Genomic DNA, 143,039 nt, shown 5'->3' with positions numbered 1-143,039 from the left:
GGATGTTGTGGAAGTTGCTGGATTTAACTTTTCTTGGTTTGGTAGCTGAGCTCCTTAGCATGCACCTGCAGTGTACAACTCCCTTGGCATCGTTATTTAGCAAAAATCCAGATTAGCCTTTTCCCGAGGCTGAAGCTAACGGCTAATCCCAGAGAAGACGAGATCAAATCGGGCTTCTACTGTCTTGAAACAACTGCAAAACAGAAAAAAACGCCACAGTAGTTCAGAGAAAGAGACTTTGTGAACTTTTAAACCGTTCTCACACTCACATTGAGAGGTTATTCACACAGAAATCAAAGATTATTTACACAAGAAATGGAGGTTAGACTAGAGGCTGTGCGCCAACAATGATCATCCTGTGCGAAACTCGTACTGAAAATAGACCGTGTAAAACATTTACTATCGGATTAACTGTGTAAAATACAGTAAAGCAGAAATGTAGCGAAAACGTTATCATTTTAAAGCCGAACAACCTAAATGGCACAACACAATAGTAGAACAATTCATATATCTACGTTGTCATTTTTTTATTAAATAATTTTATAGCGCAAAGGGGTTTTGAATCAAAAACATTGCTTATTTTGCCAGTACATATTTTTGTGTTTAATTAAGAGTAATTGCTATTAGTTAATTAATAATGATCATTTTAGACCCTGCAATTAACTCAACAAAAAAATATTAATCAAGCCCCACTGCTACTTTATATGCCATCAAACTTCTGACTTTTTGGTGATTTTGTGGTGGAATTATTTTTGTAAAAACCCATGACAGGATTTGGATTAAGTTTCTGAGTATCTACAAAATACTTTCATAATATATTAATCGAAATTATAGAGCGATATAACAACTTTGTGTTCATTACTTTCTAGTAAACAAAGTGCAAAAACGTATAATTTGAGAGCAAATCAAAGCAAAATCTTTTTAAGGTGGAGTTGAGAGGACAATAAAAAAATAAACTAAAATTTAAAGAGGGAATCTGAAACTGAAGTATCAATCCGACAATGACATCGACTTGGTATTGATCATTTGGACTGATCTGTCTCACCTAAACACCTTAATCTTCCCCGATATAGGAAGAGAATTAGATGGGAAGTGTGATGTTTGCTGGGGAACTGTGTGCATCCTTACACACAAGTGAAGGAAACACATCTTTAGTAAAAAAAACGAGGGCATGTCATTGTCCTGCTTTGTCGTTTACTTTAGGCTTAAATTTTGCCTTGTTCATGGGGCAGCCCCCTTTCAGCCACAGGATGGGGATTGTTCTGGGAGCCTGCAGTCACCTTCTTTCTTATCGCCGCCACTGCCCTTCCACAGACCCCCCATGATCTTTGTTTTTACTCCTGGCCTCAAACAGCTTAGATTGCTGCCTGATGTTCCTTCCTCTTGCCCTATTGTTTCAGTGTCTCCTCTTAAGTATGACTTCTCTTCTTGATGTTTGTGCGTTGGAGCAAATATGGGGCGGTTTGGGTGTTGGGGTATATAGAGTGCATGTGAAGTTTTATGGTTAACCACATGTGTTTTTCAATCTCTGAGCTTCCATGTTTTTTTCCCAGGGTGAAGGGTTTGTGAATAATACGTGTAGAGAGAGAGAGAGAGAAAAAGCCCGAATGGGGGGGGGACATGTGGTTCTTGTTTGGGGCTCAGCATGCAGCGATGGTGGGTCTGGTTTCTCTTTGCTCTGACTTGCATTCGCAACCTAAACACCCCGACGATTATTAAACTATATGGATGCCCTCAATGCTCCCTCGATGTGAAACGGATAAACACACATTAGCTGCGCGCTCTTCTGCAGGAACTAAACTGTCGGAAATACAGGGGTTTTTTTTCTTTCACGTCTTTATTTTATCTCTTGTCTATATGTATATCCAAGATCAGGTTTCATGTTGGTTGCAGCTGTGTGCGAGCATATTAACATGATTCCTCTGGGCTCTACGAATTGACAATATGTGCAGTGAATCATATAAACAACAATTTCAGCACAATTGAGAATAAAATGTAAAAAATGTGTTGCAGGTTTTAGATAATGATGGTTTACAAAATGGAGAAGTTACAAGATAATCCAGATTTATACAATATGCTGGCAGTTTTGGCTATGATGGGAGGAGGGGTTTTTGTATAAAAAGCAAAAAAAGATACTTAAAAGTTTCTACAGAGGGTTGGTGATCTATTATCCAGTCTGGGTCAATAGAGAGCAAAACTCCAGCAGGTGTTGGTCATGTTGATTCCTCAGAGTTTTGTGCAAAGTTCCTGTTTTCTATCCTTTGGAGCTTCCATTCTTTAGGATGGATGGAAAATATGACTTGAAAATGGTTGGAAAATGTTTTGGGGTTTTTTTAGTAATATTTTGCAGACACTTGACAACAATAAAGGTTGAAATCACTTTGGAGTTGTTTTCATAGTCGGACACTTCAGTGCACATGATGTACTGGAATGCGCCACAGAAGTGCAGTTGTTGGGAAATCCCTTCTGGTCAGCCGGGTTTGTCATGACGGTTACCAGAGTATTTCTTCATCTCTTAAACTGTGCAGCGTTTTGAACCAGCAGATGCTGCATGCAGCTGGATTTGGACTTCAGCTGATTTTATTTATTTATTTATTTATTTTTTCTCCAGCATCATTGACGTTTACATTTAAGGCGATGTTGGTGTTGAGTAATTCTAGTCGAGTGCAGAGGGAGCTACATGTACCTTGTTGATGCTGATATGTTTTGGCTTGGTCCGCCTTTATATTTCTCTGCTGTAGCTGCATGGAAAACCTTAATGTACCCAAATTGCAAAGTTTAATGGAGTCTCCTCTGTTTTGATCCCCTGATTTAAAGCTGCCACACAAATGAATGCGTCACACATAAAAGAGTGCTGCTTTTGTTTGGTACGTTTGAACACTGAACTGTTACTGTTGTACTGGATATTTTTCACTCAAATATTTGTACTGTAACACCACTCTCCACCGGTCATTGATGGTTACAAAACGTGAACTGTAAGGACATGCCTATCTGGATTCTTGTAAAAAAAAAAAAAATGAAAAGAAAAAAGTGTGAACGACTGAAGATTTCTCTGCCTGACATTTCCAGGAGTCGTAAAAACGTTGCAAAACAGAGATTTAGAGAGAATCTGATGCAACGTGTGAGAATCGCATTGAAAATAAGTCATCAGGAGTACACATAATAGTGAACAGATGCAGAAGAAAAGGACTTGAATTCATTTACAAAAAAAAAAAATCCTAAGAAAATCTTTTGGATAAAATGTTTTTCAAGCCAAACACGCCAGGAGGAGTGACCTAATGTCAGATTGATTAAGAGGGAAGAGAGAGGAGAAATCTGTGATCCAGATGAAAAAAAAAATCTCCAAATGTGGAAAATGAGCTGTAGTGCTTGTGTGTGTGTGTCTGTGGCTGGGTGTGGATCAGAGCCGGAGTAAACAAACCCGCAGCTTAGCACCGTGTTTGATCTGCTCAACTACGAAACACTGAGCGGAGTAAACAGAAAAATAAGGCTGGGTCAGCTACAGAGGACGGGGCCGTGAGGAGTGTGAGCGTTTAGTAACTACACCTCATAAAAAGTTGCCTGGTCCAAAACCCCCCAAAAAAGCTGTTTCTTAGCACCCCGATCTTGGCACGTCGTCACTCAACTTTGAGTTATGTTGAAGTGCTCCAAAATGAAACTCAGATCCTATTCTTTGATAGTGGATGCCCCCTGCTGAAAAAGCTGCAATGTTTTTGCTTTGCCTTGGAACATTTACCTGTAACTTTTTATATTTCGGCAGCAAATCGGAAAAAGGCGTTTCTAATCAAGTTAGTCTGCAGCTGGTTGGTTAAGCAGAGTCTGAACAAAAGTTAAAAAACAAAAAAAGTTAGAAATTACGGAGCCCCCTAGGGGACATGGGGAATTTTTTCTTTATAGAACATTTCGCAAAACTTTATGCTCCTCGAAAAACTTTATGCTCCATCGCATTTTATACTTTTATGCTATTTGATTATAAACTTTTAGCAAATTTTGCATGTCAAGATTAAAACTTTGATTAGCTCCTCGCAAAAACTTTTATTTGGCTAAACTGTATCATGATCAGTTGTGCGCATAATTGAATACTGTAAGACTTTTCACGGTGGTCACCGCATTTCTGATTTAATATAAGGTTATGTAAGGTTTTTCCATGAATGTTAATATCATAGCCAGAAATATTTGAAGTTTTATATCTTTCTTTAGGATATAAACCACCACAAACCTATGATATAAACAGAAACCTTCCGTAGTAGGAAAGAAATATAAATACTGTACATCCAAACTATATTTCTGAGTTATTATCATAATAAGTCATCTGACAGTTTTGATTGTGTCGCTGTTGTGTTGGTTAGCTAAATGGTTTAAAGAGCTGCTTTTATGTTCAGTTCCATCTCAACCTTTAACAGACATAAACATGCAGTAAATGAATCGATTTTCAATCAGTTTTTGCACTAAAGACTTAATAATAATAAACACGTTATTTTCATTCATATGGCTCTGTAAGAGCCATATGAATGAAATAAGTTATTGATATGATAGGAAGCACGCGACTTGACACTTAGGTGGTGGTGTGCCGATGTGGGAGTGACGTCATCAAGTATGAATGGGAAGGTTGGCCTGCTGGTTTGTGTGTATGGGGAAACGGTGAGCGGTTGGTCAGTCCTTCCAAAGTTTGGAGCATAATAATCAAAATGGAATAAATCGATAAATGTGAACAAAGAAGTGGTTTGGAGCTAATTGATACACAGAGAGATGAGATTCCCTGAGTGTAACTTCAATACGGCTCTTTACCATAATTAGTTTGTCGTGTTTTTAATAAAAAAACGTGTTTATTATTATGAAGTCTTAGGTGCAAAAAACTGATTGAAAATCGATTTATTTACTGCATGTTTATGTCTGTTAAGGTTGAGATGGAACTGAACATAAAAGCAGCTCTTTAAACCATTTAGCTAACCAACACAACAGCTAATAATCAAAACTGTCAGATGACTTATTACGCCGAGATAATAACTCAGAAATATAGTTTGGATGTACAGTATTTATATTTCTTTCCTACTTACGGAAGGTTTCTGTTTATATCATAGGTTTGTGGTGGATTTATATCCTAAAGAAAGATATAAAACTTCAAATATTTCACAACGTGATATTAACATTCATGGAAAAACCTTACATAACCTTATATTAAATCAGAAAGTACGGCGGCCACCGTAAGAAAGTCTTACAGTATTCAATTATGCCGCACAACTGATCAGTACAGTTTTGCGAGGGAACGCAAAAGTTTTTGCCGAACGCAAAAGTTTTTAGCTGGTAACGCAAAAGTTTTTTAACTAGGTAACGTAAAAGTATTGTAGGAACGCAAAAGTTTTAGGAACGCAAAAGTTTTTCAACTTTGGTAACGCAAAAGAAAAATTCCTCATGTCCTAAGTCTTAGAAGAAATAAAACAAGACGACTAAATGTCTGGCATCACAATCCCTGGGAAAAGTTTCTGTTCATAGAACATTTGGAGAAAAATACTTTCAATGGATAGAAAAAATGCCATCCATCCATTTTTATATTTGAACCTTGTTTGGATTATAAATTTTGAGCAAATTTTGCATGTCAAGATTAAAATTTGATTAGAAAATAACGTGAACTAATAATTTGCGATTTGGCTAAATTTATCATGTTGTTTTTTTTCTTTGAAATCATGTTACGATTTATTTTAAGTCAACTTTTTTCAACACGAGTTCAAAGAAAACGGCGTCAGGAATGGTACCAAAGGGGAAACGCTGCATAGTCAACAGATATAGGAACAGAGGGTGAGTGAGTGCAGAGGACATGAACACAGCAAAACACACTTTCACAAATATTTATTTGTAGAAAACCTCCATAAAGATGCAGACTTGCAAATGGATGAAGTAGAAAAAAAAAATCTCCGTGTTGACAGAAATTTTGGTGCTTGTACCTGTAGCTGCATGTAAGATTAGAGTTTTATTCTCCTCGTATTTTAGCCAGCGAGAAGCTGAACGAGCAAATCAAGGTTCACCTCAATCATTTTGTTCAACAATTCAAACATCAGAATAAGTTGCAGATCAAAGCTAGAGGAACACCACACTCCATTTATCAGCCTCCTGACAGCCAGCATCAGAGACACGGCGTTACTTTGGTGAACCTTGACTACCTTTGATTGCTCGTTACTCATCTGAGGAAAAAAAAAAAAAAAGAAGAATCTTAACAGTGCGCCTCTGCCTGTTTTTTTCCAACCTTGATGAAGTTAAAATTAGTCTTTTAAAAGGCAGAATTCAAAGCTGGCAGCATGAAAAGGAGGGCAGAATGAAATGTCGGCACTGCGGTGTTAAAAGGGAGATGGGAGATGAGAGATCCTAGTGTCTGACTTTGGTGTGACTTCAAAAGGCTGTGTTTAAAGCGGCAGGCCTTAATGCTGGCCTGATAGCAGAACTGTCACGTCTGTGTGACCTCCCACAGCTGGCCAGCCGGGGACACAGGACTCACGCCGTGCCTCTGTGTGTGTGTGTGTGCGTGCGGGTGTGTGTTTGGTGGTTTCTTGATGTCTGCATATGAGCTTGTTTGCTTTTTGAATGTTTGTGTGCAGGCACTCTTGTGGCTCTCCTCTCTGTGTGTCTTGATGTGATTGTCTGCGTGCCCTTTAATGTTTGTGTTTTTGATGTCTGTGAATGTGAATTTATGCGTGTTTGTGTGTGCAGAGGTTGAAGATCTAAGCCTGGCTCTGCCCTCTCTCCCTATGCACAGGGGTCTCTTTTTTTCTCCCCCCCCCTTCTTGTTAAGATTCAAACATTGATGGGCTTTGAACTGCAGCTGTGGACTCTGCAGTTATTTCGCACCTTTAGCTCGAATAGTTAAAGTTCCCATTATGCTGCCCATTACCACTGCTGCCATTGCAAACCATAGCTGCTCATTTTGATGTTTTTAACTAAGAAACTAAATAAAAAAACTAAATAACTATTGAATTTAATCCAAACTGTTTTTCAACTTTGGCCTTTGGCAAATAAAAACCTCTTCCTTATTAGTCTTAGAGGAAATATATAATAAGCAAAGGTTTAAGTTGTATAGCAGTGACACATTTCTATTGCCGAAATGAAGTCCATGCAGGATGACAATACGCCATCAGGCCAAAGAAAGACAGTGACTCAAATCTTCCACAGTAAAACAGACTCCTTAAAATGGCAAGATGGAGAAAAGTATTAAATATTAAAGGTGGATAAGTGGTGCTGAGGTCTTGAACGTACAGATGCACATTCCTGTAAATGGAGAGGAGGGGCCAAGAGGTGGTGAGCAGTGCTGATATCTGGTTGGCCACCATATTGGCGTTACCCAACTACTGGTAGTCTTACTCCTTAGAGACAACAACAAGCTCCAAACTATTACCAATTAGTATTTACTTTAACATTTGTGATCAAAATAAAACAAACGCGGTTACAAGAGTCAACGCTAGGTTGATACGCAATCCTGATTTACACCAGTGCAGTTTATGCAAGTAAACTTTATTGATATAATATAGCACCTCTCAGTGCTGTGTAAAGTGCTTAAAAACACAATGATGGAAAATAAACACCGAGTTAAAAGCTTTTCTCCACAAAAAAATTTCTTTTGGCTGCTTTTTATATTCATCTTGGTTTAGACCAACCAAAGCTGTCTGATCTAAAAGTGGTCTGAGCTTGGATTTATAATTAAGTATTAATAAAATCCACACAAACTCTGACCTCTGACAGCTGGCGGCCTCTGGACATTCCTTAATCTCATCTGTTATTCGCAGGTTGGACAAGTTTAACATGATTTCCAGCCTCTTTTTAAGGCCACCACATACACACAAACATCTGACACACGCTTGCTTTGTTTTGCACCTGCGTGAAGCACGGAGATTTTTCCAATCTCCCTGATTTGTGTTCTAAAGGCTCCTGGACGTGCTCATCAGGCGGTGGAGTAAAAAATTTCCAGCGGCCCACTCCCGGCTCCCGACCGCGCGTCTGCTCGGCGGACAGCGGGAGAGCACAGGAAACATCAGGGGATGCCCCTGTCACACCCCGATCTCCGCTTTGATGGGTCACATCAAAACAAGTTCCTATCTGAGAATCGTCCTCAAAGGCAAAACTGGGGGAGGTATGGGAGCGCGCGTGTGTGACAGATACACACCGAGCAAAGAGAAGCGGAGCAGGCTCACAAAGATCCACATAAACAGCGTCCTTGTTCTACTGGACTCAGCTGTTGATAAGGTTCAAAGGTCCCAGATGTGGCAAGTGCTCATACAGCGGTCTGTGTTTGGGGCAGATGCAAACTGTCTGACCGAGATAATGAACTTCTAAAGGGATATTAAACCTTGCAAGACAGTCGGTATCCTGTCATTCTGTCTCTTGCTGTGAATCTGCGCCACAAACTTTAAAACTGTAGTTCTGGGTTAAATCGACGCAGTCAAGGTTCTCTGACGTGAACCACACTAAGCTAAACGGCATCATCAAGCTCCAAAACTGGATTCAGCCCTGAACCTGCTGCCTCTATCCTACTTTCTTTCTTTGCGTTCAGTTGTTTTCCTTCTCTGACTTTTCTTGTTATTGAGTTCAAACAAATGCGGCCAATGAAGTCAGTTTTTTTTATGTGACGAACATTTAATGTTTATCTGATGACATAGGCAGTATTGTTGCTAGTTTAAGATTTCCTGAAGTAATGTTCAAATTAGAAAGTGCATATCGTACGGTGACCGTATTTTGATTTTATGAAAAAGGGAATACTGGTTACTAAAACACTTCAGTGACTTTAGTCATTTTTAATATATCAGTGTTGGTTTGATGAGTGAAACTGGGCTGAAATGAACAACCAATGTTTATTTCAACCTTGTGTGTTAGACCATGATTTGCTATTAGTCAGAATTTCTCCTGTATCTTTGGAAACTCTTTAGCGCTTGTGCACAGACTCTATACTGTTCAGTCCGTAAGATGTTGTTTGGTTTTATGTGTCTGTATGTCTCTCTCCTCTCCAGCAGTGCCTCCCCTCCATTCTCCAGTCTCCATTGTGGCCCCAAATGAAAGCGATCCGACTTAATGTGTCGGCACAGGGAGCGGCCCGCTCATTAAAAATGCTAATGTCTCCCGTTGGGGCTTTGATGCAAGACCCAGGGACACAAAATAGCCGGCCGAGGTTACAGAAGGTCTGTGTAATCCTTTGTCTGGGTCCTGAGGCTGGGAGACACCCAGCTGAGGGCCCTGACAGTCACAATTAATCATGTCAGGGACGCCTCACTCAGGTCCAACTTGTCCTGTTTTAATTAGCCAACACTACAGACACACACACACACAAATCCACCGCACCCACAAAGCCACAACAAGCAAGTTAAAAACCACACAAATAACAAACCTCTTAGGTCTTGAAAGACTTGATAGGACCGTCAGATCACCAAGCTGCCTGATGTGTGTGTGTGTGTGTGATTAAATGCTTAGTGGAAGTGGTCACACACTCTGATGTGTGTTTGAGAGAAAAGACGTAGAATCCTGGGAGCTTCTGGCCACTATAAGGTTCTGAACCCGTTAATGGAAAGCTTTTAAAAGAAGAGCTGCTCTGTCTTTGTTGTCATGTGAAGCTTAGTAATACTGCAGGGAAATGTTTTGTTTTGGTGTTAAAATGTTCCTTTGAACGAATTACCTCATGAATATTTTCTATTTAAAGAAGATACCTAAGTAGCATTCAATGTTTTTAGGTAACTTGCTGATGTTTAATGACGTTTTGCAGTTGAGCGAGAAGCTCCTCTATAGATATTCATGGTAGATTTACCTAATTAGCAAAAAAGCAATGGTTCATGTACTTTTTTATATATCTATATATATAAAAAAATATATTTTCAAAGAATCTATGAACTAGACTGGAGTTATTTTGTCATGTTACAACCAACAAATAATCTGAAAAATCTAGCATCATAATGGCATCATTTCTGAAATTATCCATTAATATCACACTGGAGTAAAAGAGACTGAGGTTTACCCCCTCTGAAAACATTTGCAGTGGAATAAGTGGAAACATTTCCCTTTCAACAGCATAACCTCTGGTCTGTACAGTTTACTAACGGAGTGTGTTGTAAGAAAAATAAAGAGAAAGAAAGTGACGCAACTCGGTTGTAAACATCTCCAAGTTCCAGTATATCTTCTTCAAATGTGCGCCTTGAATCAAATTCAAAATGACCAAGTGTTTTCAAAAAGCTTTCGCCATGTTGTGTTTTTAATACTTCAACACGGTGTTTAGAAATCACAGCGGACTTCCCCTTTTATAGAAATGTGCTCCCTGCACAGAGTGTGACTTGAATATATTTGTAATTTTGAATTACAGTTTTGAGTGAAATTGTAATTCAGTTCATGTGGGCTGATGTCGAGCTTCCCTCTGGAGCTCCGTTCAAACTTCTGAATCGGCTGCACACACCAGAAGGCTTAACTCACAACACCTGAGCAATGTGTCACTTTTGACTGTTTTTTTGTTGTTGTTGTATATTTTTAGCTCCTCCAACCCCAAACTGTTGGCTGGAAGCTACTGTGCCTTGTCACTGTACAGTATAGTGAGGAGCTGTTCTCTCTCCTGGAGCCGGTGTTTGCTCTCAGTCTTGACAGCAGAACTGCGTGGCGGTAAGGTGACAGGCAGCTCAGACCAGCGTGCACCTCCAATACCAACACACTTCATGCTGTTTTTTTAGAAATGTATTTGCAAAGGATTGATTTAAAAGGGGATAATATATAACCATGCAGCACTTTTTTAAAATTATTATTCTTAAGCGATTTTATTGTCCTTCCACTTCACAACATTGTGTGGGTTGATCAGGCAGGGCCTACCTGTGGCATAGGCTAATGTTACGGGGTGCCAGCATTCCAGGGGCGCCATAATAAAGGACTTTTTACATAAATGTAAAAGAGTTGACGGGCTTTTGGTACTATATATGAGAGCAAGGGTCTGTCCCTGTCAATGGGATTAGTTACTAGAAGGCCGCACCGAGGTATTGAGTCTGGATGGAACGATCCGCCACATCTCTTCCTCCCTTCGTCTTCGGCTGCACCCTTCTGGAGCCACATGTCAAGGGGAGGCAGGAATGCAGGGGAATGGAAACAACAAGAGAGAATGTCCTTTTCCCTGGAGCTATGTGGAAGGGAAGGCTTGTATTACTAAACGAACAGACGCACACACACAACTCTTTGTAGAGAATCTACGTCTTGTCTCACCTTTGCCCATTCCTGCTCGCTGAAATGTGAGAACGCAGCAGCTCGAGGGCCTGTCTCTGACTGGATCTTGGAACGACTTCCATTTTTTTTTTTTCTTTAATCTACCAATCATTTGAGGAAACACTGCACTTTAAATTTTAAAGATGGCCATAAGAGGTCAAATGGATGTATGCAGAAGAAAAACTTGCAAACTTGATGAAGAGTAAAAGTCCCAGAATTGGGGGGAACAATTGTATCTATTTCTGAGATGCCAAAGAAAGCTTTTCCATGTCATTAAACATGATACCGAGCCGTGTGTGCACTGCTTCATGTCCGTTTATCCGAGCACCTGCGTGTGTGCCGGACCTGTTTGACCGGGTAGGATAACCGTTACCCACATCTTCTCAAATTAGTCTCCCTCTTTGCTTTCCACCACCTCCTGTTATGATCCAGCCCTTACTGAGTTTCAGCAACCCAGCTTTCAGCACATTTTGGTGTAGCTTACACAGAGATATTTGGTCCTCATTTTCTCTCTGGAATTGTAAACATATCCTCTTCATCTTTTTGTTGAAGTCTACAGTCTGTTTTTGGAATCCAGAAGCGCATGCTTCGCCAGCCTATAAGAAATGTTTGTTTTGATTTTTTTGTACATAATATTTCTTATATTTTTGCGCTGTATGTCAGTAGAAAAAAACCTGACTGACTGATCCTAAATACATCCCAAACATTTTTTTACAGGAGAACCGAACAAAGATTATTAAAATTAGCTTTTCCCAAAAGTGCAGGAAAGAGATCTCAAAATTACTTTTGACCCTCTAAAGCAGGGGTGTCAAACTCCAGTCCTCAACGGCCGGAGTCCTGCAACTTTTAGATGTGCCTCTGTTGCACCACACCTGAACAGAATAATTAGGTCATTAGCAAGGCTCTGGAGAACTGATCTACACAAGGAGGAGGTAATTAAGCCATTTCATTCCAGTGTTTTGTACCTGTGGCACATCTAAAAACTGCAGGACAGCGGCCCTTGAGGACTGGAGTTTGACACCCGTGCTCTAAAGCAATAGGGCTTTAGAGCCATAATAGGGCTGCAAAATCCAAATTGCTTTGGATTTGCAGTTGCTAAAGGTGGCACAGTGAGAGATTAAATATTCACTTGAAAACTTCCGTTTGTATTTACTCTGGTTATTTTTGTGTAGTGCTAAAAATTAGTTTGATGATCTGGGAAATTAAAGTTTGACAAATATAAATGAGTAAAAGTGAAGTAGGCCAAAATAGGTTCACCAGTTTTTGCCTTGGAATCAGGCATAAACAGAAACAACTTTGTGAGATTATTTGGACAAACTAATGTGTTAATATTTGTTTTGGCACATAAAGACTGAGGTGGAGGTAACTAAGATGAAAGAGATTGTGGCTCTGCTGGGAATTTGACTTTTTAATAATTAATTTCCTAAGGAGTTACTTAAAAAGGGTAAGTGTAGAAATTAATATCCAGATGTAGTGTGTTCCAGTTTACTGTCTTACCGTTCATATAGTGTAGACTTTTCTGAACTACAATCTATTGTAGCTATCTATATAATTAATTGAAATTACAAGCACAATCCCAACTGATTTTCCCAGCAGGAAAACATCCCAAACATTATTTCAAGACTTGCTCCAATGATTTCATTCATTTTTAAACCCTACCCTTTACATTCCAGTAAAATCCATTTCTCTATCTCTTCTCATTATCTCCATCTGCTTCCTGAATGCTCCCCCCAGTCCCTCAGTCAGCCGTACCTGTCGTCCTGACCCCTGCCCTCCAAATGCTGACTCAAGGTGTTCACTTACCCTCCTCGCTTTGCTCCCTGCCTCCCTGCCAGACGCCCCCGATACGCACAAACACACACCTGCAGGAAACAATGGAGGCTTTATTCAGGGTGGGCACGCCGCTGATACAGCCAGCTCTTTATCAGGGACTGGGATCTGGACATGGGCGTCTACCATGCCTGCTCCACATTGCTCTGGAGATTTACTTAAAAGTGCTCCAGTCAGGGCAGCGCACGCTGCTTCGCTTTTATCTTTTGGATTAGCAATGACCTCATCAGGCGAAGTGGGGTATTATCCAAAGGATATCATAGCTCTAGCTTTATTTGTGTGCTCAATAAGAAAGAAATCTGGCTTATGGTTCCGCTTATTTTCCTTTTATTTCTCATTTTTTAAGCAGATTTTGGCGCTGTTTAATTGATCTTTTAATTGACCCAGCAGCAGTGACATACATCACTGCTCAAATAACATGTTTTTGTGGGAATATTCCTCAGCTGCACAGATGGATGAAATGGGCCGAATAAAGGAGTGCACAAAAAAATAAAACACAGCAAATGCCTCTATCGAGTGAATCTCTTTGCTCTGATGCCAAACCTCCAGTTGTCATGATTTGCGGTGTTTGAGGTGAGGCAGCACGCAGTAGAACCCAGATGAGGTGATGAGGAGTTTAATGAGAAAAACCAAACAGAAAACAGTCCACAGACCTGGCAGCACTGCTGAGCGGAAGGCTGAAGCTCACTACAGGTAGCAACAGGCTATACGAGGACTCGACATACATTGACGTAGCAAGACGTACACTGACTGACACTGACGTAGGACCCCACCAAGACAGACACACACAGGTGACGCTAAATACACAAGAGGGTAATCAGGGAACGAGACACACCTGGGAACTAATCAAGGGGATAGACAGGACAACACAGAGACTCAGGGACACAGGAAACTAGAAATAAATACACAGAAAAACATGGAACCTAACAGTACCCCCCCCTCAAAGGGCGGCTCCAAGACGCCCAAAAACAGTCCAAAACTCAAACACAACACGGGTGGGCGGAGGGGCGCTGGAAGGAGGGCCAGAGTCCAAACAACGAAAAACTACCCACAGGGTGGGCGGAGGCAAAAAAGGCGGAGCCCACGGGGCAGGTCCGGGGGCCGTCCGCGGCGCTGAAGGCGGAGCCCACGGGGCAGGTCCGGGGGCCGTCCGCGGCGCTGAAGGCGGGAGCCACGGAGGCGGTCCGGCGGCCGTCCGCGGCGCAGGAGGCGGGAACAACGGAGGCGGTCCGGCGGCCGTCCGCGGCGCAGGAGGCGGGAACCACGGAGGCGGTCCGGCGGCCGTCCGTGGCGACGAGGAGCACAAGGAGTCTCTGGGGCCGCACGGGGGCGGCGACGAGGAGCACAAGGAGTCTCTGGGGCCGCACGGGGGCGGCGACGAGGAGCACAAGGAGTCTCTGGGGCCGCACGGGGGCGGCGACGAGGAGCACAAGGAGTCTCGGGAGGAGCACAAGGGGTCTCTGGACTGACACTAGGGGGCTCGGGACAGGCACTGGGAAGCTCGGGACAGGCACTGGGAAGCTCGGGACAGGCACTGGGAAGCTCGGGACAGGCACTGGGAAGCTCGGGACAGGCACTGGGAAGCTCGGGACAGGCACTGGGAAGCTCGGGACAGGCACTGGGAAGCTCGGGACAGGCACTGGGAAGCTCGGGACAGGCACTGGGAAGCTCGGGACAGGCACTGGGAAGCTCGGGACAGGCACTGGGAAGCTCGGGACAGGCACTGGGATGCTCGGGACAGGCACTGGGATGCTCGGGACAGGCACTGGGATGCTCGGGACAGGCACTGGGAAGCTCGGGACAGGCACTGGGATGCTCGGGACAGACACTGGGATGCTCGGGACAGACACTGGGATGCTCGGGACAGACACTGGGATGCTCGGGACAGACACTGGGACTTACTGGGGACAGGAGCGGAGGAAGTCCGGCGAAGCGCCTCGGAGCGGGCAGCGGAGGAAGTCCGGCGAAGCGCCTCGGAGCGGGCAGCGGAGGAAGTCCGGCGAAGCGCCTCGGAGCGGGCAGCGGAGGAAGTCCGGCGAAGCGCCTCGGAGCGGGCAACGGAGGAAGTCCAGCGAGGCGCCTCGGAGCGGGCAACGGAGGAAGTCCAGCGAGGCGCCTCGGAGCGGGCAACGGAGGAAGTCCAGCGAGGCGCCTCGGAGCGGGCAGCGGAGGAGAAGTCCGCGGCGCCTCGGAGCGGCAGCGGAGGAAGTCGCGGCGCCTCGGGCGGGCAGCGGAGGAAGTCCGCGCGCCTCGGGCGGGCAGCGGAGGAAGTCCGGCAGCGCCTCGGAGGCGGGCAGCGGAGGAAGTCGGCGGCGCCTCGGGCGGGCAGCGGAGGAAGTCGCGGCGCCTCGAGCGGGCAGCGGAGGAGTGCGGCGTGGATCCGCGGGCGGCGGCAGCGGAGGAGTGCTGGCGTATCCGGGGCCGGCAGCGGAGGAGTGCCGGCGCGGATCCTCGGGGCCGGCAGCGGAGGTGACGTTCCCGGAGGGCGACGAGGGGCCGGATCCACCGGCGGCTCACGTCGTTGTCTCCGGGTGGACTGCGGAGGTGTTTGATCCGAAGCGGCGAGGGCGAGTTCGCCAGCGGCTCACGCCGCTTTCTCCGGACTAACTGCGAAGGTGGTGGTTCCGGCAACAAGCGAGGGCCGAGTTCGCCAGCTGGCTTTCTCCGGGCGAACTGTGGAGGTTGTGCTCCCCGGCGGGAAAAACGGCCGGGAGCGAATCCGGGGGGAGCCAAGGCCAGTCTCGTCCCCCGGAAAACCTCCCGGTCCAACTGGGCCAAAAATGTAGCTACCTCACCTCGTTTGTGGTCGGGTCCTTCTGTCATGATTTGCGGTGTTTGAGGTGAGGCAGCACGCAGTAGAACCCAGATGAGGTGATGAGGAGTTTAATGAGAAAAACCAAACAGAAAACAGTCCACAGACCTGGCAGCACTGCTGAGCGGAAGGCTGAAGCTCACTACAGGTAGCAACAGGCTATACGAGGACTCGACATACATTGACGTAGCAAGACGTACACTGACTGACACTGACGTAGGACCCCACCAAGACAGACACACACAGGTGACGCTAAATACACAAGAGGGTAATCAGGGAACGAGACACACCTGGGAACTAATCAAGGGGATAGACAGGACAACACAGAGACTCAGGGACACAGGAAACTAGAAATAAATACACAGAAAAACATGGAACCTAACACCAGTCCTGTAATGTAGAAGAACAGTCAATGATGTGAAGGCGCAGGATGTTTAACTGAGTCCATTTACTGACCAAAAGCACAAAGGATCTAAATAAAAATAAAACAAAAGTTTCAGGTTTGAGAGAAATTGACGGAGAGCAGAGGGGAAACACTTGGGGTCATGTGGGTCGTTTTGTACATAAAGCCAGAGCAATGTGTGGAGCTTCCCTATCTTTGGGATATTAAGGAAAGATAAACAAGACAAAATGGCTGCAAACAGAAATTTGAGAATGCTAAAATTTCATATATATATCTATGTTTGAGTTTTGTAAACCTGGAACCTGGTGTAGTGGTTTGTTATGGATTTGACAGCCTATGACATCTGTTCTCCTCTAGAGACAGAATATGTTCCTCATCATGCGGCACATTCTGCAGCTTGGAGAGAAAATGCACAAATACAGCAAAAGTTCTGGTTATTATGTGGTGTATTACTACATGCAGTGTTTTGGGAATCAGTCAGGTTATTCAGTCATGAGGTGTTTGTGAAACCGTAAGAGAAATCTAATTTTCTGAAACAGATTCTTGAAAGAAGTTGCCCCTAGAAGTGCCGATAGTCTCCCAAAGAATCCACCTGCATGTGAATGGAAGGCGGAAACGCCAAAAAAAAAAATCGTCTTTCTGTTGCAAAACATGTGTTGGCGCAAACTAAACCCCTAATAGCTGCATCAAAAAGTGCAGAGAAAACATTTTTAAAATCAAAGTCCTTCTGAGACAGTAGGACTTCATCCACATTTTATTCCATAGAAGAATATCTGGAAGAATAACTAGATTAATCAATGGAGTCCTATCAAAACAAAGAGCAGGCATGCAAGTTTTAGCCTTGCCCTTCAAAAAAAACCAAAAAAAAACCTGTTCAGTATTAAAACACTGTCAGCTGGAAATCTAGTGTGTTAACTCTCTGCATTTCAAGCCTACTGAGTTGTATTTAAATAGGCTGGTGGCACAGATTTTTTATTATTACTTTATTATAGATGCATCAGATGAGGAAGAGACTGATCAGAAGAGACTTGGATGAGAACCTGGGGCAAAAAGTTCTGGTCGGGACATCTTATGTTTTCTTACCAAGACTCACAAATTGATCATTTTGTTTACATTATATCAAAAATGTGATCAACAAAGTTAGCGCTGAAATGACGAGAGCATTAATTACCGGTCACTTGAAGGATTTTCTTTTGATGCAGGATTTAGAAAGCAAAGAGCGGATATTGGCATCACACAATAGCCGTAAAAATCCAAAGTATGCCAAATAAACTTCATTGCCCCCCTGCTGGCCTGTCTTCCCCTCTGATCTCGCTCCTCTTTCATCCTCCTCTTGTAAGGCCGCCTCTCCATCTTCCCAGTTCTTGGCCCTTTTCATCTCTTGGCAACGAGGCAACGGCGGTCCGAGCGCAGAGGGAGACCCGCAGAGAGACGGAGACCGGCAGACAGAGAGAGATAGTGAGCCGCTCTTGAAACTTTTGAGACAGCTATGCAGAGAATGCAGGTGCCTGCTGAGAGGACAACAAAGTGCGGACTTCCAAAGCCGAGCCGTGTGGGCAGGCAGCACGTCGGTGTGAGGAAACCGAGCCCACGTTTCTGCTCTGCTCAGCTGCTTCTCATGTGAACAAGTTGTTCTAAGCCGAGTGAAAAGGTTTGGCTCACGTCTTTTTTTTTTTTTGAGGTTGCAAGATATTTGATAACTGGACTCAAACTGCACATAAACATCCTGTTCTTTACTGCCTGCTCTTTAAAAAATAGCTGAAAGAATAATACCTTAATTACGGGTTGTTACATATCGAGGGTTAAAATATGCTGCTGCTTAACAAATAATTTATCAAATAAATATGATGAAATTACCATGACTCATCAAATAAACCCCAATAACTGAAGGTCAGGTTATCTTAATAGACACAAAATTAGTTGTACCTCAAAACTGTGCAAAGTTCAGGTAAAGATTTGCTGGAATAATAGTGAGACTCAGTGCTTGGTTTGATCGATTTCAGCTAAACTCACTACTGATTGGATAAGGACTATTCAAAACCACTGGCTGTCAAATATCAGAGGTGGAGTTACTAATAAACGTCGCCTGGCCTTTGTTTAGCGCCACCAGGTGTTTCATAAACATCTGGTGGGATTATACCTTTTAATCGATGCCTATTAAACGTCTGTTGGCATGTATTTCTGACCGCTATAATAACAATATGCACCAGGTGGCACCTTTGACAGCATTTATGAGACAGTAGGTGATGTTGGAGAGCTCACAAATTAAGTCCAACTCAGCTTTGCATAGCTGCACCCTCCTGTCATGTGACATGAAAATGAAGCATGTTTTCAAGGACTACGGAGAGGAAAAGTCATCTTGACTGATTCAGGTTAAACTGACTGTAATGTGTTGCTGGTAACAGGTGGTAACAGAGCAGAAAAGAAGAAGTGCATTCTATTCTGCGTCAATATTAAGAACGATCAGATTATGGAAAATTAGCCTGGTAAAAACCAGACCTTTGTCTTATGCTGTTTTTCTTCGTACAGAAGGTCTGGGCTCTCGGCTGTTGAGAAACGATTGCTTCATGGAGGCAATCGTTTGCCTCCATGAAGGCCAACAATTGTTTAAACAAAATTTAAACAATTGTGTTTAAATTTTACACAATTGCTAATGTTTGCTTATGATGTATGTAATGCAGCACTTCAATGCTAAGAATCTTGTGCTGTAAACAACCATCCTCATCCTCCTCGGATCAATATTCAGAAGAGCTGATCTGAACCAGCCAGCTGTTGATGTTAATTCAATATTTTTCAAGTGTGGCAAACGCAGACTGAACAGCTTAGTTTATTTCCTCCACTTACAATGCTAAAACTACAGGCAGACTACAATTCTAAATCATTCACAACTTCTGTTAATTTACTGACCTGATTGAAACAATCCAAGTCAATGAGAGAAAGCCCAGACTGCTAGAATTGAGAATTTGTTTTCTTTTTTTTGCAGAATTACATAGGAAGGCAACGACCAGGGTAATTGGAAACATGTTGTTCACCTTATCGCTTCAGATAATGTAGACCTGAGATGTTCCCAATAAGGATCTAATGAATATAATTGCAAATCAAACATCTTAATTGTTCTCTTGTAGATAAACATGATTTAGTTTACTTTACAGAACTGTATTTCATAGCAGTTATCTGTGGGTTTGGACGTCCTATATAGACTATAAAATAAGTTATTTTAATACTGCCATAAGACATTCACAATGTGATTCACAGTATAATAAAATCACAATGCGACTATAATGGACAGATTGCTAGAAAATCTTAATGTGATGGAAATATGATCAAATTAACTTAAAAATAATATTCAGTCCATAATTACACATGAAGGAAAATAGAAGCTTGTTTCACCAGCAGTTTGATTTATGACTGTGAGTGTTTTGTGTGAAAATAAATAACAAACATTTATGATTTGTTCATTTAACATTTTCAACAGATTTGTTCTCATGGTTGATTTAAAGCAAGTCTGTTATTGTTCAAGTGCTCAACTGAAGAACAAAGAAAAGGTTTAGAGGAATGAAGAAATAATGACCAGTCATGACATGTGGTTTTGGTTTTAAGCTATTTAAAGTGGAAAACATTAATACAGCTTTTCCATGTAGCATGTGCTTTTACAGGACAACCCTCTATGTACTTTATGTTCATAAAATTCATGAAAATAGATAGTATTTACGGCAGAACCTATATTGATTCAATCTTTCATGGAAAACCTGGAATGTTTAGGGAGAGAAACATATTCCTCCACTCTTCATCATTTTTGAACTCTTCCTCTCAATCAGCAATTACCTCCTTAGGACTTTTCAGTTTCCCTTCACCCATTGCCTGTGCTTTAGTCAGCAAAGACAAGAAAAGACACAAAACAGGACCACAAAATGCTTAAAGAGAAGAGTTAAAACAGAGTGGAGCTGCAGACTGTGACTGATGTGGACTGAGTAAAAGAGCTGAAATCACAGAGAACAATCAGGCACATAAAAGAATATTGTTCAGCGGTGTTTATGTCTCTGTCTGGTTGTGTGAGTGTCAGATAAGTGCATGCATGTCGGCGGCAGCCCATCTGCCTGCTGGAGTCGTGGGGCCCTGCGGCCGTCGCAGCCAACGACTGATGTGATTTAGTGATACAGGTCAGAGGTCAAGAGCCTCTAGTCTCCATCTGTGTCTAAAGAAAAAGCCATCAGGAAGGGATTAGGCTGGAGTCAATGATCCTAGATGCACACAACGCACATGCAAATAAATGCACGAGTTCACTCGTTTTTACGAGCCTAAGGATGAACTAAAAGAACATCAGTACTTACATGTGGTGCTTTTAGTTACCGGGGATGGAAGCTGATTAAAGCTGCTTTTACAAGAAGTCTTCCTTTGAAGAGCCAGTATTTATTAGAAAACTATGGTTCCAATTGTTCCCAGACAATACTTCTGATACTCTTTCGGTTGTTACCTTCAGTGCTGAAATATATATATATTTTATCCAAATAAAGTACTTAGTAAAATGTAGCACTTGCTAAACTCCTGACTTCTTTATATACTGTATTTTGGCACATATCCATTGTGGCAGTGGTGTCCAAGCTTTATAACACATTAGTCAAAATAACCAGAACAATAAGAATTTTGAATTTAATAAACATATTCATACATTTTTGGTTCTATCTTTTGAATTTGAAAGTTTTCAGCAGCAACAACTTCCAACGTGGTGGTGAAATGACAAAAATCTAAAAATTTATATTAGATCTAACCTATAATAGGCTAACAAATGTTTGCTTTGCTTAAAGGGAAGCTTTAGATTGCTTTGATTTATTTGTTTTATTTTTTTTTTGGTTTTGTTGTTCCAGGAACAGAGCAGAATTTAAGTCATTTTGCTAAGAGAAAATGTTAAGAAAAAACACCTGCATAATCCTTCATTTCATTGGCTCTCTGGTGAAACTCAACTTCACTGTGTTTTTTCTTTTTTCAAAACTGTTTTAGACCCACACAACAATGAATGATCTGTCATGAAAGTTGCTGTTTGTAACTAAAACTGAAAAAAAAGTCTGCTTTTTTTAACCTGAAGAATCAGTAGCAAAGAGGACAAATTTGTATGTAAATTTTGCTCACTAAAGCTTAATAAAATACGTTTTTCTTAATTTTTATTAAAAAAGAAATTTCGCCAAGTTTTATGTTTAGCCCAAACTGGCTAAAAGTTTCTAGTCCCTAAAAACAATAAAATATTGTTATGTCTTTAAATACCTGTATTTATGTCTTTAAATACAGGTATTTAAAGACATAACACCTGTATTGTCAGCAGTTTTGAATAGTTGCCATGAGTTTTCCCCCTGAGGGGGTTAAATTTGTAAAAGGTATCAGTCTTTATCAACCTCTACAAACCATCTTTTGTCAACCTCAGGCTAAAGCTACAACCTTCTTACTTGCAGCTGCACAGTGCAGGTTCTTACATTATTGGTTATCCTGGATCAGCCCCTTCTTCTGCTGTTCCCCAACCAATCAAAACGCAGAAACTTCTGGGGTAAAGTAAAACACTGTATTTCCACAAAAAGCTTGAAAAATAGTCTCACTTTCCTCAGCAGTAAACCAACTCTCCATGTACTGCATGTTTGGAAAAGCACTAAAAAAACTATTCAGGGCAAAACTAGCATGTAAGCTACATTGCGCCCCTTTGCTAATACCACCTTGGGCAACCACCCATACCAGAACCGCCACTGCAGATGCAGGCCTGTGTCATATATTGGGATATTGAGCATATAAACATGTTTGTTGACAGTTTTGTCCTGACTAACTGGAAAAGTAAAAACTAAGAGTACAATAAGTCGTTTGTAGTAAGAACTTTTTCAATGACTGTTCTGACTCAAACCCATGAGCAGTGAGCCAAGAGTACTTTCTATAAGAAATAAAGCAAAAAGAATCCATAGGAAGCTATTGATGCTTGCATAAACATTGCCAAAATTGTCCATACTTTTTCCTTCAGACCTATCTTTTATTATTTTAGATGTTTTGGCAAAAATATGTGAGTAAAATACACAAGTTTCAAGATCACGAAAGAACTAATCAGTAAAAAATTATAATTATCGTGAATCTGAAGGGAGTAGTGAACACCTAGATATTCTTTATAAGGAGATGTTTATCAGACAATCCGGCAGCGATGGCTGAAGACAAGCGTGTTTGATGAAACATGGCAGGAGCCAAATCCCAGTCAGCCCTCTTACTGAACCTACTGATGGAGCAGGGTGTTGGGGAAAAGACTCCCCAAAGTGGCTCAGAAGAAATACACGCTTTTCCTTTGGTGAAGCAAGAAAAACTGCAGTGATGGGGAATAATGTTTATGTATTAGATTTCAAAAACTTCTTCCTGTGAAGGAATCCAGATGTGAAGCCATGTTCGTTTGCCTGAAGGATCTGACGCATTTCTTCTTCTTTTTGGTGTTGTGATGGAGTGGCAGAGCCAGCCTCATCTCAACCTGCAGAGGATGCATATAAGTTATAGAAATATATATATATATATATATATATATATATATATATATATATATATATATATATATATATATATATGCATTTATTTAAATTCCTCATGGGGGAAAAAGTGTGTTCTCTTAAAGTTTCAGAAGCCTTTAAGTTTGTGACGGGAATATTAAAAGTGACTCCCGCTGAAGCTCTGTATAGACAAACCAATTTCTGCACCAGTTAAGTGCCTTTCATGGAAATAGGCCGTCCTGCGAATGCAACACAACTTTAATCTTCAAACGTGGTCTTATCCGGCTCCAAAGAGCTTTTCTCACCGCTCTTATCTTCTTATGTGCTTTGTCGTTGACGTAGGTTTCTATATATTCTCACTTTCTTTGTCAGCATATATAAACAAAGCCTGAAGCCTGTGCAAAAAAAAAAGAAAAACTACATCCTTCTCCTTCCAGAAGTCTGATAAAGACCTTTTTTCTCTCGTCTTCACACTGCTCAGGAAGCAGGTTGTTGGCATGTTTCAGCAGAGTATCAGAAAATCTGGGAAGGAAAATTGACGCTGAGCACAGCAGCGGAACACTAAAGGATAATTTCAAATTAAAATACTGCTTTTACGTCAGGGGAAAGCTACATGGACCTCTTAATGAGCAGACTGCTGGAGCTTCAAGATGTGGGTCCACTGCCTTTGAAGGAGAAGAAAGTAGAGACAGGGAAGTTTGTAATCCTGACAGATGAATTCAAGACATGCTGAGCTGCTGACTGAGACCCGTAGCTTTCCTTCTGTGTAACTTGGCCTCTCAGGAATAGCCAGCATTGTAGTTTATGTTTACAAAACTGCTTAATGTTTAAATAGAAAGAAATTTATAACAAAGCAGGCCACATTTAGACATGAGAGAGAAATATAAAGACAAAAGTACATCACAAATGTGCTATTCTCACATTTGTTAGAGGATGAAAAAGACTTGGTTGAAATTCACCTTGCAGCAATAACAAAGATGAAAAACATACAGCCTGAACTTCAATGGAAGGGTTTGGATTAAAGTCATGAGTAACACTTCATTTGAAGGCATGTGCATAAGACTGTCATACACATGGCATAACACCTGTTATGAACATGAAGGAGTCTTCATGAACATTTATGATTGTTGTCATGAAGTGTCATTCTGTAAATAATGACACTTTTAATGCAAACATGACACTTTCAATGGACATTTAATGCAAGTTTTAATGGAACTGTACATTAATGGTGTCATTATTTGCCCAACAATGCAAAGTTGACCATTTTATGGACTTTTAATGTAACTTTTAGTGAAATTTTACATTAAAAGTATCATTATTTACCAAATGACACCTAATGACAACAGTCATAAACATTCATGAAGACTCCTTCGTGTTGGTAACAGGTGTTATGTCATGTTTATGTGAGTCTTATGCACACTGTTTCTTCAAATAAAATGTAACTAAGTTATGCAGTCTAACAAGTCCAAATCTGGACTTTGACATGGCCCAATCAAAGTCCAGATCTGAAAACAGAGACACATTAAATTCAAACTTCAACCATTTTGAAAACAATGATCAAAAATAACTATTTCTGTCCATTGTGCAATCATATGCTACTTTGTATTTACCTACCTATCACAAACAACCCCAATGAAACATTTTGAAATTTGTGCAAGATGTAGACAAGCTGGAGACGTATTAATATTTTTGCAAGGCTCTATACCCGCTACATTAAATATTGAAAAAGCAATGAGAGGGAAATAAAGAACAAGGAGGCACTGACTGTGAGGGGTTTGCTCCAAAAATAAAACAGGGATGAAAATAAAAGGAGGGAAGCAGTGAAGCAAAGAAAAGAGGCTGAAGCAGGAGAGGAAATGTTGAAAGAGAGCAAAGCAAATGATAAACAAACACGGGGAGGGAGAGGGAGACGAAAGTGTTGTTCCTCCATCTCAGCAAAGCAGCGGGAGTCTAGTGGAGCTTTGAACTTGGCCCCCATTAGAGGCCTGATGACGGTTTGAAGTGAACGGTTGAAACGAGTCGGAGCATTTTAGATGTTAATTTGTTTTTGTTGCATGGGGGCGTGTGGGTTGTGTGTGGGTTGTGTGTGGGTTGTGTGCGGGCGTGCACCGGCGTGGGTGTGTTTTCTCATCCTTCTCAGGGCTTCGTTCACAGTCACACCCAATTTAACTCAGCAGGATAAAAATGCTTTCTTTGGCTTTGTTGTTTTCCTTCCATTTTGCCCTTCATCTCGCTTCCTCTTACTTTTCTGCATCTCAGGAAGGAAGACAGCGATTTATGGTTGTTACGGCAAAAACTTGTGTTGGATTCAGATGTTTTATAAACCACAAAAAGGATTTCTGCTGAGATGTTATCATCGAGTGCCACAGTTCTGATCTGACATTTCTTTCATCTTTCCTTCCCGTTGTCTTATTTATCACTTCAATCTACGCTGAGACAGATACAGTTTTTCATGTTAAAAATTGTTTGTCAGCACAAAGTCACCATGTTTGTGCGTTACTTTTCTGGCCCATAATCATCACGTAATAATCCGTTTTTCTATTCAAGAATTTGATCACAGTTTTTCTTTTTTCCTCATGTTGGCATAATGATGCATTTTGTGGTGGACTGACTCCACCTTTTCATGAAACGTAGCAAAGAACTAGGAAACATTTACCAGTGGGGCCCACATGCAAGTAAGATCAAAATTATTCCGGCACATTTGGGTTTAAAGTAATTTTTTTTCATTCTGCCAACATAATTACTCTGACTGGAGGAAATGTAAATTCTCCACAAGACTCCTGACCTGAACCAGAGGAAAATATTAGAGTGATGGGATGGAGGCCGGCCAGCCCTAATGACCATGAGCTCATTGCAACAGATGAATCTGCAACATAATAAAGGGAACATGGCAACAGTAACTTTTAACTTTTTTATTGTTTGAGAGATGGTTGTCTCATTTTGTTACGAGATAGAATTTTTTTTGTTGGAATGAAAAACTTATAAAGACTTTATAAAATCCCTCTTCAAGTTTTTGCTTGCGTTATATCAATCTTCAGAAAACAAATGGCCCACCATCTCTAAATGTAACTCCAATCCTCTTTCCAAATCTAATTCCAACTCTTTTTCCAGCCCTCATTCCTGTTGTGACTTTACCGTTTAGATCTGTAAAACATGTTTCTGCATGAATTTCTAATCCTCTTTGGGATGATTTTTGAGTTGACTGAAAATTTTCACTCCTCTTCTACAGTTTTTCTATTTATTTGTTTTCCTTTATTCTGCTGCTTCTGCCCATTTCTCACATTTCTGCAGTTCTCCTGCAGTTGACTTCACATGCTTCTGCAAGTTTCATTAAATAGTATTCGCACTGTATTTTCGCACTGTATTTTCGCCAAACAATCACATTTTCACAGTTTGCTTAGATATGCATTTTAGAGATTCTTTAACAGATGTATCTGTATGCAATTGATGTATTTCACATGTCTTATCTGTTTCTTTGTTTCCCCGTAAAGCATGTTGAATTATCTCGGATGAAGAGTTTTACACAAAGAAGTCTGCTTTGCCTTTCCTAATGGTTAGCTAGTTGTTAGCTAGCCTAGCTGTAACTTTTTAAATCCTAGTCTGAGTTAGATTAAATAAAAAATTTTATCTAATTATGAGCTTATATCATAGAGTTTGTTTCATTTACATTTGTGATGTTTTCACTTGTTATTGCTGAAATTACAAAAAAACCCAAACATTTAATGAAATATGAGTTTGGTCAAGACAGACAGCAAATGAGACAAGGTCAGCTGACTCTGTTTTCCAGGCTTTTTGACCTCTGCCCCCTGGTCGTATCTCACATCAGCTCGGTGGCAGACGGCCAGTTCAAAGAGCCCGTCTGGCACCGCAACCTCTGGGTTGGACTCCCAGGTTTTTGTTTTGTTGTCCCCAAGCCTCCCCCCAGCAAGGGTGACAGATTCTGAGAGGGATGAAGCGCGAGTGTGAGCACGGGTTAAAGAGTCTGGATGGTGGTACGTTAACACCAAGCATCTGTGATGCAGAGACACATGAAAGAGGGAACGACTTTGGGGCTGTCCGTTCACGGCATGTCGTCGAACGCCCTCCCACGCACCCGTACACACACTGGCAGTGACGCAAGATTTATGTATTTATGCATTGCTAGGGAACATCGATGCTTGAGTTCGCAGATGGTGAATGATGAGTTAGGAGACAGCTAAAAGGTGTCAGGAGAGGCTGAGAGGACAGGATGAAGAACTGGGTCAGGGGTGTGAGACATCTGGTAAGCGATGATGCTGATTCATAGGCTAGAGCTTCAAGCTGGTCAGCACTTTAAATGGTTCAAGGTTCTTTTCACGTGATGTTAATGAGCTACTGAATTTTGTAACATATCATCCTACTTATTTGTCAGCACTTCCTAATTCTTCATACCATTTGTTCTTATTTATTTATTCAATGTGCAAAACATTTATTTATTTTTTGTTCTGGAGAATCACTAGTGCAACAATTCATGGCACCACTAAAACTCCCTGTTACATTAGATGTATCGGAACTGGTTTTTTTTTTGTTTTTTTTTTATATTACTATTTGTCGTTACATGACTTTTTGCTTGCTGGATTATAAATACATTGCAGCACAGAGTTCCCTACATGGGAAAGACAAGAGAACAAGCCTTTTAAGTAAGGAATGTGTTGAAATTCATACTCACCTTCACTTGTCCTTCAATTAAGGCAGTAATTTAAATGTTGAAAACAGGGGACAGCAACATTTATCCAATGTCTTTGGTTCATCTAAATAAAATATGTCCAGCCACAAAAAAAAAAAACCCACAACTTAGCTATTTCTTTCTAAATACCTTCCAAAGAAAAAACAGTTTTCATTACTAAATTAAAGGACAGCTAGTTTCTTGTAAAGAAAAACATCAAACTTTATAAAAAGTCAATGAATGCATTTCTTTTTTTTTTACATCCGTGTTTTTGCAAAATTTGTTTAAAAAAACACATTTTGCCACAGAATTGTGAACAATCTTTTATATTATATTATACTTTTAAACTTGTTATTAGCTTCAAATTTAAAAGCATCGTTTGGTTTTTAATTGTTTTCAGGCAAAGGTATTAGCATGTTGTTGTTGTTGCCCTTCAGCGTGGTGAAAACCCAACCAAAGTCGCCAATAGTCAAACTCACAGACTAAATTCCGATCACAAAAATGTACACGTGAATTATTTCGGCTCCCAGAACAATCTTTTTACTCCTTTCTTCCCTCACAAACAGATTAGGCTTCAAGAGTAGTGAGAGAGAGAGAGGGGAGCAGAGGAAAGGAGAGAAATAAAGAGGATGTCTGGGGACCTTCAATAGCCTCTCTGTGTCCATCTAATATGGAGCGCTAACATGCTGGGAGTTGGCCCTCTCCTTTCAGACAGACCCCAAACTCATAAAGACGTTCTCTAAGGCCCCCAACCTGAAACCCACCCACTGAACCCCTCACTAGTCCAGGCCTCTTCCATGGGAACTCGCAATCTGCAACGTAATCCTAGTTTGGCCCCTGGAGAAGCCTTTCCAAACAAACCATGTGAGTCCTAATACCCAGAGCTTCACAAGTGGCTCCTGGCTAGGCCTGAGCTCCACCACCAACAACAGCTTGGCCCTCCTTTTTCTCTTTCCCTCATTCTTTCGTTTTCTCTCTTTCCACGGATAGACAACAAAGGAAAAGGATCTCCTTCTAATTGCTTCGAAGATTGAAAAGCTGGGAGGGTCGGTGGGCGGCTGTGGAGGGAAATGAAACAGGGGCTCAGAAGGCAGCGGGGGACCGCCAGTCTGGCTTTGCCTGCGCTGGTTGTGAGGTAACTGGGATAAAGGAGCTGGAGTGGCCACCGCGTCCACTGCAGAGCCGAGCTGAGTGGATCAGAGCAGGGGCGAGTGACTCCCAGGGCCTGGCTTTACAACTCTGGCCAAACGGAGGACTATGAGAATGTTGAAGAGCAGCAGCAGCTCTGCTGGAGGCCTTCTCCACACATGGGAAAGGATGCCTGGTCTTTACAACTAGGATTCAGAATCCAAAAGGCTACAGCTTGCTGTTTGAGCCAAGTACAGTGAGACGCCACAAAGTTGTGTTTCAACAGCCAACCAAACATTTGGCTCCTTGTGAACAGTTAGTTTTGATCAGTGTGGTATATAGACGACCAAACGTGTGAACGCACAGCTGGGTGGTCCATGACCTTTGGATCTGTTGCCATGACATGCGGAGTTGCTAATAACATTCACTTTCACTCTCAGACAAATACTTTGACCTCTGCAGAGAGAGCTGCCATGAATTTAAGCCTCTTTTTCTGACTCCTGAAGCATCTAGTGGCAGATCCACTGAAGTGTAGCAGAGGTGTCTGTGACAGAAGCCAGAGATTTAAATAAAAAAAAAACAACTTTTGTAATCCTCAGAATTAGTAAAATGTTCTTTCATCTCTGCAGATTGAGGAATGTGAGAAAAAAGTGATTTATTTCTAAGAGGAATAGAGTTCAACACCTTGTATGTCCAGACAACCACTAACTGCAATGTACTTTATAAGGAAGGTGTTGCATACGAATACATTCCTCCCACTGTGAGAAAAGATCTTGTGAATCATCTTTAGTCGCAAAAACAGACGCCATGCAGTCTACTGGAAATGCTTCACACATTTTGTACATCTAGAAAATAAATTTTAGCACATTCTTCTTTGAAAAAGTAAGTAAATTATGACCGATGGAGAGATTCTGTGAACGCCAGATTTCAAATCTTGCATCAATTCTCAATTGAATTTGGGTCTAGACTTTGACTGGGCCATTAAAGCCCATGAACATGCTGTGATCTTGATCTAATCCTCCTCTTCTAGAAGGTTTGGCAGGTCTTTGACCTTTGCTTTAGTCTTGAGTCTTTTGCGGCCACTAACAGGTTTGCTCTATATTTATCACCATCAATTTTCCCGTAAAGCCTGAAATACATCCCATATCATGAGGCTGCCACCACCATGTTTCACAGTGAGAATACAATGTTGAATTACAGCGTTACTTTTCTGCCAAAGGTTGCAACTTGCATGATGGCCAAAACATTCAACTTCTGTCTTCTGTGACTTCTTTCTATTTCAACAATGACTTTCTTTCAATAAAAGATCTCCTGATGCCATTCTTTCATAATGACCGCACAATTTCATTCCATTTTGAGTTGATCTGTGACTTAAAAATCCAGAAAAGGCGATAGAAGTCTGTGGTTGTAACGTTGCAAAATGTGAGCAGGTTCAAGGGGCATCAAGTTCAAAGGTTGAATGTAAAACCGCACTCTCTTCTACATGTGTAGTGACACAAGATCCAAAGGCTTTTGGCCTTCCCAGCTCCCAGAAGTTCCCTCAGTCTCCCCTCCCTGACCTCCTTTCATCCCTTCATCCCTCCGCCTTTCTTCTTTTTTATACAAATCAGCCACTCAATGTCATGCACATGTTTTACTGCTATTTGAACTCTGGCAGCGAACTTCAAACAGCTTTCAAAGTGAGCTGAGTTTTTTGCCTCCCCCCTCCTCCTCTTGCTCCCTATCGCTGCCTCTTTTTGAGAGAACACAGCCGTGCTTCCAAGTACACCTGATCAGAAGGTCGAGAGATGGGGGATTATGATATGCAAATGAGACTTTGTTATCATCGCTGACATTCGTTATAAAGCCAAACGGGAGGAGCGCTGACATGAAAAGGTGACAACTCTCCCCCTCCTCTGCCTCTTTTAGCATAAACTCCCCTCTGTAACTCATTGGCCTACCTAAGCCCCTTTTTACACTTAGATCAAAAGGTTACACACAACAAAGGAAGGTTTGTATGGGGAAGAAAAAGCACGTTGCACACACTAATATCTACTTTTACACTGTCAAAACTACTGCCTGGTCAGCCAGCATAAGATGTGAAAAACTGTTGAAGCAAAAAGAGATGTCAGAAATTGTCCCGATGAGACCTGTCGACTTGTCACTTGTAGCAGAATCCAGTTTCCAATCACTCCAGAAGACTTTTAAGTCTCTTCTTTACTGCTGATTAGATGCATGCTCAGACATGTTTGCGTTTTAAAACAGCCCTCTTTTCAGTGGTCATATAGTTCTGCTCAAAGAGCTGAAGCAGAGTGGAGGTCTGAGCTGCTTTTCCAGCTGCTAGCTCCCCCACCTTGCTGTTGGAAGACGGAGCTTCATGAACTTCATTAAAGGATAGTTACCGGAGCAGCTGAGAGCCGATTGGCCCGGTGGCCTTTGAGTCCAACAGCAGGGGGTCCCGAGTGCTTTGATGTGTAACAAACTGTTAAATAATCCCTGAGAGCTTGAAGCAGCTCCTGGAGCCTCGCAAAAGGCCAAGCACCTGCTATGTAAGTAAAATCCTCTGCTGCAGTAGCAGCACTAATTATTATTTTTTTTTTTTAGTTTTCTTGGCTGTATTTGCATTTAAAAAGTTACAAGGTTAATAATACGGTCAGATAAAAACTCTGCTCTGTGCCCAAACAGTTTAAGAGTCAGTGGACTGATATGAGGATCTGAGCTTAACTTGATTTGGGCCTCACCTACACATAAACCCACCATAGCACCACTAACCTCCCAATTAATATACTTGATCTTGTTATTTATTTATTTGCTTGACATCTATGCTCAATGTTCCATCCTCTGAAAAAGGCTACTGCTTGATTATATATTTTGAAACATTTCATGCGACTTTAATGGTGTCATGTGAATTTAATATTTAAGAAGCACTAGAAATTATTGAATTGGCTTCAAAGTAAAACACTTAAGAAACATCTCGAACTCTAAAGACTGAGGCCTGCTGTCATCGGAGGATTATTTGGAGGCTGAATAACCGAAGTAAGTAAGCAAGTAGAAACCTTCAACCTACATCTGATTAAAATACTGTGGCATATGTCTGCAAACTTAAATCAAAATGAATCCATAAAGCTGATTCAGACTGATGAATTATTATTTTTTTTTTTTATTGGTTTGTCCAAAAAGCTACTCCATCATGATGAAGGTGTCCTTTCTTTTTACCACTGGTGTGCATACATTTTAAAATGTCTTTGCCTTTTTCTTTAGAGGCTGTGCTAATGACTTTCAGATGTAATATTAATCAATCAATCAAACTTTATTTGTATAGCACATTTCAGCATCAAGGCATTTCAAAGTGCTTTACATCAAATCAAACACAAAGATACAATGCAACATAGAATCAACAATAAAAACACAACATAGTCAGATTCCGTCAATAAATTTGCAATTGATTACGTTTCGAATACAACTCTAAACAAGTGGGTTTTTAGTTGAGATTTAAAGGAAGTCAGTGTTTCAGCTGTTTTACAGTTTTCTGGAAGTTTGTTCCAGATTTTTGGTGCATAGATGCTAAATGCATCTATGCACCAAAACACAAATACACAAATGCTGAATCCTTAAATAACACAAAAGTACAGATCCAGCTTGCTGTGATGCAGCAAATACAGCTACAATTATGTTAAATAAATTGTCATTTGAGTAAATGTTGACTTTAAAAAAGCATTAAAAAAAAAAATCGGTTCAGGATGTTAAAGAAATGGAACAAATCTCAAGCGTGACCACTAGGTGTCTCCCTACAGCAATCCCAGCACTCCTGCTCTCGTGTTGATGGGAAAAATACAGGCTGTTGATGCATTCACCTGACGTAGATTAAAACTGCGCTTACATCATCAATGAACTCGGTTATATCGGGTGTTTAAGTTATGTTTGCGAAAGGCGTGTGGGCTACAGAGAAATCTGAGCTGACGACCTATCTTTCAGGTCAAATTTAGGTGGACGTTTCTCGTTGACACCAGCAGATGACGCCATTTCCAAGCAAATCTAATCAGATTAAACGAACCCAAACTTGGACTCAGTTCCTGTCTGTCTGCCAGTAATTCTGTCAGTTGATCGGAGAGAAAAATGAAAGCTGGTGTTCCGGGTTGATTTCGTTCCACAGTTTATTTGTTTGTGGGGGTTTTTTTTCCCCAGAGCAAAGAAAATGTAATATTTTTGTGGGCTTTTTCGAATATGACTGTCTACATTTTTTGCTTTTTAAAGACAGCGCAGGGCACGTATTTTGTTAGCGGAGGGAAATCCGCGTCTTACTGGCACTCTGCAAAGCCGTGACGCAATCCACGCTCCGCTGCTGCAACACAATAAAATATGAATCGCCAGTGAGCCGACGGTCCGACCGCTCCGTAAGAATCGTTCAAGGAAGGTGAGGAGGGGGGTGTGGCGCCAACCAACCCACCCGTTTACCAAAACAATACACGCCCCATGGCCCTTGCATGTGGAGCGTTTAATAAAGGCGGAACTAGGAGCCAGGTGTGATCAGCCAGCCTTCAGCAGCTCAGCGCCCTCCGTCTCCTCTCCTCTCCTCTGCAGGCTGCAGGGAGAAGAAGGCGCTCCAAGCGGGGAATCTCATCGCATTACGCAGATTCGGAACCTCGATGCTGAGCAACGCAGCAAACTGAGGATGGGGATGCGATAAGTGGAAGGTAAGATTGATCACACGCAAAACAAACAAACAATAAATAAATAAATGGGGAGAGGACCTTTAAATAGATCCGAATTACAGGAGGAGAGAAATCAACAGGGATGTTGTCCTCCTTTTTGCACCAGCCTCGCTGTTTCTGGTTGCCACAGTGCTGTCCAACATCAAGAAACATGTTTTTGTGCCTGCACTGTGTAAGCCATGGGTTGTCTTTTTAGCTCTGTGGCGTGGGGCCGAATAATTCACGCCTGCCATAGAGAATGGGTTTATTCTTGGAAGTGTCACTGGTGAACTCAGTGAGCTCCTTATTACCCAGGCAGCCCACTGTGAGCTGCTCAGGTTGGTAAGGGCTGCTGATGCTGCTTCTCAGTCCTGTCTCCTCCTCTGGGTTCCCCTCTGAGCAGCAGGCCACAGAATCACAGCCACTGGACAGATCAGCGGTGGGTTCATTCTACAGGTCTGGAGGGAGAGGACTTCTTCCACAAGTCTGATCAATTACAACAAAGTGTTAACATATTTAATCTATCTATCTATCTGAAATTTCAAAAAAAAATTGTATTTGTTTTTTTTCCTCAAGGATTTGGCAGCCACTAACATATTTTGTCAGTATTGTTTTGTATTTACCTCCATCACGCTTCCCACAAACTCTCACCAGTTTCCCTGTCCTGCCAGAGACAAGTATCTCCACTGCATTATGCTGCCACCACTGTGCTTCACTGCCAGGATTGTGGTGGTGACATTTACTTGGTTTTTGTCAGAAAAAAAAAAAAAATAGATTTCCTTATTTAATAACATGAATACCACCACTTGAAATGGTTAATGTCTTTTGATCGTGGCATCTGCTCTCTGAGATCAAGATAGTTAAATCTTGATTTCCATTGGATAATGAACAACCAATTAGTAACAAGATGTGTTAAGGTTTTGAAGTACCCGTTGTTTAAATTGCTTTAGCCATAGAAATGTGCTCTGCCCTCTTACAGTGGATGCGTTGTCTGGAGAGATTAAACTCCAGCCTGTTTGGAATATGAAGCAAGACATTTCTGGTTATTCTGATCTTTTTATTATTTGATTATAAACCACTTAGCCTAAGCTATATTTTCACTCTTTCTCTTTGTATTTTTCTTTCAGTCAGGCCTTCTTGTAATCTTTTACAACAAGAGGATTGTTGTTGGTTCCACCTTCTGGTTAAAATTTGATCAGGAAGCATCAAGAGAAGATGCATCCTAGACGTACAGGGTTAGACATAACTTGTTGTTTCAGATCCAAACATCTTTTTAATCCCCTTCACAGCAAATGAGGATTGAGAGTAATTACAGTTATCTCAGACAGATGGATCACACTGCCACTAATATATTTTAATTATGTAATTTCCTGCCCTCGAGTAACAAATTTAGCAGATTATCTTTTTTTTTTCTCTCTCTCTGTGTATGTGCAGGCTCATTCCCACTCTGATCTGTGGCCAGGCTGTCGGTGCAGATTGTGTCTCTCAAGAGGAGAGTGAATGCCTTGAAAACATCAAGGTAAAAACAAGACACACTTGTGCTTTCCTCCTTTAACCTTGAGGGTTCATATGTGTTGGTGGGGATGTGGGAAGTGATTCAAGGCCTTGAGCAGCCTCGCTTGTCCTCACTTTAATCTTCTCTGCTTAACTTGTCCTCCGTCTGTCCATGTTTTCACGCTGTGGTGTGTTTCTAGATGAAGAACAAGTTGATAGGGAACAGCGTTTCCTGTATTTGATGGGATAAACTCCTGCGAGGATAGAAACAAACAGTGGCGTCTGGACCATTTGAATTAGCTATTGTTGTTGGTTGAATAATGGCTTCAACGACGGCAGGTTGTGGCCTCTGTAACCCTGGAGATTCTGGGAAATGTGTCCAGTTAACACAGAAACAACAGTAGATTAGGGCATGCAGGACACTAAAGCTGACTGGACTTGCCTGTGTTTATACCATATCTGTGTTTACAGGCTTCTGTGATGCGGGCAGTGAGCGTTTCATCTTTAGCCGCAGCTCATATACTGTTAAATTCTTCCTCAGGGTGTTTGGCAAGCTGTCTCTTAGTCATCAGTCAGCCCTATGCTCCGTCCACCTCATCTTTAAAACCATGTGTGTCGGGGCTGGAATATTTCATATTTGCTGCCGTGGTGTTGAATTTGAAGTTTACTGGTGCAGATTTATATCTCCTGTTTGACTGTAGCACATTGTGGACAAAGACGAGAAATGGTTTGAATGCAATTCTTGAAAACAGTTCTCTAAAGACAATTGCAATGTCTGTGCATTTTCCTTATTTACATGTAGGCTGTCTAAATGTCCTTTGTCCTTTGTTCCTTAGAACTTTACACATTTTTACTACCTTACAGCCACAAGCTTCAGTTTCTTATCCAGGTATTGATAGAGTACAGTTAAACTTAGTTGGACTGGATGGAGAGCAAATCTGAAATATTGCCATAGATTTTTCAATTGGATTAATGTTTGAATTTTGACTAGGTCATCCCAACACATGAATGTGATGTGGTTTGCAGGTCTGACAGGAGGTTTTGGAATATTGTCCTGCCATAAGGTAAAACTTTGCCCATATCTTTTTTAGCCTTCATCAAGTTTTCTTCCACCATTGCCCTGCACATCCCAACCTGTTTCACTGTGGAGACGGTGGGTTAGGGGTGAATGTTGGGCACCGTTCACAAAACGTTTTAAGTTGTGATTTTTAGGCAGCTGTTAAGTCAACAAGGTGTGGCTTTGCCTCTGTCTCACAAAGCACAGAAGGAGTGAGGATGAGCCGGCGGCTACATCTCGAGTGTGGGATGCAGGTGGTTGTGTGGCCAGCTGGTTGGGTTGTTTTGTGTGAAAACACCTCATAGTTGATGCACATCCTTTCTTGCCATTGACACTGTGATACACAAAACCTCAGTTAAGCTACGCAGCAGTGCTTGAAAACTGAACAAAAGTGAAAAGGTGCCACACATACTCACATGGTTAACCTTGCACAAATATTTGATGTGCAACACATCCATCCCGCTGAGCCTCAACATGTTGAGGCCTCTTGAATGCTACTCTAAATAATCCTGTCCTCAAACAGTCAGTCAGATTAGACTGATGGTCTTGTCTTTCAACTCAATTTGATATACCCAATTTGATTTAGGGGTCTCACAATAAACATATCTGAGCTGTGAAGGAGAAGAAATAACTCCAGCTTTTGAAGGAGTCCTGACATTTGCTTCATATCCTGCAACCTGTCAGAATGCAGCTACACTGGGAGTTTTACTCTGCAGCTGCTAAATATCAGATGTCCCCTCTGTCACACATACTTCTACGCTCTGATGTTAAACACCCCAGACAGTCTGATTTCCTTTTTTTAAAATCTTGCTGAAAAGAAGCTGTCATGCAACACAGTTTTGCCATGGATGAATGCATGAGTGGATGTGTATGTAGAGCATGCAGCTTATAGCACTCTCACTGTCAAAATGAAGCTGCTTGTGGGGTATCCGTCAGCGCTCGTCACAGTGACGGGCGGTCACAACTACTACAGCTCATGAGTTTTAATGGGGCCACAGCTGCTAGTTTGGTGCTAGTACACATATAGAGCCGAGGACTGCTCTTTGCCAGGATATGAAATAAATCATTCTGGGCCAAGACAAATAAATAATTCACTTCTACATTCAGAAGATCTTTAGCAGCTGGGAGACAAAGTTGTTAAGTATAAGATTGTTGTTAATGGGAAACTTAGAAGGAAGTGGTTAGGGGCTGGAGCTTCCCTCCTATTTCGACTATCGCAGCAAACAGGAAGTTCTGGCATCAGATAGAAACGAGGAAGTTCACTCAGTCATACACAAATATTTTATCCACACACAAAATACGACCTTTAGGGATAAAGTACATGAGACCTGACTCAAGAGTACAGAAGTGCACACTTTCGGTTCTTTCATAATTTCCTTACATAACACCGATGAGATCTAGCATCTTTGAAAAGTTACTGTTTGTGAAAGATATCTTTGCATCTGTGTTGTGTCATCCACTCTGCTGGGGAAATAAACCGCCAGGATTAGCATGAATTATTTCACCATTTATGTTTAACGGTTTTAGTTGCTCAAGAGGATGGGGCCGCTTTGTTGCATATTTTTTTAATTATTTTATAATAAACCTGATAAGTTTCACTGCTCATCCTCACAGAAGTAGCATAAAAATAAGAACTTCATTTTAAATAATCTACAGGTTGCTTTGTTAACCTTTTATTGAAGATATATATGGGTCGTTGTTGTGTCCAGATTTTCTGTGTAAAACCTGAGCTCATTTCTACTTGGGGCTTGACTTTGCTCTGAAATACTTGGTATTTTCCAGGTGAAGTCTTCGAGGGAAGACAGTTGCATTTGTGCTTATGCAGATGTTGCAGTTGTGTTGGTAATTTAACCTTTAGCAGGCCAGGAACTTGCTCAGAGTGGCAGAGTTGAAAGTTATCTCCACATCTGGGATCAGAAATATTTATTAGACTACTACTAAAACTGCCTGGCCTCATTTTTTAATCTGAAGTCTCACTTTCTGTGCTACAAAGCTTCAGTTGAAGTACCATCCGGCACTTGTTGGTGGACTAAAGGCAAAAACATATTTAACTCTTCTTGTCATTCTGTAAATCCACACACACGTTTGATGTCTTCCTGTTTTTCTTTTTCCTTCTTCGTTCCTCTGCGTGTTATGTAATTGGATGGATTATATCTAAAACCAAAACCCTGAAGCTGTTTGGGTTTCATCAGCAGCAGTTACACAGATTATAAATTTCTTAATGCCTTTGAATGTTTGTATGTTTTGATCTCTAAACTGTCAAACTGGGTTATGCGGCGTGGAGCGTCAATATCCAATGCAAATCTTTTACTTGGCGTGAAATCCGCTTGGCGCCTCTTCAGCAAATAAGCTCCTCCTAATGATGAAAATCAGCACCTTTTTATCTCAGTGTTTACAGGCAAGTCTACAGTGAAGAGTGGGAGTCATCTGGAGAAAGTGTGTCCCAAATTGACTGAAATGATGTAAAAATATTTCTCTCTTTCTTCCTTCCATTCATCTCATCAAAGATTGAGGGTTTATTTTGCGATTCAAACATATTTGAAAAACGCACGCTGTGTGTCTTTCACCGCAGCTCTTCTTCTAACTCTCTTTTTATAAAGTGAGGAGAACAGAACAAAAGGAGGGAAGAGGGATAAGTGCAGATGCAGATAAAGAGCTTCACTGTTGGCTTGGCAACAGTGATGCACACTCGATCATGTGCATTGTGATGTTTGAAGTGATGATGATGGTGGATTCTCGGCTGGAGAGGAAGGAAAACTGGCTTCATCCTGCAGAGTACTGTCAGTGCTCTTCATCTCTGTTTGTTCGATTGTTTTTAATTGTTGTCCTGCTGGAGCTTCATGACTCATAGCATGGATGCTCACCGTCAAAGTGTTCCTTTGAGGCCTGCTGAAGCTCATCGTTCTGAATCCAGATTTAGGATTGTGTCAGGATTGGTTTCTGTCTTTCCTCCCATGTGGGAAGGATTTCACAGCAGGCAGTGAGTTTACACACATAAAACTCCCTAAATAAAGTCTAGGAAACTAAGTGCCCTCCCAAGTCAGGTAATCACTAAACAGACTGCTGTGTAAAGGCCTCCGAGGTTTGTTAGACAACAGCAACAAATGTAATTATGAAGGTGAAAGATTACAGCAGACAGGTCAGGGAAATAAAAATGTTGAGCAATTTAAGACAAGGGCACTAATGGCAACTTCACTAATTTTACTTTTATGGAGGGGCTAGATGCAAGAAGACTATGTTCAACTATGTTGAAAGAAATCCATCATAGTTACTTTCTGAGGTTGATCACAAATCAGGTTGGGGTCACACCAAGCATGTAGAAGAAGATGCTCTTGTTAAATGAGACTATAATTGAATTATTTTGACCAGCTCTTTAAATGCTTTGTGTGACAGAATACAGACAACTTCTAAATATGCCATGACCACCCGCAAACATGACGGTGGCAGCATTACTCTGTGGGGGGTTGATTGAAAGGTTGATTGCAAAAAGTTATTATTGCATAGTGTAGCTCAGAGGATGGTTATGTATAATTATGGCCTACTCAAAGTTCAGACCTGAATACAATTGTGTGTGTGTGTGTTGCTGGCTGCCGTTTCTATTGTATTAAAAATCTTTGAGAAAATTTATTCAGAAACAATCAATATTTGTAGCCTTTTTCGTGGTTTAATATTCAGTCATTTTTGGTATTGATCAATCTGTAAAAGTTGATTTGCCTTCTGAAAGAAGATATTATATCATCCCTAAGCAATGAAATGCTTTTTCTATTAACATTTTGTCTCCTGTAGTGAGTTCTTTATGTGGGCATGGAGGCATCATGAGATCAGCACCATCACAGCCACCCTAAGTTATTTTTAAACTCTGCAGAGTTTGTACAGATGGGCAGCATCATAAAAATGTTGGCTCTCTTCTTCTTTTTCACTTCCTGTGGTTGCCATGTTGCCATTGTCAGAGTTCTCTTGGCGTTTCCACCTTTGTCTCGTTACCCTTTTATGTGCAGGTGCATAGAATGTTATGTCATTATTACTTCCTTTTTTTCCGGTTGTTTCCCAGCCGGTTTTCTTTTTCATGTGCTTTTTGATTTGTTCAGATTTCGGTGAGTTCTGTTCTGGACCATACTGACAGAAGAGCCATGCGAGATTGAGAAAATTGTTGCTATCAAGCAAATATTTTGTATCTCTGTTTTTTTTTTGTTTGTTTGTTTTTACACCTTTTACATCTGCCTGCGGTTTCATCAATAAATCTCAAAACAATATAACAGTTTATCATAATAACTTCTGGGACAATTTATAGTCCTCCAGAATTTGTCATTGTCACAGGCCTACATCCATCTATATGCAGTGAGAGTAAATATTCATGAGGTTACAACCTTTAAGACAAGTTTCTTTTGCATGTATGTATAAACATCTTTGACTCTGTAGGCTTCATCTAACATTAAAAGTAAAACTTCACCAGTAGAACACTGATTCAAAACACAGCAGAAAGTGTGCAACAGATTGATCGATTAGTTTTTAGAGATGTCTCCATCAAAGAGAGACTAACCAGTGACGTGCGGTCAGGGGAGGCAGGTGAGGCAGTGCCTCACCAGCCATCATGGAAAGAAAGAAAATATATAATCATAAAGTACTTTAAATTGTTATATTCATCGGTGGTTTGTACTAAAAAATTCCTTATTTTTTCATGTGGCTTCACCAACTATAAAACGATTTTTATTTGTTCAAAATCGCTGAATTTTCTTATTTTCCCATTCAAATGTTGAAACTTTTAGTGAGGCAACTTAGCAGTGCATTACCACTCACCTTAGGATTGGATCAGAACCCCTGGCTCTGCGCTGGCTGCTAAGCAAGAGCATGTTGCTGTAATTGAGGTCAATAAAATGGTTTAAACAAATTTAATATGTGAACTTATTTCCAATAATTTAGCTTATGTATATAAGTACAGTGCTTTTTGTCACCAACTGTGTTTGTGTAACGTGTTTAATGTAATGAGCATTATAAACGGCAGAGAACAGGTTCGAGGTGAGGCAGGCAGTTCTCTTGCCTCATGGCAGGGGGCGCTCAAGATCCCAGATCTTGTTCAGTGGTGTTGGAATGGATATTATTATAGACATTTTCTGGGTTACTTTGCAAAGTACTCCTTACAAAGCTTTTGTTTCCTTCTTTTCCTTTTTTTTTTCTTCCTGAACCCAAGTCTCTAATATAGTCACCTTCTTTTTATAAAGTCTTTCAGTCTCGTATATCATTCTTCTACCTTGCTGCTTTAACCTCCCTCCCTTTCTCTCTCGTCTCCCGGGTTCTGGCTTTAGCTGATTAGAATGGCCCTGCTTGCTTTGATTAATTGGATGAGCCTTGTCTCACTGCCAATCTCTTCTCCTCTCTGCTGCTCTCCAATTGTCTCCTTCCCATCCACAGGCAGCTAAAACAAACGCAAAGCTTTTAATGAAAGTGGTGCTTTGAAAACATGAACTAACTAAAGCTGCGGGTGAGTTAGCAAACAATGAGTATTTCTTCTAATGATGATTGTAGCCTTTATAGCAGACCTTTAGCCAGTATGTAATACTTATAGAGAAGATGTCATATAAACTACAAAATATGTTATACATCTTAAGAAATTAGTATACAGTTTAAAAAAATCAGCAGAAACATTGAGGCTATAAATTGTGTTTATCCACTTTCTTAAAGGGATATTTGCTCATCAGAACCCTGTATTTACATTGATTCAGTGGGCAAAGCTGTGTCTCATTTGTCTTTTCACTGCACCCTGCTGAACTTGACTCCAGGAAAGCTTGAAACCATCGTTCTCTGCTCACCCTGTCAACCTTCTCCGTGTTTCAAATTGTCCTTCAGGCGTCAGACACCACAACAGCCACCTCCATCTCTGTGGCCCTGTCTTCCAGCCCATTTGTCTCCTCTGTCTATTCCCCTGTCCTTTATTTGCACACATCTTTGCCTCTCTTGTTACTCTCTCTCTCTTGGTCATTCCGTTTCCCCTTGCCTTTCTTAGAATTTCTCTTCAGGGGTTTGTCCATGAAAGCTCTTCTGATGACTCCTCAACCCCCCTCAGCCTTTTCTTGACCAATCTTCCCTTTCCTCGTTTTCATTCTGTCTGATCTGCCCCTAGCAAAGCCATACCAAAATAAAAACATGCACATGCAGAAAACCCCCATTGTACTGCAAAAGAGTTGAAAGGTTGACCGGGAAAGTCAAATGCTCTGTTATTTCACCCAGGCAAAATGTGATCTCTGGAGATGCTGTGCCAACCACAGAGTCCCCAAGGGTGCTGAGGCTTTCTCCGAAATGCAGGCAATCACAAGAGCTAACTGCTATGTTGTTTTGCTCCGTCCCGCCCCCTTTTTCCATTACGAACCATTTCTATCTTCAATCCAAAAGCCTGAAAGCCACAGGCTGTTTGCAGAGTGTGTGTCTCTTTGTGCACGTGTGTAATGCTAACCAAGGATGATGGATTCTATACAACGTGGAAGAATAAATGGGTGTAATAAAATAGTATGAAAAGACTGCTTCATTTTGCAAATTCATTGCATGACAAATTACTTTGTTCCAACTGTACTATCCTGTCCTATGGTTAGTTTTGCTTGTAGTTGTCTTTAAAAACTAAAAGGTTGTGGATCAACGGATGAACCAATTGTCATATGTGTGCCTGTTAGTATTTTTTAATTGAATGTTTGCCCACTTCCCTAAATCTGTCATGGAGATTTTTCTTTTACCAGATTAGAATTGTTATTATTCACTCTCAATTTGCTTGAGAGTGGTTATTGAAGTTTAAGACCTCCTAGTACTCATTCATAAATCAAAATCATTTTTATGAAATAAAACAATATATTGTTTGTGTAAAACCGTTGCTGGCAGCTCTAAACCAGCTAGGAAGAGGGTGAAACAGACATGAACCGGAAGTGTTCTGGTCGACTTCGTCACATTGGCAGCTGTTGATGGAGAAGCTGCTGCTGCTGGAACAATAGCAGCAATTGTTGTTTCAGTAAACAACTGTCTGTATGTCCGATAAAGAGGCACGTCCTGTGCTTTCAACTAACATGTCGGACCTGTCAAGAGGTAAAGAATTGATTATATTTTTAAAAACTTACTTGAGCTACTGAAGCCTTTCAGCCAGCAGAGGAGTTTATACCAGAGTCTACAAAACATGGCTTTTATTTTGATGTTCCACTTCTGCTTATCAGGAAGCTAATTTGCATTATAGGTAAATGGATCTACATATTTGATGAACTAAATATTTAGCTTGAAAATTAAATGTTTTGGAAAATATTTAAATTATTACATTTAGTTTTAAAGTAATATTTAGCTCAAATTTGAACTTTTAGTTTGTACGGAACAGGATTAGGGCCACCAAAAAAAGAATTCTGACTTTAATCTTAGAATTCTTTTTTTTTTTTCGGTGGCCCTAATCCTCTTCCGTAAGTTTGAAACTAAACATTCAGCTTCCTAACTAAATATTTAATCTGAAAGCTAAATATTTAGCTTGTAAATTATGAAAAACATGTCAAAAATATGACTTTGAAAAATTAACTCCTGCATTTTTTTTGACAGTTTAAATAAACCAAAAATATTGCTGTTATTTTCTTTTTACTGTGTAATCTTACATACAACACTCCATACAGAGCCAGCCTGCCAGCTTCATCTTTATATAATGAGGGCTAATGGGTCGGGGAACACACACATACTTGTCCAGTCCACTCATATTAGGATGAAGAGAGCTCAAGGACTTTTCTCTAGGAATCTTACCACTTCTCAATGCTCCTTACTTTCATTCATATTTGAACCTGTTTTTTGTGCTCAACAGTTGCTATCTCCCTATGTCTCTTTCAGGCTGTGAGCCCTGTGGAGGGTGACGATGAGCAGCCACAGCAACAGCAGAAAGGGAAGTGGCCAGCATGCTGACACTCCTCCTCTTCGTCATGCACCAGGACCCAAGTTGCAGGTGCAGCGCTCCCACTCTCGTGACACTATCACCATCCACTTCTCTGCTCTGGGAAAGGAGGAGGAAGATGAGGAAGAAGAACTCTATGGGTTATCTGTTGAATGTGCTGCTGCTACATCTGTTCTTGATGGTGCTGCAGGACCTCAAAGCCAAAGCACAGGGACAGATGGCCAATCTCTTGCCAAAGGCTTGGAGTCAAAAGAGGAGCTAGGGCTGGAGTCTGTTGATGCGGAGATCTTTTCTGGATCTCTAATGCCCGTTTCATCTGCCATCCTTCCTGCGCAGCCGTTGGACTCGCATCCACACACACCCTCTCTTGCAATGACTGTTAACCCTGTTTCAACTCACTCCCACCTGAGCTCCACTTCTCCTGCCAGCTCATCCTGGGCATCCGATCGACCAGCCCAACCCCCTTTGATTAGTTCCACTTCTTCTTCTCCTTGTAAATCTGCAGCCCTTTCCTCTTCCAAGCCTTTTCTCAGCCTTGTTAGATCTTTGTCAAACGATGTCGACTCTCGAGAAACTGCTCCTGTTATTGCTACTGTCGCACCCCCACATCCCAGACACAGACACTTAATGAAATCTTTTGTTAAGTCCCTCTCCACGGACACTTCAAAGGGCGAACATCACGAAGGGCCTCTTCAGCACCATTCTCACCACCAGCAAACACAGCCAACCCACCGCACTCCGCCTCGCAACATGCAGCTTTTCAAGCAGTTCTCCCAGCCTCGTTTGTCTTCCTGCCCTGTTGCAGTCACTCAAGCAGGCGGAGACTCCAAAACAGCACCTTCTTCGCCTATTATGTCCCCAGATGGGAGATCTTTCTTTAAGGTCCAGGAGGTGGAGGCCAGGATAGAAGACACCAAGAGGCGGTTGTCAGAAGTGATGTCAGATCCCTTGCAGCTTTTTAGTAAGATTATTGGGGATGAGTCCGGTGTGGGGCTTGCTGGGAGTGCAGCTCATCGGGCCAAGTCACTCTCCTCCAGTGCGTCGGAGCTCAGTGGAGTGACTGCGGTAAACGGACATACAGAAGCTAACAACAACTATAGCATCAAAGAAGAAGGGGCTGAAGGGGAAGAAGAGGAGGAGACTCCTACGGAAAAGGGCCCCGACTCGTCTTTCTTCTCTTTCCCTTCACTGTCTCTTGCACCAGCTCTCACCCAGGCCTCGTCAGCTACTCTCTACAGGTCTCCCTCTCTCACTCTGGGACGCTGCTCCATGTCAGCCCTTGTCGCTCGACAAGAAGATGAGGACTTCTGTGAACTGTACAGCGAGGACTTTGACCTGTGTACAGATACTGAGACACCAGATGGTGAACGATCCATGTCTCAGCAACCTCATACTGGTAGCACTGGTTTGGGTAGTGAACTGGATGCAGAAGATGAAGGACTGGTGGAAGAAATGGAGAATGTGCCTGTGACTGGCCTCATCTTCTTGACACAGTTGTTGTATTTGTACTTAGTCCTTCCAGTGCCTCCATGTGTATGTTCTGTGTTACATGGGATAGTAGTGGGGTTCATGCTGGCCCTCCTGGTCCTTTGGCTGTCTGCTCCTCGATGCTCCTCATCAGGGACCAGAACAAGGAGATGGGGGAAAGACCAGCGAAATGTTCCCCAGCTGGATGTCAAAGAACCAGGAATATTCAAGGTGAGAGTCAAACAAAGCACCACAGAGGCAGATAGGGGAAACCAATTAATCAAAGGGACATTGTATGAAAATGAAAAAATTGCTTTGAAGGATTTGTCTAGGCAGGGATTTTAGAAGACCGTCTTGTCTTTGTTTTGAGTGTAACTACAAAGGAAGTCAAGTTTCACCAACACATTCCAATTCAATGACATCTATGTACAATCCCAGCAGCATTTCAGGGCAGTTCTAGGATAACATCTTGCTGCATAAGCTCTCAGATGTTTGCATAGCACACCTAAGATCTGTTTAGATGAAAAATTATTTCCGCTGCTTTTATTTCAACTGTGGATAAACATTATTTTATCAGTACTGACTCCTGCTGTCCCGAACAATTTGTTCAGTGCAGCACATATGAAGCACCTTGTGCTTTTAATTCAAATCTTGGGTTAATTGGACGTTGATCTACAGTTTCTGGACATTTGGTGTGGTGATTGCCCACAAAATTAATAGCAGGATTAACTATAATTCCTCAGAAGCTCAAATTTTTGATTTTTTTCTCTCCATTTACTTTCTCTTGCCATTATCTCGCAAAGTACAAACATCCCTTCTGATATTTTAAATAAATAAGCTTTTTTTTGTGTGTAGTGGTAATCTAAGAATCAAATTGTATCCAACCTCATAAAAGTTGCAATGGAATATTGATATAGGCGCATCACTGCAATTATTTTTGTATTCTTAGTCAAACCCATTGAACTCTGCAGAGAGTACGTGGAGAAATGCTTAGTTCTTTGCTAAAGTTATGTAAGCACATGTACTTGTAGGTGCCAAGCTTGTTGCGAAGGAAAGCCTCATGGCTAAAGGGCACAGCTGTTCCAAAACAGGAGCTCTGTGGATATGTTAAACATGACGCCTGATGACAGAGCCGACAGCGATCAGAATAGAGAAGCAGTAACAGGAGGAATAAAGTTTCTCTTTTATTTTCCTTCTAAGCCTGAATAATGATTATGACAGTATTTTTATATTATGTGGCACAAAAAAAAAATCTGTTCTGATTTTGTAGTAGAGAATTTATGTCTTGCACCTACAAGGATGTCTTTCTGTTGGTAGCCGTTTCCAGTATCGGTTGTTATAGCAACCTTCTCATGCTGCAACCTGCAGGGCTGGATGAATGAGATCCAGTGCTACGACCCAGAGATGTACCACGCCACCTTTACCCACTCTGTTTACGTCCGCTTGGAGGGTTCTGTTCTGCGTCTTTCCAAGCCCAACAGGAACATCTCCCGCCGTGCCGCACACAACGAGCCTAAACCTGACGTCACCTACATTAGTCAGAAGATCTACGATCTGACTGACAGCAGGGTGAGGTGCTTATGGAGGCATGGTGTATGCGATTCATCAAAATAGGTTTTATTTATTTTTTAAATGATTTAAAACATGAGTCTGCATGCAAGAAGACATGAAATAGTTATTGTCCAATTTGTTTCTGTGTTGGATTACAAGCACAACAGATGGTAACACTAAGCAAGTCGCCTCATATTTGCTTTCACCTGATTGTGTGTTTAGCAACTGGCTGAAATCCTTGCTGAATCTACTCATTTTAATGTCTTATCTAGAACTAAAATTCGTTTTACAACTAAAACAAGTCTCGTTCAGCTTACGTTGATTGAAACAAAGGCAGAACACAAAAATAGACATTACAAACAGGAGTTTTTAAACAGCAGCAAAATAAAAAGCAATAAAATGCAACAAAGGTTTAACCTCACAGTGATACTTAATGTAGAGCCAGTCTTTGTTAAAAACTAGATACAATTCAAATTTTACTAGGCCTCAACACACAGTCATGTGACTGAACACCCAGGAAGGGAGAGCAGACACTCAGTCACTAGAAGCCTTAAGTTTTTCTTCAATATCTGCAAACTGGGAGCAAGGAGCTCTTCTGAGATAATGGGGAACAATGCAATTCTCACTTTCTGATATGATGAATAAAAGTCAATTCAGGGTTTTTAATGCTTTAGGGATTTTAAAATCTGTACCAAGGAGAGGTCAGAATGAAAAAGCTTAAACGGGAGAAATGTGATTTCCATTGGCTCGATCCATCTGTGGCCCAGGAATGGCAGTCAAAACCAGAAAATGAACACATTTAAAGGTTTAAAATGAGCCCATAAAACAATAACATATAATGTGTTTGAACATTTAGGTTGTAGGATTTATGTATTTTAAATGTATTTATTTTTTCTGACTTCTATGATCATGTTTCAAAAACAAGATATGATATGAGCAGTAGCAATGGTAGGATAGACAGAATCTGCTGGAGAAACTTTATATTCCTTCTGGGCTGGAAACGCCTGGCAATGTCCCAAAATGAGCCAGAGAGTCTTGCTAAAAAAAGAGTCTTTCTTTCAATCAGAGACTTCTAAACCCAGCAAAGCCAGGTTGGATAAAGCATGTATCTGCAAATTGTGGTTTGGACCTCTTTTTCAAAATAGGTGTCCCTCATTAAATGATTATTTATAATTTAACTGTTTCACTTCATTCAAAAGTGACAACATCAGTCATTACTTGACGATGACCCAGATAATCCTACAGAAACCTTAATTTAACATAAATATTAGAGGGGGACATAAAAAGACCCAGTTCATCATACCTGTATGCAAAAACTTGAGTCTATAAAGAATAGGCATTCAACTGTCCAAAAATCTTTAACCTGTATGTTTAAATTATTTCACTCCCAACTCAACAGATCTACCTGATGCCCCAGAGTTTGGCTAGGAAGAGGGTTTGGAACAAGAAGTATCCCATTTGCATTGAACTGGCAAAACAGGAGGACTTCATGTCAAAAGCAGAGGGAGAAAGATCTGAAGCTGGGAATGAGAGAACCACTGGACTGGGTGAGAAACTCGAACGAACGGACAAGGCTGAAAAGGCAGAGGTTTGCACTTCAGTGGAGGAGCAGAGAAGGCCGACCGCCGGAGGAGGGGATCTGACAATCTACTTGTTTGGGAGGACCGGTCGGGAAAAGGAGGAATGGTTTCGGAGGTTTCTTCAGGCATCCCAGATGAAGTCGGAGGGGAGAGGTGGCACCCTGTCTGGCATCTGCAAGAGTGGTGAGATGACTTCACGGTCACAGCTCTCGAGGTGTACGCATGACATGCACAGTGGAGTATTTTAGATTATCCATCTTTCTCCTAAGCACTCCCCACAGTCAGAATCACCATTATTTTGAGCATGCAACTGCACTGCAATCAGATCTGTGTGTAAGCCTCAGCTTAGGGACTACCAATCCCCTGAACTGAGCGAACAGCAGAGTGTGAAAGGGTCAGCAGGATTACATGCACAGGGGAGTAGCATATTATAGCATTGGTTTCCTCAGTGAGATATAAGCCTTTAAGGATAAGACCTCATACAGAAAGAAACATAGCATTTCTGGGTCCAGTGATGTAAGCAGAACAAGTTGGACACAATTACTGTAGATGATTTAAATACGTGCTGTTTATGGAGTAATTTAAATAGATTATGCTAATTTTCTGCTGCAGTGCATTGTGAATAAGGAATACAAAAGAGATGCTAATCAGTCAGGCTTTCTCACAATCTTTAAGAAATTAATGATGAATGAAGGAATAATTCTTCCTGATCCATAAACTGTATCACAGTTCTCTGCTTCCTATGTTTCCATTACATTCCACTTTTTCCCTCCGCCTCTTCCAGCCGTCTTGTCCGCTCACAGCCGCAGTGGCAGCATCCAGTCGGCCGGAGGCCCGGAGGCTGACAGCAGGGGCAGCAGCAGGGGAAGCCAGGAGGAGCTGTCTCAGCCTCGGCACAGAGAGACCCCCGCCTCTCTCTCCAGTGGCTCAGCTGGGGGGATGAAGCAGAAGATGCTGTTGGACTATAACATCTACATGGCCAAATACGTTAACCCCCAGGCCCTGCCCGGAAGCCCGACGGCTGTCGACAGCCCCGGGCAGACCCCTGAGAGCAGCCCTAAAGCTACCAAAAAGGTATGATGGGTTCATTTGAAAATGAAAATGCCAAGTGAGATCATCTGCTCGGGGGCTGCCCACAAGTAGACCAGTGGGGTTCCAAGTGTGTCTGGCTTTCATAGTATTGATGTCCTGCTTTGACATTTTTGCTCTAAATAAGTTAGATTGAAATGCTGAGCTTTGTAAAACTCTTGACAACCCTTGAACTATTCCACATTTTCTGCACATCTAGAGTTAGAAATTCTCTCATCTTTTTTGCTCAAATTCAGTCAAGTTTGGAGTTAGCTTGTAGATTGAAACTCTGAACAGCAGTTTGTCCATATCTTGCCATATATTACAAAATGGAATTAGGACTTTTACTAGGTCATTCTAATGCATTCTATAAACTAACCCATTTGATGGTAGCTCCGGTTGTATTTCAGGCTTATTATCCTGCTGGAAGGTGAATTTTTGACTCAGTTTTTGTGCAGAAAGTGTTTTTGGGTAGTGATGGTTTATGGGCAATGTGGCTTCTCACCCAGGACATCACTGTTTGAGGACTGCACAAGCTCTCAACACCCTGAGCACATTTTTCTAGTGGCATGTTTAACAACCAAAGGGAAGTACTTTTGTTATGCTCAGTGTAAACATTAAATACAGCTATAAACCACAAATGAGTATTGATGCTGAAGTTAATATTTGACTAAAGGTGTTGAATGCCCACAGTAAAGAGAGAAGTAACAATATGGAGTGACAGTTATCTATTTTTTATTTTATTTTCAATGTTAGTTAATCACCAAACGGTGTTTTGCAAATAACCAATAAAAAGTTTCATTTTGGTCACATCTGATCTTTTTCTTTATGTTCCCACTTGGCAATCTGTTGACAGGACTTGTGTATTCTTTATCTACTAGTTTTAAGCAATATACTTAAGCTCTATTGGTAGTAATGTGAACAAGCTCAATCCATATTAAGAGTTTTGGTTTCTTTGGGGTTTATTTTCTTGGGAACAAGTCGCTGTAACATTTTCCAATAGCTTGCTGGAAATGGAGGGTGGCAGGGTTATCAAAATGGTTAGCAGGGTCACTTCACTGCTCATAGGTGCTGTCTGTTGCTGCTTGATGACATATGTTGTTTGTTTTACATCCACATGGTATGTTTAACCCTTTTAAATTCAGCCATATGGCCTTTTTAGAGAGCTATCTGCCCTTTCACACACAACACAGAGCGCCTGAGGCAGGAGGATCTGCAGCAGAGAAGCAACAACAAACAAAGACATGATCAGATGCAGTTTGATAAGGTGGAGCTGGGTTGCATGCAGAAACTGCAGAGGTAGCCAGGGAGCCGAGACTGGTACTGTCTCCATGGAGGAGAATGATGATGTGCTGGCAACCTTGTATTAAGAAGAAAACAGCTGATGTGTGCATGTCCTTCAGTTACCCAAGAGTTCAGAGGAGGCTGCAGAGCCAGAGGCCTGGGTCAACACCTTTCTGGGGAGGATATTCTGGGATTTCTTACGAGAGAAGTACTGGGCCAATGTTGTCTCCAAAAAGATCCAAATGAAGCTCAGTAAAATCAGGGTGAGTTGCGCCACAAGTCTGCATAAATTACCCTAACAAGCAGAAGCAATTCAAATAAAAACTCTACAAGCAGTTGTGTGACTGTAAATTGTCTTGATGTCTTTTTTTTGTCTTGATGTCTATTTTTTACCTCTTAATCTCCTAATTTGACCCCTGTGCTTCAGCTGCCATATGTAATGAACGAGCTGACTTTGACGGAGCTGGACATGGGATTCTCAGTTCCTAAGATCATCCGTGCCTCCAAACCCTCAGTGGACCACCAAGGTAGGGGATATATTATTTTTATGACTACACTTAGTAGTTCCGACATGTGAGGAAGAAGAAACTAGACATGTGTTTTTTAAATTATTTATCTACTGTACACCTGAAAAGTGTGGCTTGCCTTTGTAATCTGCACACCAGAGATGATGTGTTATAGAACAACTTTTTGCTGCAATTTCCTGCAATTCTTTTTATCGATCTTTCTACCTAACAGCTTAGGTCGTTCTTGCTTCTCTATTAGTTTTAGGTCTGGACTTTAACTGGGCCACTGTAACACAGGAATGTGCTTTGATCTAAACCATGCAATAGCTATTCCATTGTAGTTGTGACTTTTTAAATTTTCAATATTCCCCTGTATTTATGTCCATACATCTTTACGCCAACGTCCTGTCCCCGATGGGGTGAGGTGTGTAACATGTCCCATCATCATACTGCCACCACCATGTTTCAGCATGGTGAGGGTGTTTTAGTTTCCCCCCACACATAGCACGTTCAATGGCTACCAAAAACTTTAGTTTTGGTCTCAGCTGACCTGAACACCTTTCACACATTTGCTGTGCACCCACAACCCCACCATGACTTGTTGTAAAACTACAAATGGCACTTCATCTTCCAACAATTGTTTACTTATTGACTCTCTTATAAAAGCCAAGTTTTGTGTAATCAATAGTTAGATCTCATTATCTGTGTTGTAGCGCTCTGTATCTTCTGTAGAATAATCATGGGCCTCTTGGCTGCTTCTATGATTAATGCTCTCTTTGTCTTGTCCATTAGTGTAGGTGGACAGCTATGGCTTGATAACTCTTCTTTTTCAGGAGCAGTCCGCTGTGAGATGTTTTGTGCTTGTGATATCATTTTATTACTTAACTCTGCTTGAAACTTCTCCACAATTTTCCTACTGCCCTGTCTGCCGAGTTCCTTGGTTCTCAAGATGTTTGTTCAGTGCTGTTCTATAAAAAAAAACTTCAGAGGCCTTGCCAGACAGTCTGAATTTATGGTGATGTAAAATTACACTTGTGTCACTCTTCATTAACTAGTCTTCAGCTGGCTGAATCATGTTAGATTTAAGGATTAGAGAGTAAATGGGGTAGAATACATACATATGCCACAAATATTAGAAATGTATTTGCGCACTCATATGTGTTGATTCTGTCACACAAAATACAAATAAAGAGCATAAAAATTTGTGGTTGTAATGTGACAAAATGCACAAAAGTTTAAGATACATTACATATCTACATTACATTTTATAAAGCAATGAAGATATGTTATTTTTCTCGACATTTAGGCTTTTTTTTTACTTTTCATTTTAGTGGATTAAGACATCCTGCCTCCACTGCAATCCTGCCTGTTTGTGTGCTGTGCAATATAAAGCCACAGTAATTAAACTTCACAATTTGGATCCCTTGATCCTTCACTGAAATGCTGACTCCTCTTGCAACCCTTAGCCACAGTTATGACCAAAAAATCTTGTTTTTAAGTACCAGGGCGCACAAGATTGTTAGCAAATGTTAAAAATGTTCAGGTTTTGTTGAACTCAGTTAAGAGAAGCAACATAAATGCTCCTTGCTTTCATCTAAGCCTTATTTCTGCACTATCTGGAAGGCTGTGAAAACAAAAAACAGGAAGATTAGCTAAATAAAATAATGTTATTACTTGCTGCAGAAATGAGAACTTATTGAGCAAATAGCAAGTATTAAAATTTGAATTATTATCCTCCCACCTAATGATAAGCACAATGCCACAGAGCTGGCATTTGTACAGTTTTTAACAGGAATGGTCATTTTTCCCTTTATCTATCAAAGGCCTTACAGCAATTGCATATCAGAGTCTCTCTTATTTTAATGAGTGACAATTATAAAGCTTTCTGCATCTGGTAAACGCTTGATAGTTTTCTGTATTTTCTCTCATTCTCCTTCCAGGTCTTTGGTTTGATCTGGAAGTCTCCTACACAGGATCCTTCCTCATGACACTAGAAACCAAGCTGAACTTGGTCCGCCTGGGGAAAGAAGGCGAAGGACTCGGGGATCATGGCAAAGAATGGTGAGAGTTTTAGTTACAATTTTAACGTTTAACTTTAAGAGACCATGGCACATTCCAACCACTAATTTCGATGTGTTTTACTGGTATACGTGCCAGTTTAAGTGAAGTATATTGTGAAATGGAAGACATTTATTATTTTCACTCAATTTACACAAAAAGTCTAGGAAATTTAGCATTTACATGCATTTATCCTCCTTTAATAATCTATTTTTTGCAATCAATTGCATTCAGAAGACAGCCAAATGACTGAGATCCAGAGCTAATGTGCAATAATTGTTACAGGACAACTATTATATGTACAGTCTACAAATGTTGTCTTTATGGAGGAGTGATAAACAGAAAGGTACCATTGAAACCACCATAGGTAGTCCAAGCCCTAAACAAACTGGATGCTAACTCAGCAGATCTGCACATAGGACCATATTAGCTATTGTGTATTTTTCACCATTCCTACCTTTTTGGTGTTGACTCTTCATCCTCCTCCTCCTCTCTTTGTACACTAATCCCCTCTTTTGGACGCCTACACTCATGGATTTGTCCAATGAATGGTGAGTTTGGGAATGGATGCCTACAACTGCCTGTCAACGAAACAATATATTGATTTTTTTGTTTTTGTTTTTTGCACTGGAGATTTAGAATTTTTACTTTGGATCAGTGGAGTTTTACCTCTAGGGATTTATTTTAGTTAGAGTTCATTAAACAGAAGTGGGTCGTGTCCAAGCCTGTTTTGTGGGAAGCTATCATGGTCAGACCTTCAAACAGTCACTGTATGTTTATGTTGCCGCGACAGGTCCAGGCCACGGACGTACTGTCTGGCCGACAGCGATGAGGAGTCATCCAGTGCTGGCTCATCAGATGAGGAGGATCCCCCTGAACTGCTCAGTGACAAACCCAATCTGCCTGCATCAGAGGGGTGAGCAAATGTCTCTTTACGGGAGACATGGACACAAATCTGAATTAAAAACTGCTCAGATTTAAATCAACAGTCGTGTTTTAAAGCACTCCAGGTCCATTCACCCACTCATTACCACAGGTTTGAAGGCTTGCTGCTGATTTGATGTATCATCCAGTCCCCTCCCCATCACCATCGTGGGTGCTGAGTAGCAGGAGATGCTGTTATGAATAAATGATGAACCTGACTCACTCCTTTTCTAACCCCCCCTCTCCTCCGTCTTCTCTCTTTCCATCCTCTGCCCTTGTAGCTATGTAGGAGGCCACAGACCCAGCAAGATCATGCGCATTGTGGACAAGATAGCCAAGTCCAAGTACTTCCAAAAGGCAACTGAGACTGAGTTTATCAAGAAGAAGATGGAGGAAGTGTCTAACACACCCCTCTTGCTCACTGTGGAGGTGCAAGAGTGCAGGGGGACGCTAGCTGTCAACATCCCACCTCCCCCTACGGACAGGATATGGTATGTTCAGGAGCACACCAAAAAATGGGTTATTGTGGGCTGGGATTGAGTGGGAGTCCTGGCATAACAGTGCGCCCTCTGCTGGTCACCTGTAGGCATGCATACGTTCCCAAAATATGAATGCTACTGTAACAACAACAGCATTGTTTTTGATCCATTTCAGTATTATGCATCTCTCTGTTAGTCATACAATCCAAATGTCAGTCAACAGTCTTGTAACCTAAACGTTTTAACAACTTGTGGCAAGAAAAATATGTCCAATTAATTTTCAGGTACGGTTTTCGGAGTCCTCCCCATCTGGAGCTGAAAGCACGACCCAAACTGGGTGAGAGAGAAGTCACTCTGGTTCATGTGACAGAGTGGATCGAAAAGAAGTTGGATCAGGAGTTCCAGGTAATCAAAACTCAATTTTTCAAGCTCAAGAGGCCAGTTGTTTAGTTCACAAGGGTAAAAAGAACAGCTCCGGGGATATTTATAAGGATTTAGATGAAGATTTCTTGCTTTCTTGAAGCATTTAAAAGCTATCTGTCTGTCTTGACTCTTTACAACCAGATTAATGATATCCCTGGTATGTGACTGCAAACTGCTAAGGGTCTCTGTTATGTTCACCACATGTCTACATTTACCTCTGCCTGACTCTTCTAGGGCTGTTATTATGTACAACCCCCTTCAATCAGGGCGCCAGTAAAATATAGCATTGTGCTGCACATGGTTGTCTGTTGTGGATGAGCATCTGGTTTTTTATTTTTTTAAAACTCCTAACTTCTGTTTTAGAGGCAACAAAACGGGATTTGAAAATTCATTTTTTTCTTAGTTTTGTTAGCTAACTATCTTTCTTCTCCTGCAGAAAATATTTGTGATGCCAAACATGGATGACATATGGCTGCCCATAATGCACTCTGCCATGGATATGCGTTCAAATGCCAACTTAACTGTGACAAACGATGCCTTGAAGGACCCAGAGCCTGAAGAGTCTGAGGTCTCTGATGTGTGAGAGGTGTTCAAATGTGGGGCTGCAGGCATTTTATGACACGATGATGCAGGACGCCCAAAACGTCTGTTGGAAACTAAAGGTGCAGCTGGCCAGCTCTACGGTTATTTTCTTTGTTTTTCAATGCTACTGTTTCAATAGATGGTTAACGGTTTAAAAAAAAAAAAATCATCCAAAACAACTGAAAAGCAAGATGACGAGTTCTCTTATTTTTAAATGAAAGCAGGAGAATAGAAGGAGAACGTGACACTGTTCTTTGATCTATATGTCTGACATTCAGTATTCGTTCAGTCTGATGAAGCAGGGTTCATGGGTCAAGCAGTAAATACAGCAACCTCCACAATTACTGGAATGTCAAGTAAACTGAGTAAAAACCTTACAATATTTCCATTTATCTATTACTACAGTTACATAATCCCATGCTGAAAACCTCTAGAAAATCCAACCCTTAATTTGAGAGCATTTATTTGACAAGGCAAAAAAAAACAAAAAAAAAAAACAACTCACAAAATAATTGGTGCTACAATTTTTGACACTTCCTTTAAAAAAGTAACCAACATTCTTTTTTTCACTTTTCGTTTTACTTTTAAAGGTTGATCAATATTTAGAAATATTTGGTAAGTATGACGAGACTTCTGGTTTTTCTGTAAAACATATGACAAAACAATATATATTAGAAGTGCTTTTCAAAATGGGAAAGACAAGAAAGCATCTCATTAAAGTATGTGACAGGAATGTGTTTATCTGCATAACTAAAGACATGCCAACTCTGCTTAATTCGTCAATATTTACAATGAGAGCAATATTTAAATTTTTGAGACAACAGTAAGTGTGAGATGAGAATGGATGATGATCTTCCATTTCTTGCCACAACACAGTGAAAGAAAATGTCTTTTATCATGTACTAACCCCCTTCAACCAGGGCAACAAATGGTGACATTTTGGGGTTACCAAGACTTTGTACCAACCAGTAGACCCCATGCAGATGTCAGCCAGTTGTTTCAAAGGACTGCAGGGCAGAAGCTTTTTCTGTCCTGTCATAATATACATAATTATGTGGAGTTGTGTGCTTGGTCTAATAAGATTTATTTATTTATTTATTTATTTATTGCTAACACTTCATGAGGGTTTGGCATGACACACAAAAAAAAATGAATATCTTAAAATGCATTTCATGCCCACTCTTACACAAGGGGGTGGACATGTGACACTGGTGGGTCAGTTTCCTTTCTACAGCCCATTGAAGCTGGAAATGCTAAGATATTTTCTGTAGAAATCTGGAGTGCCCTACCATAAAACTAAAAATGGACTGTAAAGTTATAGGTGAAGATCTAGGTTGTGCAAATTGTTAATGGAAGAAAAGTAAATAAGTGTCACCCCCTCCTCCCAAACAATGTACCCAAATTAAATGTTTTTTGGGGGTTTTTTCAGAGATGTTGTACTGCTGCAATAAAAGGTACAATTCTATTTTTTTCCCTTACCAGTAAGTGTGGAGGATACTGTAACACAACAAATAGCCATCCTGAGTCAGCAAGAGGAACCATATAACCTGTGATGTGTAGCTGTACCAAACATGATTGTTGGACAGTGTTAGCTTTTTCTGTGAAGTTGCTAAATGATGAGTGTCTTATTGTTACTGTTATGAGGATTAGCTGGAACTGTGGCCACTGATAAAGACCAAGAGTAAAATATATTTTTTTTAAATCCCCATTTGAGGAGTTTGCTTAGACTCGATCACCTATCAAGCATACAGTGGATTGCAAAGGTATAAGATTTCACAATACAAAAAATATTCCACCTTTTATGCGTTTATGCTGTACAATTTGGCCGGAAATCATTCAAATCTTTTGGAGTTAAAAAATAAAAAAAATAGGTGCAAAAACAGATAAAATTGCATTTGTTGTCTGGTTGGGTTCCCATACCAGTCAGCTAAATCAAAAGTTGCATCAAAATAGTATTAGTTTAAGGGTTTGCACGTTTTAAAATTGTCATTAGTTTGTTTCAGTGAAATTGTACATAATGTCACATTGAAGGTGGAAAAGGTTTTTGGATTTTTTTTACATCACAAATCCCAACAAGGGTATGAACATTTTTAGATCCTCTGCACTTTTCATACCATTCTTTTATCAGCAAACCACATTGCTGCCTGGTACATATATGCAAACTAATCCATGGTTTATAAATGGTTTCATAGTAGACAGGTGGTCCATTAAAATCCATCATGGCAACTATGCTGTCATACAGCATGTGTGCTTTGTACTACGGACTAGAAATTCGAGCTAAAATGAGCTGGTTATAGGAAATGAGGCAAACAAAATGGCTCAACCTCTGTTGGTATCTTGAATGTATAAATAAAAGGAACTCCTCGGGTCTCCTCATCCCACTTTGACTGAAAACTTGTTTCTGAGCAACATGTTTAAAGCTACATCCAGAGTTGACTAAAAGTAATAATTTTCTATTTGTATTGCCAAAGGGAATACAGAAGGTGTGAAATAAAGCAACCTGTTAAAAACTTTATGCTTTCTTTGAGGTGACGCACAGCCAGTGTTTCAACAGCTGCAAATGAAAATGAGGATAAATCGGAGAGTGAGAGTCTTTCTGTACAGCAGGAACCTCATGCAGCAACAAAGAGCTGAAAGTTTTAGGTGTAATGAATCTAGTTTTATTGAAATAAACAGCATTCTGGATATCAGCCATATTATTTAGTGTTGTCTGCGGTCATACAGCTAAAGAATGCCGTTTCATTTTCATTTATTTGCTGTTCTTTTATTTGTCTTTAGAGAGCAGCGCCACCAATAATGTAGAAACCCCTGGAACTTTTCCTGTCTGCTTCAGAGGTGACTGTATTTTTATGTTCATATAGATGTGTGTTGGCTAGCAAATGAGGCAGAAAGTGCCTTTGAGATAATCAAACATTCCTTCATAGTGAGCCACCTCATTTCTCGCATAAGTTAATGAACTGTTGTTGTGCCATCACTGTCTGTTAAGACATGCCTGTTGTTTTACTCCTTTCTTTGCGGTTCATTTGCACATTGACCAAGATATCAGGCTATTCTGTTCTGTGATATTGCAGAAATGTTACTGTTCTGTTATTGTGGATCAATAAAAACAATTTATTTGGAAAAGAAATGTCTTTATTTTGTGGGAAAAAAATGAATGATTCAAGATGTACACCCATGTTTGGGCAGCAAGGCATGCAAACGCGTAACATCTTGCGATTCAGTGAAACATCAAATGTGTGGTTTGGTTTATGGAGATATACTGGTTCAGCAGCCTTAAATTGTCAACATGAAACAATTAAATTTTGTGTCTTGTTTCTACAAGTATTTTAATAACTTTATTTCTTCCAAGTTAAAAGTACAAGTAATTTTGCTATTGGACATAATTTTAGAAATTTCACAAATTTATGGTTAAAAAAATACTAAAATGTTTGTATATTACATGTTACTCTGAGAATATTAGTCAAATATCTTGCACCATTATACAAGAAGCTTCTTGAGGGATAGAAAAGGCATGCATTTAGGAGCAATTTATGGATTTCTGCAAGTATACTGTGGAGTAGAGAAAAAGAAGTCAAACTTGTGCAGTTTTTAAAAAAAATTGTTGTAGTAATTTGTTGTATTAAGACACCCAAAAAAACAAAGACTATTGAAAACATTTAGAGCCCCAAAAAGTAAAATAATATTCATTTCACAGCACCATAGATAATTGTGGTGTTTATGGTTGTCGATCAAATTTAGACTTAAACCGTCTCCAAATCTAAAAATTGATGAAAAAGATTGGGCCTAATGTTTATCAGCAATTTTTAATTTAAGCTTAGATCTCATACCACAAACAAGACAATAAAAATATTCTTGAATTAAATCTGGTTGATTCTGTTCAAATCAAAGAATTTTCTTCATTTGTAGAGATTATGCAACATTTACATTTGTGTCTTGCTTTAAAAGAGCATCTTAGTAGAAAATGCCAAGAAACCCCAGTTATGACAAGACTTTAATGTAGCACTTATTTTCACTACTGGAAGTGGCTAAGGAACGGGCCATTCCAGATCAAAAAGTGCAAAAATTGGTTTAAAGAAATCAAATTCAGACAAAGGTAAACGGGAATGTTTTTATTTTATTATAAATATGCATTGTTAAGTTATGTGCAACATTGGAAACTTGCTTCAGTTCAAGGCTAGTCACCTTCCATTTGATGAGTCACAACCTGTAAGAAAAATAAAAGTTAACACCGAAGTCACCTACGACAATTAATTATGATTTATGAGTTATAAGCATTACTTACCATGTTATTTTGGTAATCTGTTGGTCCAGCTCCTGAAAGAATACACATTATCTTTAGTATTTTTAGTTATTGGGACAGAGTACAGCCTTTTCTTAGTAGAACCATGTCAGATGTTAACGATTGACTTCATTATTATATCAGAAGTCTAACACGCAAAATATCATCACTCGTAATATGAACTGTAATTTTCCCAGTTTTGTGAAAACACCTAAAAGCATGTAGCCAAATCTTACCTTCGTGTTTCACGGCCTGCTCACGCTGCTGCCACGTGAGCTGATCGTACTCATTTACAAAGTGCGTACATGTAATTTGTTCAAGCCTGAATTCACGTTACATCAGTTTTAATACCCAATATGAATGCAAGTAGCTGAAGAGACATACTTAAGATCAGTTATTGCAAAATTTAGGGTTCAGGTAAAGGAGCACATGACAATTGCAACGCGTGCTCTCGCGGAATAAAATGGCTCCGGATGTAAATGCTGCTTTTTTATAGCACATCCGGTGTGTGGAGGCGTGTTTTCATTGGCTGAGAGGCCTATAGCGTTCCCCCTCCTCCACTCCTGTGGATATGAATCCAAAAGTCCAACCTCCGCAGTGGTAATTTCAGGAAGAAGCATCTCTACCAACGCTGTAGCAAACATTTGACCCATCTGTCTGTGGCAGTCAGAAACAAATTTTCTATGTAGCGACCAGCCGCCCTGGACCACCCAGTCAGTCTGTCCCGGTTTGAGACCCGATGTTGACATGGACTGGCCAGTGCGAAAACGGGCTCTACTGTGCTGCATTTTAGCCTTGTTTTTCTACGCTGGTCCCCAAAAGGTAAGAAAGCTAGCTGAATAAACTAACTTAGACGGAATGAGGTTATTATTGTCGACTAAACAACAAGTATAATTTATAGTGGGATTTTTTTTCCTACTTTGGGACGTTTTAATAAAAATGTTTGTGCTTCAAGGAAGCTAAAATTCAGTCCATATGCTGCGTGTTGACAGCGGTTAGCTAAATACGAACGTTAGCTACCGTAGCTTGCTAAACTATTCATTTGACAACTTTTGGGGTCTAAAATCAACTCATCTGACTCATTAAAACTTGCGTAGATAGGTTTGTTTTTTTATCTGTCGAGTTCCAGAAAATTACGGGAAACCATTTGTCCTTATATCTGTACAATTATAGATCTGTAACGCATCACATTCATTTTTTACCACTCACTAATACTGCAGTGCTTTATTTAGTTGTTATTAAGGCTGGTTGATATTAGAAACATATGCAGTTGTGATGTCATCACAATCTCAATTTTTCTTTGTTTCTTTGCAGTGATCAACAACCAAACTTAGTTTAGCTTAGAGTAGACTTGACAGCCTAACACCATGTGATAATAAAAATACGCAGTCAAGGGTAGAACTTTTGATAGGTTCCTTTTTGATAACAGATGCAAGATTTTGTGAAGAGATTTTTGACTACAGTTTCAGTATTCCTGGACACAATGACCCTCAACTAACACAAACAGTGGATATCAAAAGTTTACCCCTACTTTTAAATCCAGTAAAGCCCATTTGCTGATTAGGACTGAGAAGATTTTAGGTAATTTTGAGTTTGATTCCAACATTAATTATGTACTGATGTCAATATGATGTTTCAAAGGCTTGCTTATCTCAACATTTGAATTCAACAACTTGATGCATGTGCACAAGTCACAGTTGTACTCCTGAAGGACGTTTCAGGGATGCTCGTTGTAAAAGCAGTACATGATGACTTCTTAGGGAAACTTTAATTTGGTACTGTTGCACCAGAAAGTTAAAATGTTCAAATGGATTCTGCCGTCTATATTAAGGTATAGTTAAAGGATCCAAAGTCCCTAATCAAAGTCAATTAAAAATTAGTGCCAGCCATAAAAAATCCAAACAGTGCAGTAGTTTAATAATCATGTAGTTTTAAAGTTTTTACCCCACTAATGTCAGAATTTTCAATTATATTAGGGCATTAAACTGTTGCATTGTTTTCTTCAGGCATTTAAATTTTTGGAAATAATTGCCTTGTTTTGAGTGTTCAATAAATAATGACTTGGTGGAATCTGTGGTATGCAGTTGTGTACACTTGATGTTAGATTTAAATAATTTAGAACCCTGTAAAGTCCTGGCCTTTCTTACTTTGAAACCTTGATGGTGTGTATACCTTCTGTTTACGAGGACTGAATCCATAACAACAGACAATGGACCTGTGACCATTTACAAATAAACATCTATAAGTTCATGCAAATCGAAGTAATATCGTATTGGGTATACGCTCTGTGAAGTACATTAACGCCTTGGTTTTTGATGGTTGGAATAAAGCCTTGATAATCTGCTGTTTTGGCTTTAATCTTGATCAAAAGTAATTAACATGTTCAAAATGAGCCAAAACCTTAAAAGCCCCGAGGAAGAGACCCTTCACTGCTACATGAGTAAACCAGCTCAGCTAAGAAGCAGATTAGAGTGGCTTTATAATCCCTTGTCATGTCTCGGGTTCTTCTCTTAGCCTATTAGAGTAAGCAGGTGTAGTGTGGATGACAAACGATAGTCCAACTATATATTCTGAGAGAAACTTCATGGGATTTCTAGAGAAGAAAAGTTCTTTTCAACAGTATTTTCTGTCACAGTTTAAACATTTTTCCTTTAAACGCATGACACATCAGTGACTCCTTTGTACTTTATACTTACACAAACCTAATTTAATGGTTGACAGGCGTAATAAATGTGGTAACTTTATAATTGCTAGAAACTACACAGAGGTCAATTTTACACACTTTCTTTCAGTGCAAACATATTTTGAATTGTTGCGTCTAAAGAAAAAGTAGATAAATTGGAAGTGGCTGTGCTTTATCTGAGTCTGCCAACATGTGGTATTGTTTTTTTTGTAGCAAAACCCCAAAGGTTCTCTATGAAGATGTGACTTGTCATTTTAGAAATATTATAGCCTCCTAACTCCTTTTAATTGTTTCTGTTAAGATGTCTAGCAATAAATATCTGATCTTGCTCTTCTGCAATGGTTATGGTGTTCTTTACAGAAGAAGGATGTATAATTTGATATATTTGTTGATTAGTCGAAGCTGTTGCCAGTATGCACTTCCCATAACGCATACACAGATGTGTGAAAAATATTTTTTTTTTCTTGGTTCCTGTGTTGGTTTGTTCTGCACTCAGGCAAGCTGCAGAAATTGCTGATGGCAGCAGACAATGTGATGGCTTCTACAAGAAGTTCACTTTTTACCCTGATGTTTTTGTTGTTGCCGTTTCATACTTCGACCACAAGGCTTTTTTTCATGCTCTTTTAAAACGTTTGTTGAAACTTGAAGAGGAAGCCGACAGTTCTGAGCGGCTCCATGTTTGGTTTGCGAGGCGCGGTGACCCTCCACTGACCGCTGCCGGTGATAACACAAGCATTGAAGTCCCTTTTGAAGCTGACCTCCGTTAAAATGTTGAAAATTTAGATTTAGGAACAAGATTGAAGAGGTTTTTTTTATACCCAGTTATCAAGTATTATGCAACCCTTATTTTGCAATGCTATTTCTGTGTAACTCACAGAATGAGGAAATGGAAGGGTGTGCATTATTTTAACCGTTGCTTTAATTGAGCCTTTGTAAATCTCATCCATTTTGAGCAGAGAGACTGTGGAGCAGATGTCGCTGATGCGCAACACTTCAACATATGCATCAGCTGCTAAATGTTGGTGTCCATGCAAACCTAGAGGTCCAGCAGATGTTTGGGAACTCATTTGTTTGTGAAACCAAGAGAGCTGCTGGAGGTTATGAGGGTGCGAGAACAGATTAGTTATGACTCTTCCCAGCACGCTTCTACGGTGCTTTGTGAGGTTGAGGCCCAGTGGGAACAGTTGCAGGTGCATATTATTGACACGCATGCTCATAAAGAACGGATGAGACCACAGGGAGAGAACTTAGGGCCAGATATCTTTTCTCTCTGCAGATGATCTGAAACCTTCAGTTGTTTTTTTTTTCTTAGTTTCTGTTCATTTTGGTGCTAGAAGTTTCAGAACAGTGTGATGAATAACTACAGTACACAGCTGATTGTGAAATGGCCTTTATAGGGTGCCTGCCACTGGTCACTGACGGTGTTTACAGAGGAATGGTATGCCATGTCACTGAAGGTGGAGACAAACCGCAGTAGTAGTTCCACATGTTCTTCATTGCACGTGCATTAAAGGCTGATGGATGGAAATCCTGCTGGTGCTGTTACTTTAAAAACATTTTTTATTTTTTCAAATTTTTTTCAGAATTCTTAAAATATCAAAAGGCTGATCTATTGACCTTATTGAATATAAGTGGCTTGGTAAGCAGACTGTATTTCTCAAACTCCAGACTGGAGGAGCCATTAGCTAATTTCTGCTTCTGAGGCTTTAAAAAGATACACTTCCAAAACCACAAAATTTCTCAGCATATTGTTCCCATGTCTTAATAAGATGCAGGAGAAAGCTGCACACTGCTAGTCAGTTGGCTAAAAGAAGACTCCTGCATTTATATTGGAACCCTTTCTGTGACTCTATTTGGTCCAGATGGGGCTCCATCTGAGGCAGATCCTGCCCCCGGTGCCATGTGGGCTCCAGTGTCCCTTGTATGTGAGTAGGTGTTGAAGGGTTTGGAGAGAGGAGTGCCCATCTGGGCTGCCAGCCCACTATTCAGCTGTGTGTGCTAAACTAGAAGAGCTCCTTTGGCAAAGTCCTTAGATACATTTCAAAAGGCAAAACCAACTTTACAAGATCTACTGGAAGGCAGGAATGCAACTTTTACCCTGTAAGGATTTACCAGCCATCTATACCATTTTAGCATGTTTGAACAGTAGAGCTGGAGACACAATGTGTTAGAAACCTTCCACTCTGTCAAACTAAACACTGCATGTCTTCTTGCTCCTTTTGCACATATTGATCAGGTGATCATGAGGGGATGCAGTGGTGCCTTACATGATTCTCCCCGTCGTGAAAATCTAGCTGCTTTAGAAGTTGTGGAACTGGCCAGTTTTGGGGTAACTACATGTTCTGGTACCAATAAGTAGATGTAAAAGCATACTTTCCTTAGTCTGGATAATTTCTCTGAGGAAGCCATTTTCAGTTCTCCAGGAAGCTCTTTATAGGTAATGCCTTTTATCGATATTGCTGTGGTTTAACAGGCAAATGAGCAGAGCTTCCGCTGCTTAGATTTCCTGTGACAGAGAAGTCAAAATCAAAACACAAAATGTTTTGTTTGTATGTTGTATAGGGGGACATATAACCTAACCATTTGCTGGCAATAAGTTTGGTGTATGATTATTAAGTCACAATCATGGGAGTGCTGCTTTGTTACCTAGCAACCTAAACTGAGGCCAGCCCAGGTGGAATTCCAGCAAGTCTGGTAAGCTGGTTTTACCGCTGTATGTGCTGTGCAATGGCTGCTGGAAAAGACAAGTGTTTTGTTGATAACTTACTGTCCTTGATGGTTGTGCAGGAAGCTCCACTTCTATTTGCTTCTTGGTCTGACTTGAGGTCAAAGATGTACCATTGTATCATTTTGTATCTGTTTGCAGCCAGTTTCACATGTCTTAGTGCTGCCTTCCAATTACCTCGGAAATTGTAACTTGGAGCTGTGTTTGATGTCAGACCCGAAGTAACAGCGTTCTAGTTGACAGGCTGGAATTTCACCTTGGCGACACCCATACACATTGTTTGCAGTACCTTAGTAGCATTTTAAGCTTTTCTCTCCATAAGCAAAAACCACTTTTAATGAGTTCATTTTGGAGTTGCAGGTCACATATGTAACATAAATTTTAGACACACTCCTACATGTGTGTCTTGTGAAATAAACATGTTTTCTCCACATCTGACCACCGTAGATGTGAGAAGCAGCCATATTGAAACATGGAGCCGACCTTACAAGTCGGCTAGGAAACTAGGCCTTAGGACAGGGGTGGGCACTCCTGGTCCTCGAGGGCCGGTGTCCTGCAACTTTTAGATGTGTCTCTACTTCAACAGACCTGAGTCAAATAATGAGGTCATTAGCAGGACTCTGGAGAACCTGACTGCACTTGGGAGGTGATTCAGCTATTGGATTCAGGTGTGTTGGACCAGGGAGACATCTAAGAGTTGCAGGACACCGACCCTCCAGGACCAGGAGTGCCCACCCCTGCCTTAGGAGCTGCTTCCTTTTATCAGCTGGAAATCAGACTTCAGAGGGCGTTCCAGTTGATTTTTCCAACTGGGAAGTCAGAAGTTTCCAGTTCCTAGTATAACTGGAACACAGGAAGTGTGCCGGTGTAAACATAGAGTTGGGAGGTGTGGCTAGCAGCAACTCATTTTGATTTAAAGTGAAAGAGCCTTAAAACGGCTAATTGTAAAAGGAGCTGAAAATAGGCAGAACTGAGCAGGTGAAATCTGATCATCCGAGAAAGATTTTGTGAAAAGAAATGCAACAAATGTGCTTTTTATAGACATTTGTTCGAAAATAGTCCCCCTATTAAAGTACTTTTTAAAGAACGAGAGAAAGTTCTGGAGTGAATAAAGTTTTCGGAGGCTATGAGGAGCACTGCCCTTTCTGCACATTGCCAAGTTCTGCTGCTTATATTTGCAGTAGTGATAAGCACACAAACATGTTATGGAAACTAAAGTAGCCCCACTCCCCACTCTTACTAAAGTGACATTGTTTTTAACTACAGTTGGAAAGCTAATAGGGGCCAGTCCGTTGAACAGTCTCCACCCATGCTGGCAGTCTGACTGATTGACCAGCTAATATAAGCTTGTTATACAACTAAAATTACTCTGTAAAAAGAAGAATGGTAATAAGGTTTAATATTGTATCCAAAAAATGCTTGTTCAATATATTTTTGTGAGTATGTTATTCAGAATCTCAAGTCCAAGATTAAAGTACACAACATGTGAATAGAGATTAAATGAGGTCAGCATGTTAAATTTTCCTCTCCATTGCCACCCTTTGCTAGTTTGTGTTTTAAGACTTGCTCAGTAGACCAGCTAACACAAGTCTATTATCCTGAGCCAGATGTCTTCATACCACTACATGATTATTTCAACATTTTGATGCTGTTTGGTGTCTGTGATACTGAGTAATAGTCGAGCGATTACAGACTTATCCACTGCTCAAATGCAGGCGCACATGTTCTAACCTAACCTGGGGTTTTAAATGGCAGAATGCATGCATAAACACATCTACTGGTTAAGAACCAGACATCCTGCAAGTGTTGCGTGATGATCATTTATTTGAGCCGTTTTCTGTTTTTGTAGGGATTTTGCAGCGCCAGCACAGTTGCCCTTCCTGAAAGCCTGCTCTTTGTGTCCACACTGGATGGAAACCTGCATGCCGTTAGCAAAAAGTCTGGTTCTATCAAGTGGACTCTGAAAGAAGGTAAGAGGAGACGACTGGTGTCAAGTTAAAGTGTTTGTATGCTTGTTATTCATACCACATTTCAATCACAAAGTACAATTGTTGTCCTGATTCCCAGTTGAAAACAGTGGAATCCTTGTTTTGCTTGTTGGGATGCAGTTTTCATTGGAGTAAAGCAATAAATTGATCAAATTGTAGGCAACACTTTATTGTATTTAGCTAATGTGAATCGTCCTTACAGCAAGTCCAGACCTGAAAATTTTTATGCAATTAGTATCACTCCCTGGATCATCTGGTCTAGCCAAAGTAATTAGGATTTTCTAATGCTTCATACACCTGGAATCTAAAAACAGAGCTTGTCGTTATGTGTCAAATCAATTGTATTTCTTTAAAAACATATTTACAGCTCTGAAAAAAATAGAGACTTCATGGTTATTCCACCAAATGGTGATTTCTGAACTCTTCCTGAGTAAAAACATTAGAATTGTTGTTTCTAAATGAATATGAACTTGTTTTATTTGCATTATTTGAGGTCTGAAAGCATGGCATCTTTTTTGTATTTATTTTCTGCAAATAAATACAAAATTTTTGCTTGGAATTTCGGAGACAGGTTGTTTGTAGTTCATAGAATAAAATAACAACGTTCATTTTACTCAAACACAGTGGCAATGAAAGGTTCTTAATTGTAAATGCCATTTAATAAGTCGCTTTATTTTATTCACATACATATCACAATTACGTTATTTTTTTTTTTATGTAATAAATTTCAAATCTAAAAGTAAAACCAGATAAACTGATCTTTTTAAGTGGTCTTTTAAGTTTTCCAGAGCTATATCTACTGCCTTTGTGCCTAGATTTATTATTGCTATTTTTATTGTGTGGTCAAGTCTTATTTTTAGACAGTACTATAAGAGGTGGTTCATTCAGGTTCTCTTAGCATTGGGAAGCAGGTAATTATTAACGGAGAAAGAGGGAAATGCTGCCTCTAATCAAGGTCTGAGTGAGCCGGGACCAGCAACTTTCCGGTAGTGTCACCTGCACTCATGGCCCGCACCATGGTTACCATCGTAAGGCTCTGTATTCTCTGGAATTGCATTAGATCAGGAGTCTTGGAAAACTAGCAAAAGTAAGATTTTAGGGGTATTTTTCTTAGTCTTAGTGTTATGAACTCACAATTTTAAGTGTGTATTCTCCTATTTTTGTGGACTTATTTTAGGCTTGACTTTAGTTTTGTTTTGCTTTTTTTTAAATTTATTTTTTAGGTAAAAACAAATTTAGTTCATGCTTGTTAATGCTGCCTGGCTCCACTCAATAACCAAATCTGCGATGATGAGGCAGAGGCTGCCTCCTCCGCATCATCTGTTTTCCTGGAACAGTTACTGAATATAAATTTCACCAGGCTTTGCACACACCTGTTGCATTTCAGTCATAAAATGATGAGAGGGAAGCAGAAATCTTCCACCTTTGTCAATACTGAAGAGTGCAGTTTAATATCAAACCTGTCATAATGCTGCTCGCTTCTCTCTTTGCAGACATGTATTTATGTTTCAGCCAGTCAGATTTAACCCACAATAAACATTTACTGAAGACTAATGTTAACTGAATAAAACGGTTATTTAACATCTTTGGATTATCTCACACCTAACCCGTGCCATTGTGAACACCTTACAGCTCCACCTGCTCCACACCCAGTTTGTTCACACTGGTGGGACTTGTATGTTTGTCTTTTTGCAACAGACACTTCAGGGTTGGGGTTTGACTGGTTTGGTAACCCCGTTGAAAGATGGAAGAAATCTTATGTAGGCTCCTCCCAACAAGATTATTATCTGTTTTTTGTTGAGGACAACTTTTAGCAAGACTTTATTCCATGGATTTATACTGGGATAGGTCAGTCGGATGGGTCGGATGTTGCGATCACACTGAATGATTGTTATTCTTGTTCTCATTGCTGGTGTGTCATGCCCGATTTACTCACAGAAAGCTTATCTGTTTGCCCTTCATGTTTGCCACTGGGGCTTGCATGTCCATTTGGACTTTGTGTCCTCTGCAGTTCGACGTCTCCAGCGTTCATGTCGCTCACTTACTCAACGGCCGCTGGCCATGTTTTCATCTGCCGGATGATATTCTTGTCAGTCCTGACTATCGTCTTTGTGTCCTCACAGATCCAGTTCTTCAGGTCCCGACACATGTAGCAGAGTACGTATCCAAGTTATCTTTTATTTTTTTTCTTTTGTTTGATACAAGTCAGTGTTTTGCAAAAGTGTTCACACCCCCTAAACGTACTGGCCTTCCCCAACGTTTGTCACATAAGATACAAAATATATTTTTTAAGATAGCCAGCATTTAGATTGTGAATAAATAAAATCCAGAGCAGCCGATGGTCTTTAAAAGCCATCTAATTAACAGGGAGGGAATTTAGCTCCAGAATAAATCCAGGTGTTCTGCAGGTGAAGGCCTCAGTGGTTTGGTTTAAGCTCCCATTACCACAGTGAAACATGCAGAAAAATCCTTGGGGAAAACAAACCACTATGACTGGAAAAGACTTCAAACTGTGGTGGAGGTTGCTTTTCAACAGGACAACCACTCTAAGCATGCAACCAAAGCTGCAAGACCTGAATATTGATGTTTGCATATGTTGATAGTCTGAGCTGCCTGAGTTTTAGTCCTTCAACTTTTTAGATGTTTATTGGTTTAAAAAAATGACACAAAATCTCTGGTTGTTCCAGTTCATGTTGTCCAGTTCAGTTCACATTTATGGCTGTAAAGTGGCAAAATGTGATAAAAGTTTACATTTTTAAGAATACTTTTTCCAAGACATTGTGTTCTGTTGTATCTTATCTCTATGTAGCAAAAGACAGGATGTGCTATTCACTATTGCCACATGTTGAGCTTGACCAGTGGCTTAGCAATAAACTCGTTGCCTTTACTCTTCTCACCAGACCAGCGTTTCTGCCGGACCCCAACGACGGCAGCCTGTACTCTCTGGGTGGAAAGAACAACGAAGGCCTCACGGTAAAAGGAAATGCGTTTTGTGAACCGCTGCTCAGTTCCTTGTTCGGTAGAAAAATAGTCATGCTTTCTCATTATGAGTTTGCAGCTGTGGTGGTTTATACTACTTGGTGCTATATTTTGTCGTTGACCTTAAAAACCACAAGGTTTATCTGAGGCTTTATGTCGTAACAGAAACTACCTTTCACCATCCCCGAGTTGGTCCAAGCCTCACCGTGTCGCAGCTCTGACGGAATCCTCTACATGGGTAAGACCCAATCATAAATTTCTCTTTGAGTTGGCCACACTGTGGTCATGGCATACGCATACACGTTTGTAGATCCGCCTGTGTTCCTCACCTTTCATGAAGGAGTGGGTGTTATCTGGTTTCAGCAGAATACAACACATTGTCTTCTGGTTCCACTAAATCTACAGCCTCATCTCATTTGAATTTTTGCCGGTCACATTTGCCTGCTTACTATCATCATCATCAGGCATTTAATTATATAGATTCAAACTGTTGCTGGTTGACTTCTTTAATCGATAACTACTTTTCATGTGGGTGGCTGCACATTATGTGAAAATACTGTATAAAGTGTAAATGCAAAACGTTGAGGGACTATCTCACTATGGAGTGATAAAACTCATTAACATTAAGGTTAAACGGTCGCAGGTTATTTTGAATAGCTGGTCTTGTAAAAAGTGCCTCATTTAATCAGATTAGCAGTTATGTTGACAGGAAAGCTGTAAATGGGGGTTTTTCGCAAGTGGAACAATTTCACATTTAAATGCATTAGAACCACAAACCTCAATGTGTTTTATTGAGGATCGGCAGTATTTTAAAAGGCATGCAGTTTTGGGCATGTCTCTGCCTGTTGGGACATTTTTACCTATTTTTCTTTGCAAAATTAATTAAACTCAGTCACATTGGATAGAAGGCTTCACCACCTTAAGTATTTTGCAGCCAGTAACAGGTTTTATTTCCTTTGTTTCCTTTTTTTTATATTCCCACGCATCTTATCATCAGCTTTTACCAGCTTCTGTTTTGTTTTTTTTCTAACCCAGCTTTAAACATCTCCCTGACCTGCCTGCTGTGATCTTTGCTCTCCAGGATGCTCTTTGTTCTCTTAACAAGCCTTCAAACAACACCTGCATTTATACCGAGATTAAACTGAGCACAGGTGGAATCAGTTTACTAAACGGGGTTCATTTAGGTGCATCAGACTAGATGGGGCTGCTTTGTTGGTCGACCGTGTAAAATCCCAACAAAGTACATTGAAGTTTGCAACGTGACAAAATGTTTTGCAAGACTGCAATCGCCAGGTGCAGCTTTATAGCTGAAATCACCCAACTAATCAGTTTCCTGTGTGTGTTTGTCTATGTGCTCTCCTGCAGGTAAAAAGCAGGACTTGTGGTATGTGGTGGATTTGCTAACAGGTGAAAAACAGCAGACACTGACGTCGTCCTTCGCTGAAATGCTCTGTCCGTCTTCATCCCTTCTCTATCTGGGACGAACGGGTAAAAACAAAACTAGCTCAGCTGTTTGGTTTTTTTAATTATTATTCTAACCAGAATCTATGACACACAATATTTAATCTAGTTTACCAGAAGGTTTCATTTATTTATTTTTTTGGTGAGACTGTTATATAGTCATTGCTCATTAGTGCAGCCAATTTAACAACTACCTCTCCAATAATTATCTCCTTAAATTTGACGGGGCTAAGAGTGTTTGCAAGTTGACAGCTCACATTAGCTTTTGTTGGGCATTGTTAAGGAAATTTTACACAATTCATTGTTGCAGTTTTATAATAAAACTGACACTGAAACTCTGCAGTGTGTGCTGCTTACGTCACCATGCATGTTTCTGTCTTTGTTAGAGTACACCATCACCATGTACGACACAAAGAATAGAGAGCTGCGCTGGAATGCCACTTATTCCGACTATGCCTCTACCCTCCCTGATGATGACATGAAATACAGTAAGATTCCTACTCAAGCATGCTCGTTGTTAGCTTAACTCTCTACTACACTGGGCATGCTAATTGCATCTCGTTGTCCCTTCCACAGAAACGGCTCATTTTGTCTCAAACGGCGACGGCCTCGTGGTGACCGTGGACAGTGAGACGGGAGACATTCAGTGGATGCAGAACTACAATTCTCCTGTGGTGGCGATGTACATCTGGCAGCGGGAGGGTCTTCGCAAAGTTCCCCACACCAACGTCGCCGTGGAAACGCTGCGGTACCTCACTTTCATGTCCGGAGAGGTCGGACGGATCACCCAATGGAAATATCCGTTTCCAAAAGAGAAAAAACCCAAAAATAAATTCATGTAAGGAAAACCTTAACTTGCCTTAGATTTTATCTTCTACATTTTATCTTCTGCGTTTTCTTATGTATTTAGTTCCATTTGACATATACTGAATGTTCAGAGATGATAAATAAGCCATGTAATGTAGCTAAAAAGCTGGTTGATCAGTCTTGCATTAATTAAATTAATGAAAAGTTAAGTGGAAGGAAAATGTCTGGTTGAAAAATCACATCCTTGGCTGGAATTGGAGCTTCGAGAGGCCTCTTTTCAAAATAAAGTAAATCTTTTTTTTTTCTTTTTTCTGTGGAAATAAAGCTCCAAAAGCCTGGAGGGAAAAGCTGAAAAGTAAAACCAGAACTCGTTGGTCTTCTCTGAATTGTTTTAGCCTTGTCATTTGGCTTGACAAGATTTTATCTGTGTCGCTGCACAGTTTATTGTCAAACATGTTGAAATATTTTTGGCCATGAAGTAACAGGTGTAACTGACGGTTTTTATTTTTGTTTCTTTCAGGGCCACTTTGTATGTGGGCAAATACTCCACTAGCCTGTATGCATCACCGTCTCTGGTGCATGATGGAGTCACAGTGGTGGTGAGCACAATCTGCATATTTATCAAGTACAACATTGATCAAGTGGACAACATAGACATGATCTAGATTATTTTTAAACAGTCTATATATATATTTGCATTAAGTTTGATTTCTGTCAAGGTTTTTATTTATTGTTTCTTAGTTAATAAACCTTGAAGACTTGATTGTTTGAAGTAGGAGGCTGCTATTTCTACAGACTTCCTTTTTATAGAAGCTCATGAGGCGTCTGATAACAGGAAGTGTGTGTTTGTCTTTAGCCTCGTGGAAGCACCTTCCCCCTGCTGGAAGGCCCTGATAGCCAGGAGACAGAGGAGGATAAGGAGTGTGTGATCACTCCCAGCACAAGTGTGAAATTCAACGCTGGCCTCCGAGAGCGAAACCGGATCAATTTTATGAGGAACTATCTGCTTCTCATAGGTACGACACAAAACAAATCACAGCCGTTCTAATCTTTAGTTACTCATCTTGAAGCTGGGAGAAGAAAAAGAGATTTGGTGTCATAATGGTTTAAAAATCCACTTTCCTGAACAAGTTTTGATGTCGGAACGCTTAACCAAAGACGACACACTTAATCAGAACTTGGAAATGTTTATGCTTTCAGTTTAATGGTGCCTGACATCTACTGGGTGACTGGTGGAGCTGCAGAAATGTTTTTGTATTGTTAACATTAGCCTGAACAGAAGTGGATTGTTTTGGCAATAATTTGTCCTTTACCAATGCTTGTTTAATCTGTTTTTAAAATCTCAAATAAAAAGTCTATCTTCCATTTTTCAGCTGCCTTCATGTTTTGCTGGCTGTATCCATGGTGCTGACTTTTATTAACATTGGACAATTTAAAGCATAACTTTGTGTTTGAAATATGGAAAGTAGCTGTTTTCTCTTTTATTTTACATTAAGTGCAGCTGAAGAGAACAAGTTTTGTTTAATGTGTGCTTTAAGGCTACTTTATGAACACATTCTTGTAAGAATATTCTTCTAATGTTGACAGCACCTCTATAACCCGGTGTGGTGAGGGGTGGAGTCTCCACTCCTTAAACTGGTTTCTTTAAAAAGAAATTCATTGTTTGCTTGAAATGAATCTGTTTCTGTAGGTCCTTTGGATACTTTAGACTTGAGTTTCTTTGTTTGTGAAGTTTTTTTCCGTATTCCCTTTCAGGTCACCATGAAACGCCCCCCGAGGCTCACACCAAGATCCTGGAAACATTCCCTGAAAACTTCCCTCGTAACCAAGGCAACGTCATCCCACCTACTACGGATAAGAAAGGAGAGGAGGTCCGGGTCATCTCTCGTGTGGTGGAAATATCCTGACCCTCCATGCACTTTTTTTCCTGTGTAACATCTTTCCTGCTTTTCTGATTCCTTTCTGCAGAAGGTCAATGACAGTGGCATGGACGATAGGCCGCCTTCCACCTCCATCCAGGAACCGGGGACCAGCAGCCGCACGGCGCGCTCAGAGGCCCCTGTGGACTCAATGCTGAAAGACATGGCCACCATCATCTTCTCCACTTTCCTTCTTGCCGGCTGGGTGGCTTTTGTTATAATCTACCCCAAGGTAAGAAAAATTCTCACCTTTTATAAAGCATCAAATGTACTTATTATAGAGGATTTCTATCACAGCTGTAGCTAATGACTGCAAACCCTGTAGAGTTCTGGCTACATGAATTGGCCTGTCAAGATGACTAATTTTTCTGGACAATAAATTGTCCCAGAAGTTATTGCGATAAACGATAATATTATTTTGAGACCTTTTTTAAGTTATAAAATGGTAATGGCACAGTAATGCAACACCCTCTCAAAGATCAATAACAATTAATTAATTAAATTTGACTAAACAAAATATATAAAAGTTTCAAAACTAATTTAGTACCAAATTAGAAAATAACAAGGGGACAAGGTGCTTGAGTGTGAAAATACCTCAGCATTAACCTGTGGAAGTTGTACCTGCTGACTTTTTATTAGCTTTATATAATAACAGGTGTATGTATTGGATCTCAAATGGCTTAAAAAGGTTCAAGAACACATTTTGTAATTGTTGCATCCTTTGTTTTCTGTTGTTTTTGCGGCAGAGCGTGCACAAGCAGCAGCAGCTGCAGCACCAGGAGTTCCAGAGACAGATGGAGGAGCGGCTGGAGCTTCTCCAGCGGCAGCAGCCTTTCTCCCCTGCAGACGTGGGTTTGGCTCCCGACAGTGACTTCCTGGACGTGGCTCGCACTCGTTCCGACTGCTCTGACCACAGCAGCCCCAACGTCACCCCCCGTGCCTCCAACCACTCTAACTTATCTGTGTCCGAGGTGGGCAGCTCAATTTATGAGCATGAAGATGGAGGTAAGGCTCTAATTCTGTTTTTGTACATCAGCTGGTTTGTCGTGGCTTCGTTTTCACTGCTTGAAATGTTTTTGTCAGAGGAAGACTTCTCTACGGTTAGAGTCGGCAACATTACCTTCCACCCCAAACAGGTGCTGGGCCATGGTGCCGAGGGAACTATGGTTTATAAGTAAGGGAATCAGAGTAAAATTGTATATATTCTCCCGCATCACAGTATTACATTTCCACTTTTTCTCCAACAGGGGGCAGTTTGACAACCGTCCAGTGGCGGTGAAAAGAATCCTCCCAGAGTGCTTCAGCTTTGCGGACCGAGAGGTTCAGCTGCTCAGAGAGTCTGATGAGCATCCAAATGTTATCCGTTACTTCTGCACCGAGCGGGACCGCCAGTTCCAGTATATCGCCATAGAGCTGTGTGCTGCCACGCTTCAGGAGGTAAATAATCTATCATGTTTTTGTTTTTCAATAAATTTATTCTTCTCATCTTGAACAACAACGGAACCCTAAAGTGCCGTTAAAAGTTTGCTCAGTGGCAGAGCTCCTAGACCTGAAAGCTTTACAGTCACCGTTGGTCTCCAATTTGGAGGAGGATGCTCAGATAAATTCAGGAAATCTTGATACTCTCTTCAAATATGATTTGCGCTAACATAAACTTATCCTCAAGCCTGTTTAATATCCAACTATTGTTTATTGTTTTTAAGACCAAAGACCCCTAATATTTTACACCCCAATCAGACTGGAGCTATTGGAAACATAACTTCCTGTCATGAATGACAATCTTATATCTGCCCCCAATGCATTTGAGAAAACAAATGATTGTTTTTTTCCAACTTGTTCTTTGTCACTCTCCCTCTCACTATTTGAGATATATTAATGGTATTAAAATGGCTAATAGAAACTATAACCATTCCATTACAGGTTGATGCTGATATGTGTTTTTAACACTTTAACAAGCTAACACAATTACGTTGTGGAAAACTCTCCTTTTCTCACTTTAGTTGTTTTTTTCCCTCTGGTTTATTTTTATGTCTTATTGTTTTGTTTTAATTTGTGGGTTTGAAATGTACCCACACTTGTTTAAAAATGTGACATAAAATATCTTGCAGCATTGTTCTTTCTTCCTCTCAGTCTATAGTAATGTTGAACTCACTTCACTGTAGAAAGTTCTTACAGCTTCCAGTGTATGATGGACTTGACCTTTGGTGATTCCTAGGATGCTTCTAAATGTGTTAACCAGTTTCCGTTCATATGAGGATGATGGTTTTTGTCAGCCTGTTGAAACTAAACGCCCTATTACCCCCAAAACTCATGAAAAATTAATTTAGCCATGGATAAAGTTGGCTAATATTAAACTTCTATAAATGCCCTGACCTCAGCCCTATTAAAAATGGATGGTCTGCAGTTTAAAGCCTCATCTGGGCCAAGGCTGACCATCTCACCACCCTGAAGAGAGAAATTCCCATCAAACCGTTTTCTCCACAGAATGCTTTTTTTAAATTTTAATTCTATTTTCAACATCGTTTCCTTTCCTCTTGCTAGTATGTGGAGGAAAAGGATTTCAACCGTCATGGACTTGAGCCAGTCATACTTCTGCAGCAGACCATGTCCGGATTAGCCCATCTGCACTCTCTCAAAATAGGCAAGTGTCTCTAAAACCTAAAATACTTTCACTGTCTTCATGTCTTTGGTTGCTGTTGAAACATAATTTTCCCTCTCCCTCTAGTCCACAGAGACCTGAAGCCCCACAACATTCTGGTGTCCATGCCGAACGCACACGGCCGAGTCCGGGCCATGATCTCCGACTTCGGCTTGTGTAAGAAGCTGGCGGTGGGACGTCACAGTTTCAGTCGAAGGTCCGGGGTTCCAGGGACCGAGGGCTGGATTGCTCCAGAGGTCCTCAGTGAGGACTTCAAGGACAACCCGGTGAGTCAGGGATGTAGTTGCACATCTGTCATGAGCACTACTGAAATGTGTGCTAGTGTTTTCCTGTGAAGCCATCTCAAACTATGTGATGTCGCTCTTCTAATGGGATCCCTGTAGACCTACGCGGTGGATATCTTCTCTGCCGGTTGTGTCTTCTACTACGTGGTTTCTCAGGGAAGTCACCCCTTTGGGAAGTCTCTACAGAGGCAGGCAAATATTTTACTGGGAGGATACAGCCTCGACTATCTGCAAGGTGACAAACACGGTGAGAAATGCTCCCAAGAGAAGTAACGTAGTTTGTTTCTGTTGCTAATTCTCAGAATGGCAAAAAATGTTCTTTTCTCTTTTCATAATTAACTAAACACATTTGTATTTTTTTTATTTTTTATCTTCCTAGGTGAAATTGTTGCCAGAGATCTCATAGAACAGATGTTGAGCATGGATCCCCAGAGAAGACCTTCAGCTGAAAGTGTTCTCAAACATCCTTTCTTCTGGACTCTGGAGAAGGAGTTGCAGTTCTTCCAGGTTTGGGCTCTTTTCACGCACTGGACTTCACAACCAGGGTTCTGCAATCCTGCACACTCTATGGAGAGAAGCAGCAACATTTGTTACCATATACAGACTGATTGTACTATTTTACATAAATGCAGATTAATGTACAGGGTCAAACGGTGTATAATACCAGCTGACTTAGTATTGTTTTGGTATTTTAATGCTTAATGCTAGCAAACAATGTTCAAGCTTTTGAAGAAAGCACATTTTTTTCTAATTCAACACTGAATATATAAGTGTAATCTCCTCAAAATTCATCCCCATCGACATATCTCCAGAGGTATTTATGGGGTCACTATGTATTTTTAAAAAGTTTCAAATTAGAGCACAGCACAAAGTGATCCATTAGGTCCTTTTATTTAGCCTTATTTTATTGCGGCAGATTAAAATCTTTTTTTTTTTCTTTTTTTTTTTTTTTTTTTTCTTCTTGGCAGGATGTGAGTGACAGAATAGAAAAGGAGCCGCTGGACGGACCAATCGTGAGGCAGCTGGAACGAGGAGGGAGGGCTGTCGTCAAGGGCGACTGGAGAGAACACATCACTGTGCCACTGCAGACAGGTATGATGAGGCTGGTTAAACGGTGCAAGCTATACCGCAATTAAGCATCTTCTAAAGAAGTCGCCTTATTTGGTGTGGTGTTGTTTGGCACCTTGATCTCTTACATGTGGTGCGGTTTCATTTTGGGTGTTGTAGTTCTTTGATTTGCTCTCGCAGACGGGATGAATGTTTCCTGTCACAGGATAGAAGAAGTCTATGAAGTAGGCAGCTTTCTGTCTGCAGTGCCACACTTTGAGGATCAAAACCTAGAACAGTGGTTTGATTAAATATTGCAGAACTACCATTTTATTTTCAAGTCATGAAAGCGGCAAAAAAGTAGCAACTGGGTTCTATGTTTATAATAATGATCTCAAAATATCATTGGTAAAATATATACATACAAATATATATGTTTGTCAGGGTTTTCATATTTGTTTATTTCTTCTTTAAGGAGCCATAGATCAACATTCAACTTTTTAATTTCTCAGCTTGACGATGGTCCTTTTGAACTCAGTGGAGCCATAATAACTTTACATGATGAAATCAAATTACACCTTTTTTATGAGAAATATATTTTAGCTTTTGATGGAGTTATTACTCCATCAAAAGAAAAAAAACCTCTTGTAATAAAGCATACATTTCTGAGATTTCTGGCCTTTTTTAATTCATTCTAACCCGATACTGGATTTACTTTGTAAAAAGCTCAATGGGTTTGATTTTTCTCTCTGGTAGATTTGCGGAAGTTTCGCTCCTATAAGGGCGGGTCAGTCAGAGACCTTCTGCGTGCAATGAGAAACAAGGTGAGGCACAGTTGTTGCATAATTTAAAATAATCGCACTCCTCACTGCTGTAGTTTTGAGGATTTCTCTCATCTCAACAGAAACATCATTACCGAGAGTTGCCCATCGAGGTACAGGAGACCCTGGGCTCCATCCCTGACGACTTTGTCTTGTACTTCACATCGCGCTTTCCTCACCTCCTGATGCACACTTATCTCGCCATGAGGACGTGTGCGCCTGAGAGGCCTTTCCTGCCTTATTACCCCACTGCAGAGCAGCTTCAAAAAACACAGATCCAGGGTTTGCAAAGACTCACTGAGCCATGCACCCAACCCCTGCTAGATCATACAACACTACCTACGTTGCAAACACAGGAATCGACTCCTTTGACACTGTGTGGGCAGTCGCTCCCCTCGTCAAGAGAACATCCGGTACCTTCAGACTTTTCCTTTCATGCGGCTCACCCAGACGACCTGGGGCTGACTCCTCCCTGTGAAAATGTCTCTCAGTGGCCTACGGTTCCTCTCAGGCAGGAGGTACTCACTAGCCAGGACAACAAAACCAGCTCGGACTGAGCCAAAGCTAAAGTGGACACAGAACTAAGGGAGCTTTGCCTTAAGCAGTGGAGAACATTCAGGGGTTTGCTGCTGTGCTGCTGTGAGGTCCAGGCCTGCAGTGCCTGGAGTCGCATGCAAGCACTGCAGACAAAACAAAAGTGCCTTCCGCTGGTCTGGATTCAGGTTTGTCCGACTCCGCTCAGACGTCTAACTGCCTACAAGGTGTTGGATATTTTCTTGTAGCTGGACTGCACAGAGAAATTGCTTTTTAATTTTAATTTTGTTTTATTACACAGTGCAAAAAAGTGTCCAAAAGCTCTCTGCTCATTGTGGGAAATGTCTGCAAATGTTGTTGAACAATTGGGTAGTTTTCTTGTGCAATGTTGTGTGTTTCTCAGTAAGGGTATTTGCTGAAGATGCTGTACGTATAGATTTGTACAGAAAGATTTAAAGTTTGGGTCATAGATTGCTTAATATGACCCACGTGCCTTTTTATACATATACATATAAAAGAACGGTTTATTATATATAAACCCATCACTGTGCTGCATGGGTCCTGCTCATTAAACAGACTATGCTTCATGTGCTTGATTTCACTAAATGCTGCTAGAATCTAATCTGTGTTGTTGACTCAGACTGTTCCAAAGTATCTGAATCCAGGTAATGATTTAATCCTCATCATGATGTTGAGAATGAGTTAAAAAGTGAAGCCAGAAAATGGTAATGTATGACTTTTCTTGTTAGTGTCGGTGATGTTGATGACTTGCACATATTAAATTCTTTATTGTTTTCTACTCGTATTTTTCTTGTTGTTCCATCTTGTGACTTACAGGTTTGCTGCAAGATTTTTAGAAATCTATTTTTAAACTTCACATATTTTTATTTTTAAAATATGGCAGGTTTTTCATAAATTATGTCTACTCCTAAATTTGTTCTTTTGATCATTCTTTTATTTTATTTGATGTGGGTTTTGAATTTAAATTATGGTGGTTTTAGAAGGGTTTTGAATTTATTTGGCAGAAATATTGATGTTTATTGGGGATAAATGGAGTATTCAACAACCAGAGCCTGGGCCAAACTGAAATATGTTTATGTATTGTGGTCTAGAAAGAAGAGTGTACATATGGAAGAGCAGGTTCTTTGTGTTTAACTACAAACAAATGAAGTTGGCATCTACTAATATATATCAAGTTTTGCCAAATCTGTTTGGATTCAGATTTGTAAGACTGATCAAGGTAGAGTTGTTGCCCTTTTTTTCCTCTCCTTTCTGACTAGCACCAAATTGGATAAACTGTACCTCACTGTTTAATGGCGGTGAATGAGTCTCAACAAGGTTGCACAAAGCACCAAAATGTGGCCCTTTTTTTCTTTTCATTTTAGATAAAATGGATAAAATCTAGATAAAATCTGCAAAGGTCTTGAGACTGGGGCAGATGTTCACCTTGCACTAGGCCAGGGTAATGAGTGTAAACATACAGCAAGAGCTACAATTCAATTCAGTGCTTTAGGTCAAAGACTATGCTAGAAAATTAACCAAAGTCCAAACATAAATTGGACATAAATTGTTTTTGCACAGTTTAGAATCTGTGCAAAAACAAAATTGCTGTTCAAAGGTGATCTCCATCTACTTTGATTGACCTATTCTTCTAAGGATTGTATGGGACCTGTTTGGGTTAACTAAATAAACCTATTTAAACTAGTAACAATTGGTTACATAGATCATAGGTGGGTATTGAAGAAGTATTAATTGTTATGGTGCCCAGTCCCCGTTTTTACCCAATATTAAGCTAGATCACATCTCTTCATGCAGTTTTATGAGCCAATCCTACAAACCCGCAAAATCTGATGGTTCCAACCAATTTTGGTCCCATAATCCGCTACATGGAGGAGAACGCTATAAAAATGCATGCTGTACTTTTCAGATTTTTAGCAGTGAAAAAGTTCAAAGCATTATTTTCCTTCAACTTTGTATTAGTTCATATTAAAGCATGGACGTAGGTTTGGGTATGGACGGTCGTGACATGGGTTAGGGTTAGGGTTAGGGTTAACCCGTGACAATATTCAAGGGATATAAGATAGTCCCGACCAATTTTTGCCATATTAATAAAAAAAAACACGTATTCTTTAACAAAAACAAAATTAATAAACAAAAAACTTACATTGATTAGTTTAATATTTCAATATACTACGCAGTGGTATCATTCATTTTAAAATTCGTTGTTATGAACTATGACGACCCATGCCGCTATTGGCTCAAAGAACGTGGATCTTGCTTTTGACTGCAACAGCGGTTTGTATTACGTTCAACTCATTATGAGTCTCCGAGACCATGTCGCCACCAAAAGAAAAGGACGACAGTCATTAGAAGTTATTTCTACCTCGGCTGTAAGTACAGTGATTTTGGACCCATAAATTAGATATCTATCACTGTTTATTTTGTTGTAAAGTCCTGTGTTTAGTAAGGTCAGCACTGAATGTGAGGTAGACTAGGTCTGTTAATTATGTAATATTTTTTCACATAGGATGCTCAGACAGCAGAGCAAGGGGCAGAGCAGAACGATGGAGAGGTGGCTGGAGCTTCAGGGCTCCAGGTGAGGTGTTAGTTCTCAGATAATATACTGTACTGTGAAATTATCTCAGTAAATATGGCATTTTAGGTGTTAGTCTTAAATTAAGTTAAGCTAATGTGAATACAAACCAGGTTACCACTGGTCAAAAATGGTCGGTGCGGGGGGTGGTCAGTACTAGGTTGTAAGGTCCCACCAAAACCTAGACCAAACCTACGCCCTTGTATTAAAGTACAATGAAATACTATAAAATATTAATCCACTACCTAATTGCCCATAGCATTAAAAAAGTAAAAGTTGGTTAAAGGCTTGTTTCTTTATTTTAAGGCGATTCAAAACAGTTCCTATCAGTAAATAAATGCAGTAGAACTGTAATTGTCCTGTTATATTATGACGTTTTGTGTCCTTTGGGCACAATTATGATGTCCCGCCCTGTTGGTTTCCTCAAAACCGAAACTCAAGGCAGCAGAGGTTCTGAGCAGGCGCAGTACGGTCCGGAGCCGGCAGTTGAGTTGAAGCTGGAGAGAAAAGACTCAGTTGGTCAGACAGAGCAGCGCTGGGCGACAAAGTAACCAAAACCGTCTGTTTTTCTCGCGTTTTCCATCCAACGGAAGAAACGGGTTTGTTAACCTTTTTCCATATTTAACATTCCACATCTCTTATAATCCTCCTCTGTTTTTCTTTTTATTATAAAAAGTTGTGTTTTTTGTACTACTTGTGCCTTGAAATTTCCCCACAGGGACAAATCCAGTGAATTGAATTAAATGTTTGACTGTCAGTGTGATGTTGGAAATCATACTTTGTCGCATTCATGCATGAAAAGAATTTTATGCTCTGATATTTTATATTTTTTGCAGGGTGGAGATAATGAGATGCAAATGTCACAACTGAGGAAGTGAAAAAGAAAAGAAACACAACCATGGGTAAGTTTACCTGCACTCAATAAACAGTTAAATCATCATCATTTGTTCTCATTGTCTAACATGAATTTTGACTTAGCATTTCTGGTTTTAGGTCAATTAATATTGTCTAAATTATTATTGTGCTATGGGACTAAGTTCAAGGCTTTGTGTTCAGTTGACTCGGGCCTGTTGGCCCAAACTTTGGGCGTGTTGGCCACTCCCAAACTTTGACTTTGTTGTCAGTAAGCCTCTTTGAAACTAGTTTGATGGCGTGGTTGGGTTCATTGTTCATATGGAAGACCTATTTGTGGCCAGGCCTAAACTTTCTGAGACTCTTAAGATAATCACGAGGTGTTTCCGCCACATGTTCTTTCCCGATGATTTAATTTATTATGTAAACTGCAGCAATCCCTCTTACAACAAAACATTTGTACAATTTGATGCTGCCTTCCCCACCACAATTAAAATTGTGTTCTTATTAATGCAAATCTTCTCCTCCCTTCAGTAATTAATCTCTGGCTTTTTCAGTAATTAAGTCTTAGGGCTTTAATTTACTCAGGCATGTCTCTTAACAAAAAGGTATTTTGTCTGTGACACAGAGGTGTCATTTGCCAAACTGATAATCTAGAGCCCGTCTTTCCTGAAAGGTATGATACCTAAGTCTTGTTTATTTGATTGGATTGAACAGAGGAGTGTGGTGCTTTCAGACATCTCCAGGGATAAACCTGATCTGTAGAGATCCACAGTTAGCTACCTGATAACTTGCCTGATTTCTTCTGCTTTTGTATAATGTCACATAAGGAAGTGGTGTGGTTCAGTTATTGCCTTAACATCTACAGGTGTGTCTCCAGTTAACTCTTGTGAATTAACTTGTCAGAGGCTAATCAAACCTGTACTTTATCATTTAGGCTTTCATAAAGCACTAAAGACATAGTAGATTTACACAAACTTCTGAATTTGAAGGAAGTCAATATGTGTAATGTTTATATATATCAATATGTAAACATTACAAAAAAAATTATTTTTCTATTTTCAAAAAATAGAACTTTAATTATTTTTGTCTCTTCTTTTTAGCAGAACATCTTGAGAAGTCACCTATAAACTGGACTGAGTCTGATGTAAGTGCCTGGCTAAAGTCGATTGGAGTGAAGGAGCAATATATAGAAAAGCTCCATGAAGAGGAAGTAGATGGACCAACCCTGCTTGCTCTGACAGAGGACTTTTTAAAAACAAAGATTTGCATGAAATCAGGACCTGCTCATTTGATTATCCAAAAAAGAGACACATTGCTTAAATCTCAGAAGAACAAACAAGTCACTAGAGGCAAAAGGTCTGAGTTGGAGCAACAAAAAACAGTTGAAGGTTCTCAAACAGCAGAAGAAGGTTCTGAAGATCCTGTGAGAGTCAGAGAAGTTTCTAAAGAAAGACCAAATGTTCAGAAAGAATGTTTGTTGTCTTCAAAGGAGGATTGCAAACCAAGACCGTTTGATGAAGATGCGATTGATTTTATCTACTTAAAGCACAATGTCCTCCAACCTGAATCAGGGGCTTTCAATTTAATATCTCCTTGCCATGAATACAAGTCTTTTGCTACAGCTGCCACACTGGACCGTACAAGACTCCAGGCAAAGTTTGCCAGGGAAGTTTTTAAATTCGCAACTGGTTGCATGAATATTAGATCAAATGGCACCATACATTTTGGCGTGATGGACAGCAAGGAGAATGAAGGATATGTGCATGGTGAGATAATTGGGATTCCCATAAATGAAAAGGACATCTTTGTAGATGCTTTGGACCTCAGTGAAAAAAGTTTCCGCTCTGACAAGGAGCAAGTACTTCAGTGTGTACGGCCGCCAAGGTTCATTGAAGTTATGGATCTAGAAAGTACAGAAAAGAGATATGTGGTGGAGGTAGACATTGTGCCTTTATTAAGCATTGTGAAGAATAGGGTGTATACAGTACGCCTGCCAAATTTTAAAGAGGCGACTAACAAATTGGAGTTTGAGAAGGAAGTGATTTTTCGAAGGGTTGGCTCAAAGACCGAGCCGGTGAATGACGCAGAGTTAGGGGATTTCTACCAGAGAGTCAAGGACCGGGACACTCAAAGAGATGAAGCAGAGAAAAAGCAGTTTCTCATTGCTCCAGAGATCTGCCAAGATCTTGGTAGGAAGCTCACAATGATCCTGACCAGTGGAAAGAAATTCATCACAAAGGACAAATGGTTCATAATAGTCACAAACAAATTCAAATCCAGCGACCTCAGTAATATCGACTGGCTGCTCAACATGAATGTGTTCTGTGTATTTGACTTTGACCCAGATTCAAAGATATCAGGTCTGTGCAGCAAGTACCTTGAGCACCATGCTGCAAACATGCATTTTCTGCAGAGCTACAGAATGCCTGGTGGCATGAACATAAAGGATTTCACCAACCACCTGCATCTGTTTGAGCAGACTAGCTGGATCTTTTGCAATGGCCGCTCCGATTTCAAAGGGAATGAAACGTCATGTGATGAAATGACCTGGATCAAGACAAAAATGACTTTCCTGCGGGAATCTGTGTCTCTAATCTGTAAACAAATCCTCCCAAAAGGGACATTTCAAGTAATTTTTCTGCTAACATCTCCTGTAGAAAAACCACTCCTGCACACGTTTTATGAGTTTTTCACTGACATGGAAGGTCATGAGGACATAATCTGCATCTGTGAATGTGAAAAGAACTACCACAAGTGGCAAAGCTTTGCAGAGGGTTCCTGTGGAAAAGAAGCTGTTAACAACTCGAGCATTGTTGGGATGAAGATGAGTCATGTGAATGCAACCTTGCAGCATGTACAGCCCATCAAAGCACATGTCAGGAAACACCTGCCTGTCTTTGTGAAAGGGACATGTCTTCTTGAAACACAGATAGAAGAGCAAATGTATTCCCTGGAAATTATTGCCGTCAACCATTGTGATGAAAGCACCAAAGAATTCATCAAGGAGGAGAAAGAAAACATTGAACAGCAGTTTTACCGAGGTGGGAGAGTCACCTGGCTCAATTTCTGGCTTGCTGACTACAAGTATGTTGAAGACGTAATTGAAAGAGATGCTTACCATGAGACATCCCGACTTCTTAATGATGTCTTGAAATTCAATGCTGATCAAACTCCTGTAAACTGCATAAACATTTACCATCACCCAGGAAGTGGTGGTAGCACTGTGGCAAGACAGGTGTTGTGGCACAACAGGAAGGATCTGAGATGTGCAGTTGTGAAGCCTTACCCAGCCTCTGTAGTTGCTCAGCATGCGGTAGAGCTAAGAGAATATGAAGAAAAAGATCCACAGATGTGTCTCCCTGTGCTGCTTCTTCTCGAAGACATTGACAAGGAATATATAGATGATCTGAGGAATGAACTGGAGGTTGCTGTGAACATTAAGCAAATCCAGTATGGAACCCTTTGTTTCATCTTGTTGAGCTGCAGACGTTCACACAATCCAGAGAGGAAATGCAAAGAGTCTCCGCTACAAAATGTTTCTGTAACCCACAAACTGTCTGATCAGGAAAAGAGAAAGTTTGCTGGTAAACGACAAACTCTCGAGGAACGCTATGCACCTGAGTTCATTTTAACATTTGTTTTGATGAGTGAAGGTTTCTCCCAAGATTACATTCAAGACTTTGTAAAACATTTACTTCAGGATATTGACCAAAAATCTGTTGTGACTCATCTTATGCATTATGTTGCTTTGCTGAACACGTATGTTCAAAACTCCTTCATTTCTCAGTCTCATTGTGAAGCTTTGCTTGCCTTAACCGTTCACCTAGAGAGGTTCCGTCAGCATGCGTTTGAGAGTTTGCTCAGTGATCAAGCCAAGCTGGTGTTCTTGCACCTCAGAGACGACAAGACACACATTGGATCAATCAGAATCATCCACCCCCTTGTTGCAAAAGAAATTCTGCAACAACTTCTAGAGGGCAAACAGACCCAAAGCAGACTGGCAATGAATTTGCTCTGCGAGAAGGTGCTGTTTGACCACCGATTTGGAAGGGAGGAGTATTTGACATTTTTAAGACATCTCTTCCTAAGGCGGTCCCGAATCAGTAAAGGGGATGAATGTGATAGTTTCTTCTCTCCCCTTATTGAGCATGTGTGTGACATTGAGAAAAACCCCAACAAAGCAATTGAGTTGTTAAAAGAAGCCTTTGAGTGTTTCAATCAAGATCCATTCTTTGCACAACAGCTTGCGCGACTTCATTACACCTATGAGAAGTTTGAAGAGGCAAAACACTGGGCGGAGACAGCAGCTAAGCAGCTGCCCAATAACTCATACATACTAGACACAAAAGGCCAGGTGTACAGAAAATGGTTTCAAGCAAAATGCAAAGCAATAGAAAACGAGAACAAACCAAAGACGCCCCAAGACACAGTGGATGCTGTGGAGACTGCCCTGAAAGCTCTCGAGTGTTTTCAAGAATGTGAAAGGGCAGCCAATGCAGAGATGGAAGATGTTAATAGCTCTGGATTTTTTTCTGAGGTTGAGGTGGGATGCAGCCTTCTTAAACTGATTTCCTCTCTTCAAGTATTTGCAAACAGAACCAACGGCCATGCTGAATGTATGAAGTACCTGTTAACAGATTACATCCCAGAGGAACTTGACCGTGCCTGGGAACCATTTCATGGCCGTTTGAAGAAACTTCATAAAACAATGCAAGACGCCCTCGAATGGATTTCAGAGGACCTCAGCTACTTTCAGACAGACATTGGAGATGAAGAGGAAACTCCTGAGAGTCCTGAAGAAAAGATAAGTCATCCACTCACATGGCTAGCAAAGAAATCTGCTGAATATGGCAAGTACTTCAGTGAAGCAGATTCTGCTATGCTTCTGAAAAAATGCCAGACGGTTGAAAGCAAACTTACACCTTTTCAGAAACGCATGATTATCTATCATCTTGGTGGAGGGAACATCATATCGATCCTTTCAAAACTAGCTGACCAAAAGGATGCAGTACGTCGTTTGGAGCATATCCTTACTCTATATCCCAGCAACCCATTAAAGGCCAAATTTACACAAAGGGATATTGTCAATTACATAGCAGCACACATTTCCCTAAACTGTCTGTCCCCTCAACCACAAAAAGCAGACCCGCTGAAAGAGCTACAGGCTCTTTGTCGCCAATTTCCAACTGATAAAAAGAAATGTTTGCCAAGTGCTTTGTTCTTGCTTACCATGCTGTTCTGGCCTGAGGATAATGATACAGACCAAGAGAGACAAAGCAAATATGAGATTGTGCAGTCTGCAGTTGAACATCTTGAAAAAGGGTACTGGGCCAAGATGAAAGACATTCCCCAGCGGAAAAGAAGAATCTACACCCATTTTTACTTGGGAAACGGGGATGGGCTGGATAAATTTGTCCACAAGAGAAAGTTTGACAAAATCACACAGGGGTTCTCAGTCTCTGAGAAGCGCCTGAAGTGGTTCAGCGGTGAGGCATGGAAAAGTCCTGAAATTGCCAGCATGCTGAAACGTGTTTCTGGATGGACAGAGGACAGGGTGGTGTACCTTGAGGGTCCCCAGAAAAAGAAGTTTAATATCTTGCCTCTCTTTGTGCCTTCAGTGCCTCATGGTAATGAAAACATTACCTTCTACCTGGGATTCACCTTTAGAGGTCCTGTTGCATGCAACATTCTTGTCAAAAAGTAGCAATCACATAAGTATTGTTTTATTAAATGCTAATCTTACAAAACAAGCTGATGCACAACTTATCATGTTAGTTATCAAGTACTTATTTGTTAGTGGTAAGGTTATTTATGGATATTTCTCACTGTTTGCTCTTTTTTGTATTTCTCAATGTATTTACATAAATAAAATGTTATAAAACGTGGTGACCACTATCTGCTACTTTGTAATTGTATTGTACCAATATGTTTGTGAGCTGAAGAACAATGTTTTCCATGGTTGAATCAAGAAAATGCTTAAGTGTCCAATATACTTTACAAAAACTTTGAAAGACCTAATTTTGCTAATTAGTGAGCACTGGTTTTGTTAAATGTTAAAAGTTTATTTTATCTCATGAAAAATGGTCAGAGCTTTTAAATGTGTTTGTTGTTCAAAGCCCTATGTGTAACATATCTGCATGCAATAAAAATATTTTTTTAAAACTGAAGTTTTATCACTTTGAAGATAGACTTGTCAATCATAAAGAAGATGAGAGAAAAATAATTAAAGATGTAGGGAAGTGACATTTATCTTTAATATTTTTGCTTAAAGTTTTTGTTCAGTAGCATTATTACAGTAAGTACAGTCTCTTCTAGATTTTTGTTTCTCCTCCAAGACTTCAATTTGACTTGAATGTGAATGTGGATTTTTATTGATGCAAATTAATCTAAAGATGAGAAATATATAAAATATATTTGTTTTATTGATGGAAATTAATCTATAGATTATATATATATATATATATATATATATATATATATATATATATATATATATATATATAGTTTCTATAAATTTGCAGTAAAAATATTGTTAAACATTAAGGTAAAAATCGATCCATTGGTTTTGGTTGGAGGCAGATTTATTGCGTTTTAATTTGTTTGTCCTAGCACGCTTGCCTTACTGTTTTTAGCTTCTCTGTTGCTACCTCTGTAGCTTCTGTTGGCTTTATCATCGGTACAGCTTTATTACTCCTGTCACTTATTTTTGTTAACAGTTTAATTTCAATTATACATATGCCGCCGTGCTTCGGGACTTTTTTTTTTATTGAGTCATGTTTTTAATTAACAGCAACATCTTTTCCATAGCACGGTATGCTAAAGAGGAGTTTATTTGAGTGTTTTGATAAGGATGGGTATTTTGTCTACCACAGTGCTCGTCCTTTTTCTGTCTTTGTTAGCGTGTTTATACAAGGATCTTTTGTTCAGCAATGAAGGCAGACTAGTTAGGTCAGGTCATTTTGATCATTATGAGGTCATACTACGTAAAAACCCCGATTATTCTTATCCCAGAGAACCAAAGAGCATTTCAAAGAGTGACATCCACCCAGATATTCCCCAAAGAACCGAAAATTCTAGAGAAACTGAATGCACCACAACTCCAGAGAGTCGGTTTGACTGTGGCAGGGACAGGTTGTTGAGCCAAGAGGAGTGCGAGGACAGAGGGTGCTGCTATGGTCCTCTACCTGGATCTGCAGGACCACCCTGGTGCTTCTTCCCTGCCCTGTACCCAGGCTATGACATGGGACCCCTTACCCCCAGTGAGAAGGGTCAGACTGCCACCCTGACCAGGGCCAACCCTTCCTATCTCCCCAAAGATATCGCCACTCTGAGCCTGGAAGTCATGGCGGAGACTGCAAGCTGCTTTCACATTGTTGTGAGTATTTAAAAATCAAAATGTGCAATTCTTATCATTTAAAGTGTTTTTGCACCCAACACGATTTCTCAGTGCTTTGCTTAGAGCTTTCTTGCAGTTTGTGGTTGTTTATGCCAGTAATTGAATACAATGCATTCGATTTAAATGTTGTTATAGCCTGTTTCTGAGTTTGTTTTACAATACTCCAAAATTATTCATACCCCTCGAACTTTTTCCACATTTTTCACATTACACGCATTAACTTCAATATATTTCACATATATTTTATATGTTAGAGGAGCACAATGTGGTGCACTATTGCAAAGTGGAATAAAAATTATATGTGGTTTTGAAAATAAGTAAAGTGAGATGTGCTTTTGAATTAAGGCGCTTAATTTTTATAGTATCTGTGATAATGGAAGGTGAACCCCTTTTATTTCCAGTGTTTAAATTAAACCTCTAATTGACTGTTTACTTATTTAATTGGGTGACTTCTGCAGATAATTATTTGCACGTCAAATGAAGTAACCAAAGAAAAAAGGGACAGGTTTAAGTGTATAAAAGTCTCTTCCAAGACAAGCTCTATTTAACTAACTTTTTTCAAGACTTTTAATCCTTCACCTGTGATTATGTGAATGTTTTTGGGTTTGAGTGACATAAGTTTTCTCTGTAGTTAAAGGATCCATCCTCTCAGCGGTATGAAGTCCCCCTCCTAGCTGGTAGCGTTCAGACAGAAGCATATACCCAGGATGTTCTCTTCACAACCGAATTCCAGCATGATCCCTTCGGTTTCATAGTGCGACGCAAGTCCAATGGGAGGGTTCTGTATGTATCGCTGTCTTTAATCCTTGTGGAGGTCATGCCTGCCCAGCCTTTCCTGTTTGCTGCCATTATTAGGAAGAAATTGATAAAAGTTTATCTGTGTCTTTGCCTTCTGAGTTTAGTATGAACACCACAGTTGCTCCCTTGCTGTTTGCTGACCAATACCTGCAGCTGTCCACCTCTCTGGCCTCCTCTTTGGTGTCTGGCCTTGGAGAACATTACACCTCTCTTGTCCTGGACCTCAACTGGACATCATGGACTCTTTGGAACAGAGACATGGCACCACATGTGAGTCTGTTACAGTGAGTGCAACCTGAGTTCACCAAGTCGGTTTCCAAATATTAGCAGCAGAATAATAATCAGCAGAATGAATTATATGCATTCCTATATATATAAACTTTTGTCTTTCACTACAGGCTGACGCTAACCTCTATGGCTCCCATCCATTCTACATAGTGCAGGAAGATGACGGCTTAGCACATGGAGTTTTTCTTCTCAACAGCAATGCAATTGGTAGTCCTCTCTTTCCCTCTGCACATTGTTGTTGACGTAAATTATTTTACAGAAACATGTGCAAAATAATAAATTTTCATGTGTTGCCTCAACTCATCATCCAAAGGTTTTCTGATTATTTTTTGTTTGACTGGTGCAAAGTTCTTCACATAATTTTCTTACTGGATAATAAACATACTATTCTATAGTGCTTTGCAAAATGTATTAATACCCTTTAGAGTTTTAGCATCTTTTTACGTTATTATCTCCATAATAACATATTAGGGCCATTGTAGATAGAAAAAAAAATAGTGCATCTATCTTCAATTCATTTCTGACCTACTTTCCTGTCCTTGATGAAAGATTACCACAGCATGATGCTGCTACTACTATTTGTCAACATAGAGACAATGTGTTCACAATGTTTTATTTTCTTTACAGTAATTACGTTTCACAAAGGAGATAAATACAAATGAAAACCCCACTTTTCAAATTTTCTTTTGAAAACTATGGATATTTTAGTCACTTCTATGCACTAATGTGTGACTGGAGGATGCTGGATGTAGATGGGAAAACAAAAAAGTTACCTAAAACAGTGGTTTTTAAATATAAACTGAGATGCGTAATAAAACTCGGGGGAAGCTAAACTAAAACCTCTGTAATCTTTTTGTGATGTTTGTTTTTTTAAAGTCTCTACTGTGCGGACATATTGTATCTTATATATAGTATATGCAACTTTTTTGAAATGTCTCTGTAGAAGTGATACTGCAGCCAACACCAGCTCTCACATGGGTATCCACTGGTGGAATCCTGGATCTGTACATTTTCTTGGGTCCTGACCCCCAAAGTGTGATACGACAATACCTCCAGGTCATTGGTATGTATTTTCCTGTTTTACTGAGTTCTAGTAACACATATCCAAATAGTACAAGACATACAAACATGCATGTGACTTGTAGCTTTTGAGTAGACATTTTTTTGTTTCTTTTTCCAGGGTATCCCATGATGCCTCCTTATTGGTCTCTGGGCTTTCATCTTTGTCGCTGGGGTTATACAACTACTAATGCAACCCGCATGGTTGCAGAACGCATGCACAGTGCAAACTTTCCTATGGTAAATGAAACAAAACCACTTGCTAATTGTATGTAGAAAAAAATATTTTTAGTCTTTTACACATTTGCATTCTTAAAAGTCCACATGTCTGAGTTTAGTAATATGTTAGATTCTTAATTACATTTTAAATGTTAACTGCATGCAGAGAGAAGTGATCTGGAAAATTTTGGTTTTATTTTGTAGAAATATATTAAAGAATTTAAAAAATTAAGTCTGCAAATATTGCAAAAGGCTCAGTAATTTTATTACTTTCATAATAATACAGACAGGATCAGTTATATCAAAATCAGTCTGACTTTTGTAAAAGTCGAAAGTATAAATGGTTTGATTCAGTTGCTTCATTTATTTTTGAGAGTATTTAATGTTTTTCACCTCCAGGATGTGCAGTGGAATGACCTGGACTATGCAGACAAGAGAAGGGTGTTCACCTTCGACCCTGTGCGATTTGGTGATCTTCCGGAGATGGTCCAGGAGTTTCATAAGAAAGGCATAAAGTACGTCCTCATTCTGGTAGGACATCTTTAAAATTTGACATTTTTAACTATTACAGTTTGTTTTTTTATTTGGATTCAGAAAGGAAGCAGGATCTACAGCCATTTTTTTACAACAACTTCAATAAAATTAAAGTAAAAGTAGTCGTTGACCAACTCATCCAGTAGATGGCAGCAAAACTCTTTTACAGTGAAACTCCAGTGTTTTATCTTGGTTTGTTTCTTCCCTAGGATCCGGGCATTAGCAGCACCAGCCCCCCTGGAACATACCCGCCTTTTGAAAATGGTGTGAAACGAGACGTGTTTATTAAGAATGCAACTGGAGACATTCTGATAGGCAAGGTTTGAGCCCATTTTTAGATCATTATATTGAGTCACCTGAGTACCAAGCTCTTCATTTACCGTCATATAAGCCAGGTGTTTGTCCTGTGCACACAGGTTTGGCCCGGCCCAACAGCATTTCCTGACTTCACCAAACCCGAGGCCAGGCAGTGGTGGGAGGACTGCATCAGAGACTTCTTCTCTAAAGTTCCTGTAGATGGTCTGTGGATTGTGAGTTCACAAAAACAAAGAAGCATACTATACAGATCATTGGTTTACATCTGAAGGACATATTTTCAGACTGAGTACTTACAAGCTTAAATCTCTAAAATAATTGACATTGTGCTGTTGCTTCCTACCAGGATATGAATGAACCGTCCAGTTTTGTCCAGGGATCAGTGGTGGGCTGCCCTGACAGTGAGCTTGAGAAACCACCATACACACCTAGTAAGTGTATTAGATACTTATCACTGGCTTGCAACTATAGTAGCCCAAAAAAGTACTCACACAGCTTGAATCTGTATACATTTTGGATTTTATTTAATGAACTAGCAAAAAGTAATTCACAATAGGGATGAATAAAAAGGCTTTTTTAGATTTTCATTTGTGAAATTATTTTGAAATTAATGTAGTATATCTTTTCATATAACAATTCTTCACTACTTTGTGCCACAGAATTCCAATAAAATATTTTGAAGTTTGGGATAAAAAAAAATCTGAAGAAGTTCAAGGGGTAGCAATACTTTATAGATGGAAATGAAAAAAAAAACAAAAAAAAAAAAAACTTTTTTCCCCCACCAATTAGATTGGAGCTATAAATCTTTTCCAAATATCACACAAACAGGGGTGGTTGGAGGCCAGTTGAACTCAGGGACCATATGTATGTCGGCACAGCAGCAGCTGTCCAGTCATTACAACCTGCACAATCTGTACGGATTGACTGAAGCTTATGCAACGCACAGGTCAGACTATGCAACCATGTTATTATTACTTGAATTGGTGTTATTGTAAAATAACACTAATTTACCAATTCAAGAATAGAGAGATAAAAACTACAATAAAGCAACTTCTTAACATGCAGATGTAGGTATTGGTTTTGCCGCACATTAATCCTGTTTACTATGTTTTCATTCTCAGCGCTCTCATGACCATTCAGGGGAAGAGACCCTTTGTTTTGTCTCGCTCCTCGTTCCCCGGCATCGGGCGGTTTTCTGGAGTGTGGACAGGAGATGTGAGGAGTGACTGGGAGCAGCTTCGGTTCTCCATCCCTGGTGAGTAAATACCAAGTGTCAAAGGTCATGCCAGTGCATTTTTGTGGAAATTTGGTCTCAATACAAACTTGCGCCAGAATAAATGGTTTACTTTTGTTCTATTTTTACATAGCCGTGCTGCAGTTCAGCCTGTTCGGAGTCCCCCTGGTGGGAGCGGACATATGCGGCTTTGAAGGCAACACCAACGAGGAGTTGTGTGTTCGATGGATGCAGCTTGGCACCTTTTATCCGTTTATGAGGAACCACAATGACAAGCCCAATGCTGTGAGACTCAAAGTTTATGTGATTGTTTTTAATAGTGTAATGGGGATTTTATATTATGAGAAATTTCCCTGTTTTCTCTTGTCCTGTCCCTCAGCCTCAGGAGCCGTTTGTATTTGGGCAGAAGGCCCAAGCAGCCATGCGGACTGTGTTGAACCTCCGCTACTCCCTTCTACCGTTCCTCTATACTCTCTTCCATCGCGCACACACATCTGCTGACACTGTAGCTAGGCCCCTCTTCATGGAGTATGTGCTTTCTTCTTCTGTCCTTTTAATGTCACATGAAACTAAAATATCTCAACCCCTTTTCGTTCTTTTCTCTGTGTTTTTGTAACTCTCAGGTTTCCCTCCGACCCTCATTGTCGTACCATAGACCAACAGTTCCTGTGGGGGAGTTCACTTCTCATCAGTCCTGTTTTAGAGCAAGGCGCAGTAGAGCTGAGCGCGTACCTACCTGCTGGCACTTGGTACCACCTGCAAAATGTAAGTAGCAGTGCAGTTTTTGTTACTTAGAAAAGTGTTTACACCTTTTGAACCTGTTCATATTTTCATTTTGCAACTACAACCATAAACTGTGATGTTCTTTGTTTTGGAAATCTTTTTACACAAAAAATCAGAAAAGTGATTTTGTGTTTAGCTCCCTTTACTCCAAAACCCTCCATAAAGGTCAGTGCAACCAATTTGGTTCCTAAGTCACCAAAAGTAGTAAATAGAGTCCACTTGTGTATTTTAAATTACAGAATAAAGGTGCTCTGCTAAAATGAGACCAAAATTAAACCTTTTGGGCAAAGTGCAAAACCCCATATGTGGTGGGAAGCCCTCTGCAAAATAGGTGAGACTATAATAAAAGATGAACTAGTTGTCATGTGTTGGATTGGTCCAGTCAAAGATCAGTGCTAATTGGTAACACATAATGCCTAAAGATTAAAATCAGTTCTTTTCAAAGGCTCTCTTTATCCATTCAGACTGATCTTGAGCTATTTTGCAAAGAATGTTGGGCAAAAAAGATCAACTTTTATAAGTAGAGAAATGTCTTGAAAGATAAAATAATGTTCTCACTTTTTTAATTGCAAGAAATGTCAAAAGTCATACAGAATTTTCTTTACACATCACCATTATGCACTACTGTGGTTGGTCTATTACATAGTACCTTGGTAAAATACATTGAAGTTTTTGGTTATACAAAATATAAAATGCCATATGTTTTAAAAGACCTTTCTATTTCACTTACATCTCTTTTTCTTTCTCAAAGGGTCAGCCTTTCCACAGTAACGGTCAGTACGTTCAGCTATCGGCCCCTCTGGAAACAATCAACGTTCATGTGAGGGAGGGGCACATCATCCCCCAGCAGGTGGGAGTCAGCTCTACAGAATTAGAGAGAAAACAGCTTGGATTTTGTTTCAGTTTTTGTCTCAGCACAATGGATGAAGTGGACAATTTGTTCCTCGTGTTTTAGTTTACAGGATTTGCTTGATAAACTGCACAAACCAGTTTGAAGGTTAATTCTGGTATGCTCATTAGCTTGATAGTGTCTTTCGTAACGTATTGCTGTATTTCAGTAAAAAAAAAAAAACTGTTTTGAAATACTGCATAATCTTCTTTTGTTTTCTATGAAGGAACCTGCTTTGACCACTGCAGCTTCACGTGAAAACCAGTTCTTCCTGACGGTGGCGCTGTCCACTGGTGGCTGGGCACGGGGGGAGTTGTTCTGGGATGACGGAGACAGCCTTAGAACCTTTGAAACACAAAACTATTGTTATGTTAACTTCACTGCTGGACAGGTAGGCACAGTGGTTAGCAGAAGTATTCATACCACGTCAACTACCGGTAAACCCTTTTGATACGTTTGAAGTCTGTTTAATGCACCTTAAGATGAGAGTGAAGATGTGTTTGATCTGGAAGTTTTAATCATTGCAAATCCTGATTATAGTCAGGATTTTATTTGGACTCTGACTAACAGATGTGTTTAATTATTTCCGCTTTACTTCAGTCGCAGATAGTCAGCAACCCTCTCAACCTCAATGGAGCTTTGGCCAGTCTTCTTCTGGGAGGCGTCCAGGTGTTTGGAGTGGCTTCACAACCTCTTTATGTCTTGGTTAATGGAGAGAAAGTTATAGACTTTACGTATAAGATTGACACAAAGGTGAGTTCTGGGTTAGACAGTACTTTTTGCTTTGATGCTTTTCAATTACAGCAAAAATAATAAATATTGCAAACTGAACCACATTTATCTTTGTGCCTGTTCTTGTAGGTTCTATCAGTGACTCCTCTGGCCTTGCCTATGTCAAAGACATTTACAGTCCAGTGGGTTCTATGATGCACCAAATTTGTCATATTCTTTGCCTTTGCCCTGTGCTGCTAAAATGATCAGCTGCATTATTCTGTCATCACACCAGCAGATTTTCTTTAAGCCTTTGAGTGTGAACTAAAAAGTAATTTGTTTTTTGATATTTTTTAAAATCAGGATCAGTTTGTGATATGTAAAAATAGTAGTGTAAATATTGCTTTGTAAGTAGTGTTTGTAAAATATGCAAAAAAAACCAACACATTTTTATCTTGTGATTTTACTTTTTGACCTTGATAAGATCCTGCATTTGCTTGCTGATGATACTTTATTACTCCTCAAAGTCAAGTCATTCCATCACAAGATGAATTACTAAAAATAAATCTATAAAATAAATTCAAATTACAGATTACTGAGAGAATTTTCCCTCACAGAATTTATGGATTTATAAATTTCATAGTATCGCAGTAAAGACAAATGAATCCAAATACATGCCTCTCTTTCATCCTCTTCTTTGAGTTGATATAGTAAACAAAATCCTACTGAAATCTAAGGTTGTAGCCTGAAAATTTCAGAAAAAATATCCCTCGTTATGCATATCTTTTGCAGGTCGCTGTTGTATTGTGTTGTCAGAAACCGGTTTTAAACAGGGAGCTGAAGACAGCAGAAGTGTGATGATGCTCTGAATCCAGCTCTGGTCCTGATGGTGGACCAATTGAATTCTAGCACTCATCGGAGACCTTTAAAACGTAACTTGCATGACAAAACATCTCAAATCCATCATAAAATCCCAAATTTCCAGTTATGTGTCAGTAATACTACGTGCCGGAAGTAGCTATATATGCGGAGTGATTGGTTAGGGGCTGTCACGTAAAGTCGAGACATTAAAGAGGCAAAGATATTTCAGGAAGTAAAAACCATTGTATTTTACATTAACGTGTCAAGCATGTTTCAGATATAAAGGCATATGACTTCTTAAAGATCATTTTACTTTGAAAGTCCAGAGCGGAAGTGTGTACTTTTGCCATTGAAACAGCAGCAGTTAGGCGTGCGGCGGTGCCTCATACAGTGATAACCTCTGCGATAAAAAAAGAGAGCGGAGTTGATATTAACCCGAGCTAAACCCGGTGGAAAGGAGCCGAATCCAGGCCCGGTTCATAGCGCTGGGGTTCTGTCCGCTTGCAGAGATGGTTGTCCGGAGTGGGCTGTAGATTCCTGCGGCGGGACTGAAGGTGAGAGCTCTCCATGCTGCTGCTATATCTGTTCATTTATTCCTGTCGCTGGAGCAGGTGTATGCACGCCAGTCACTGTATCATTCACTGTGGCCGATAAGCATGTATGTTCTTTACATAGTGTGTTTTGCAAAGAACCTCAGGCGTGCGTCTGACAGCTAAAATATTCACGTTGGAGGTGGTACTGACAGAGTCCCTGCTCGGACATGTAACCCAGAGGAACTAATGTTAGGCCTGGTGTAAATAGCCTTGTCCATCTGCTGCTGTCAGGCGGATGCTGCCGAGGCTTGTCCCGCCATAAGCAGCCTGACAGGGAGAGAACGTTCTCAATCACCAGCAAATACTTAGAAAATACTAAGAATTGCTGCTGAGAAAAATACAGATGCTAGATTTCCATCTTCATAGAACTGAAAGCTGAGACTTCTTCCTTGTTCGAGCTTTAAACGTATCGATATAATAAGTACTTATTATAAATAATAATAATTATAATAAATGCTATTCTATTATTATTATTAATAAATATTATTTAGTTAATTAAGTTATTAATTATTAATACCAAATTAATTTGAATAACTTCAAAATAATTTAATTTCACTTTGGTTCATGAATGGTTTGCTAATGGGGATTTTCTTAGAATAAAATAAGACTCCAAAATGGAAAAAAATTGATCCCTCTTGTTAAAGTCGACACCCTCGAATCCACAATTTCTAGTGTAACTAACCCCCATATTAACTTTATGTTGCTGACAGTCTAAGTATTTAGCACCCTGTCTTCATGTTTCTGTGCAAATTTTATTTTATTTTTTTTGTAAATTTGGTTAGTTCTGCAGTATTTTATCTAAATCTCCTTAGGTCAAACAGTGCCTAAACAGTCAAATTTTCCTATTGGTTGCAGTGATACAGCTTATTACAACTTCATCATTAGTTCGGGTATAAAACCATCTCACTCATTGCCTCGCCTGGTGGAGAGTCAGGAGTTGGAATAGTGTGCCAGCTTTGACCGATAGCTTTACTCAGCTTAGCAAATGTGTGATTTATTTCCAGTGTGGACACAGAGGGAATGGCTTTCCTCTACTCTGACTTCTGACGGTTATTCTGCAGGACAGGAAGACCACCGTCCTGTTTTATCCCTCCACTCATCTCCACGCTTGACGTGTCTCTTGGTTCTGCCCACTTTGGTGGACTTTTTCAAAATTTTTCTGGGGATGGGGTTATGCTCTCATAGAAGAGCCAATCACACTTTAACCCTGCAAAGTATTTGCTTCACCTAAAGGGGAGTGTTTTTTTTCATTTTTAACATGTGGCTCACGGGGCTATAGGAAAAGCAACAAAACATAAAATACATATATCCTGGGTGAAATCAAAATATTTTATTTATTTTGTTTTCTAATGTAGCTATATTTATTTTGTGATTTAAAAATATATGCATGTTGTGGTGACTGAATTTTCTCACTGCAAACCAGTGTCCAAAAACAAAGCATAAAATATTTACTAAAAATGTTTGCTTTGAAATATAAATATCAAATTGAAATTCCAGTCGTTCTTCTTTTTAGTTGTCAGGAACAGATACTAAAAGACTATAAAATTGGTTTTGTTTCCTTTTACATATTTAAAGTGATACAAACCTTAGAAAGAAGCAAAAAAAAAAAAAAAATGCACTAGCTTTCTAATATTCTACACCTTGTACTTTTGATCCACAAATTTTGACAAACTCCTATTTTAGATATGTCAACTTGCTCAAGATTTTTCCTTCATGACTATAACAATTTAAAGAAAAGCTGTGATGATGATAAAGAAACCAGATGCAATCGTACACCTAAAGCTTTACGACAATATGCTAGTGACTGTCTCGGCTGTCTAACCTCTGCAGGGCTATGCATTCTGCTGTTCAGTTTGCAATTGAGTTTCTAGGTCTTTGGATTTAATTTCTGAACCTTTAGGAGATGCTGTATATTAGCTCATGACATCATTGTTAAGATAACTTTCTTCCTGAAACAGGAAACATGTTTTTGAAGCACCCAAAAGAATTTCCTCATGACTTGGAGTCCATAAAGATCTTGTTTTTGAGGGTGATCTGTTTTCGGCTGCCCCGGGCAACCTTGTGAATAGTGGATATGAAAGAGAGATCTTCCATTCACATGTCAACAGAAGTGAGAAGCTATCTGTGGCCGCTGCCCTCGCGGCTGAACTTTCTTTGTGTAGTTTTTATTCTCTAATTTAAGGTTCAAAAAATATGTCAGAGAATTGGTTAAGAAGAAGTGGGTAAAAACGTTCCGTTGATCATCAGGCAGAGGAAGTGAATCTAGGAAGGTGTCTCACTCCTGAGATGTCTGATGAAAAGCAGAAGGTCAGAGGGGAGAGTCCTTCTGTGGGCACACTGAGGTGTTGACAGGATTAAGGATGAAGTGAGAGCAAGAGTCCGCTTTTTCTTATCAGCCTGTGTGAACTTGAATCTGAACCTGACACTGACCCCGGTCACCCCGCTGCATTGAAGCTGAGCAGGAAATAGCTCCTCGTTGCTATGGAGCAGCAGAAAACTGTAATGTGCAAAGATCTGAATTCCACATAATCAGAAAGTTCACAGGGGGTCAACCAACATTTTTCACACTGTACAGCTGCTGTCACTCTTTCATACCAGCAAGCAGTTTTGTGGGGTGTTATTTGATGAAGCACCTTATTTGCTCAGTAAATTCATAGATGTGGGGCCTTGCTATGCTTAGATGTAGTTTAATGAGGTGGCATGCAGGATAGAAAGGCTGCAGCACTTGTCTAGAAAAGTTTGATTATTTCAGACTCGGGTCCAGTTGATAGTCTGATTTGATCTGAATTAAATTCATTATCTAGTATATTTCAGTACAACAGAAAGTATTCCTGGTTCAGTGGTTCTGTGTTTATTAGTATCTGTTTTTTGGACAGAGGCAATTGACAAAAACTAGAGCTTCCAATATTTTCCTCTGTTTTGCACAGTCTAAATTGTGCTTACTCTCCTTGTTTTTTTTTTCCCTACAGAAAGTACTCCTTTCTTAGTACTTCTGTAGTACTTTGTCCAGGACAATATGTTTGTCCTGGAAAAACATATTGACCAAGTATATTCTGCTATCACCAGTGCATATTCACTGCCATTACTGATATCTACAGTTTTTGCTTTTCTTTTTTTTGTTGAAAGTACTCCTCCCTCTGCTGCTTTGCTCAGCTGTGTCTTTTTCCTGGATCAGGTAAATTGACTAAGCTATTACTACCACTAGGTATGTATATTCTTTAGTTTCCTGTCTCACAGAAAGTATCCCTGGCTAAGTGCTTCTTTGTATAATTGTTCTTTTTATTCTGGGTTGAGCTATTGATTGAAACCTTCCTGACATGAACTGTGTGTACTTTCAGTACACACACAGTTTTTTAAATCTCCTTAAAAAGTACTTCTGTTTTTACTGTTTTTACTGATGGACTAAGCTGTGCAATCAATAAAGCTATTGTTGTCAGAAGTATTCTTGCTTCTGGGTTTAGTTGTCTTTTTCTCCTTAACCCAGCCTATAACCCTTCTAACGCTGTCACTTTCTATATGTGCTTTGTTTATTCCCTTTTCTATCAAAGGTAATTCTCGCTGTTTAACTGTTTGTGTTTGATGTTTTTTCTTTTATCCACTTCCTGTTCTCTTAGTTACAGCCAGTCCTGACATATTTATCAGTTTGCATACAATTATCTGTTTTTAATTTGATCTGAGTATTTCAAATATTTTCTTTAATTTTGCATTAACAAATAGTCAAAACTTTAAGACTTACTTTTAGATATGAATCTCAGCATTAGAGACAGATTCTTGAGATAGAAGACACTTTTTCTGTGCCAACGGTAAATCTCTGACCTAAAAAACAGCCGCACTTCTACTTTTTTAGAAGGAAGTGAAATGATTGCCAATCACATGGCTTCTCTTTGAATTAATGCCCAGATCTTGTGCTGGTAGGCTTCCTGTGTGAAGCTTGGCACCAGGAAGTGAGGTGCCTGCTTAATCAAGTGGTGGTAAACATGCTCCCCTCCCCGACCCCCCACGTTCTTTCCCTGAGGAAAAAGGAGGGAACATTCCTGAGATAGAGTGGGGAGTATGTGTCAGAGTGTTCAGCCAAGTAAGGAACAAGGCTACACAGCTATGACTTTGATCCAACATGGAGAATGTTAACCATACAAGAACAGATCAGTGGGATGGACTGATTAAAAAAAGCAGAAGCTAAAGGAAAAAAAATGTTTGACTTTAATTGCTTTATGTTTTCTTTTAATACTAGAGAATAAAAAAAAATAAAAATCAAAACCAAAGGAGATCCTTCTGTCACAAGTGAAAGTTTATTTTATCCCACAAAGCTTTGTCCAGAGCGGACAGTTCAGACTTGGGCAGAGTGACCCACTGGTCCCAGTTCAGCGCTTGACGTGGACGACATCTGTTGGCTCCTGATAACAGCTTGGAATTTCACACAGATGGAGCAGAGTGTGTTTGCTCACTGTCCATCACTGTGTTTCTTTGTTGTTTGCAAAAGGTGGGAAACATTTAGTCACACGCAACAACGACACACACACACACACGCACGCCCACACACACATACACACACACACACACACACACATGCAGGAGCTGAAGCTGCTTTAGTAGATGCAGGTGCACAGCTCTGAGAAACGCTGAACAAGTCAGGAGAGGTGAGAGGGGAGCTCTGCAGTAAGGACACTGCAGTAAATATTAGCACATGTGTGTCTGAGGAGGGGAAGTTTGTTGAGGATTTCTGCAACTTTAGAGCCAGGCTGGGTGGCATTTGACCTTAAACTCTTCACCTCATCTGTCTTTTTAAGTTTGTACATAGGCAGCCATATTTAGTGGAACGCCTAGTAAAATAATTTGATAATTTAATTCCATCAAAAATAATAATAAAAAAAAAACCCTGCCTTTTAATTTGATCATATATATTCAGTGGTAAGCAATAATTATTTTTCACATTTAAGTTTATCAGAATTTCCAGGAACCTTTTTAATCAGTAACTCATCCTCTCACCGGAGGATCATTACACATGTACTTTTTATGTATTTTTTTCTGTACATTTGAATTCACTGTTAAAAAAACATGAAGTGAATGATTAGGTGAATGTATATGTCTTATTTTGCCAAACATTTGTTGGGGTCAGAGGTCCGTAGCTGTGGTCTGTATTTGGACCCTGGTCAACCACTAGGTTTTAATGGACGGATTTGTTTTCAACCTGTGCTTTTTAAATTATATTTACGGTCGTTTATTTCTGTACGCACTTCTTTTTCTGCCCTTATGACAGCTGTAGCAGAAAAATTGGTATAATTTGCTTCAGAATGAGAAAGATAGACGCACTTTTTTATGTTCTAGTGAAACCCAATGGATGCTTTCTGCAGCATTGAAGCTTTTGTTAAAATAGTCCTCTTTGGTGACATCTGGTGGTCAAAAGTAAGAAGAGCAGCTAGAAACTCCTGTTTAAATTGGGCTGATTTATTTGGTTGGTTTCTCAGTTGACAGCTTCTGGTTTTGTTGGAGTGACAATTGATCTGTGCTTTCTAAAGATGAAGGTAAGATTGACCTTTTCAGTGGCAACCATTCGAGGTGGGTCTTTCCTAAGATAATCTATGATGCTGTGACTCTGGTTCCCATCCCTGACGGCCTTAGAGTGCATGGCATCAAAATTCTTGGAAACATTGGAAATTTTAGATAGCAATATTGTCAGTTCATTGAAACTGGGTCAACATTTTGTCTATTAAATAGAAATGATTTTGCCTGATACTCGACCTTCTTCTCTGTGCTCCATCCTTGTGAAATACCACATGAGGCTCCAACATTGTCTCTCTCTGCTCTCCGTCTCCTTTCAGAGGATGGGCTCAGAGTCCCAGTACCTGAGGAGATGTCTCTGGGTCGGCTCCTTCGGCGTGCCTCCTCCAAGGCCTCCGACCTCCTGACCTTAAACCCCGGGGCGGGAGGCTCATCGTTGCGCTCGGGGCTGGACGGCGAGATCATCTTCTCAAAGAATAATGTTTGCGTGCACCCTGCAGAGCCCCTCCCAGGCCTGGCTGAGCACCACCCAGGTTTGGCTGCGCAGATACAGAACTACCTGCTTTTTCTTACACCTGTTTATCATGGAGAGCTCTGTTGAGGTTGGAGGTTATTTGGCTGTGTCTAGCCTGACAATAGAGATGATTTTTACGAGTGATTTTCTTTTATAAAGAAAATCACTCTTGACACCAACGTGGTTTTTGTTGCCCCCTGCAGGCTACTTGTGCGTACACGTGGAGAAAGACGAGTGCCTGGGCTCCACGCTGATTCTGACATGGGTGCCAAATTCCCGCATCCAGAGGCAGGACGAGGAGGCGCTGAGATACATCACTCCGGAGAGTTCGCCTGTGCGCAGGAACGCTCGCCGCAGAGGCAGGAGGTACGAGGGTGGGCACCAGATCAGTGCATATTAACACAATATGGGTGCATACTGAAAATAAAGAAGCATATAAAGAAGTGCACACTTATTATTTTGTAAATAATTACACTTTAATGCAAAATTAGCACTTTTAATGGACTTTCAATTAAACTTTTAGAGGAACTTTGCATTAAAAGTGTCATTATTTACCGAATGACACTTTATAACCACAGTCATAGACATTCATAAAGATCCCTTCATGTTCATAACAGGTGTTATGTCATGTTTATGACAATGTCATGTCAGTCTTAGGCACACCCCGTCAAGTAAAGTGTTACCAAAGATCATCTTTGTGATGTTTCGAACTAACCATCCTCTGTAGGCCACGCTCACGTCCTCCAGCGGCCGCTCCAGAGGAAGAGGATGACGAGGAGAGGAACATCACCAGCAGCACCTCAGCCCACAGCCTGGTGGGTGAGAGCGGCTCAGACCCCTCCTCTAACCAGCAGCAGCTTCTTTTAGCTGGGGAGGAGGGTGACGAAGGGTCCTATGAGCTGTCGGACGAGGTGAGCCGGGACAGCACCATGGGCTCCGACTCGGACACCTTCTCCTCGCCGTTCTGCCTGTCGCCCGTCAGCGAGGCTCTGTGTGAGAGCAGCGGCTCCGTCTTCCTGGACCCAGAAAACAGGTCAGTGAGACAGTTGATGACATAGGTTTGAGGTATTTTTGTTGTACATAGTATAGTGTGCAATATTGTTATTTTAGAAACATCTTGCTCATTGTACTTCTTCCTTCCTAAGAATAAGCTTTTTTATTATTATTTTGGAGGGAAATATAGAGCAGTGGTTCCCAAAATGTGGGGCGCACCCCTGGGGGGGGGACACAGGGCCATTGCAGGGAGGCGCGGGAAGCGGTATGGCTGAATAAAAAAAGAAAAACAAAAACAGTTACACAAAAGTGTTTTACTGTAAAGATGGTTTGTAGTGTGTTTTGTTGCAACCTGAAGTGTGAAATTAACCTCAGTGGAGTTTGAAAACAAAATACGTGTTTAGGTTTATTTCTGGTTGAACGAGGTTTGTGCCCAGTTGATTATTTTTATTTTTTGGGGGGGTTGTGGGGGTCATTGTAATTCATAGGGGGGCCCAGAAAATCACTGATATAGAGAATGGAGAAGCTTGAATTCCTTAACACTGGATTCATTGTTTTAGACAGAGAGTCATTATGGCACAAAGTTCTATCAGATGAATCTGACCAAAAGTTTTCCATGTTTAAGACTTGATGAGTGTTTTGTTTCAGTAAATCTTTATATGCACTTAGAACTTCAGAGATTTAATATTGAGATCTTTTTAAACTCCTGTTATCCAGCTCATGTCTTCTTGCCTCAAAATAAGTTAATCCAAGCTGATATAAAATTAAAAGTGTCATAAGTCATATAAAGTTGTGTTTAATGAAATTTGATGTGCCACTAATTTGCTGTAATATTCAGCCAGTTGTCCTTCCTTCAGTTGCTCTGATCGTCCAGCAGGTGGAGCCAGAAAGAAAAGAATTGAAGGCATTTGGAGCTGGTTTTATTCTCAGGCCACATGATGCCTCCAGGCTCTGCAGCCCGAGGCCCCAGAGGGACTGAGAGCAGGTAGATGACTTCAGCAGGAGGGATGAGAAATATTTTCGACTTATTCAAAGCAGCTCACAGGAACATGGATTATTTCCCCTCATCTGAAGCTTAAACACCACTGAAACTGTGGTGCCTGCGCAGACTGCTCTCTAATCAGGGGGAGCCATCTGGACAGCGATTGTGTTGCTGTTTGGACCTCGAAGTCATTTAATTTTATGATTCCCTTCGTGGTTGTTTCCTCACGCAGCTATTCGGCCTGACATGCAGCCCAGAATGTGTGTGCCTGTGTCAGAGAGAGTGAGTCAGTCAATGTGTGCGTGTGTGTGTGTGTGTGTTTGAAGCATTTTTAACCTCTCTTTCTGACCCCAGCTGGCTGTAAGCACTGTTAGTGTGTGACTTGGCAGTGATGTCCGCCCCGCAGACTCAAACCTTTACTCTTCTTTGCTGTTAGAGTCTCTGTTTTTGCAACTCTCTGCCACTTAGAGGTTTTTTCCCGTCCTTCACTTTCCACTACTATCTACTTTGCATCTTTTCCTCTTCTTTTACTTGAGCTGTCACCCATCTTTCAGATCCCCCCAGCCCCTCACACACACGCAAACTCCTCCACCTTTTTCCCCTTCTCTTCCTAAAGTCTGTGTGAAGCCCTTTGATTCCCACTGCTCCCAGGGTTGTTGTGCTGGGCTGAATGTCAGCTCTCCGGATTAGAGCGCTGAAGAGAGCGGAGTGGCAGCCAAAACCCTGGAACCCACTCAATCTCTCTCTCTCTCTCTCTCTCTCTCTCTCTCGCTTGCTTTAATTGACACTGTTAAGGGGCCGGGAACTGGAAACATGTCACTTGGAATCATTCAAAGAGAAAGAACCGCGTATGGGAGAGTGAGAGTGGATGAAAAGGGGGGCAGGAAAAGAGGAGAGGGGAGGGAGAGAGCAAAGAAGAAATCCACAGCAATGTCTGTCAAGATTCTTAACAAGATTCTTTAAAGTTTGACTGTAGATTATGGAGCTGTCAGTGTGTACTGCCTTCCCAAGGCTTTACTTATGGAACGTGAACATGTGATTAAAGCTCTGTGCATTGTTTGCTATGGTGTTGACTTCTGACTTTAGAAAACAAGGCAAGTTCAGGTCGTAAACACTTATCAGTGCAGTTCACAACGAGTATAATAAAGAGGCTTTAAGCCATCTCTGATTTTTGTCATAATTTGTCAGTCTTGTAATCTTTAATAAGTGCCTTATTTGAACACTCTTCTTACTCTTGTTTTTGATCAGATCATTTTCTTAAATCACTTAACTCTGACCTATTAGAGAAGATTGATCAAAATCACTTTTAAAAGACTTTAAACTCTGGCTGAGCGCAGTGAAATTATAATGTTTAAAGTTTAAAATTTTGTATAGTACTTCGTAAAAGTATTAGTACTACTTGAACTTTGGTGTGGTGCTGTGTTTGACTCTGATGGCTCTAAATAAAACCCAGAAAAAACCAACTGTCTACATTTGTCCTATTGCCCATGAAAGAGCTGCAGCGTTCCACAAGTCAGTGGAGTCGAGCTTTCAACCTGAACACGTCATCTCCAGGGGGAAGTGTGGTGGTGACCGCATCTTGCTGATGGCATGTTTTACGTCAGCAATGAAATGCTGGTGAGAGAGGATGAAGATGGATGGAAATAAACTTTTTAGATGCAACAAAAGTCTTGAAATTGGGGTGGGAGGGATGATGATCTGAAACATAAAGCAATAGCTGATGGCTGTTATTTGGATCAGTAGATCAGATGTAATTTTTTTTATTTTATTTATTTATTTTTTTTACAGATGCTTCCTGACCAATCTGACTGAATTTGAGCTATTTTGCAAAGAATAGACGAAGGTTATAGTCTATGAAAAGCTGGTCGAAACACGACCCAAAAGATGTTCAGCCACAATGGCAGTAAAAGGCATTTCTGCAAAGAATTGACTACTATTCCGTGCCACAATATAAGATTCCAATTTAAAAACAGCATACTATTTACGTTTCACTTCACAAAAACGCACGATTTTGTGTATCACATGAAAATCTCTCCCAAAAATACTTTGAAGTTTGTTGCTGTAAAGCGAGGCGATGTGAAAAGCAGTCTGAGTACTTCTGCAAAGTGTTTTTAAGTGATCTGCTGTTTAGTTAAACTAATGTTCTGAAAAACAAATTTTGACTCATGACGCCATTAAAGTTTCCTTCCGACTTTTATGTGCGTCCATTTGGGCTTATTGGTCAATCACGGGTTCTGGCGAGCCGCGCTGACCGTTTTCCAGCATGTGGCTGCAGTGTGGCCCACACCACCACCACCCCGCTCTCTTGTTCTCCTCTGACACTCTGTTCCTTTTGGGGATTAGATGAAGGACCTGGAAGTCCCGGGGGCGGGGGGGCTTGGGAGTGAGGGCGGGAGGGTGTGTGTGCTCGGCCATGGTTCTCAGGGTGACCTGGCAGCACTTTCCTCTGGAGAGGAAAAGTGTTATGATGAAAGGCCTCGGGGCCGTTTCGTTTGGCTCTGGCCTGATGGGACGTGCCAGCTACAGCGACTCGACGACATCAAAACAGCTTGTTTACACTTTGCACAGCGTGGCCTGATAAATGTTTAGAATGGGCTTGTTAATTCTGACATAAGCTTGCGTCTGTAGTTTTCAGCGTGATCCGGGCTTTTCAGTCCATTCCCTTGTTTTAGCTCTTTTATGTGCTCCAAGCATGAAGGACAGATGGAGTTAACAAGACTTGAAGGGCCTTGTAAACACTCCTAACTTGACAGTCACTGGGGTTATGAAGACAGGACTCCCTCCATATTTCATGTTACTTAACTCCCTTAGCAGACCTCGCTGTGCCTCTACTCCATCCCCCCTCTACCTCAATGATTCACTCTACGGCACGATACACGAGACGGAGCGCAGTAAATCAGCAGATAACACAGGGAAGCTGTGCAGCCTGGATTGATCAGGCTTGTTATTTTCCCATCTGCTAACAGGGAAATGATTAGCCAGACATGACAGAGACGGGATGGAAAAAATCAAACTGCCTGCACCCTTTTCGCATGAGCACCGAGCTGCCACATGTGTTCGCACCTTTTCAGTAAATAATGTCAAAACTATTTCACTGCTGGGAGATAATTAGTTTTTCACACCTCCGATATTTGAAATGGCATTTCTAAATTGGGGAACATCTGGTTTTTGCTTTTCTGTTGGTGTGTTTCTGCGCAAGCAATGCTGAAAATCTTTATTCAGATGCCTGATTCTCAAATGTCAGTGGGTTTAACACGTCTCCCTCTCTCTGCTTTACCATGTCTAGATTCGTGTTTGAGAGTGCATTATGGTCATTAGCCATGGTTCGTTCACTTATGTGTATGTGGGGATGTGTGTGTGTGGGCAAGAGAGAAAGACTCTGAGTAAGCAAGTCATTTAAAGCTTCTTCTAATATATTTTACTGTTGTGTGCTATGCATGTTTTTGCCAACATATTTTCCCTGTTTTCCTGCATATTTCCATGTATTTGTATGCATAGTGTGTGATTGTGTGTCTCCTCCTGCAAGCCGAGGAACCCTGAGCTCAGGTTTCAGTGCCGGGAACAACACACTCACCATGAGGGGAATGACAAGGGAAATTGGACGGTGGACAGTGTGATTTGTGTGTGTGTGTTCTCAGATTTTATTGTACGTATATGTGTGTGTATTTGTCTTTAGTATGCTTCATGCATTCCTCTTGGAGGAATGTAATAGAGACGCAGACACAGATGCAGTCCTGAGCTGCAGATTTGTAATCACTGTGATCCGTCTTGCTTCACATGTTGTTTGGAATTATTTCTCATTGTACATAATCCAAAATGTACAATAAATTTTAAGAGAAATTGACTGATATTGTTTTTAAGTGTTATTTTTTCTGTGTTTTATCCTTTAAATTTTTTACTTGTAATTATTTAGATGAGCTTTTTTGGTTTGATGACTTACTGATGTGCTTAATAATCAAACATTGAGTTACCAAATGAAAATATGAAAGGTTTTGCATGCATGCGTGTACAGCTAACCAAATCAATACTTTCCAGAAACAGTTTTTGCTGCAGGGACTTGCAGCTGGTAGGATTTGTCTCTAGCAGTTTTACTTTTATACAGACTGAAATTTCAGTCCATTCTTCTTTGCAAAATAGCTCAAGCTCTGTCAACAGACAGCGTCTCTGAACTTGTGACAGATTCTCACAGATTTCAGTCTGAACTTCAACTGGGCCAATAAAAATAAAGCTCCAGCTACATGTTTTTAGGTTGCTATCCTCCTAGATAGTGAACATCAAGTCTTTTGCAGCAGGTTTTCTTCCTGACTTTCTTTTTTAATAGCATCCATTTTCTTTTAGCTCCTTCTTTTGGCTAAAGAAAAACATCCACACTGCATGATGCTGCCACCAAAATGTCTCATGGTGAGAATGGTGTGTTCAGACTGAGATGTATCGATGGATTTATTTTTTTTAACTAATAAAACCTTTGTAAAAATGTTTTATGTGTGTCTGCAGAAAGTCTGATACAATAAGTCATTTTTGAAAGGGAAACAATTATTTTAAACAAAATAAGTATCATGAGTAATCAAATTTAGCTACTTTTTATTATATCATGTATCATCATCTTGTAATCATCATATGAAAAAATGTCTTTACAGGCATGTAAAGACATTCCACACAAGCATTTAGCAGTAATTTTTTGAAGTGTATTATATTTCAATTCAATTTGTACAATTTGAAAATCACTTCAAATGTGTGCTCGTTTTTTGTCACAAAATTGCGTAAAGGACATTCAAGTTTGTGGTTTTAATGCAGCAATGTGTGGAAACGTTCGATGAGTACGGACATCTTTATGAGGGACATGTGGGGCACAGTGTGAAGCTCGTTAAAATCCCGGTCATGTTTTCGCAGGGAACTGTGCGAGGAGTCCATGAACCACTCTGTGAGCTCTGCGTCCAGTCTGGACAGCCACGCCCCGTCCGAGGGCGGCGGCCAGTCGCAGGCCATGCGCTGGGAGGAGCAACAGAAGCTGTTGGCTCTGGAGCAGTTGTGTGGAGTCTTCAGGGTGGACCTAGGTCACATGAGGTCGCTGAGACTCTTCTTCAGGTCAGCTGGGAGCAAATGGAAAAAATCCCCTGGGGGGATTCTTACAGGGTCATGAAGTTGAACCTCTTGTGAACTTGTCTTTGCATCATTTATTGTTTTGTTGCAGTGATGACGCGTGCACTAGTGGCCAGCTTGTGATAGCTAGCAGGGAGAGCCAGTATAAGATCCTTCACTTCCATTATGCTGGTCTGGACAAGTTGGCTGAGGTCTTCCAGCAGTGGAAATGCTGCAGGGAAACCCAACCTAAAGACCAGGTCAGACTTAGGCGAAGGTCAACCTCTCTTTTGGGTTTTTGTTGGTAAAACTTCGATTCAGCTTTTTACTCCTCTTCCTCACTCGGTGTGAAGGTGTCGGATGAAAAGTCCTGCATGCAGTTTTCCATCCAGAGGCCCACACTGCCATCGGCTGAGACGCACCCCGAGGAGAGGCTTTATCGGCGGGTGGACGTCGCCGCCTGGCTGCGTCACATCAACCACAGCGGGCAGGTGGAGGAGGAGTACAAGCTGCGGAAGGTAAATCCACAGTTCATACACACTCTTAAAGTGTCTGGAAATACAATGTCAGCTTTTTCCAGGAGATTTGGGGGAAAATGTTTTCCGCACATTTGGTGGCAAAGGCTGCCATGCAGCAAGAAGGTCCTGCGTTCGAGTCTGAAGCTGTGGGTGTTTCTGCTTTGAGTGCATTACGGTAGGTTCTCTCCGGGTACTCTGGCTTCGTCACACAGTCCAAAAGAAGAAAACAGCCCTACACAACGATCCAGCAAGACTGAGCAAACATAGACAGTGGATGTGTGTTTTCCATTTCTGGATAAGGTTGAATAAGGAACATACGAGCCTAGACAAATAGTTGTATGTTTGGACTTTATCTCTTATCTTATCATCTAAATGTTGTCTCCCTCTTTCTTTGTGTCCTTCATTACTTCCATATTTTTCCTTTATTTATTTCTTCTATATTTCTTTGTATCTTCTTTCCCTCCCTCCCTCATGCTCTTCTTTCTTATTTTCTTTGTTTCTCATGTTTGTTCTTTGTCTTTCTTTCCTTTCTCTCCTTTTGTCTTACCTTGACTTTTTCTATCCTGATTTACTCCACACCTTGTTTCTTTATTTTCATAATAACCTGTTGTCTGTCTCTGTCCTCTTCTTGCTTTCTCAGGTCTAATTCTTTTATTTTTTTTCTTCCTTCCTTCCTTACAGTTTGTGCATCTTCTAAACTCTAGAAAGTCGGGGTTCCTTCACTCTACATTGTATAGATGAGAAACCAAGTCGGAGCATGTTTCACTACTGATGAAAGTGCCCATTTTCACACCTTTTTCTTTTATATTTGTCAGTCAAGTCATAATAAAATTCAGCTTGCAAGTTTCTCAGTTTCAGTTTCAATCATCATCTTGGCCTGTAAATAATGGGAGGGTTTGTCCCTTCCAGTGTACCCCCTCTAAGTCATTTGCGTTCTCTGGAATTGAGTTGCTGTTTTGTTTACCCGTCTACTGTAATGACTCAGTGGCAGTTAGACCATGACCAAGACTTTTTTTTCAGTAGAAGTACAAATAAGGAAGCAGAAGAGTCCTGTTTTTGCTGGATGTGCTGATGTGCCTCATTGTTTTCTTTTTTTCACAGCGTAATCCAGAAAATAAGACATGTCAACATGCCCTGCTGCCAGAGCATGTCCCTCCCTTCGTGTTTGCCATATTTACCCTCCTGCCGCTTCTTTGACAGGCTATCTTCTTTGGCGGCATCGACCCGTCCATCAGAGGCGAGGTGTGGCCCTTCTTGCTGCACTACTACAACTACGACTCCAGCTCTCAGGAAAGAGAGGCCTGGAGGCTGCAGAAACGAGCTCACTACCACGACATCCAGCAGAGAAGGTGGGCAACAAAAAAATGCTACTCAGTCAATCAATCAAACCACATTCTCTTACAACGCTTTCTCTACAATAGTGAAAAGGGAGCAGGAAGAAGAAAATCTTGTAGAAATCTGCCTGAAATATTATGCATAATATTAAGATTGATAAGATATCCTTCCTGAGAGGTACGACCATGTGCTGCATAGCTGATGGACTCAATACTTGGTCTGTGCTCCTTTATCATAAAATACTGCTTCCTTTATCTGTGGGATGGATACAATCAGCTGAATATGCAATTAATCAGTTAATCGCATAATAAATTAAAATGAGTTTGATAATTCCCATTTTGATCATTAATACTTTTTAAATGGCAGATCTGTTTACAGAGATGTCATAATCGTTTTTATTTATGGTTTTGGTTGTGCTTTAAAAATATCTTTCAGCTCCAGTGTTCAGTGTTCTTGACAAAAGAAATATTTATTGGTCTTTGAGAGGGAAAACTTGCGTTATTATGCCATTATCAGTACGTTACTTTAAAATGGTCTCAAAACAACAATATTATTGTTATAAGTAGTGGAACGATTTATTGTCCAGTAAAATTTCATATACTGACAGGCCAACAAGCTAACCAAAATAAAACTGAATGTCAGGTTTGCATAACATGTTGTTCTCTTTCTATAAAACAAAATGTCACATTCAGCCTTTCAAATTGGTCATTATTTGATTGTAAATTGCAATTTAACTGGATAAATAACTACCATAAACAAGCTTCCACTTTCCATGTAGGTCAGTGGGCTACATCAGTAATCCACAGTGAAATGTTTTTTCCCTCTATATTTTTGTCCAGATTTATTCATTCATGGCTCCACTTGTATTTTGCACCACTGAACCATATGCTGAGAGGACTGGTGTGTGTCTGCATAAGTCAGCAATAAAAGCGGGTCATAAAATAGGACCAAACTGAAATGGACAGACTTCTTTTTTTTGAAGTTCCAACTTAATATCGAACATCTGCAACAATGATTGTCAACCAGGGACCTCCGATGGTCCAAGGCACATTATTCATTAAGATGAATAATGGGTAATGGTAATTGGCAATTAAGACTTACGCGGTTTCTGGTTCAGGTTGGATTTAACACAATGAAAGCAAGATCTGTATCCCACTTCCTGAATGGTTTTGTGTGTTGTGCGTCTTAAAAAAGCCAACTGGACCTCAAGTACTGGCTTTGTAAATTCTTCAATTGCGTTTGTGTCACAGTGGTTTCCATGGTGATGTTGTAACACAATTTTGTTCGGCAGCTTTTCCTTCCACTTAACTTCCAATTAAAAGTTTAGACACTCTCAACATCCAATTTCCTCTGTGACTTATTCTTCCTTGTGAAGGTTGTGTGACAATTATAATTATCATCAGTCTTCCTCATAATTTCTGTATTAAAACAAATTTCTGTTGATCTTATGTCTAGAAAACTGAATTTTGGGTTTTCGTTAGCAGTAAAACATAATGATAAATTTAACACAATTAAAGACCTGAAACATATCACCAGACTTGCATAATTTATAAAGATGCACCTGTAAATCTTTATGTAGCTTGAAGATCTCCTGCTGATAACATCTGCACCTCAGCTCGATAAACCACTGTGAAATCATGTCTGAGACACTCGGCTGCAGCGTCGGCTGCCAAAAGCTCAGTCGGTAAAACATTAAACCATATGTGAGTCTGTTGTGGCTTCCCATCGCAGGCGTGGAGCAATCAATAGGCACAATCAGAGAAGTGTTAAGGGGAGGTGCCGGGTGTGATATAAAAGGTCTCTGGAGAGAAAACATGTCAGCGCTTATCAGATCAGATCATGCTCACATGTCAGAGAGAGCGGAGGGAAAAACCACAACTTTGGTATGCACAGACCAACGCAGATCCCAGAGTCTTTATAATTCCACACATCTCCAGCTCAGGGTTAAGGTTTCCATGTTATAGGTTTCTGCATCTCTGTGTGCTACGATGATGATAATTGGACAGATTTCATTTGTACAGGCTATTATTGCTTTGAGTTCACCAGAAGTTAGGGTGACGCTGATGTTGATTCCTTTAAAGAGCCTCCAAGGCCACTGGTTGATCATTAGGAGCAAGGAGGCGAGTGTGTGGGCTTTACCTTGTCCCCCAACCTTGTGTCCTCATTCTAACAATAATAATTCAGCAGCTGCACATAGGAGTGTCGCTTCCATTGGATGTAATCTGGATATTTAAGTTTGTTAGAATCTCTAAAATAATGCAGTTTATGTCTGGAATTCAACAAAGCTCCAATATGAGTTAAATTTGTTTCAGAGAAGAGGAAGGTCATGTTCACCTGTAAGTATTTTTTTTTTTTTTATGAAAAAGATATCTGCAGAAACATTCAGCTGAATGTCACAGTCCCTATCTCCTTTATTTTCTCGTTTTATATAAATAATAATAAAAAAATCTTGTTTGAAACTTTATCTGGTTTCCTTTTCTCTGTAAATAATTATCTGCTTATCGGCTTCTTCATCATTAAGAGGGAAGCTGGTCAAAAATGATGGGAAGACAGAAGAGGATACAGGAAGAAAACCTTTAAGAAAAATGACAAACTCAAACACTTATCCAGAGATAAATGGGAATGGTTTAGATTAAAGTATTCTTATGTGTTGGAACGGCCCAGTCAAAGTCCATGCATAAATCCAATTAAGATCCTTTAATGAGGTTTAAAAATTGCTGTTTATCTAAAGGCTTCATTCCTTCTGTCGGAGTTTGAGATACTTGGCAAAATATATATATTTTTAAAGGTTTTTTGTTGGCTCTAGTGGCCTTTATTTGAAAGTAGTTTGACGGGAAAGAGGGGGAAGACATGCAGCAAATGTCGCCAGGCCGGGACTCGAACCTGTGACCACCGGCACGAGGACTAAGACCTCGATACATGGGTTGTGCTTTGCCCCTGCGCCACCACTGCACCCTTGGCAAAATATTTTTGTGAAAAACTGGATCGTTTCCCTTCCTTTTCCTAGAGATGCTCCACTCTGTGTTGGTCTGCCACTTTAAAATGCACAACAGTTAGCGTTTGGACCGTCACAAAAAGTTTCAAGTGCAGGAACACTTTTGCAAGACAATTTGCTGAGCTAATCCATTCTCTTCAGGAGCCTGGATTTTATTTTACTGCACACCCCATAAAACCACTCAAGTGGTGCAAGCATGTTCCAAACTCCTGAGCAGCTTCCTCCTGAGAAAGCAAAGTGTAGGACGGTGGCTGGGGAGGGTCCAGAGACACAAACACACAGATCTCAAACCAAACAGTTGCATGGCGTTGCATCAGCTGCGGTGGCTTTATTCCTGGTGGGGCCGCATGGAAAACAAACAGTGTTAATTAAATCCCCTCTGCTTGTTAGGACCTGAGTACATTAGTACACACAGAGAACACTGGTAATGTGCTCCCTAACATCAGGATGGATGGCTGTGGGTGGGATCCTCCGAGGAACACTCGGGTCCACTGCTCATATGTTTTGGGGACCCTCTGCAGCAGCTATTAGGAGTAGAATAGCATCACAGTCATTTCTATGTGTTTATGATGATTATAGTGCATTAAACATCCATTTTTTTCTCCTTCATAATCGGTTCCTGCTCCATTTGCTTGACTCCTCAGATTATCCATGAGCCCAGAGGAGCACAGCGAGTTCTGGAGGAAAGTCCAGTTCACGGTGGATAAAGATGTGGTCAGAACGGACCGCAGCAATCAATTCTTCAGAGGAGAGAACAACCCGAACGTGGAGATCATGAGGTATTCCAACACCGCTGCCCCTTTTGTCAGTCACCCTCTATCGTTCCCACCCGTCCACTCGACGCTCAGCCTCACCTACACCGTTTATTTCATATTCAGAGCCGCAAATGAGTTTCATGCTTTATTGACTTTGACTAAGCCGTCTGAGCACTTTCGACTCGTACTTGCTGCTAATGGCTTTCTAAATGAGGAGCAAGAGGATTTAAATAGGGAATTAGTTATTTTTGCGACTGTCGTTGAGACGCCTGGTGTTTGTCTGGGAGTGATTCTACATCTGAAGCCAGCCTGTGGTTTTCTAGTGCTGATAAGTCGCACCCATGTTTGTCTGGTTCGTTTACTTTTAAACTGCTGCGGAGCTGAAGGTCCTGATGTCCTTGTTTATCAGGAACTCATCAAATTTTTACTCTAGTGCTGCACTAGAACAATGTAATGTCCTCTGGGTTTTGGGGTTTGTTTGTACTTTCGTTACTAATGCATGGAGACGACCGGGGAAGTTTTCTTCAAAGTAGAACAGTTCTTAAAAAAGAAAGAAGAAAGTAACGCCAGTAATTAGCTCCCTGGTTGCAAGAAGAGGAAAAAAGTGCCAGGGTTTGGGGGGGAGAGATTGTTGTGTTATTTTCCCCCAATGAAAGAAATTCAATGTGTTTGGGTTGGAGGAAAACTTTTAAGGGCTTCCTCTCCTGTTTGGCCCTCTTCATTAGAAGCTCTGTCGGCAGATGTTACGCCAGAACTCAGATGTGTGTGTTTGTTCTTGCCCCAGGCGGATTCTGCTCAACTATGCGGTGTTTAATCCCGACATGGGTTACTGCCAGGGCATGTCCGACCTGGTGGCCCCCCTGCTCACTGAGATCCAAGACGAGAGCGACACGTTTTGGTGCTTCGTCGGCCTCATGGAGAACACCATCTTCATCAGCTCCCCGCGTGACGAAGACATGGAGAGGCAGCTGGTAGGAGAGTCTTTAGGCTAGCCGCCAGCAGCAGTTTCTGTACAGTACACACACAGCTAGGCCTGTCGCAATAAACAATAAATCAATTAATCACATTAAAACTAACTTTCATTTGCTTGATTTATTGTTTCTCTTTTCTCTCTCTTTTTACCAAAAATAAATTATAAAAGTCTTTCAGTCTGGTCCTTTGGTCTCAACTGTCGCTTTTTTTGAAAGACAGTTTTGTTTACATGGACTTCATAATTCATTTTATTTGTTGTTTCTGTTGTTTTCTTTATTTATTTTGGATATTTCAAATGTCTTCCAGTTCCGGTGTTTAAATGTTCATTGGAATTTAAAGTTTACTGATCCTTGAGAATGTGTTCTCGCATTATTATGCCATTATTGCTATTATGGAAAATGGTCTCAAAACAACACTATTATTGTTCATCTCGATAAGTTCTGGGATAATTGATCGTCCAGCAAAATGTGTTATCATGACAGGCCTATTCACTGCCATTCAAAACTGTTCAAACCCATTGATGGTTTTCACTTTAGGTGAACATCAATGTGTTTCAGGGGGGATTTTATAAAAAGATAAAAATGAAAGTGTTCCTACTGCATGTCTTCTTGTCTTTAACTGATTTACACATTTTGAGACCAGAATTTTTTCCCCATGTTTCTTCGAAGAATAGTTCAAACGTTAATCTGGGAGCAGCAATTTCAAGATTTCTCTCATTTATTTACTGGAAGGTGAACCTCAGCCATAGTTTTATGTCTTTTGACACTCTAGACCCCTAGAGTTTCTGCCCACAGGTCTAAAATGTGTCTGAAAAGCTGAAAATGTGGAAAGCTAAAAGGGAGTGAAAACACTAAACATTTAACATTTTTCATCATATCTAGCAGACCATCAAGTCTGTCTCCTCTCCATGATAGACTTTGTACTTTAGCCTTTAAGTGTGTTTTTTTTTAAAGAACCCTCAATGTGGTAAATAGTAAATGATTCACATGTTTCTAGAAGCCTTTTAACCTTGAAAGTCTACAGTGAGGTTTTCAGTGTTTTTCTTAGTGCTTCTAACTAAATTTGAAGCTTTGGCCTAAAGTTAGAGTTTGTGATGGATAACAGGTTAACAAAACTAGCTAAAATAAGCAATTTTGTCCCGTTTCACTGATTTATTTGCAATGTTTGTATATTTTAGTTAATATTTGTCAAAGTTGTAATGTGGAAATGTAAAATGTTCCGCAGTTTTGTAAATGAAATCATCAATGAGTGATTACCTGATCGGGTCATTGCTTTAAGAAATTTGAAGCTGATGTGCATATGTGACAGTTTTGACACAAATCTGTGCCAATCTTATTTAGGGTGTCAGCACACGCTTAAATAATCACTGAAAAGTACATGAAATGATTAAACACTGCTTAGAAGGATTCTTTTAGTTTAGTTTTTTTTTTTTTTTGAGAGAGAGAGAATATATTTAGGTAACTTTAAACAACTTAGAAACGGTCAGCATGACGTCTGACACATTCAGACAACACCATAATCGGATGTGTAAACTCATAAATAAAAAAAACATAAATAATGGTTTGTGGGCACATTGAGGATTCTGAGCTCAATCCTGCTAAATCGCAGATGTGCAGACATATGAGCTGTTTGACAAGCTGATGTTTCTGACCATCAACTTGGTCGGATTTTGTGCAGAACAGAGGAAAATAACTTCTCGATCCGCAGATGTACCTGCGGGAGCTGCTGCGCCTCATGCTGCCTCGCTTCCACCAGCACCTGACCCGCCTTGGAGAGGATGGCCTGCAGCTGCTGTTCTGCCACCGCTGGATCCTGCTCTGCTTCAAGAGAGAGTTTCCCGACACGGAGGCGTTGCGCATGTGGGAGGCCTGCTGGGCACACTACCAGGTCAGGACAAAGTCCAAACTGATCCTCCGCATGCACAAAGTAGAAAGATGAGGTTTGCATCCGCTGGTAAGCGATACAGAGGAATGTAGTGGTAATTATTTTTTTAGCCACTTTAGAGGGTGTTGATTTTTCCAGGATGTGTGCAGGAATGAAATAGAACTATTGTCTGCAAGGAAAAAGTAGGACAAGTTCTTTCAAAGCCTGACTTGTCATCCTGTTGAATGAATGTAAAAATGTATTTAAAGAAATTTAATTCCGTTGTTAAAAACTGGTTGGATTTAAGACTTTGCGTATTTCACGTTTTTGCCACCTACTATGCAACCATTTAGTTTTTTAAAAATGTAATTTAATTTAAGGGTGATTGCATTAGGTATATTTTACTCTGTGCAGTAAAATATGCAGTTCCACGTCTTTTGAAGCGCTGGAAACTTGTAGCCTGACGCGTTCCTTGTGTTTAACACTCCCACTCACTGAGGCCCAGTCAAATGTCTTTGCTTCACGCCATCTGTTCAAACACCCTGCGAGATGTTCGTATCTGCTGCTCCAGGTGGTGATAGAGCAGATTATGTGTGTGTGTGTGGGTGCGTGTGCGCACGTGTGCGACGGCATGTATGTGTGTGTGTGAAACCTCGGGTTAGACAGTTAAAAGTCATGCAGCAGTTGAGTTTTAAGTAAGAATTTCTGATTGATATCAGATTTTTCTGTGAAGAGGACGTTTCATGTCACACTGGGTGGCAGCTGATTGTTTTCTGCAGTTCTTGTGTGAATTAGAGTTTGCAGAGCAACCGTCATCAGGTTGGTTTAAAGGAGGAAGATGCAATCTGAGATACACAACTATTTGTACTAATAAAATAAATTATTTTTCTATACTTGGTCTTGGATTAGATTTTGTTTAGTCTTTAAATTTTTGTGGTTGTTCATGTTTTTCTCCCTGTCTTGGTTTATTAAGCTGAGTGCAAACAAAAAAAATCTGTGATTTTTAGTGGTTTTTTTGGCTTTAGATGTTACTGTTGTTAAGTAAAACTACAAGTCCCATCATGCAGCGAGGTAACAATCCAAAATGTACTTAGACATTCAACGTTCCCCACAAGCCTGCAACATAATTCTGCTCCTAAAATAAATGCGTGCAGATTTAATCAAGCTTGTCTGGACTAAAATTGGTCGTCAATAAATGTTTTAAACCATGTTAAAATTTAGGTGCTTGTAGAAAAGAAGTAAGTTGCAGATTTAACTGACCTTGCAGTTTCCTTTTAAAATTTCTTATCAACTATTTAACCTCTTTGTGGCAGAGAGAAAATGCCCCATTCTCAGATCTGCTACATGATACTAGTTAAAGAATCACGACAAGGATCAGAATGTAAAAATCTCTCATTTTTAGTCATTAACATTTATCAAGTCTTTATTTTATTCTATTAAAGGCCGTTGGTAGTGCTAGGAACTGCATGAGCTGAATTGAATCAGTCTGACAGGATGTCGGGTACTAAGCATGCACATCCTGCTCCATTCATCTTCTGCCTTTGACCCCACTCTCCGTCTTTGTAGACGGACTACTTCCACCTCTTCCTGTGCGTGGCCATCATTGTCCTGTACGGGGAGGACGTGACGGAGCAGCAGCTCGCCACCGACCAAATGCTGCTCCACTTCAGCAACCTCTCCATGCACATGAACGGAGAGCTGGTGCTGCGCAAGGTAACGCTGTCGCTTCTGTGTCGGCAGGCTTTGTCTCTTCCTTCACCGGCTGCAAGTTTCCACACTTAACTTTCTATTCAGCTTTCCAATAAAAGTTCCATTCATTTGTAAGTTGGCTTCTTTTTTTTGCTCAAAGAAATCTGATCATTCCTCACATACAGCAAATTAATAAAGCCTCTGTCAATACTTTTTGTACTTATTTTAATATAGCATCAAAACATAAATAGAAGTATTGAAAATAATTGCAAAAAATTTCAGTTCAGCCTCCCTGCTTCCCAGAATCAACCCGTCCAGGGTTGATTCGATTCACATCCCTTTATAAAAGTCAATAAACATGATCAGACATCTATCCATCTGCAACATTTCTTCCTGATATAATTTAAATTCACTTTAGTCTGCACTGAAGAGTCCTGCCCTGTGCTGCAGCAGAGTAAGAATAGGATGCGGAGGATTAATGATCTGCTCGCTCGCTGCAGTCGCTGTTCCTGCTGCCTCATCTTTATGGATGCTGTTTGTGCTGCACATTTCTGTTTGCATGCAGCTGTCGTAACGAGTTTTGTTGATTCTGCATCTGATAACCCAGCGTGCATGCTTTTGAGATACAGCCCAAAGAAAAAAAAAACAAAAAAACTCCATGAGACTGACCTTGACATTCTTTTGTTATCTTGTAGCCAAGAGATAACAGGAGCATTGATTTATTTCAATGCATGCATCCGCAATGTTTGCCTTCGCTGACAGGCCAAAGTGTTTCTCCTTGAGCTTGCTTCCCCTCATCGCGCTCGCCCCTCTCTTCCAGGCCCGCAGCCTCCTCTACCAGTTCCGCCTTCTTCCCAGGATCCCCTGCAGCCTGCACGACCTTTGCAAGCTTTGCGGCCCGGGGATGTGGGACAGCCGCTACATCCCCACGGTGGAGTGTTCAGGCGAGCACCCAGACTCCCTGAGCTGTCCCTATGGAGGCACCTCCACCCCACAGCCCTCCTCCCCCTCGCCGTCGTCCTCTCCAAACCACATGCCCACGCCGGACGGCAAGAGAGGCTCCAAAAAACGGGACATTTTCACCTTCCGGAAGCAGTCCTGAGGGGTTATTACTTCACTATTCGTTTCACTATCTACAACAAGATTTTTTTGTCCTTTTCTTTTTGTACTTGAACTTTTCATTTGGTGCAATGTTGAACACTGCCTTACCAGGGCGTTGCTGTTGACGTTCAGCATCGCATGAATCTGCAAAGAGGGCAGCTTGCAGTCAGACGGATCGCAGGTCAAGAGGCTGCTTTCTCCTCTGAGCAGAACAGACAATCACCAGGCGCCGTGTCGATCTGGAGCCACTTCAGGTTCAAGTCTGCTGCTGGTTTGGCATTCTTCCACAGGATTCGTGGGCACCGGGGAGGTCACCGTGGGGTCATCACGCAACTGGGCTCTCAGACTCTGACGGGTCAAAAAGCGAACTGGGGGCGTCTTTCACAGAACTTGAACTTGGGACTCTTAAAAAATGCTTTTGGGTTCTCACAATGGCATAATTGTGTGAATGTCAAATATAATGTGCATATTTAGAGTCTTGAGAGTGTTTTTGACATCAAATCCAAACTCTGTGTTAAAGAAGTAGTAGAAAAAAACATTTGTCTTTAGCTTTTGTTTTCCAAAACAAATTAATGTTTTTGTTCTAAATATTTAGCAATATTATCTTTGCATGAGCAATTCTTTACATATAGAGGTCACAACATATTTGTTGTGAGGGGGGAAAAAAAATCCCAAAAAGAGTCGAGAGTGTGTTTATGTGACAAACACTAGCATCACCACAGGGCTCCTCTTATCTCCCCATCCTATACGTTCTCTTTCTTGAACAGAAAGAGCATCAACCTTTGCACATTAGCACCATTAATTGTAAAATACCTGTGAGTAAAGTACCGAATTTATTTAGTAGCAGTTTCACCAAAGATACTGTGCTTTACAGAAGAATTCCTGCCATACTGTCAAGCTGCAACAACAACCTTGAGTGTGTTTCATTGGTATATTTGGGTTATTTTATAATTATGTAGACGTTGTTTTAGTGTTGCGGAGCCTAAAGCTTTTACTAGTTTTCCACTCCTGACCCTGGAATGTTTGCCCATTTGTCTTTGCAGAATATTTCCAAGTCATTCAGGTTGGGTTTAACATCTACATATCAACCCAACCAACTGCAAACATTAGTCAATCATTTTCCTTCCACTACACAATTATGTTTTACGTTATGTTAGTGAAATTCCAATAAAATACACCAACGTTTTTGGATGGTGTAACAAAATGCCCTCAAGTTGCAGGAGGTATGAATATTTTTGCAAAGCGCTGTAGAGCAAGTTATTTTTGGATCACTTCTTCTATGCTTGGAATTTCATCCTTGGTGTTTTGAGATGCTTTCTGTAGCTCCCCACCCCCCCATCTTTACACTAAGTACACGAAAAGGCACACGAGTCTAACAACGAGTCCACATGAATGTAGCTTTTCACATCAACACAATGAAAATCACGCATACGTGTGTGATTGTAAACTGAAGTTACTGTTGCGACCATTTTCCGAAAACGCGTCGAGGAAAGTGGAGCAGTGAGCCTGTCGTTTAGGCTTCATCCAGGGAGAAACTATAAATTAATGTTGCCTCAAGTGTGAAGACGATTTCCCCTCGAGGAGCCTTTGAGTGACACCCGCAGGATTGTAACATCTGCAAAACGCTGCTATAATGTACCACAGATTCCTTTAATCAGCCTTCCAGCAGCTTTACAGATAAATTATACCTGCTTCTTCGTTCCTATTAGCTATCATGAAGTGCTTTAAGTGGCATGGAGGCTGTCTTGAAGGGGATGATGGGTAATGTTCAGAAGGTGACCTCATGGATTTATTAATATTTAAATCACATTGTTTACACAAAAGCCACCAATCACAGTCGTTATTGCTGACTTGCCTCTTTTGGAAAGGGGTTGTTATGAATTGTGGTCATGAATGTAAAACGTTGCTGTTTTTCTTTACTATATTATGTTGACGTATTACTGCACACCTCACAAGAGAGTTAAAGGCTATTCTTATTACTGGTGTTAATAAAAACATCATCAATAAACGGTATTTGTGCTTTTGTGACTCAACACTGGATTTTTCTTGTTTTTTGAAGGATAACGTCACAATTCTAATTTAATAAGCCACTCTTCAAAATTGGTTTGTTCTGTTGTCTTTGTATTTGAGTAAGGAAGGATACACATCGTATTAACAGGAAGGGGTATCAATACTTTTCCACATTTTTCAGATCTAATCAAATTAGTGATACATTTTTTTCTCAGTTGTCTGGTGTGAGGTTAAGCTGCTGCTGTACGAGAAAAATTTATGTTTTGGTCCATTTTTACTGGCGGCACCATGAATAGTTTACCATACTTTATTGACTATTTAATTGATCTGAAATTACTGTATCAAAGAATAAACTGTTAGGATTAATTTCTTAGAGATACTTATAACTCTCTCAAACAAATTATAAAACAATTTCAAGCATTTTGTCAAACTGCTTTTCAAGTAAAATAAAAAGGCCTGGCCAATGTTTGAGCATTCATTTTTATTTGAATGAGGCCAAATGTATTTTTTTTGTTGTTCAATAAAAGGTTGAGAAACAGGTCAAACTTCAATGTGACAAAGACTAAAGAAATTTTAAAAAAAACAACCTGAAATGCCTTATCAATGGTACAAAGGAACACTTGAGAGTGAAAGACAGATTATTATTGTAAACTTGACTAGCCAGGAATTCAGACTGCAATGAAAGCTTTTTAAGTGAGAAAAAAATTCCTTGCTTGGAGGGTTTTCTTTTCAGAAGATTCTGACGACAAATAATTTGGCAACGGCTACTTGAAGCAGCAAAACACTTCTTGATCAAAAGGAAAGTATGAAGGGTCTGATTTGTGAAGCCAAATATTCTTTATCCATTTTTCAGTTTTTAATTATGTATTCACATATTGTATATGTGCTATTATTTGACACAGAATCCTTTAGTGTGCTAATAAATCTGGATACTGCAAAAGAATATTCGGATATAATAAAAACAAGTTTCCCTTTCACTGATTTCTGGATGTTCTCAAGCAATTTATTTAGATGGAATAGGGTCATTGTTTCTATTAAGTTCAGGTTGTAGCTCTGGATTCTTTCTGAACCTTTCCAAAACAAATTTTCCTCTCAGGAAGTTATTCTTTTTGGAGTTTGATTAAATGCTTAGGCTCACATTGGTGATGGGAAACAAAATGTCTCTTCCATTTGCTTAAAGTCCGGCTTTGTTAGTAATACATATAAGCACTGTGTTTTTTTTTTAAGTTTTGTAAAATTTTTAAATATAAATGCATGTTTACAATATATTCTTTTATTTACTTTGAATGCCAAATATGTCTGCAATTAGCTCATTTTTGGACTGAATGTTTTTAATCAACCTACATCTGGGTTGGTCCATACTTTATCAGTTTAGCAATAGAACCCAAACTAGGCGATGTAGTCAGCCTTTAATAGGTTTGACAATCAAAAGAGGAGGGTTTTTCTCTCAAAGAGTTGCCTAGTTTTAATGTAATGTACATTGATTATTCTTTAGGAATAAGCGTAGTAACTGTAATTTTGTAGTTTCTTATGAACTCGTGTTGTTTTGTGTTTGTTTCCTTGTCTCTGACATCAGTTTTACCTAACTGAAAAAGAAGAGTTGCCAACTTCCTGAAATTGTTTCCAACCAGATGTTACTAAGATTTAAAATGCCTCAGGCAAAAGAGAAAAAAAACAAAATTTACTTTCCACCCTAAAACACGTTGGTGAAGGGGCTGCTGCCTTCACATAACGGATACATTTGTCTTTTTAATATGTTTTTAGCTGCAAACGAATATTGGTTTTCAATTAACCCTAAAACGTGACATTATTTCTGCACCTTTGCTCCGGTCATTCACTCCTCTATGCAACCGGTCGCTTTGACATGAAATGGCTTCTAGTTTCCTGTCTTTTATCTCTGGAAAGACGGAAAAGATGAGGCGTGAACTATGCCTCACATGGGATTTGCATTCCAGTTATATGACGAGCGACGAGCTGGGAGGCCTAACACCAGGAAAAAAAAAAAACCGGAAGTAGCAGGAGTTGGACGGTGTGTTTCCCAGAGTTTAACCCTTCAGACTTATCAGTATTGCTGTTTGTTGTGGCTCTTTGACAGTCTGTGTGTGATGGCTCAGGCGCGCAACAGCAGCCAACCGCCTGTCACAGACAGCTGTGGAGATGCTATCAGGCCTTATTATCAACTGGCTGGTTTCTCACAAATGTGAGGAAGTACTTGGGTTTGCAGGTATCTGTGGGGAGTGACTATGCTGGTGCGTGTGTTTTTGTTCAGTCACTTTGTCGTTTCAGGAAAAAAAACAGCCATTTAAAATGTTTTTCCCTGGAAACTTCAAACACTAATGACTTTGTTCTGTGACTAAGCAGAGAAGTGTTTTCCTTTTTTTTTTTTCATTATTCCCCCAGTCTTCCTCTTTTACACCTTTGATGACCAATGTTGGCCATAAACAAAATGAGAAAATGAAAATCAGATGGAAGTTTTTTTCCCCAACCAATAACTTGGGATTTCCAGTGTCTTTAGGGGAACTCCTATACTCTAGACATGATTATTCTTTTATTTAGTAACCCTGCTGCTTCCTGTTGCTGGTGAGCAAACCTCCCTTAAATTACCATCCACTAGCAGTGGAATAATGGCCACTCATTGGGATGATGCATTTCTGTTTGAGAAATGTAAAAACATCACCTCTTAGTCTGTTTTGTTGCGTTTGTAACTTTTTAAATTCATTGTGATTAAAAAAAGAAGACAAAAACAGTTTGATATTGACTGTTAATAACAGTATTCACACATATGTGTGTGAATACTGTGAGTATGGACGGAGATCTTTCCATGGGTCACTATTTTTTTTCTTTTTTAATTGATTGTAACAGTTACGACAGATTCTTAACTGGGCTTAGGCCTAGACTTTGACCGAGCCATCTCCTTACATGAATAAGATTTGATCTAAACCAGTGGTGTCCAACTGTATTCCTTGAGAGCAAACATCCTGTAACTTTTGTAGCTTTGTACGACTGGAGTTTCTAGTCTTTTGCAAACAGGTTTTCCTCCAGTGTTTCCCAGTGTTTAGCCCCATCCATCTTCCCATCATCTGTAGCCGGATTCTCTGTCCCTCCTGAAGAAAAACAATCCCCACAACACGACGCTGTCCCCACCGTGTTTCACGGTCAGGACTGTGTGGGGTCTTTGGAAAACATCTGTTCTCATTTTAAGATTAAATTACACATAGGTTGACTCTTTTTACCAATTATGTGACGTCTGTCAGGTGTTTGTGATTGTACAGGAAGGATTTTTATTCATTAAAGATTTTAAAAGCTATTTCTATTTTTACTTCTTTATAATTACGCAGTAATTGCATTATTTGCCTCATGAAATGACATTAAATGTGACAGTGTTCTAGCGCTGTAAGTACTTTTTCAAGCCACAGCACTTAAAAACAGACATTGCGTCAGTTTGTCGGCCTTTGCTGAAGTCGGTTCAGTTATTTTCATGTTCCGTTAGATTAGAAAGATTTCATTGCATCATTTTGATAACGTCTGTGGTTTAACTGTGAAATATGCGTTTGCTTCAAACGACATGCCTAACCTGTGGCGCTCAGTGTGTCACAGCCTTTTCATTGTTACCTCCACTATCACACTCACACACTATCAGTGACCTACGCAAAGTACATGTGGAGGCTCTTTGTGTTGTAGTGCAGCTCAAATACTCTGTCTCTGCTCTATCGTCTTTTTGCATACACATCACACTGAAACCTCACTTAGTGCTGCTCTGAAGCAACTGCTTCTTTCTTTCACCCATCAAATACTCACATTGTGGAGTTACTGCCCCCTCCTCCACAATTTTCTGGTTTCCACATCCTCTTCCAACTGGGTGATAGTGTGGGGGCCTGGCTGGTCCCCTGTCACAAGGCCAGCACTGAATGTTGAGTTATTACCCCCTAATTATCAATTACTGCACTCAGCTTACACACCTTGAGCAGGCCAGGCTGGGAATGAGCTTAGCCCCATTAGGACGGACCTCTGGCTGGGCTGTTTATGGAGGGGGGCTGGGCTTTAACCCTCTGGAGGTGTTAATGGGTCTTTCAGGGAAACTGTCAGTAGGCTGGTTCACCAGGGCGTCTAACGCCAGAGGAAGTAGATGCAAGCTGAAATGTTAGACAGAATATGCCGTTTTATTAACATTTAATTTCCCTCTTGGGTTAATGAAGTATTCTGGAATTGAGTTTTGGATTGAATTCAATTGAAGCCCATCCCTTTCTAAGAGAGTGAGAATTCCCATGATCCAACTCGCATTTTGAAAAATCTATATTTCTGATGTAACATGTAACATCTGATGTGCATTGTGGTTTATGCAATGCCAAAGCAGGCATACAGACAGATTAAAAAAGGAAATTAATTTAAATGGCAAAAATCTAGAGGGTGTTTTGAACGGAGCTGGACTTTTCACTTGAAGAACAAACAGAATGTAATAACTTTGTGTTTGTTTGAGCAAATTCCAGTTTAATGAAGATCCTCAATAGCAGATCAAAGCTCCTTTGTTTTAAAGTCAGCGGATGAATTTCAGGAAGAGATTTACATATTCAAAAAGACTTGAAAAGAAAGACATCACTTGAAAGTGTTTAATAATTTTAAAATTCGATGTTAGTCAAAAGATGTTAAAATGTCTTAGATGTAACGCAATCTATCGTTTTGGCTTGATGAAAGATTTGGTTTGGTAGTTTCATATTTCTAAACAGAATACATTACAGTCAGACTCTTATCTTCTGGAATCAGCTCTGGGTCTGAACAATAGAGACAGAAATATAAATATGTCTACATTTAGATATTTGGACAGATTTAAATATCTATCATACATTTAACCTAAAACCTTTTCCTTTTGACAAAAGTAGTTGTTAATACTTGCAGTGTGTTAGGCTGCTTGATATGGATACACTAAGAGTCGTTTTGTTCTTGATGTTAGTGTTTAAAGCCTGGGTCTCCAGGATGTTTCTTCCTGTTGAATTGGGAATCATTCCTCTCCACTGTGACGCTGCGCTTTCTTAGGAAGGGAGATTAAATCAATGTGAAGATTTGATTCAATCTGCTAATCTTCGTAGATGTGGGGGTGTCCATTTCCTGTCCTCGAAGAGCAGCTTCCAAGAGGTATTAGGTGTGTTGCTGATATTTTAGATGAGTAGCTCTACATCAGGTCTCTGCAGGATTTAGATGTTAAGGAGGTAATTCAGGCATTTGAAACAGAATTGTTGGCATAGAGACACATCTAAACCATGCAGGACACAAGACTCTGACGTCTTAGATAGAGAACCTTTCACTGGATGTTAGATATGATTGTTAGAATTATTTATGTTTGGACTGAATTGGATTTGATAGTATTAGATTTAATAACCATATTGAACATATTTTTAAGGCTTTATTATTATTTTTTTATGCTTGGTCAACTGTCATAACTGTCATTATCTCATATGAGTGAACTGGCCAACAGGGGATCAGAATCACAACCAATGGAGAGACAGTGTCTTATTTCATATTAAGATAAAAGCATGTTGTCAAATAAAATAGTATGGTTTTTTTTTATTATTATTTACCGCAATTATTCTTTCTTTATTGACAGAAATAAAGTGAAGTGTAAAGGTTTGGTTTTGCACTGCAGCAGTAAACAGGAATGTATTGATCTCAGCAGATCAGGCCTTACTTTTGTGACTCACAAAATTCTTAAAGAGAACATCAAGTTCATCCTGCGGGATAGATTACAATCTGAACTTGTTAACCCTGAAACCATGAAGCTGTGATATGTTCAGAATGCTGTTTGTCATTGGTTGGCTGTGTTGAACAAGGATAAAGACACCGTCATATGTCAGCAAGCTGCTGATAAATCTGTCTTTGAGTATTATTGATGCCTTTAGGTCTCAACTCTGACCTTATTCACCTCTTATAACCGAAAGTTTGACTTCAAGAGACGTGTGCATTCTCCTCCTAACTTACTAATCCTCCATGAATGCATCTGTTTTCTGGAGCACAACAAATCCAAATTAATTTGACTGATCAACTCGTCATCTTTTATATTATGGTCCAAAGCAACTTTCATGACACCAACAATTTTAGAATATGAGTGTGTTTTACATGTAAAAAGGCAGAAGCCTGTCCCAGCTTGCTTCAGTTTATGTGCTGATGTCCTTTTAGTTTCAGCAGTTGGGTGGCAATTTTGTGTAATACTGACAAGGAATAATCTTTGTTGTGTAGTTTTGTACGGTTTAGATTAAAAATCATTCATTTTAAAACCGGTTTGAAACCTGATTGTTTGTACATTATAATGTGAATTTTCTTCTTACCATGACAAACAATCATCTTTTACTGTTTTTGTTCATTGCTGCAATTTAAAGACACTACCTTTCATTTTAAGTTAAATGTTTAGATATTTTGAAGTGTAACTTGGTTACAGTTTCATTAGTCCTCCTCTTATTTCCTGTAAATTATTCCCCTAATGTTTTCAATGTGCACATTACTGCATTTAAAAAGCTAAACCCTCCTTAAAATGTTTCCATTTCTAAAGAAGCTAGTTATTTAGAGTGCTGCATCCAAGCATATTACTGGAAAGTTTAATAGAAGGAAAAAAAATCACAGTAAAAATTCCACCACCAATGGAGTTTACCACTGAAACAAAGCCTATTCAATAGTGTTTTAAAATGTCATGAACATAGTGGAAACATATCATAATATTATGAATTATGTAGACTGTTTTAAATCAGGGAAGATATGATTTGTTAGTGGCTGAAAAACATTCCCTAATAAATTCCCCACTACTAATAATAAATAATTAATTTCACCTTTTATGACATTGTTTTGGCTGCACACAACATAATTTCCTGCACAGACATGGGGGCTAATCCCCAGCTGTGTTCCAGCCTTAGTAACATTCTTGACCTTCACTGTAATAAAACAGAGACTAATTTTCATCTCATAGACATTTAAAGCTGGGCGAAGAGCAACAAGGACAACAGCCTTCATACAAGAACGCTAATCTTAAACATGTCAAAGCAGTTCAGTGCGACTCTGTTTTATAAACCTTTAATGTGCCACCGCATTTATAGTACGACAGTTGTTGACATTGAGGTTTAATTAAATAAAAGACTGTGTTGGTTGTAGTTATAGCTTTTCTACAAGAAACACCAACAATAAACTGAGAGTGCTACAGACTTTAAACAATAACTGGCCATAAAGTCCTAACTGAACCCCCAAATAAAAAATGAAATGTCTGTGTAATGCACCATCTTGAAGTCACGCTTGATAGCAAATGACTGGTTGGCACATGCTAATGAAAACAATTTATAAGTCATATATTTTCCGATTGTGCAGCACTAAATAGAAGCTTCCTGTAACGCTTTGTAGTTCTTCTGCTCTTTTGTTTGTGTTCCTGTCCTTTCCACCAATTCTCAGTCCAGCACAACAAGGCAGGTGGAAGCCTTAGATAAAACACTCAAGTGAGTCAAACTGTGTGACTGGAATGGAAAATGTGAATAGAGATAATATAACAAAAAAAAAAAGGTGCAGTCTATTCAGTCATACAGACTCATATACAAGCCCTGCAAAAGTTTGTCACATTACAACCACAAACCTCAATATACTTTTTTATTTATTTATTTGGAATTTTATACAGTAGATAAGCTGAATGTGCTGCATATTTGTAAAATGGGAGGAGAAGGACCTGGTTTTCAAGCCTTGCCAGAGCTAGATGGAGCTAAATACAAAGCAAATCCGGAAGAAAAACTGTTAGAAGCTGCAAAAGCCTGGACACCTTTTTAAAACTCTGGTTCTGCTGATGTCGGTGCTCCTCAAACCCGGTCCAAAGCAAACCTGAGGTGAGGAATCTAGTCAAAATGAACATCTGACATAACATAGGGTGGACCTTGAGAAATGGGACTCAATTGGGTTCAGTTAAAGAGATGGAAGATTTTAAACTACATTAGACTATTTAACGAGTTTTATAGTAAATCGTCCTAAATTGGACAGATTTTCCAACATGTGCATTACAGAAAAAAAAAATCCAGGAAGGTGGATTTTTAAAAAAATCCACCTTCCTGCTTTGCTGTAACTCTCACTGTGTTTTAACCCATTCTTCACAATTCTCCTTAATTACATGCAAAAAGCACACAATAGAAATGCAGCATTACAAAAAGGCTGCTGCTCCAGTACTTCAGCTCTTCCATGCACAAATTCTACTCCTCACGTAGCATGTCATGTGCTTAAGGCGCCTTATTTCTCTCTTGGAGTAATACTCATCAAGCGTGACAGAAGACATGGACTGATCAATGCTGTGGTTATCCCCCATTCTCTTCCCTCTGTTCGAGCACGAGAAGGCACGAAAATAGATTTCTCCCCCCTCCGCCTCCTGTTGAATGCAAATAGATTGACTTGGCCTCTCATGATTACAATAGACGCTCTTTCAAGTCTGCCTCGTCTGCGCTCCATTCAACTGTTACTGTCATTTAGGTGAAGGAGTCAGCTTATGGCAGCCGTGCAGCACATCATACAGAAGATTGAAATGAAAATGAGGCATTTCTCAAAATAGCTATGTGGGGCAGGGATGGAGCAGGGGTGAAGACGTGTGCTACGCGACTTTCTGTTTATTTTAGGGCTCACTCGTTGTTGGACTTCTTGAACGCCTCTAAGATGTGTCACGGGCGTTATGATGGATCGCAGGGTGTCGTGTGCGCCACATTAACTTTGTGACCAGTTTACACACCGTGCAAGTGTGACATGCAGGGAGAGGGAGAGAGAGAGGGAGAAGGAGAGGGGTGTGTTGTTATGAGCACCTAGTCATATTTTTGTTAGGGCAAAAGAAGAGAAATGAATAAGTTAAATTGAATCTTTTTAATAATCTGAAATGTGGATTCTATTAATGCAATCTACATAAAGGAAGTGTAGGAGGATGTATTTAGACCTTTACCACAGGTTATCAATGGTGCTGAATACAAGTTTATTCAGCACCACTCGCACTCAAGGTCATTTAAATTGCTTCACAGGAAAATAAGGGAAGAGATGTACAGAATTTAACTTTAAACATAAGATACAATCATTCATTTTTTTGTTCCACAGTGGGGAAATTTGGGTATCCCAGCAGCAAGATAAAAATAAATAGAAGCATGCATATTCATTTTAGGTCAAAGGAAAAATATATCAAAACAGAACAATTATATGAGGATATAAAACTCTATAATGCAGGAAATTTAAAACATAAAAAAATGAACAAAAATAGCATGATTAGGTTAAAAGAAATGAGCTGCTGAGAAGGATAAATTAAAGAAAAACTGTGCAAGATACACATTTGTGCATAAAAGAACCCCAACAGACTGATGTACTGGAAAAATGTGCAAAAAACCCCCCAAAAACTAAAATTAAAGCATCTCATGAAAAAAGAAATGTAATTGAATGTAGTGGAAACAGAAATGCAAAGATGCGTTTCATAGTAAACAGTGCACATGTGTGAGAAGGCCTGAAATCGTAAAACATGGCGGTGGCAGCATAGTGCTGTGGGGCTGAACACATTTTCACCTCGTCAGCATGTCATCAAGATCTGCAAAACTCATAAGTCTGTTGTGTAACAGCAGGGAAACGTCTAAAACATGCAGGACGGTCCCTGAGGACGGGGATTCAGATCCATTGCTTCATATCAAAGCGTATGGATGCTAGAATGGTCCAATCAAAGTCCAGCCCTAAGATGTGTCAAGCCCTGTGTATGCTTTAAAACTTACCACACATGTTCTCCAGTCAATCTGACGGAGCATGACCTTTTTTCTCTCAAAGGGCAAAGCTGCTGGTGTAATGAATACTGTAATGTTTCTGGTTGGAGCATGGCAGAAAAACTTGAATGTTTTTTACATAGAACTGTATATGACAGATCTGCAGCATTTACTAATCCACAAATAAAACCGGTGACTCAACATTTTTATCTGTTTTTAAAAATACCAGACAGTGAAAACAGGAGCACGTCAGATCTTGTTTCTGTTTATTAATGTTTATTTTTTGACATATTTGTCATCAGAAAGTGCTGTTTGATTTCAAACACAGGGCAACACCCTGCGTTATAAATTTAAAGAGGATTTGTCACAAAAATTCATATTTCTAGAAGACGTGTTGTTGTTATCTTTAGCAACAACAGACAAAAAGAAGGCACTCTTCTTTTAGTAGGATGATTCAGTGCATTAAAATGCTGATCGAATTCAGAGTTTGCAGCCGTGACTCATCCTGACAACCATTAGCAGCGTTGCCATGATGTGTCCACATGCAGGTGCATTAGGGCTCCCAGCAGCGCCTGTTGTTGCTCACTGGGGACGTGGGATTTGTGCGCTGACGCAAGCGGCCGTCTCCCGTGGGCAGCCATGCAGGTAAATAAACTGGTGGTTGTGTGCAGAGGAGAGACGTCACAGGGAGAGATGAAAGAGGTCGCTGATTGCTGCTTGAGCAACTAAATCCGAGTAATTCAACTCATAACTTGAACTTGCAGTTGTTGGTATTTTCTCTCCTTTTTTTTTATCAGCCAGTAACATGAACTCTTTCATTTTCAGTTTTTCCGTTTCTGTGGATGACTTTTCAGGACTTTGTGATTGTCTCTATATTCCTATACGTCTGAGTTTGTGACTCATCCCACCTTTGTGAGTCACAGCTCTTGAGCGTATAATCAGTGACGTAGTGTTTTTAATGACTCTTCTGTGTCGCTTTGACATTTTTGTAGCTTTTCAAGTGACCATTTGTGGCCGCTCTCAGTTGGGTTACGTCTGCATGGACACATTATTTCTGTCTGGTTCTACTTTTGTCTCTGCCACATGTGTGTCTGTGATAGCGCTCTATTTCTGTTTAGGTTATTAATGCCAAGGTAGGAATAGACACACACACACACACACACACATGCATGTGTGAGGGTTCTCATTAAGACAATGGCTGCCACCTTTAACAATGCATCAATTAGAGTGTGTCTTGTGTGAACAATTAGTTTTGTGTGGAGCTCCATCCTTTCCCCAGTCTTGAATCCACATCTTTGTCACCTTGAAAGAAAAGCACTTGTAACATCACCAGGCTCATCCACGGTTATCCCTCTTAACTATTATTCTTCTCCAATGAGCACTGCAGCTCCCCTCAGGGTGACACGGCGGCGTTTGCAGCAATTCAGGCCTAATCTGTCAGTGTTTGCCTGTTTTCTTTTTCGGATTGGCCGTTTTGTCCTCTTGTGGGCGCCTCAGGCACAGCTGACTGTGACGGTGGGTTGGCGGTGGGGCTCCCATAAGGGACCCCATGGCCCGCTCCTCCACAGGGGAGGAGTTCCTAATCCAGGATTATTCTTCCAGACCCGCAGCCAGCTGGATTAGGTGTTAGTCGGTGGAAAAGGGCACCATCAGCACTCTTTCCTCCTGCAGCTCAGTGGATTAGACTCGCTGCAGACGCTGAGCTGCCCTGAGAGGTGCAGCGAGGCTTGCCTTGCCGGTCCCCTCGCAGCTACTCTGCAGCACCATACATGGCAGTTGGGGGCGGCGGGGGATGGTTGAGTGCATGCTCAAACACGACTTAGAGTTGATTTTTCCATTCTTGACTTGGAGAGATAAAATGTGGGATAGGGAGACATTGGCTTTTATGGATTAATTGGGCTAGATGCAAATAGTTTTTCTAATGAAAGCATGTCTCTGGGCCTGTAGGAGCAAAACAGTTAGGGAGACATTTCTTGCTATTTTGTCAAGTCATACAGCATAGGCTTGTAGATGTCAATAATTTCAATATCAGTCTTTCCTTGGTTTTCATTAAACTTTTGCTGCTTTTTGAAATATTTTCTGCTCAGTACCTGATCATTTTCGGTACATTTTAATTTGTTAAAATTACCAACCTTAGTAAAAACCTTCACTCTACATTCAGTCTTCTCTCTCATTACAGTCAAAACTGCCTCTGTAGATGTTTTGGTCTGCAGTCACTGTGCCGTTTGTTTCAGACTTTACAATATCAAAATGTATCAAAATGTTCAACTCTTTTAGGACGTATCTGCTATAACTTCTGCAGGGTCTTTACATTTTATTCTGTTACACTTAAAGACATTACCATATTGAAATGCAGGGTGATTCTTCAAAATATTAAAGTTTGTGGACTGTGCACCGCGATAGCTTCTTCCACTTTCTTTCATAACTCCCCTTTTTCATAACTCCTCATTGTCTTGGTAAAGCTAATTTACTTTCTTCCAAAAACATCGATTGTTGTTAGGAAAGCTCTCAGAGCCGGTGACATCGCACTCATATGCACACGCCAACCTTTGAACAGTTTAATCTCCTCTGAACAGTCTTTTTACTCCTTGAATTTTCTCTTTTCACAAACAATAAATACATCCAAACATGTCACTTTGTCCACTTTTAGCCCATGTGTCTGGCATTGTGCTGAGAATTATATTAATCTCTATTGAATTGTCAGATGACCTTCATTTGCAGTTTTTATTTCCTCCAATTTTTACAACTCAACATATTTCAGTTCAGTGTTTTCAATAAGTCAACTCACCAAAATAACTTTCAAATTATATTCACACAGCATTTTCTTGGAAACATTATAAATCTTGTTTGCGTTAATCTGTTTTGGGCTTTTATCTAAACATCCCAAATAACATCCCAAAGAAACTCTGCTGTAGTATTTGTCCTCTTAAAGATTTTTTTTCTGTTTTTTGCTTTTTTAAAATGTGTGAAATAATCAAATTCAAGGTAAAATAAGTACAAAGTGCAGCTTTCAAATGATGATTCTTCCAACTATTGTCCTTTGTAGGAATTTTGAGTCACTTTGGAACAGTTTGACTATGAACAACATGTTTAAAGTCTCAATTTGACTTTGACTAGTCACTCCTTCTTTAAAACCCATTAAAAGGCCCCTGAACGGTGGTGTGGTTACAATCTGTGCCACACATAACACACACATGCCTTTTGGGATGCCTTTAGCCTACTTCTTGTTGACAGACGCTCTATTTAGGTCATTGTTTCAATTCTATGCATCTGTCAGTAATCAGATGTCAGTGTGGCTCATGAAAGTGAGCTTAAGTTTCCAGAAAAGGTGGTCAATCACACTTAATGATTTAAAGGAGGTGAGCATTACTTTATCACACAAGTCTATGATGGTTTGGATAAATAATCATTTAAAAACCATATTTTTCTAATGAGAGAGTGATGAGCTGAAACATTTAAGTGTGATTTAAAAATGAGAAAAAAAAGAACAAGGTGAATACTTTTTGGTAGTTCATTTGACTGGTCTGGATGTTTGAAAAATATCTACAATAACACAGTTTGAGAAGCCAATAAAAAAAAACCCTTTTTTGTCTTTTTTATATCACCACAGTGATTCCCAAACAGCGCGCCATTGTGCTGAGGATCTCGTGTTCACTGGGGCTTACGTCTGTTGAAATGCGAGTGCATGATCAGAGCAGCAGAGCAGACACCAGCGCCAGTTCCTCCAGCCACTAATCAGTACGTATTGATTGTGAAGTAGTCAATGAGAGTAAAGTCTCAATGTGCCCTCATAGCTGCTGCTGACAGATCGATTAGGGCCTGCTGCTGCTGCTGCTGCCGAGCCTTTGTGTGACCAGAGCATGGGAAAGAAAGTCCATGTCAGAGTGCAACATTTGCCTTCATGATAAGACAGAAAAATTATTTACTATAATTTTTTTTTTTATGCAAGATAAACAAATTAAGTTCTCTTTTCACTGCAAATGTTGCATGAAACAAATGCGTCCAGGAGTGTGAGATCTTTGCAGCTACATTAACTCTCCATCAAAACCACATCCCATCTACTTAATGCAGATAAAGAGGCCATATTGAAATTGCCAGGTACCTAATTTGGTCTTTGTCACAGATAATTGAAATCACTCATCCCTGCCCCCCGCAGCCCCCGTCTGAAGAAGACGAGGGGGGAAAAAAACGACAGGGGAGGGGAGAGACAGACAGAGAGAAATAGAGAGAGAGATAATTGCCTTATAAGGCAGTGGGCTGTTATGATTGTGACGTCTCATTCCCAGCAGCACCCTGGCAGATGATATGGTAAAGCCCAAGTCTCAGATCCGTCTGAAGAAAGCTGGCTCTCTCTCTCTCTCTGGCTCTGGTGTGACTGCTCCAGCTGTCTCAGTTTAGGATTGCATGTGTGCACATATATGTATGTGTAAATGTCTGTGCTGCCGAGGGCGGGGGGATGGTGTGTGTGTGCGCGTGCTGGTGTGTGTGTGTGTGTGTATCTGGGGTGCACAGAGCGATGCTCGCCACATTATTGACCACTGAGTTACTTCTCTGAGGGGGATTTCTGTTGAAATGTTTGTGGTGTGTATTTATGCATGTGCGGTAGGGAGATAACACGAATGAGGAGCAGGGAAATTTGTGGTGAGTGTTTACGTGAGGACAGAGAGCTGCGTTGAGTCAAGTGGGCAGGTGGAACAGCAGACATGCGTTTACTAAATTATTCTCTCTTTTTTTTAGGAGCAGGTCTTTTTTGTCTTTTATTGCAAGCCTCCTTTTCCCTCTGGTCCTTGTTGCATCTGTTCTCATCTGCTGTTCGCCTCTCCATCACTATCCGTCTCCATCTTCCTGCATCACAGTGTACCCTTCCCCCAACTTGACAGTCAGGCTCATGTGTGCACGCGTGTGGGTGCGTGTGCGTGTTTGTTCTCCCAGCTGGGGGCAGCAGTAGGGAGGGATGTTCTTTGGGGAAATGAAGGACGATATGCAGTCTGCTCTGCTTGGAAAAGCATCAGTTCTTCTCCTCCTCTGTGTCTTTGTCAGCTTCAAATTTCCTTAGTTTTTCTAACAAAATCTCCAATTTGCGTTCTTCACGTCCTTTGTATGTTTGAATGTTTTTTTCAAACCTGTCTTCTTATATATTCCCATATAAGAAGACCGGATGCGCCAGGAATTATTTTGCGATTCTTCCTGGTCAGTGGCAGGTATTTTTATGGGTGATGTGGCTTTCTACCCAGGGGGGCATGCCCTAATGGGTGGCACTGAATAAAATGTATTTAAAAATAAAGAAGTTCCTTCATTTTCGCCCCTCCAATTGTTCACATCTCATTTGCAAATCCAGTTTAGCATAGGCTTCATGAACTTCTTATTGTAATGTTTCCCTTATGTGTAGTAGAATGATGCCAAATCCCTGTGTTGTTGTTGGAAATTAAATAACTCTGTAAAGTGACTGATGCCCTTCATGCCAGTCAGACATTCTGTACATTATCTGCTTTGCCTAATTTTACTAATTAAAACCAATTTAAATGTTCATATTTTGCAGATGTTGGTAAATCATAATTTCCCAAAAAACTGTTGTTTTGATTAGCTTAGTTATGTTCCCATTCAAAGTTACACCAGCTGAACTTTCCAGATATATATATAAAAAAAGAATAAATATATGAGTGAAACCTTCAAATGGATGTATCAACGCTGAACAGAGATTCTTTGAAACACAGTTTGAAATTTATTAACCCTTCTTTTTGCCAAAAGACATTTCTAAAGCAATGTAGATGCTCGAGCAAGCAAAAAGCACAGTACGAAGCCTGGAAAACACTGAACTCGATTATCAGAAGTAGCTTATAGAAGGTTTAAAGCCGTTCATAATCTAAGAAACCTTTATTCCACTCATTAATGAAGCTAATTCTTTGTTTAGTCGGAGGTTGTTTAAATTCCTGTACATATATGTGTCTTTTTCCCATTGGGTGTGTCAGGGGAGTTGGTGTGTGTTTAGTTGAGTGCAGGGCAGAAGAAGGAGGGGCTCCTTACCGTTCCTGGTGTTCTCTCAGCATCTCCCACTCCCCCCTCCACCCCCACAGAGCAAGGTCTCTCCCATTACTTCCCTCTCCTCTAAGATCTTCCCTCGCCACCACCACCCTCGTCTTCATTTATCTCGGCTCCTCTTCTTTCTGAAAGAAGAGCCACAAGCTCCCTTTCAATTATCCTGCCCGTCCTCTCGGCGGTCGCCTGGAGACAGCTTTTCTGTGCAAATATTTGCTTTTCATGAAAACGCCGTCATTGAGCGGCTTGCATAGGTGTGGGCACGGCACTGACGAAATGTTAATTGCGCCTTGGTGAGGCCCTCTTTTGCATTCTTCTCCTTGTAGGAATCTGGCAGGAGCTCAGACGAGAAACAGACGTCTGGGTCAGGGCAGGCGCAAGCAGGGAGAAACGGGAAGCAAGAGGGAAAAAAGGGAAAGGAATGGAAAAAAGAGAGGGAGATGCAATCCCTTTTGGAGTGGGCATCCATTCTAATCCTCCTGGACTCAGGTCAGTCATGAACGTCAGGGAATTTGCATGGCGGCAACACATTTCCGAACCACTTAAAAGGACCTGAGCCTGACAGCACTCTAAGCTTATTAGAAGCTGACTGCAAGTGCATCAGCGTTTTCTTTGTTTCCCATGTCTTCAATCAGGATCCATCTTAGTCCTCTTGTTGTCTCCATGAGATTTGTGTCTAATGAAACATGTGTTTTTTATAAAAAACAACAAAAAAAAGAAAAAAAACATTATTGCTCGTTTTATGAAAGGCAGGGGGGGGGGGGGATTTTGAGTGCACATGCCCCCAGGGGAGTTCAGTTGTCAATTCTCCTACTACTGGATGAGGACCAAGAGGCCAGCTTGAAAGGAGGGATTAGGAGTCCGTTTCACCACGGAGCTGGTATCTGTTGCAAGATTGCCTTAATATGGTGAACAGCAACCGCTTTGTTATAGGCGAGGAATGTAGCCGGTCCAGCTAAATGAAAGGGTGGCCATTTCCGCTGGCATGGGTCCTCGCCAAATTGGCAGAGCTTCTTGTAGGGGGGAATGGGGACCGGAGGGACGCGGGGGGGACCATCATCTCGATATGAAGTAAAGCAGCTCAAATCACTACAGAGGAAAACCAGATGATTTAACTGAGTGAGGACAAAACTCCTCTGCACAACCAGTGAAGATCAAAATAAGCAAATGATTGGTTTAGATTGCCTTTTTTTTAATGTACTCAAACTGGTTCAACCATTTTATTATTATTATTTTTTAAAAGGGCCAATATCTCTGTAGCTTCAGCATGGTGTGTTGGGATTAACCAAGATGAAGTAGTGCATAATTGTGAAGTAGAAGACAAAAATACTTTGGTTCCAGAAGGTTTTTTAGAAGACGGTGCAGTGTGAACATCTACTCAGCCCTCCAGCCACAACAGCTGTGAATCTTTTAGAGTGTCTCCTCCGGTTTTGTGCATTGTCAGGATACTTGCCTGTTTTATTTTGCTCAACAGCTCAAGTCAGATTGGACAAAGCATCTGTGAGCAGCCATTTTTTTAGGTATTGCCATATTTTCTCAATTAGGTCCAGTAAGTAACTAAATGTTATTTGTAAAGCATCTTTCATGCAGATAGTAGGATATATAAAAGTCACAAAGTGCTTCACAAAGACAAAGCATTAAAATTAAATCATGATTCAGGTGAAACACTATGTCTGGACTTTGACTGGGCCATCCCAACACCTGAATGTGATTTGAGCCATCATAGCTATGAGTATGTTAACAGGGTCTCTGTCCTTCTGTAGGTGTGTATTTCTGATAGATAGTTTGTTCCTTACAATCATGATATTTTAGTATCAGTATAATAGAAGGAATTAAGCTGTGGTGTTGTTGCCACAAGTACTTTAATCTCGTTGAAGCAGCGCTTTAAACAACCAGAGTGGGAACCAGACTCTTCCTTTCACTTCAGAGCAGAATGTCTTGATCCAACTTTTTGCCTTTATCTATTGGAGTCAACTGTGCAGGATCAGCTGGCGTCATCAAGAAACACTTGACCTGCTGCGTGCCTCCTGTACTTACTGAAGTATGTTCTTTTTTCT

General features: G+C 40.3%; 5 protein-coding genes and 1 long non-coding RNA gene across 13 annotated transcripts; 5 read left to right on the top strand and 1 right to left on the bottom strand.

The window, feature by feature from the left end:
* The first annotated feature begins 32,617 nt into the window (after nucleotides 1-32,617).
* On the top strand, nucleotides 32,618-58,725 carry tex2 (testis expressed 2). 6 transcript variants are annotated; one of them, XM_044101239.1, is made up of 15 exons: nucleotides 32,623-32,955; nucleotides 33,123-33,235; nucleotides 34,667-34,751; nucleotides 35,753-35,790; nucleotides 43,620-45,378; nucleotides 46,516-46,716; nucleotides 48,098-48,461; nucleotides 49,063-49,352; nucleotides 50,750-50,893; nucleotides 51,058-51,157; nucleotides 53,077-53,197; nucleotides 53,988-54,110; nucleotides 54,400-54,609; nucleotides 54,882-55,002; nucleotides 55,457-58,725. In XM_044101239.1, the coding sequence occupies exons 5-15, from the start codon at nucleotides 43,645-43,647 to the stop codon at nucleotides 55,601-55,603; spliced, it is 3,555 nt and encodes a 1,184-aa protein (XP_043957174.1). In that variant the 5' UTR covers nucleotides 32,623-32,955; nucleotides 33,123-33,235; nucleotides 34,667-34,751; nucleotides 35,753-35,790; nucleotides 43,620-43,644; the 3' UTR covers nucleotides 55,604-58,725. The 6 variants fall into 6 exon arrangements, with proteins under 6 accessions (XP_043957178.1, XP_043957174.1, XP_043957176.1 ...); XM_044101238.1 differs by lacking the exon at nucleotides 35,753-35,790 and having other exon boundaries at nucleotides 32,624-33,235; XM_044101243.1 differs by lacking the exons at nucleotides 35,753-35,790; nucleotides 54,882-55,002; nucleotides 55,457-58,725 and adding an exon at nucleotides 54,231-54,286 and having other exon boundaries at nucleotides 32,618-33,235; nucleotides 54,400-54,490.
* A 989-nt stretch (nucleotides 58,726-59,714) lies between these two features.
* On the bottom strand, nucleotides 59,715-60,340 carry LOC122822515. Its single transcript, XR_006369155.1, has 3 exons — nucleotides 60,118-60,340; nucleotides 59,885-59,916; nucleotides 59,715-59,806 (listed from the first exon to the last, which is right to left on the bottom strand). It is a non-coding gene; the product is annotated as an uncharacterized LOC122822515 (long non-coding RNA).
* A 105-nt stretch (nucleotides 60,341-60,445) lies between these two features.
* LOC122822512 (serine/threonine-protein kinase/endoribonuclease IRE1-like) lies at nucleotides 60,446-80,593 on the top strand. Its single transcript, XM_044101237.1, has 22 exons — nucleotides 60,446-60,703; nucleotides 67,139-67,259; nucleotides 69,401-69,434; nucleotides 70,178-70,250; nucleotides 70,422-70,494; nucleotides 71,622-71,744; nucleotides 72,104-72,205; nucleotides 72,294-72,555; nucleotides 73,045-73,123; nucleotides 73,381-73,540; nucleotides 74,280-74,395; nucleotides 74,493-74,675; nucleotides 75,190-75,448; nucleotides 75,527-75,617; nucleotides 75,691-75,880; nucleotides 76,985-77,084; nucleotides 77,169-77,368; nucleotides 77,486-77,633; nucleotides 77,766-77,893; nucleotides 78,355-78,478; nucleotides 79,190-79,257; nucleotides 79,338-80,593. The coding sequence occupies exons 1-22, from the start codon at nucleotides 60,629-60,631 to the stop codon at nucleotides 79,809-79,811; spliced, it is 3,183 nt and encodes a 1,060-aa protein (XP_043957172.1). The 5' UTR covers nucleotides 60,446-60,628; the 3' UTR covers nucleotides 79,812-80,593.
* Nucleotides 80,594-82,878: 2,285 nt separating this feature from the next.
* On the top strand, nucleotides 82,879-89,377 carry samd9l (sterile alpha motif domain containing 9 like). Of its 2 annotated transcripts, none has more exons than XM_044101236.1 (3): nucleotides 82,879-82,980; nucleotides 83,218-83,283; nucleotides 84,340-89,377. In XM_044101236.1, the coding sequence occupies exons 2-3, from the start codon at nucleotides 83,280-83,282 to the stop codon at nucleotides 88,938-88,940; spliced, it is 4,605 nt and encodes a 1,534-aa protein (XP_043957171.1). In that variant the 5' UTR covers nucleotides 82,879-82,980; nucleotides 83,218-83,279; the 3' UTR covers nucleotides 88,941-89,377. The 2 variants fall into 2 exon arrangements, with proteins under 2 accessions (XP_043957171.1, XP_043957170.1); XM_044101235.1 differs by having other exon boundaries at nucleotides 84,337-89,377.
* Nucleotides 89,378-89,814: 437 nt separating this feature from the next.
* gaa (alpha glucosidase) lies at nucleotides 89,815-97,907 on the top strand. The gene is made up of 19 exons (XM_044101232.1): nucleotides 89,815-90,611; nucleotides 91,264-91,415; nucleotides 91,535-91,700; nucleotides 91,829-91,925; nucleotides 92,662-92,781; nucleotides 92,899-93,017; nucleotides 93,396-93,527; nucleotides 93,740-93,850; nucleotides 93,947-94,060; nucleotides 94,192-94,276; nucleotides 94,674-94,791; nucleotides 94,967-95,100; nucleotides 95,213-95,364; nucleotides 95,459-95,607; nucleotides 95,703-95,844; nucleotides 96,614-96,712; nucleotides 96,978-97,142; nucleotides 97,352-97,504; nucleotides 97,613-97,907. Exons 1-19 carry the CDS (start codon nucleotides 90,087-90,089, stop codon nucleotides 97,676-97,678), a joined length of 2,799 nt encoding a protein of 932 aa, XP_043957167.1. The 5' UTR covers nucleotides 89,815-90,086; the 3' UTR covers nucleotides 97,679-97,907.
* On the top strand, nucleotides 97,381-125,257 carry tbc1d16 (TBC1 domain family, member 16). 2 transcript variants are annotated; one of them, XM_044101233.1, is made up of 13 exons: nucleotides 97,381-97,504; nucleotides 104,736-104,948; nucleotides 105,133-105,295; nucleotides 105,657-105,962; nucleotides 111,795-111,989; nucleotides 112,096-112,243; nucleotides 112,337-112,501; nucleotides 113,702-113,850; nucleotides 117,476-117,610; nucleotides 118,371-118,557; nucleotides 120,266-120,445; nucleotides 121,988-122,134; nucleotides 122,931-125,257. In XM_044101233.1, the coding sequence occupies exons 2-13, from the start codon at nucleotides 104,768-104,770 to the stop codon at nucleotides 123,210-123,212; spliced, it is 2,238 nt and encodes a 745-aa protein (XP_043957168.1). In that variant the 5' UTR covers nucleotides 97,381-97,504; nucleotides 104,736-104,767; the 3' UTR covers nucleotides 123,213-125,257. The 2 variants fall into 2 exon arrangements, with proteins under 2 accessions (XP_043957168.1, XP_043957169.1); XM_044101234.1 differs by lacking the exon at nucleotides 97,381-97,504 and adding an exon at nucleotides 98,743-98,877 and having other exon boundaries at nucleotides 122,931-125,256.
* The last annotated feature ends 17,782 nt before the right edge of the window (nucleotides 125,258-143,039 follow it).

This window comes from Gambusia affinis, linkage group LG19 (genome assembly GCF_019740435.1).
Source record: "Gambusia affinis linkage group LG19, SWU_Gaff_1.0, whole genome shotgun sequence".
NCBI classification, from domain to species: domain Eukaryota; kingdom Metazoa; phylum Chordata; class Actinopteri; order Cyprinodontiformes; family Poeciliidae; genus Gambusia; species Gambusia affinis.
This window is presented reverse-complemented; position numbering and strand designations above follow the sequence as displayed.

What these genes read in the sequence shown, in the direction of transcription:
- gaa (XM_044101232.1), top strand. Translation starts at nt 90,087, where the DNA reads ATGGGTATTTTGTCTACCACAGTGCTCGTCCTTTTTCTGTCTTTGTTA. An exon ending in GAAGCTTATGCAACGCACAG is followed by an intron (nt 94,792 to 94,966) that starts GTCAGACTATGC and finishes TTTCATTCTCAG; the next exon opens with CGCTCTCATGACCATTCAGG. An exon ending in ACAATGACAAGCCCAATGCT is followed by an intron (nt 95,365 to 95,458) that starts GTGAGACTCAAA and finishes CCTGTCCCTCAG; the next exon opens with CCTCAGGAGCCGTTTGTATT.
- tbc1d16 (XM_044101233.1), top strand. Translation starts at nt 104,768, where the DNA reads ATGTCTCTGGGTCGGCTCCTTCGGCGTGCCTCCTCCAAGGCCTCCGAC. An exon ending in GCTCGCCGCAGAGGCAGGAG is followed by an intron (nt 105,296 to 105,656) that starts GTACGAGGGTGG and finishes CATCCTCTGTAG; the next exon opens with GCCACGCTCACGTCCTCCAG. An exon ending in AGGAGTACAAGCTGCGGAAG is followed by an intron (nt 112,502 to 113,701) that starts GTAAATCCACAG and finishes CTTCTTTGACAG; the next exon opens with GCTATCTTCTTTGGCGGCAT.
- LOC122822512 (XM_044101237.1), top strand. Translation starts at nt 60,629, where the DNA reads ATGGACTGGCCAGTGCGAAAACGGGCTCTACTGTGCTGCATTTTAGCC. An exon ending in TGATGATGACATGAAATACA is followed by an intron (nt 72,206 to 72,293) that starts GTAAGATTCCTA and finishes TCCCTTCCACAG; the next exon opens with AAACGGCTCATTTTGTCTCA. An exon ending in ATGATGGAGTCACAGTGGTG is followed by an intron (nt 73,124 to 73,380) that starts GTGAGCACAATC and finishes GTTTGTCTTTAG; the next exon opens with CCTCGTGGAAGCACCTTCCC.
- tex2 (XM_044101239.1), top strand. Translation starts at nt 43,645, where the DNA reads ATGAGCAGCCACAGCAACAGCAGAAAGGGAAGTGGCCAGCATGCTGAC. An exon ending in TGAAGCTCAGTAAAATCAGG is followed by an intron (nt 50,894 to 51,057) that starts GTGAGTTGCGCC and finishes CCTGTGCTTCAG; the next exon opens with CTGCCATATGTAATGAACGA. An exon ending in ACCCTCAGTGGACCACCAAG is followed by an intron (nt 51,158 to 53,076) that starts GTAGGGGATATA and finishes TTCTCCTTCCAG; the next exon opens with GTCTTTGGTTTGATCTGGAA.